This window comes from Staurois parvus, unplaced genomic scaffold, assembly GCF_062004578.1.
Source record: "Staurois parvus isolate SC_StPar_1 unplaced genomic scaffold, SC_StPar_1.0 ptg000262l, whole genome shotgun sequence".
NCBI classification, from domain to species: domain Eukaryota; kingdom Metazoa; phylum Chordata; class Amphibia; order Anura; family Ranidae; genus Staurois; species Staurois parvus.
In genome coordinates, this window is record NW_028318058.1 from 4,185,725 (window position 1) to 4,329,903 (window position 144,179).

At 41.1% G+C, this 144,179-nt stretch overlaps 1 protein-coding gene across 1 annotated transcript; it reads right to left on the minus strand.

Annotated features, from left to right (window-relative positions):
* Positions 1-15,972: 15,972 nt before the first annotated feature.
* LOC149459356 (sodium/hydrogen exchanger 2-like) lies at positions 15,973-102,989 on the minus strand. Its single transcript, XM_089681247.1, has 12 exons — positions 102,636-102,989; positions 75,340-75,803; positions 52,921-53,171; positions 43,143-43,360; positions 37,748-37,953; positions 33,767-33,856; positions 28,930-29,000; positions 26,533-26,691; positions 24,752-24,848; positions 24,355-24,489; positions 21,482-21,572; positions 15,973-19,640 (listed from the first exon to the last, which is right to left on the minus strand). Exons 1-12 carry the CDS (start codon positions 102,865-102,867, stop codon positions 19,285-19,287), a joined length of 2,370 nt encoding a protein of 789 aa, XP_089537373.1. The 5' UTR covers positions 102,868-102,989; the 3' UTR covers positions 15,973-19,284.
* Between the last annotated feature and the right edge of the window lie 41,190 nt (positions 102,990-144,179).

Consider the following 144,179-nt stretch of genomic DNA (forward strand, 5'->3'; position numbering starts at 1 on the left):
TAAAAAATTAAAAATTCACAGGCGAACAAATACCACCGGAAGAAAGCTCAATTCGTGGGGAAAGCAGAGTGTACATTTCATTTGGGTGCAGCGTTGCATGACTGTGCAATTGTCAGTTAAAATAATGCAGCGCTGTAACACAAAAAATAGGCCTGTTCAGGAAGGGGGGTAAATCCTCTGGAGGGCAAGTGGTTAAGGACAAAGAACACAAGTTCATTAAAACAACAACAAACAAGATAATGCAAAAGTTTCAGACCCCTTTCACACGGAGCGGTCTCTGCTTACTTATCAGGAAGCTGATTTGTGCTGATTCCCACTGAGCAAGCAGATAACAGGTCCGTGGCCACTCCATGTATTCAGAGCAGACACGGACATAGTCCTCTCCTCTATGAACAGTCTGACGGGTGTAAATGGACCACCTGTCCTTTACACCTAACTGCCAACTGATCCAATCCAGCCAGAGAAAGGGGAACAGATCACCATCCATTTGTTTTCAGCAGATTGGATTAGATGTAGGCGGGTATACATGGACACATGTCTGTTTTATAACTGTCACTGCATAGAGGAGAATGGAGGTTCCGATCGGGTTCAGCTGAAAAACTGATATGTGGACCTGATCAGAACGTTTGTGTGAAAAGGGTCTAAAAGTGTAACACAATGAGCTTTGAAGGATACAGGCTTATTAAAGCGGAGCTGCACCCGAAAGGGGAAGTTCTGCTTTAAGGACTGCTCCACCGCTCCCCTTAAGGATTGGCACCTTTGGGGGGCGGGGGGAAGTGGGCACCTGAATTTGACAGGTACCCGCTCCCACTTTCGGTCCAATCGCCTAGGCGATCAGAAGCAGGTGTCCTCCCTCCATGTAGTCTTTTGGGACATGTGACAGGTCCCAGAAGACTACCAGACCATTCATGAAGTGCAGCACTACTCGCGCATGCGCAGTGGGTACCTGGCTGTGAAGCCGCAAGCTGTCACAGCTGGGTGCCCACACTAAAGATGTGTTTCTCCTGAAATACAGGATGGCCAGTGAAACGGGCTGAAGGGGACACACCACAGGACCGAGAGACAGGTAAGTGGCTGTTTTTTAAAAGTCAGTAGCTACAGTTTTTGTAGCTGCTGACTTTTATTTTTTGACAGGATGAGTGAAACTCCACTTTAAGACTGGATAATCCTGTTTGTTGCTTTGGTTTACTGACCTTTGCACATAATTATCACTTCAGATGATTTTTTTTAAATCTTCTTTGTGTTTCTGGAAGAAAATTCCATAAAGGTTTATGATACGCAAGCATTCTATTGTCTTTGTCCCTAACTTGTTCCCAGTCTACACCTTTCTGCCACTGTATTGTACACATATGGTTATCTACTTCCTTTGTACAATCTACACTAAACATGAGCTGGAAATTCCTAGGGTTTGCAAATCACAAACTTTTGGCTGGACACTTTGCAAGTTTGCTATACTTATACCAAGCTATACTTCAGTGCACAACCTTTACCCCTGATCAGCCAATAATTTGAAGGAATGGCTAACCCAGCCTTCTTGCTATAGATGGATGGGCTCACGGCAGTCATATTGTCAGTGTATGTTGAGGCGATTATGGAGAGTTCACAACTCTTCAATTTTGGCATTGGTATATGTACCCCCATGGTAGTGCCCAGCTTCCCATGCCTTTTGATTGACAATAGCGTGTTTATTATCCCTTTAAAAAAACAAAAGAATTGAATACCAGGTGTAGGGATCCACTGCGCTCTACTGTCAGCTGCTAGCATCACACTGTAATGTAAAATTATGTGCAGGTGTACTTCAGTTAACGAATTTAATTAATTCTCCGGGACGTTTCGTATTGCGAAAAATTTATAAACCGAAATGCGGTTTCCCATAGGAATGCATTGAAAACCAATTATTCTGTACCGGAGGTCAGAAAAAAGTTTTAAAAAAGTTGCTGTCACTATAGGTCAGTGCAGGGTTTTAAATGTAATTACTGGCTTTTTTTCATTTACTATAGCTCAGAGAATCAGCTGTCACTTTCCCCCCAGCTAAAAGAAAGAAAGTTTCCTTTTAGTTTATTTCCCTGAGTTAATATAAACAATGTTTCCTTTTAGTTTGTTTCCCGAGATAAAAGAAACAAAGTATCCTTTAGCTCCAGGGAAAGTGACAGCTAATTCTGTGAGCTAGGGTGAAAAAAAGAAAAAGCTGGCAATTGCATTTAAAAATCGGCACCGACATACACTTCGTATTGTGAAAAAAAATTGTAAAACGAGGCATTATTTTCAATGGATTTTCATTCGCAAACCAAAAATTACATTAAGCAAGGCGTTTGTAAACTGAAGTACACCTGTATGTCACTTCCTGACTCTGGGGTTGTTGAGAAAAAACCTTGGAAGAATGAAGTGAAGACAGAGAAGGCCTCAGCCACATGTCCTGCCCATGCTACTAATACCAGATCAGGAGAGATAATTATGCAAGTTTTCTATGTTCTAATAGTTTACCTGCGGCTGCCCATAGCTTCTTGAGTGTATTGATAAATCATTCTGATATACACAATATATCTGTCCTAAGATTATTTTACATGCAGATAACTAGGACTGCATTCCAGACTGGTTGGGTAACAGCTGGAGGGTCTCCCCATCACTGCCGATTTTGTGTTCAGATCTTCGAGGCAAACAGATGCTACATCAGCCTCAGGGCCCCTGCAGTGGGGCTTTGTAGCAAAATTCATCTGGAGGTATTTTTATAAATACGTATATACAATATACCCAGGTACACTGTAGGTGCACAATTCCACCAGGACTCCTATGGGGCCCTTTGAGGAGAATGCTTGTTTACACATTGGATGTAAGTACTGCTATTAATCTTTTCTTATATAAAACTTGTATTACTTCCATACTGGTGTGCATCAATATGCCTATGGTTCATGTTAAGCGCTGGTTGCAGTAGTTCCTCTGCTCCCAATTACTTAGATTACTAGCTAATTTCCCAGGAAGAGAATCCCCTCTGTTCACTGAGACCCTGTCCTGGGTGGGGGAACTGCCAACTTTATCATCAACCCCACTCTTTCACTTAGCAAAGGTTCTGGTTCTCTTATTTACTTACAGGTTTAGTGCAATATCCTGTTTGGAGGGCCCTCCATTTATCATAACCCCCCAAAAGAGGACTTCACAAGATATTCAAGATTCATATCCCCTCCTCCCTGAAACTTCAATAGGGAACTGCACGAAATTTTGAAACTATGAGCAAGATTCACAAAACTGTTTGTAAACTGAATCCAATCATATTCAATTGCTCACACCTCATCTACTCATTTATCTAGGGCTCTACTGAGCCTTAAAAGTAGTTATATATAGTATAGCAGGGTTGGCGCTTCCACTAGGCAAACTAGGCAGTCGCCTAAGGCACACTGCCACCTAGGGGCGCCTGGGCCCAGCACAGGCCAGGCACTCATAAATGATCTTTCAGCTAAGAGGAAGGGCGGCAGAGGGGAGGAAGTAAAGACAGAGGAAGATGCTGAAGGTCTGGGGCAAGTGTAGCAGCTGAGCTACCGCTCCTTCCAGTGTTCCTTTCAGATTCAGTCCCTTACTGCAAGCTGGATGATGGCTGCTGATCATTGTGGAGTTCCAGCCCTTCTCTTCCTATTCATCAGTGGAGGCAGAGCTGCGACTTAGAAGAAAGTTAATGTCTTTTGTCTGTGTGAGTGTTACCTGGCTGGCCGGACATCTATCACATGTGCAATGTGTCAGTGAGTGATGACATCATCATGATCCCACAGCCTGCTCTTCTAGGGTCTGCTGATCTGTGTCATGGTTGGTGGTGGTGTTGTGTCGGATCTGTCACTGTGTGGGATCGCTCAGTTCAGCTGCCTGCTGTCACAGCGTTTTACCTCCCCCCATTGCCTGGGGAACTCCAGCCTAGGATCTGTCAGAGTGTGGATCCATCATCCGCCACTGACGGCAACTGTCACCCTGCCACTGCCAGCCACAGATACAGTCCATCCGTGACACTGATTTTGTCTTTAACCTCCCTAGCGGTATTCCCGAGTCTGGCTCGGGGTAAAATGCAGCTGTCAAAAGTGGTAACCCTGAGCCAGACTCGGGCTGACCGCAATAGTATTAATTGGTGCCGATCTTTGTCCCTGGTCCTGCGCTGCTAGCAGCCATCCCCTCCGTTCATCCCCAGTCTACTTCCCTGCTTTCCTGCTCCTCTGGTTCCCGTCTATTTCACGCTGATCAGTGTGATCAGCGCGGGTCAGACGTGCTGTCGGGGGCGGGGCTTGTGGGAGGCGGGAACTATAAAAATAGCTCACAGTCAAAAATAAAGTGTTACTCTGTGCATACATTGTAACTCCACCTGTGAATATCGCCATAGTGCAGTTTGTGTGACTAAAAACAATTTTGCGCTCATGGCTTCCAAAAAGTGCCTCACTAGCGATAAAGCGGTTTATGATGAGCTAGCGAACAGCGACAGTGAGGAGCTACTTGAATTGAGTGATAGCGACTCATGTGGCGATTTATCATCTGACACCGAAAGTGAAGATAGCGGCAAATCTGAGATTGACGTGAGTGATCTGTGCACATGGTGCACTATTGATTTCGATATGCCAGCGCCACCAAGATTTCCATTTACCGGCACATTTGGTATGAAAATACACGTTGAAGGTGACAATCCCTTGGCATACTTGGAATTGTTTATGACCAATGAGGTCATTGAAATTATTGTGACGGAGACAAACCGGTACGCAGCGCAACAAATGGGTGCTCCACAGAGCCGCTTTTCACACAGCAGAAAGTGGGAGCCTGTCGCCAAAGAGGACATTTGGTTGTTTCTCAGCCTAATTATTCTGCAAGGAGTGGTGGGGAAACCACTGCAGAAGTGGTACTGGAGCACCAACAAAATGCTCGCCATGCTGTTCTTTGGCACCGTCATGTCGGAGTACAATTTTTCCTTCATTATGAAATATTTGCACTTTGCAAATAATGAGGATTTTGATGAAACAAGTCATCCGACTCCCAAGCTAAAAAAAATTTGGGAACTCTACCAAGTAATTGTATGAAATTTCCAGCAGAGCTATGTGCCAGAGAGGGATATAGCATAGACGAAAGTCTAATGGCCTACAAAGGAAGGCTCAGCTGGATACAGTACATTGAGTCCAAGAGAGCACGATTTGGCGTGAAATCCTATCTGCTGTGCGAATCCTCTACCGGCTACATCTGGAATGCAGTCATATACACCGGCAAAGGAACAAAATTTGATCCTAAGTACAGCAGCTACAGACTGGCAACATCATCCGTCCTGTCACTAATCGAGCCTCTGCTAAACCAAGGCTACCGCATAATGACGGACAATTTTTACACCTCACCAGAACTTTGAGGTTCTTCTTCAACACAGAACGGATGCCTACGGAACCGTTCGGGCTAACCGGCATAACCTGCCATCAATGTTTGGAAAAAACAAACTAAAGTCGGGAGAATTAGTTGCCTGGCAGAAAGGCAAAATAATGGCACTGAGATGGTGGGACAAGAAGGATGTGTGCCTGATGAGTACCATTCACAATGCCTCCACAGTGATGGTCCAAACAAAAGGTGGCAAAAACATCCAGAAGCCGCAGGTTGTCATGGACTACAACAAAGCCATGGGAGGTGTCGACAGAGCTGACCAAGCTATGACGTTTTATCCTGCGATGAGAAAGCAGCAGAGAAAGTATTATAAAAAGATTTTCCGGCATCTTTTGGAGCAGTGTTTGTGGAATGCATATGTTCTGTTCCGCAAACACAGTGAAAAGCCTGTGGTTCATGCGGACTTTATATGGAAATTGGCGGAATACATCTTCCTGAAATACCAAACGCCATCAGTGTCTGTGGGTAGATCCGGACGACTTTCCGTGGAAGTTGTCAACCCAGAACGTCTGACTGGACATCATTTTATGGACCACATCCCACCAACCCAAAAAAGGCAGCACCTACCAGGATGTGCGTGGTATGTTGCTCTCGGAGAGATGACAGTGGAAAAAAAATCCGCAAGGAAACGAGGTTCCACTGTCCTAATTGTGATGTCGGACTTTGTGCAGTCCCATGTTTCAAAATTTACCACACCCCGGATGTTTACTAAAAAAAAATGCAGTGTCTGTATAATATTGTTTGGACAGAGTTCCGTGTGTTTGATTTGATTACATTATTTAATTTATTATTATTTTTTATTATATTATAATTTATGATTTAATTTATTAAAATTTATTGCACCAAACATGTCTACTAGACTCTTGTTTAAAAAGATTTCAGGGAGTTATTCCTAAGAATTACAGGCCTACAATAAAAAAACAACAAATTTCCATTGAAAAAAATGTACCGCTTTTAGCACAGAAATACTGACATAATCATACCGCTTTATTTTTACAGATCCAAAGAAATGTAGCAATTTCATGTTTTGTTGATTTAATATTTTCTGGGGTTTTTTTGTTTTTTTTTTGAGGGGGGCGCAAGTGGCTGGCCTTGCCTAGGGCAAAGTAGTCTGGCACTGGCTCTGAGTATAGGTCACCTATCACCTGCTGGATTACTGTAATTTTGGATTCACTATTTCCCATAACTATAAAGCACTAACATAGTACTTGGCATACTATAGGGTGCATACAACCATTCAGATACCTACATCTTACATGCATTCGTCTTACAGCCTAACGAATACAGGAAATCACGAATGCAGGAAATCACAGGTACCACTGTACAGTAGTAATGCTCCATTGTTATCATCTGTTCAGAGCATTACTGGATAGCAGGAGCAGGGTGTATATTGGAGTGGCATATACAGATGAGTAAATCTGTCAAATGTCAATTGAGCAAGGCCTGACTATATCCTATGTTATAGAGATAACACGATAATATAACTTTGAGAGATATGTCACTAACTACAGTAAGTGGTAGCTTTGAGCAAAATATTTGCATTATTATGTTTTAGATTGCGATTCCATATTAAAATTCACTGTTTAAAAATAATTTCAATGCTGAGAATAAATCAATAAAAAAATCTGTTTGGAATTATACTGGGCAATGCAATACATAAATGCATCCAGTAGATGGTGCTGTTGCTTTATATATACAGTAGCAATAAAACCTGCTGTATTTCTATACAGAAAATAATGAGAAATGATATCTTTTTAAGTTCACAGGGGCATTAAAAAGAAATGTGTTCATTTCAGCTCTCCCCATTGTTTCCATAAAGCAACAGCACACATCAGTGGCTAGTAATGACAAGCTGTCTTACAATGTGGATTAATGGAAACTGGGGGCCAGAGCTTAAAGCAGAACTGAAGACAAAACATATTTTTTAATTTTGGATAGAGTGAGGGAGTACTAGGACCCTTGGCAGGCTTTATTTTGCCAGCTATGGCCTATTCAGTAGATTTTCCTTCACTTTCTGTTCTATAGTCACAACAGGAAGTGAGAAACAATACTTCCAAAACTAGGATCACCAAAACTAGTGTCCCCATTCGAATAATTCCTCTCCGTTACTTTTCTGGTGATCACTCAAAATTAGTGATTTTCTTTCACTTTCACTATTGGTAATATTTTCATCCCTATGCCTGCATTATGATAGTGGCAACACTGAATCCCACATGTGGCCTGTAAAATGGCAATTTATTTTCTCCATCCTTTCTGCAATCTGAAAACACAGGTCCATATATATTTGGACGCAGGCACAATTTTAGTTTTTTTCAGGTACTTACCAAACCATATTCAACCTATAATTATACAATGGATATGGGATGAAAGTGCACACTCTCAGGTTTAATTTGAGGGTATGTACATCCAAATTGGAAGAAGGGTTTAGGAATTACAGCTCTTGAAATTAGCCACCCCCCCCCCCCTTTTTCAAGGGACCAAAAGTAATTGGACAATTGAATATAATCATAAATAAAATGTTCATTTCTAATATTTTGTTGAGAATCCTTTACTGACAATGACTGCCTGAAGTCTGGAACCCATGGACATTACCAAAGACTGGGTTTCCTCCTTTCTGATGCTTTGCCAGGCTCTAACTGCAGCTGTCTTCAGTTGTTCTTTGTTTGTGGCTCTTTCTGCCTTTAGTTTTGCCTTCAGCAAGTAAAATGCATGCTCAATTGGGTTGAGATCAGGTGATTGATTTGGCCATTGCAGAATATTCCACTTCTTTTCTTTCAAAAGCTCCTGGGTTGCTTTTGCAGTGTGTTTTGGATCATTGTCCATCTGTAGTGTGAAGCGCCGTCCAATCAATTTTGCTGCATTTGGCTGAATCTGGGCTGACAGTACAGTGCATCCAGAAAGTATTCACGGCTCTTAACTTTTGCCACATTTTGTCATGTTGCAGCCTTATTCTAAAACGGATTAAATTAATTTTTTCTTCAACATTCTACAATAAATACCCCATAATGACAACGTGAAAGAAGTTTGTTTTGAAATCTTTGCAATTTATTAAAAATAAAAAATGAAGAAAAAAAAACACATGTACATAAGTATTCACAGCCTTTGCTCAATATTTTGTTGAAGCACCTTTAGCACCAATTACAGCCTCAAGTCGTTTTGAGTATGATGTTATAAGACTGGCACACCTATTTTTGGGCAATTTCTCCTATTCTTCTTTACAGTACCCCTAAGCTTCATCAGGTTGGATGGGGAGTGTCGGTGCACAGCCATTTTCAGATCTCTCCACAGATGTTCAATCAGGTTCAAGTCTGGGCTGTGGCTGGGCCACTCCAGGACATTCACAGAGTTGGCCCGTAGCCACTCCTTTGTTATGTGGGATGTGTACTTAGGGTCGTTGTCCTGTTGAAAGATGAACCGTCGCCCCAGTCTAAGGTCCAGAGCTCTCTGGAACAGGTTTTCATCAAGGATGCCTGTACATTGCTGCATTCATCTTTCCGCTTGTGTCCCCTACCCGGAAATACACACACACACACACACACACACACACACACACACACACACACACACACACACACACACACACACACACACACACACACACACACACACACACACACACACACACACACACACACACACACACACACACACACACACACACACACACACACACACACACACACACACACACACACACACACACACACACTTTTTCGCACCCTTGCCACCCTGTAGCAGTATATCTGCTATAGGGCGGTTGGGAAGTGGTTAAAGGAATATATTTCAGTGTCACAAAAGTTAAACTAATACTGGAAATATGTTTGCTCAACCGATAAAGTAAATTTAACAAACCTCCTAAAATGCACCACTCAATAAAGTACAAAATGTTGAAAAGTTCACTTGTTACTTTATTAACCACTTGCCTACCAGGCACTTATACCCCCTTCCTTACCAGGCCAATTTTCAGCTTTCAGCGCTGCCGCACTTTGATTGACAATTGCGCGGTCATGCAACATTGTACCCATATGAAATTTTGATCATTTTTTTCTCACAAATAGAGCTTTCTTTTGGTGGTATTTAATCACCACTGGGCGCTTTACTTTTTGCGCTATAAATTAAAAAAAGTGCAAAAAATTTGAAAAAAAAAAAAAGTTTATTTGTTTCTTTTATAAAATTTTTCAAACAGGTATTTTTTCTCCTTCACTGATTTGCGTTGATGAGGCGGCACTGATGGGCACTGATAGGCGGCACTGATGGGCACTGATAGGCAGCACTAAAGGGCACTGATAGGCAGTACTAATGAGGTGGCACGGATAGGTGGCACTGATAGACAGCACTAATTAGGGGTCACGGATAGGCGGCACTGATATGCAGCACTGATAGGCGGCACTGATAGGTGACACTGATGATGGGTACTGATAGACGGCACTGACTGGCATCACTTCTGGGCACTGACTGGCGGCACTGACTGGCACAACCCCTGGGCACTGACTGGTGGCACTGACTGGCAGCACTGCTGGGCTGCACTGGTGGGTGGCACTGGTGGGCAGCACTGGTGGGTGGGCACAGGTGGGTGGCACTGGTGGGCACAGGTGGGTGGCACTGCTGGGCCCATGTAGGTGGCACTTCTGGGCACAGGTAGGTGGCACTGCAGAGTGGCACAGGTGGGGGCACTGCTGGGCACAGGTGGGGGCACTGCTGGGAACGGGTGGGCGGGGCTAGTGGGCGCACTGCTGGGCGGAACTTGCGGGTGTCACTGCTGGGCACCGATCATCAGGGCACTGATCATCAGTGCCCTGATGATCGGTGCCGATCCCCGCTCTGACAACTGCCGGTTCTCGGCAGTACTTTCCTCACGATCTGACAGCGTGAGGAAAGTGCAGCCGAGAACCGGCACTTGCATTTCCCTGTGATCAGCGTGTCATTGGACACCGCTGATCACGTGGTAAAAGGCCGGTGGGATTGAAGGTTTACAATCACTTTAGGTCCTGACCAATTGAGACCACTATATTTAGATCAATGGAATTGCATGGATGTCTTATAACCCTTTCACTGCCAGTCTTGAGAGTTTGGTGCATATATATACAGTGGGTAAAATAAGTATGGAACACATCACCATTTTTCTTAGTAAATATATTTCTAAAGGTGCTATTGACATGACATTTTCACCACATGTCGGTAACAACCCATGCAATCCATACATACAGAAACCAAAATGAATGGGTTCAGTCATTAGGTTATGTGTAACAAAATGGACTGACACAGGAAAATAGTATTGAATACACGAAGAAAGGGAGGTGCAGAAAGGAATGGAAAGCCAAGACACCAGCTGAAATCTATCATTAATTAGAAAGAAATCCTGCCCCTTGTCAGTGCAAATTAATATCAGCTAGTTCAGTCTCACTTGATGGACTATAAGAAGATATCTCATTACTAACATGTCACACAAGAAACATCTCATGATGGGAAAAAGCAAAGAGCTCTCTCAAGACCTTTGCAACCCTGTTGTGTCAAAATACACTGCTGGCATTGGTTACAGAAGGATTTCTAAACTTCTAAATGCTCCAATGAGCACTGTTGTGGCCATAATCCGGAAGTGGAAAGAACATCATTTCACCATAAACCGGTCACGACCAGGTGCTCCTCGCAAGATTTCTAACAGAGGAGTGAAAAGAATTATCAGAAGAGTTGTCCAAGAGCCAGGGACTACTTGTGGAGAGCTTCAGAAAGACCTGGAATTAACAGGTACAATTGTTTCAAAGAAAATAATAAGTAATGCACTCAACCGCCATGGCCTGTGTACACGCTTATCACACAAGACTTCATTGCTGAAGAAAAAGTATGTTGAAGCTTGTTTGAAGTTTGCTGCACAACATTTAGACAAGCCTATGAAATACTGGGAGAATATAGTTTGGTCAGATGAGACCAAAATTGAACTCTTTGGATGCCATAATACAGGGCTCAAAATTTCAAGTCCTAAGCTACTAGCCAGACCTTAAAAGTTGCTCGCCACCAGTTGCCTCACCCAACCCCTACACTGCCCCGCCCCTAATTCTGCCCCTAAACATGCCCTCGTAAATTATCTCATGAAATGACACTGTTAAATGTTACCCACATTACATCAGGGTCTCCAGAGTCTCCCCATATTACATCAGGGTCCCCAGAGTCCCCCACATTATGTAAGGGTCCCAATGTCCCTCCATATTACGTCAGGACCTCCAATGTCCCCCTAAGAACTACATCATACTTAGACCATGCACCGCATACAACCATAATCTCTCACTCACCAAACCATAACTCTACCAAGCATATCCTACCTTCTATCCAACCCAGCAATACCTCAAATACCCCATCCTCTACCACCCATAATAACCACATCATCCTAAACCTGACCAAACCACCCATACATGTATGCTTAAACACACACATACAGACACATGTACACACTCACACACGTACACACATGCACATAAACACATGTACACACACACATGTACACACACAAACGTATACACACACACAGACATGTACATACACACACACACAGATACACACACACACAGATACACATACTCACACAGACACATGTACATACACACACACAGATACACACACAGACACATGTACATACACACACACAGACACATGTACACACACACACACACACACAGATACACACGCGCACACAGATACTCGCACACACACACACGTACACAGCCCTATAAAAAGTTGCAGTACAGTACTTCATTACCTTCACTCACAGAGCCGGGTACTGCACTCTAGGGGGAGGCAGAGAGCACAGCACGCACTCCTTCCTTTGCTTTCACTTTGCTCAACTATTGAGCAGTCTGACGGCTCCCAGTGCGAGTGACGGAGCCAGCCCTGAGTTCCGAGCCTGCTCAGCAAGATGGCCCTGGGGGACACACTCGCCCCCACCTTATTTCCACTCACCAATGCAAGGAGGCGAGTGTAAATTTCAAGGCCTGCCATAATACACACCATGTTTGGAGGTCAAATGACACTACACATCACACCAAAAACACCATACCAACAGCAAAGTTTGGAGGTGGGAACATCATGGTGTGGGGCTGTTTTGCAGCATACAGTACTGGCAAACTTCATTTCATTGAAGGAAAGCGGAACTGAAAAATGTACCAAGACATTCTTGATAAATATCTGCTGCCATCTACCAGGATGATGAAGATGAAACGAGGGTGGACATTTCAGTAAGACAAAGATCCCAAACACAAAGCCAAGGGAACTCTGAACTGGTTTCAAATAAAGAAAATAAAAAGAAAATAAAGCCCAGCTAATCACCTGACTTGAATCAAATAAAAATCCATGGAAAGAACTTAAGATCAGAGTTCATAGAAGAGGCCCACGGAACCTTCAAGATTTGAGTGGAAGAATGGGCCAAAATCACACCTGAGCAATGCATGCGTCTAGTTTTTCCATATAGGAGGCATCTTGAAGCTGTCATTACCAACACAAGATTGTATATGAAGTATTAAATAAATTTCAGTTAGCAGGTTCTATACTTTTTCTCTGTGTCATTCCATTTTATTACACATAAGTTAATTTCTGAACTTATTTGTTTTGGTTTCTTTGTATGTATGGATTGCATGGCTTCTTACCGACATGTGGTGAAAATTTCATGTCAATAGCATGTTTAGAAATGTATTTAAATGGTGACGTGTTCAATACTTATTTTACCCGCTGTAAGTGGTCTTTGTATTTTGTCACAAAAAAGAATATTGTATTCTTTTAAACTTTTGTGATTCTTTTGAACTTTTGTATTATGTGACTAATACATTTTGGAATTATTTATACCTACTGAATGTGTTGAATCTGTGTCCCCGGGAGCTGTCCCAATAAGTACCTTGTTTTAACCTTGTAGTTACAGTACTTAGCTAACTGAGAAGCAAACATGTAGAAATAAATTCAGGAACAAATTCAAAGACTCAGCAAATATCAGTCTTGACACCGACCAGAAAAAAAACCCTTCCATTTAAAGCCCAGTTCCAGACAATTAAAAAATGATCCTCTGCAATGGTGCTGTGCCCGCACTAAAAGGATGAATTACTTTCCTAGGTCTTGGGAAGCAGAAAAAAGATTATTTACTTACCCAATCCTGCATTCCTCCATGCTGTCCATAAGTCTAGAATCTTGATGTCATCAAGACAGAAGCAGGCTCCATGCCCCTGCATTGGACGTGGTGTTACTGACAGTCTACTGCCAGAGTTTGGGAGCGCACCTTCTGCTAGAATAGTTGAGGACCAGATAAGTAAAACTGTTTCTCTTCTCCCCTAGACAAAACCAGCAATTAACCTCTGCAGTACAGGCACAGCCCCATTGCAAAGGATCACTTTACATTTTCACAAAGTTGGGCTTTAAGGTTCATTTAATTTATAATTTTGGCATAACACCAGCAGCAGACTAATCCATTATTCTGGGAACAAGCAAAAGATGTTTATATTTCCATCAGCCTTGAGATCTAATCCCCAGACGTAAGTGGTTTTGTACACTGCTTTATAGACAGAGGTTGGTGAAGCTGCGGTTGTGGTTGTGCTCATCCTTCAGGAAACTGGTAGACTTCTAATATCAAATTCATACTTCCCGTCTGCCAGAGTATCAGCTCCAATACAAACGCTAGCAAATGCATGCCTGCTCATGAATGGGTTATTTAGTCTAAATACTTTTTGGGTATTCAGGTGATCATAACAGAAAAAGATACCTTCATTCTCAATCAGACAATGTTTTAAATGGACATAGATTATTTATTTAGTAAAGTATGAAATCCTCTATGCAGCTAATTCCCACGTTCCAAAGAGCAGCAGAAGGATCTAAGCATTAGGTGGAGTCAAAAATGATTGTTAGGTGAGATAGAAAAGTTTATTGAGGCAAATATATCAGGCCATTCTAAAATATAGATTACATTTTTCATATAACCTGGCAATTTTTTTGCAGAAAGGTAGAGTTCTGGGTTGGTGCTCACAAGCCTAACCTTGAGTGCTGAAGCACACATGTGCGGTGCGGATTGAAGCTCAGGTTTCACAGCTAATTGATACAGTAGTTGTTCTGTCAGGTTTACGGAGGTTCAGGACAGGTTTACCTGTCATGTGCGGGTTAGAAACAGTTCCCATAGAAGTTAATAGCCTGTAATCCATACCTGAACCGGAGTGCACTGCTCAGAAATCAGACAGGACTCTTTTTTAATCCGCACTGAATCCTCACTGTCAGTGCTCCAGACAGATATATTGCCAAAAGTATTGGGACGCCTACCTTCACATGCACACAAACTTTAATGGCATCCAAGTCTTAGTCCGTAGGGTTCAATATTGAGTTTGCCCACCCTTTGCAGCTATTCTGGGAAGGCTGTCCACAAGGTTTAGGAGTGTGTCTATGGGAATATTTGACCATTCTTCCAGAAGCACATTTGTGAGGTCGGGCATTGATGTCGGACGAGAAGGCCTGGCTCGCAGTCTCCACTCTAATTCATCCCAAAGATGTTCTATCGGGTTGAGGTCAGGCCCCATTCAAGTGCCTCCACCCCAAACTTTCTCATCTATGTCTTCATGGACCTTGCTTTGTGTCCTGGTTCACAGTCATGTTGGAACAGGAAGGGGCCATCCCCAAACTGTTCCCACAAAGTTGGGAGCATTAAATTGTCCAAAATGTCTTGTTATGCTGATGCCTTAAGAGTTCCTTTCACTGAAACTGAAGGGCCTGTAAAATAACCCTAAACCACAATCCCCCCTCCACCAAACTTTACACTTGGCACACTGCAGTCAGGCAAGTACTGTTCTCCTGGCAACCACCAAACCCAGACACGTCCATCGAATTGCCAGAGAAGCATGATTTGTCATTCCAAAGAACACTGCTATAGAGTCTAGTGGTGGCGTGCTTTACACCACTGCATCTGATGCTTTGCATTGTACTTGGTGATGTAAGGCTTGGATGCAGCTGCTTGGCCATGGAAACCCATTCCATGAAGCTCACGCACTGCTGTTGTGCTAATCTGAAGCCCACACGAAGTTTGGAGGTCTTTAGCTACTGATGCTGCTTGGAGACTTCTGTGCACTGTGCGCTTCAGTCATTTTTTTTAACGTGGCCGAGTTGCTGTTGTTCCCAGTTGCTTCCACTTTGTTATAATACCACTAACAGTTGACCTTGGAATATTTAGTAGTAAGGAAATTTCACGAATGGACTTATTGCACAGGTGGCAACCTATCACGGTACCACACTTGAATTCACTGATCTCCTGAGAGCGACCCATTCTTTCACAAATGTTTGTAGAAGCAGTCTGCATGCCTAGGTGCTTGATTTTATACACCTGTGGCCATGGAGGTGATTGGAACACCTGAATCCAATGATTTGGAGGGGTTTAAAAATGTTTGGCAATATAGTGTATGTGAAAAAGCATCATAGGAAGCGATGTTATTTCACATGTCATGCAGATTGAATGCAGTTCAGAGAAGGGACACCTACCCTATTCATACAGCTCAGAATGAGGTTCCATAAGACAAAGGCAGGAAAACCAACATCGCTTGGTGCATTATGTTTAAAAATGACCAGAACCCAAAAAGAAAAGATTTTGCTTCTTTATTGTAGAAAATATGAACAATATTTCTTATATATTAAAATTTAATACATATTTCCATCATTTGGTTCACAATGTAATAAATATTCTAAAAATTAAAGTTAAAAACATTTTTTGTTATTGGTGAATATGTCTAAAAATTTTAATCCATTAGACAATTATTACAGATCACTAGTGAGTGACAGCAACTTTTCAAGTAAGTGCAGAGGTAAAATCTAATCTGTATACAAAGAGTACAGGTGGCTCTTTAGGTGCCCACATAAGAAGACTTCCCTTTATGAAAGATTCCTCCACATGTGTACATCTGTCCACTATTCATACATATGACATACATATTCAGGAAAGCATCCCTAAGCAGCAGCAGCAGCCTTTCTGTGGCACTATCAGCTTCAAGTCAACTGCTTAAACGTATTCTACTTTCTCTCCATACTATGTCAAAGTGTGCATGCTTATGCCTTAATTTTCATATTCTTCATTAATTTGATTTTTGGTATGCAGACGGTCACATGCAGAGGCATACACCATTTTGAAGATAATGCCAGATAAAAATGAAGAGCATCTTAATATGTGTTAATTGCTATACATTATTAATTTATGTATTACAGGTATTTGTATAGGACAGTCAATTTATGCAGCTTTTTACATATATAGTGTACATTCACATCAGTCCCTAACCGTCAAGTAGCTTATAGTCTTAGGTCCTTAACACACATACCAGGACTAATTTAGACAGGAGCCAACTAATCTACCAGCATGTCTTTGGAGTGTGGGAGGAAACCCACACAGACACAGAATGAACATACAAACTCCAGGCAGGTAGTGCCGTGGCTGGGATTTGAGCTGACAACCCTAGTGCTGCTTTTTTTAATAGTCTGAATAGTGGGGAGAGAAACTCTGTCAGGATTTTATTGCTGCCTGTGGCTCCATTGGGTAAATGTTTTCTCAGTTTTTATCCCTGGACAAGAAATTAAGGGATCTGGGGTCACCAAGTCAGGAAGGCACAAACAGCAGTAAATGAAAAATCTTACAATGGTTCTAACCTTTTCCCCTACACAAAAAAATTGTTGTTATCCTCATCTCCCATGGCAAACCTTTCCATCAGTACCTGTACTGACAACCACCCCCCCCCCCCCCCCCCCGTCACTACTGGGACAGGAAATGATAGGGATCTCGCTCCTGGGGCAAAGACAATGACAAAAACATCACTGAGGATCTAGCCATCAGGTGTACTTAACAAATCAAAAATGATTTTTGGCTGGAATTAAGCAATACCCTGTATTACCAAGCAATATCACTACAATCTTTGTTTTTTTTCTATAGTATGACAGGCAAAAAAAATGGACATCAATAGGAAATAATGTCACCTGATTTCACATAATGAAATTATACAGATAATCAGTTTCAGAACAATACTTTATGATCATCCACAGAAAGATATGCCTCTTAAAAATTTAAAGCAGAGTTCGGAGGGATTGGCTCGACCGCTCGTTCTACTTTGTCTAATGCCACCGCACAGTGGCTATACTTAAGTTGCTGATCAGACATGTGCTACTGAATAATATTTATTCTGTACTCTTAGAGCACCAATTTTTGCTGCAATTCTCTGCCTACCTCAGGGTTCACCCTCTGAGGGGAGTAAACATGTGTATCTGGCTATCCATATGTGTCTTTCCTTTATTTGTAGGAATCGCAATATCTTTGTGGATGATGCAATCAGAATATCTATGCACTTGTTATGTATTGTTCCTTCTTTTTGTAAAGAAAACAATTTGCAAGAAAATCGATTGAAACAGAAACATTTAAAGCAGACCTGAACTGTCACATCCACTTTATTCAATCAACCAGCTATTAGGATAGGGTAAGGGCAATAAAATGAAAATAAATCTACCTACAGTATATGCTCTTAGTTAATAGACACTGCTTTACTGTGTTATAAAGTGGCATGTGAACAAGGGAATGCTTGCTGCCATCAGAAATCAGGGCAAGCGCTCAAATAAATCAGTGCAATGTGTAAAAAAATCTCTTTCATAAACTACATAATATGGGTACATAGACACATGTGCATTGGCATAGTCAGTTTACATTTGTGTTTATGTGATGATCACACCACATCCCCGTTCTCACTGAAGAGACTGCATAAATGTATACCAAAACTAAGACCATGCATTTCATGTACGTTTATTGGAGCTCTCCTTGACCTATTCATTCTAATAGGAATGACAAGGTTCTTTCCTCCCTCACAGACCCTCAACTGCACCCTGCTTGCAGGGTATGTAGGAAAATTAGCATTACTGTACTCATTACTGCAGGTGTAAAAGCAAAGTTAGCCACCAATATGAAGGGCCAAGCTTAGGACCTTTTCACATTTGTGCATTTTTGGTGAAGCTAAATGCATGTTAAACTGTATGCAAAATACATGCTAAGATCTGTATAATTAAATGGTTGTGCAATTCATATGCGTGTATCTGCACTTGTTACTAATGAATTTGCCAATTTTCCTATCTGAAAGTATAGTTTTTCCATTAAAGGAACTCTGTGATTTCTCAAGGACCCAACACTAGCTCTCAGTTAATAGGCACTGCTTCACTGTGTTATAAATTGCAAGTGGCATGTGAACAAGGGAATGCTTGCTGCCATCAGAAATCATGGCAAGCGCTCAAATAAATCAGTGCAACGTGCAAAAAAATCTCTTTCATATACTACATAATATGGGTACATAGACACGTGTGCATTGGCATAGTCAGTTTACATTTGTATTTATGTGATGATCACACCACATCTCCATTCTCACTGAAGCGACTGCATAAATGAATACTAAAACTAAGACCATGCCATGGATATATTTAGACCTATTTTGGTGCTGGCTGCATTTACATTGTATAACTGTGTGCAAAGCTTGCAGTCATCTTTGAAAAAAATAGGGAACACTTTGTGCCTGTGTTGACTACTGAGTATTTCGAAAATATCAAATTGTATGTACCCTAATAACCTTTGAGGTTTTATATATAAAATGATGCACTAAGATTTAATGTACACATTTCTATATCTTGTAGAAATGGTTCAAATAGATATTCGAGGTGAGGTGAACACCTATTTCGATATCTGTTTTGTGCCTGTAAAAAACTGCTTAGGTTACCAGTCAAGATCCACAGAGATAACCAATTTTATAGTGGCAATCTTATAAGTAATCTTATAAGTAATCTTATTTTGGCATATCACAAATACAATATATCCAGAATACCTGAATTGAGGAACATAGCAACACTTCTTTTTGTGAAATATTTTTCCTCTGACTTTTACTATTTTGGTGATCGAGGATCAGGTCTTGTTTCTCCACGTCTCTGCTTCTGGATCTCACCTCCCAAGGAATGTCTACTTCTTGGTGGTGGAATTGGTTCTTCCTTTGGCCCTTTGTCCTCTCTCAAGGTTCCAAATCTTGGTTTGGGTAAGAGTGGCTGCCGAAGTCCTCTTTGCAGGGGTAAGCCACCTACTGAACTGGATTCTTTAGTCTTACTATTTAGCCTCTCATCAGTCCACTCTAGCCTACTGTTAAATGGAGCACGTTTTTGCCTATTTTCCTGTAAGATGTCTTTAGCTCTGGGATAGAAATTTAACTCCTGGCTGGAAGTACCACCATCAGAATCACTGTCACCCACTGCATATAACAAAAACATAATGATAGCAAAATGATGGTAAATATACAGACAGACATGTAAAAGCAAACATCCAACTGAAATTTTCAAATAAATAATATTTCTGCCTCACATCTGTATCAACACTTCACATTTGACAAGAGACGTATTTCTCAGTGTTGGGGAAGTATTGTTTTAGACAACCTGTACTACTCTATATTCAGTTTTTCATTTTCCCCTGTTATTTCCAAAGCAGTGCATCTGATTGGTTTTTACTAAGCGAAAATCAACTAAGACACTTTGTTAAATAATACTCTTCTGTATGCCCCTATGTCACCTAGTGCGACTTAGACTCTATGGTGGACTCCAGGGTGCATTTGATTGTGTTACTTTGCCTTGGACAGGTAAATGTAAATACTTATTCCTGCCCAAAGTTCCAACCTGCCTATGCCAGCGGATTTGTCTGGAGAACAAATTATATATTAACTCACAATTTATTTAATAACATGCTATACAAAACAAAATTTTGGCACAAGGTCTTTTTTTATGGTTTGAGAAATCATCTTCATATATCTTGTGTAGTAAGCATTTGAAAGCACAGAATATAATCTGGGCTGTTATTTGCCTTAGGCTGCCTAAAGAGTTAAGGCTTGCCTATCCCACTGCCCATGCCACTGATCTTTACTCTCTTGCAGTGCTATACTGGTTAAAAAAATCTTCAGCAACACACTGTAAGTGATCCTAAAGGCTTGGATTTTTTTCTTTTTAAAATAATAAACATGTTATACTAACCTACTCTGTGCAATGGTTTTGCACAAAGCAGCCCCGATCCTTTTCTTATTAGGTCCCTCGCTGGTGCTTCAGGCCCCTCCCCCCTGCTCACTGCCCCCAAAGCAAGCCACTTGCCGCTTTTTTTGTATGATATACCCATTGATCCTGCCAAACCCCCTGCTTTCCTATTTTAAAGTGACCATGCTTTGCATTGAAGCACAGCTATCCCAGCTTGGTCATTGTTCTTCTTTCTTTCTACTTGGAAGTACAGCATGCCTACAGTCCAGTGGTCAGACTTGTGCTGACATGCCCCCCTGCACAGCTCTTCACTGGGAAGATTAGTGTACTGTTGTTTATCTGCCTCTTGCTGACATGCACCCCTGCAGTCCTCATCCACTCTCTAGGTCCCTTATGCAGCTGAGAACAGAAATCATGTGATCACTTATAAAAAAAAAGAAAAAAAAGTATCTAGAATGTTTTGCCTTGCATTTCTATTTTAAATTGAATGGCTAATTGTTTAGGAAAATGGTTTGCATATATGTTAAAAGTAAGCTAATATCACAGCAATAATTGGCCCTTCTGTGGGTTTAATACTACCAAAAAAAGCCACAGAGGAAAAACAGTGACTGCGCTGGTTAATTAAGTCCCTTTGAACTTGCTGGTAATTGTAGCGCACTAGGATTTATCTCTCAGTAAGGCGTTTCAGCCCTCTAAAACATCCACTGGGTGGTGACATCACATCTAAAAACAGAGATATGTGGAGATTCCCAGAGATCCCCTAGGTCCCAGCTGACTCCCTAGGGGATTACCAGGAACCTTACAGTGGCCACTCAGTGGCCACTCAGGAGTGAATGTGGGGTCCTGTTACATGCCTCATTCTCATCCTCTTTTGTGAGTGTAATTATTGAGAATTTATAAATAAACTGGGTTATACTAGGGTGGATGTGGGCTCTCTTTCTCTCTCTGTTTTTAATTGTACCAAAGCTTTTCAAGTTCTTGGTACATCAGCCTTTTGATTAATGCACAGGATTAACATGTACAGTATATGTTTATTACAAATCAGGATGGCATGATTTCATTAACGTTGTCTCACCTACAAAAGAAGTTGCATTTTTTCCTCTTGGTCTTTCGGAAAGTTTTGTGTGTCCAGGAAGTGACAAAAACCGAGACTGCTGAACAGAAGCCTAAAAATATGAGAAAAGGACGTCAGACTTGTTTTTCAACATTCAATGTTCAAACTACCCAAAGAATCAATACGTGAAATACTGGGCAAACCAGACTGTAATAGTAATTAGAAGAGGATGGACTCCATGCAGTATTAAACATTAAACCTTGTTTGAAGTGTTTATTACAGAGAATTTAGTAATTAGAAAAGTAACGAAAATAATGGTTTGAGGGAAATCAGTCACTTTGCCCACTCAGGTCACAGTTTTCAATCTTGTTTGATATGCTTGTAGGAGAAGTTTCTTATAGTATAAAGAATTCAGTAGTTAGAAAAACCTCAAAAAAGGAAGGAAGGAAATCTGTCAGTTTGCTCATTCAGTTCACACGTTTTCTTGACCATGCCACCCACTGATGTTCACGTCTGTCCTGCAGTCCTCCACTGCACTGTCAAAACCCTTTAGAAACACACAATACTTCTGGGTATGGGGAGCATATGAACTTCCCCTCCTCCTCTGAGGATGCAGTGCTGGGCCCTGATTAGCCAATCTCCAGGCCCAAACACTTTCACGTGGGGGAACACGTGTCAATCACTCCATGTAGGATCCAACTCTGACCAACAATGAACTGTCAGGAGTATATAATGCTCATGTTCCATGGCAGCTTCTGGTCTCATTCCAGCATCCTGCTTTTGTACTCTCCGTCTGATGCTCAACCTGCAGGGTGATTGCTGGACACAGCCCCTGGGTGGTGCTCAAACTTGTTTTAAGCCTGCCAAGCCCTCAGTGTCATGCTGGTGATAGAGTTTGCAACACGTGCTTCAAGCTCTCTGCTTTCGTGCCTTGTTCCTGTGCCTTGACCTTCATTTTCCCTGCCCTCCCAACTAGTTTGGATTTCTTTGTTGCTGACCTCCGATCAGATTTTGACTACGCTTAGAACGCCTGCCTTTTGACCATGTATTTGACCCTGACTACTATTTGAGCACTGCCTGCCCTGAGCCCCGATTGTCACTGGACTACTCTGCCTGTCTGTCAACCACAAGTACTTGTTTGCTGTGCTCAGTTCACACCTGCCCCAGCTTAGTAGCCAGACATTATAGCATTGTGTATAAGACCTGGAGGCAACCGAATGCTAGTAAGCCCGCTTATGGGAAAGGGGGCTGCTATAGGCGAAGAACACAGAAACCAGCTATAGTGCCTGATCACCAACCTAGAGGCAGGCATAACAGGAACTTACAAAAGGATTTTACCATGGTTCTGAGTGTGATGACGTTTTCAGTGGGGGAGTGGGTTGTGAGCTGTAAAGAGAACTTGCCCCTTTGCCTGTACCCGAAGCTCTGATCTGAGCTAACAAACTGCAGCCAATCAGAGTGGTTCCTGATGAGCACCATTACAGCTAATCAAGGTGATTACATGCAGGGTGAAGGTTTTTAGTTTTTTTCCCATTTGTATATTACAAAACCTGAGCAGTTTATCTGAGCAACATACCAAAGAAAAGACTTATATAACTTAAAAAACAAATTTAAAATGATTTAAGAAGGCACATTTGCCTTAGAGCTGTTGTCATGTTAACTGGTGCATAATAATTGTCACAAGTTAGCCTGCAGTTTCTTGTTTGTGTTCTTACCTCCATGCTGCAGTGCTGATCCTGATCTCTTTCACATGTGTGTTTGTCTGTGCTCACCTATGGGTGTCATCTGCTGTTCTCTGGGTTTTATTTCCTTCCCTTCCATCACTTCCTGGGCTGCCTCCTTGTTTGCCTGCCTACATAAGACATGCTCAGTCTAGACCACTTTGCCTGAGCAACGTCCTAGTTGTCTAAGCTCCTGCCTGTATCCTCTATTGACTACTTGTGTACCAATCCCGGATTCGTTCTTTGACCTTGCTTGTTTTCCACCTGTCCTGACCTCGGCTAGTCTATCGGATTTCCGTTTGTCTCCTCCCATAGTACTGTGCTCCCACAAGTGGTGTCTTCATCCTCAGCTGGCCGAGCCCAGGGGCCGTGACCTGGTCCCAGCTTGCTGTAAGTCCATCCCCACCATCAGGGGCTCTGGTGAAAAAGCAGGCTGGGGCTTAGACTCCATGCCCTGGGGAACCCCAACATAGCAATCTACAAGGGCTCACTACCACAGGTGCTGACACTAAAACACTAATGCTGCTAAATTTGATCTGGACACCTATGCATCAATACCCACTGATAACGAGAGGATTAAAGCCACCCCAGGACACTTTTACTTTATAAAATATATTCCCATTTATTCCATTATTAATTCTTACTTAATCATAATTACCCCTAACCAATCCCCCCAACTTTTTTTCATTGTTTTTGTTAAGTAATTTTTGGTCACTTTGTGTGATTTGTTTGTTTTTGTAGCACAGCACTACAAAAATACACCTAATTTTTCTAAAAAACAAAACAAAAACCACACCCTTCTTCTGGACCAAATGACCCCATGAGCCCTTTTCAACCCCTATAAACAAGCTTCTCTAAACAGGTGGTCCATTTTACCCTTCTCTTAGGCTTTAACTCAGTTATGGGTGTTTCTATGGTTAGAGATGCTTGCAGCTGAGAAGACATAATGATGAGTCAATATGCGTGAGTTTGTATTTCAGCAAAAAGATGGTGCAAGCTAATTTCTATATGGGAATAAAGAGTTATAACATGGACTCTATTTCTGTAGTCAAGATCATATATTTATAACAGAACAAAACTACCCTTTAAAAACTGGTTTGAAAATTCTTTCACATTTGAGTTTTATTGGAAATAGGGGAACACAGATAATACAGATAGAAACAATAAGTGTACCGCTCTGTTCCTTGTTACAAGACTATTATGCTTCCTCAAACTCTCTCTCATGCTGTGTCGTCGGCGGATCAGGATTTCCTTGGCTTGTTTTTCACTGGTTCCACTTGCAAGATTGTGCCTGTTGTAGGAGAGTGTCTGGAAAACATAATTACATTGCAGACTTTAGAGACTTTGAATGTACAAATCAATAAAAGGATATCTACATTCACATTAACATTTCACCTACTGAATACGGCAAAGTTTGACAGGTTAGTGGTTTGGCTCTTAATGTACAATTTATGTTAAGAATATATTTATCTGATAAATGCAATAAGGACAATATGTGAATAATGTTCTATTCGGTGGACTAGAATTAAAAAGGAAGACATAAAGCACACTTACATAAAGCAAATCTTACCCGTTGACGTATCTGATAGAGATTCCTTGACAAGACATCTCGCATTTCATTAACTTCAGATGGAGAAAGAGCTTGCACTTTATTTTTTTCATATGTTCTGGTTTAAAGAATCAACAATAAGGTTAATAAATGTCATTCTTGGATTCAATAGCAAATGCATGGACTAATTGGATTGCTTATTTGAAAAGACTGTAAAAACATAAAAATAAAAATACCAATAATACCAATTAAAATGATACATTACTGTTAAAGTAGTCTAAAAATTGTGCACAAGAGTGAATGAGTGAAATCTGACTGCTTGCATGTGTTTGCTGTAGATGTCTGTAACAACTTTGATCTTTTGGGTTACATTTATCATATCCTTAACCTCAGCCTAAACCCAAATCATGCAACGCAATCAGTACATCACTGCCTCCCCCCAACACAATCACCCACCTAATGCACACTTGGAGAGGATGGAGGGAAAAAAAGGATGGAGCCATTGGGGCTGGTTACTAAAAAAGTAGAGGCTGTTCACATGGCAAAGTAAATGTTAGTAAATAAAAACAGGTATATTGTTAACATAGGATTTTTGGTAGCACATAATGGAAGTAAACACATTAATTTACTAAGTTCAGTTAAAGCAGAGATCCACCCAAAAGGGGAAGTTCAGCTTTAAGCACTGGTCCCCCATTTCCTGTGAGGAATTGCCACCTTTGGGGAGCGGCAGGGGGGTTCCCGATTTTGACAGGTACCTGATTTTGACAGGTATTCGCTCCCACTTCCGCTGCAATTGCCTAGGCGATCACAAGCAGAAGTTGTCCTCCCCCCTCCCTCCTCGTAGTCTTCTGGGACAAGGTCCCAGAAGACTACAGCACCATTCACAAGGTGCAGCACTACTCACGCATGTGCAGTGGGCACCTGACTGTGAAGTCATAAGCTGTCACAGCCGGGTGCCCACACTTAAGAGGCTGGTGCCAGGGAGCGAGGACAGCCAGTGAACCCGGCTGCGGTGAGTACACTGCAGGATCATGGGACAGGTGAGTGACTGTGTTTTAAAGGTCAGCAGCTACAGTTTTTTTTTTTTGACTGGAGCTCCACTTTAACAGCCTCTGCTCCTTTAGTAAATAATGGGCAAGCATTTGTGACATAACAAGCTAGTGGGGTTTATTTACTAAAACTGGAGCGTGCAAAATCTCATGTAACTCTGTAGAGAAACCAATCAGTTTCCTGGTTTCATGGCAAAGCTTAATTGAACAAGCTGTTACAAGCTGATTGGCTACCATGCAGAGCTGCACCAGATTCTGAGTGCATCAGTTTTAGTAAATCTACCCCAGTGGCTATGAAAAAAAAAACATTTTTGTTTCAGCAGCTATTTACCCATATCTGATTTATTCCTTTCTCCCGAGGATTATGTTATATTTTGAAAATATACCTAAACATATGCTTTATGGATCTATGTGACTCCATCAATGAAAGCACCATAAATCAGCCTATGTACACATATTCCTAAACTCTATAATTTTCCTGATAATGACTTTATACTACGAATGTGTTTTTTTTCTGCTGTTTTCCTTTGTCACTAACAAAATACATATTATTGACATCTACAAGATGAAGAGAGCTGGGTCTATATTTATAGACTGGTAAATTCACATTAGCCTACAGCCCCAGGTAGCACACCACAGACTCATCAAAATTCCCATCAGACTAATGTAAGTGCATTGTGAATCAATGAATAACCACCTGATAAGACAAACAAGAGACACATTTTCATGAAATCTAATTTGTGTAGTACTTACCCCAATGATGATAAAGATGGGTCCCTACTCAAGCCAGATTCCGCCATCTCAATGGCTTGTTTAATTTCTAGTTTTTTATATAATGACACAATGCTTGATTTTGGCTCATTTTCTCGTACCAGTAGTCTGCGCAGATATTTTTGATCAAACTGCTTAAACCTATGTTTGGCAGAAATCGCATGTTAGTATTGTATCACATACCTGTAGTCTAGATCAGATACAAACTGTAAAATTAAAATCTGTATGGAAATGTTTTCTAATATAAATCATATTAACTGGCAATCTAAAATGGTTTTCCAAACTATGCTACAGGTTTTTCCCTGTAGAACAAACTCTAGGTGGCAAAGTGGAAGAGCCCTGTCCAGCATGTTCCTCAGTTGGGACTGGATCTTGTAGTTTCACATTTTGTCCAGCTCTACATAGAGGTGTAATAATACACAGAGTATAACTATGATTTAAAGGCAATGATACATCAGTAAACTGAACTTCTACACAGTCAATGTAACACCAGGATAGGATGATGGTCCCACTCCACTGTTGTCTACTAACATTACTAATCACATCTCTAAAATGTCAAGGTGACCATGTAATTTAAAAAAAAAAACTAATAGGGCAAGCTGGTAAAAGAAGACTGTAAATACTTACTTTTTCACAACGTTGAACGTTGCTTTGGTCCTGAAAAATGGTCCCCTAAAGCCCGCTGGGAATCTGAGACATTCAGGGGTGGCAATCTGCTGGATACCCAGCAGCTCTCACTGGCTCCTCCTGTTTATCTCCATGCAATAAAGCTGTAGTAGCGTAAAGGTTTGAGGGGTTTATGTGGTGAAGATCGACACTGCAGGAAGTGTCAGTTTCCCTACAGCCTAAAAATAGAATTCCAACCCTATTCAGTAGTCAAACCCTACCTACTCTTAAAAATCCCCCCTCCCCTCTCCTAAAACCTATTCTGATTAACTTATGTAAGAATAGATCTGTATACTTACCTATTTTCAGTCCACTCCAGTACAGTCATGTGGTCTCCCCTGTGTCAGTCAGCAGTGGCTGCAGGGGGATGGAGACAGTGCTTGACAACAGCTGGTAATGTCTGAGAGATGACATCATCCAATGCTCCTATGGCCCATCTGTGGTCAGCGCACCCTCCTCTCCCATGCAACCGACACTGGCTGACAGAGAAGAGCAGATCACATGACCATATCAACTGGCTTGAAAATAGGTATACAGGTAAAAAGGTTTACAGATGTTTTCTTACACAGGTTAGTCAGAATTGGTAAGGGGGAGGGAGTATTTTTAAGAGTAGTTAGAGTTTGATTGGAATTCTAAATTTCTTAAGATTGAAGTAGTGCGAAAAGTATGTATAGCATTTTAAGAGATCTTTTTAGTTAATGACACTTTAAGGCAAATAATGTCACGATCATGGCCAGGGCACATTGTAAGATGGTATTTTGTCTAAAGGAAACTTGTAATGAAAGAAATACTGTACATGGACTGCTATCACTCTATTCTCTAGTGCACTGCTGCCAACATATTTTTTTCTAAGTACAGGTTTTCTTTAATGAGTATGTCACCTTACACATTATTTAACAGATATTTATTACAGAGATCACAAAATAGAAGGTAAGAGCAGTGTACTCATCTGTATATTAAATGCAAGTATGTATGCTGTATATTTACTATAAAGCCCTACAAACTGTAAGTACTATCCTATGGTTTCATGCACACTGGGGCTTTTATAAACACTTTTCACCTGGCAGCTTCAAAAACGCACATAAGCCGCGATATTACAAACACATTTAGGCATTCAGGCAAAGAGGTAAATGCGTCTAGCACTTAGGCATGTTCACCTGCTGCAGAAAATATTGGGGCCAATCACATGCCTCTCTGATGGTACGGCATGATGGAGTATCTGTCTGTATTTCTCAACATTGAGGACACCATTGATCATGACCAAACTCCATTTGTAGAAATGCAGCAACAAACTTGCAAGGAACCTCCATCATGTTTCACTGTTGCCTGCAGATGCTCCATATTGTACTGCCCTCCAGCCCTTCGCAAACAAACTGCCTGCATTTAGGGTTGTTTTGCCATTTTTTCTGCCAAAATGCTCCTTTTTTAATTGCACAAGTGTTGTTTTTTTATGCCTTTAAACTCCTATTAACACCTGTGTTTGCATGGACAATCTAACATGGAGGGACATTTAGAGGCAAAAAAAAAAAAAGTAAAACACCTGTAAATCAGGCGTATTTGAGCTCAAATGTGCATAAGACCTAGTGGTTTGGGTGTTGCAACATAATTAGTTAATTACTTTAATGTTGGCAAAAACATTTCAAGGTAAATGATATGGAATCATAGCATTTATTTAATGTAATACAAAATATCATTTTTACGGTTTTAACCTACTTGTCTTTGCAGTAGTTGTGTCCCCAGTGACCACATACATCCTCAAGGCCTGCCTTTATGTGATCCAAAAACTGGGGATGAAATAACATTTGGTTATTGACATGTACACATCTATAATTCTAAATATACTAATTAACATCACTAATTAGAAGACAAATGCCAATCTGCAGCTTTCCTTCGATAGTATTCACTACTTTTTGTGCCAATTCACAATCAGTACAGATCTCTACAGCTTTAAATATTCAATGTGACTAAAATTAATGTTTTTGCTCATGCAAAAGATGATACAAATAATTATCTGTACACACAGTATATCTACTGCAACAATGGTATCATCGCATTCAAGTTGTGCTATAAAAAGCTTACCCTACAGTTCCAAGTTAATAACAGTTTGCCATGTTCAAGTGTACCTAGAAATGGCAATCATGTTTTACAAAGTGTAAGACAATTTATTTAGAAATTGTTAATAAAAAAAGTGTTTCTACTAATTTCCTTTGCCAGAATAACAGAGGTCATAATAATAATTTATTTGATAAATGTTTCTTCTCAGTTCACTCTTAGGGGAGTATTCATAAAAGAAAATGTATTTTGCGAGTGTCTCAACATTCATGCAAGTGTTAATAATACCTGTGATGTTTGTAATATGTGTGTAATAGTTTCCTGGTTGCCTTTTACCAAGCAAGTGTAGTATTTCCTATCAATCGATCCTAAGAGAAAAATAGCTATAAGAACATTCGACCATGAGAGTTAACGTTCACCAATATAAAAAATATCCTAACACTATAGGCCAAGAGCATTTTACCAGCAGGGGAAAAAATGAGTGAGACTTCTGAACTGTGTGTTGTCTACGGAGAATCCTTTGTGAACGGCCGAACGATTGGGTGTTTGGCCAAACATTCCTCCAGATGCAGTGTGAAGTTAAACATTTAGCAGTGATATTATTAGCATTGCCAAATGTGTCAGCTTCCTCCTGGTTGTTAGGGAGCCAAGATGCACTGGTATCCTAAGAACTAGTGACTTATCTTAGACCAAGACATTCAGCCGTCAGTCAGGAATTTACAACTGACAGGTGAACGTAAAAGCAGCAGAACAGTGTAAAAAAAACATGAGGTGCTCCCCCGCCAAAATTTATGCCAGGACTTTTAGGTCTGTAAAGATTATAGCAGGGACAAAAACGGCATAGAGGCCCCACAATTCCATACCATACCCTTCAAATTCTGGTGTGGATTTTAATGGGGAGCCTTGTGCAAAAAACAATAAAAAAGTATGAGGTCCCCCCACTCTTTGTTTACATTCATCTGTTAGTCAGTAATCCCTGGCTGACAGCTTAATGTGTTGTGTGGGGATGTGTCACTGGTTGTTAGGAAGGTAAGATGAGCTGTCGCAGAATAATACCACTATTAAACACTACACCTGCAGATTTATTCTGTTGAACACCCATTTGTTTGGCCGTTCTCAGAAGATTCTCTATAGCAGTGTTTCTCAACCTTTTTTCAGTCAAGGCACCCTTTAAAAGTATGCACAGTCCCAAATCTAAAATGGGGTGCCTCAAGACTGTCCATGATTTTAAAAGGGCACCCCATTCTAAAATGTGAAAAACTATTCTAATAGTTTTATATAACAGAATAACATCCACACATGTAGGACACCCAACATTAGAGGGGATTTATTGTTCCAAAGCAAATACACTTTTGTACACTGGTACTGACTAGTATTCCAGTGTTTCTCTTCTCCCTCAGGTTTTATCCATCACTAAGCTAATGTGACCCCAGCACTGATGGAAAGGGGCCGGGGGGCAGGGGGCAAACTAGGATGCTGTGCAGGCAGCTGACATCCTCTTTATCAACTGATGATGTCATTGGTTGTCAGGATGCTGGCAGCTAGACGGCCATAATGGTGCACAATGAAAACCTGTGGCTTTGTGTAACTAAAAGGGAGGCTTGTTTCATCCGCTGGCTTGTATACAAGTTTAGGGCAATTTTTAGACATTTTGCCAAGGCACCCCTGAAGAACCCCCAAGGCACCCCAGGATGCCTGGCCACCCTGGTTGAGAAAGGCTGCTCTATAGATTGTACACAGTTCAAAGGTTTCCCTCATATTACATTCCCTGCTAGGTGAATGCTCTTATCCTATAGTGTTAGGGTATTTCCTCGATTGGTAAATGTTAACTCTCATATTTGAATGTTCTTACAGCTATTTTTCTCTTAGGGCTCATGTACACAGGGCATTTGGAAAACTCTAGTGAACGATGGAAACTGACTGCTGGAAAACGTAGGTTAAGAAACGTCAATTCAGACGTGTTTGCATACCACGTTTATGCGCGTTCGCCTTTAGAAGCGTTTTTAAAAGACAACCTCAGGAGACCCTCCCAAATACCCAGAATGCACTGAAAAGCAGTAAATAATTAACTATTTCAGACATTTTGTGAGAAATAGAGAGAGCAGAAGCAGAGAGAGCAGTATGTGTTGAGATTACCTGTCTTTTCTGGTCGTATTCACTATGGATCCCATCATGAGCATAATGTGGCACGTTCTACCATTTTTTGCTAAACGTGAAACCGGGAACTGACTGTGCTGATGTACTAGGTCCATTTGAATACATGGAAAATGCTTTGTATGCATTTCTGATGATGAAAAAAGGCTCTGTAAAGCATTTGGATATGGACCAGTCAAAAAACGCTTCTAAGCGCAAACACTTATAAACGTGGTTAACTGCGTTTACAAGCATTTGGAACGCCGGTAAAATCTACTTCTGAACACAATTTTGGTGCGTTCAAAAAAACGACTGTAAACTCAACCGCCTGTAAATGACTGTAAACGACTATGTGTACATGGACACATAGGAAATCATTAGGGAGAGTTCAGGGGCTGCTGGAAAAAATGCTGAACAGCTCCTGAATGTCAGTTTAGCAGATGCAGTGTACATGAGCTCTTAGGAGCTAATGCTAGGAAATGTTCATTCAGCCAGTAAAAGCCAACAAGAAAACGATTACACACATATTACAAACATGTATGACTTATTACCCTTGTGAAAATGTTGAGGCATTCACAAAATACATTTTTGGTAAATAGACCCCTTAGTGATATTTTAATTATAGGTGGAACCTGATCGGCTGAGGAAGCCCTTGGCTTTTTATAAGCCTTTGATATTTCAGCATTAAGTTTTGGGTGTTGCTGACCAGCTTTGTATGTTCCAGCAACTCCTTTTACATTCCCCATAATAAAAACTAAATGCCATATGCAACGAATATAGTAGAAATCTCTTAATATACCACATACAGTGAAGGAAATAAGTATTTGATCCCCTGCTGATTTTGAATGTTTGCCCACTCACAAAGAAATGATCAGTCTAAAAATTGATTGGTAGGTGTATTGTAACACTGAGAGACAGAATAGCAACAAAAAATTCTGCACTGATTTGCATGTTCATGAGGGAAATAAGTATATGATCCCCTATCATTTAGCAGGATTTTTGGCTACCAGGTATCTTTCATACAGGTAACAAGCTGAGATTAGAAGCAGTCTCTTAAAGAGAGTGCTGCTAATTTCATTTTGTTACCTGTATAAAAGACACTTGTCCACAGGAGCAATCAAACAATCAGATTCCAAACTCTCCACCATGGCAAAGACCAAAGAGCTGTCCAAGGATGTCAGGGACAAGATTGCAGACCTACGCAAGGCTGGTGACAACAGTTGGTGCAATCATTCGCAAATGGAAGAAACACAAACCAACTGTCAGTCTCCCTAGGTGGACCATGCAAGATCTCACCTCGTGGAGTGTCAATGATCATAAGAACAGTGAGGAATCATCCAAGAACTACACGTTTGGATCTTATCAGCTGGGACCACAGTCACCAAGAATACAAATGGTAACACACTATGCAGACAAGGATTGAAATCCTGCAGTGCCCATAAGGTTCCTCTGCTCAAGAAAGCTCATCTCAAGGCCCGTCTGAAGTTTTGAAGAGGACTGGTTGAAGTGTTGTGGTCAGATGAGACCAAAATCGAGCTCTTTGGCATCAACTCAACTCACTGTGTTTGAAAGAGGAGGAATACTGCCTATGACCCCAAGAACACCATCCCAACTGTCAAACATGGTGGTGGAAACATTCTGCTTTGTGGGTGTTTTTCTGCTAAGGGGACCGGACCATTGCACCACATCAAAGGTATGATGGACGGGACAATGTACCATCAAATCTTGGGTGAGAACCTTCTTCCCTCAGCCAGGGCATTGAAAATGGGTCGTGGATGGGTGTTCCAGCATGACAATGACCCAAAACACACGGCCATGGCAACAAAGGAGTGGCTCAAGAAGAAGCACATTAAGGTCCTGGAGTGGCATAGCCAGTCTCCAGACCTTAATCTCATTGAAAATCTGTGGAGGGAGCTGAAAGTTCGAGTTGTCAAACGTCAGCCACCAAACCTTAATGACTTGGAGAAAATCCCTCCTGAGATGTGTGCAAACCTGGTGGCCAACTACAGGAAACGTCTGTGATTGCCAACAAGGGATTTGTCACCAAGTACTAAGTCATGTTTTGTGAAGGGATAAAATACTTATTTCCCTCATGAACATGCAAATCAGTGCATCATTTGCTAGACTTGCATTTCTTTTGAATTTTTTGTTGCTATTCTGTCTCTCACTGTTAGAATACACCTACCATTTGATTTATAGACTGATCATTTCTTTGTGAGTGAGCAAACATTCAAAATCAGAAGGGGATCAAATACTTATTTCCTTCACTATATGTATTTTAACTGACTCATAAAATGACAAAGATAATTTATATTCAAATATGTTATCGACAGTAATTAAAACGTTTATAAAAGTAGAGCAATACCCGGCTATGGATTTCATCACTGATCATCTGCTGCTTTATATTTGCCTTCTTCACATTTAAAAATTCAACCAGTGGACGAATAGTAATGCCCTAAAAAAAATAATCAAATAGGTGCATATCAACAATCATGCATTATTCATTACTTCCCCACTACTGTTACATAGCATATTAATAAATAGGTTATTTTAAAACATTGTGCTGGGCCATACCTTACCAGACTTCACTCCTCCCTTCTATTATTACTTGCATTTGGCAAAAATCATCTGTGCTCCTTTCTTATTTAGTTTCACTTTGTTGCTGGTCCATGACTTTCCTGACTTAGGCTGGCCCACTGACCTGCCTCTTTTTAAAAATGGGTGCTCCTAAGGCAGAACTGAATCCTTACTTAGAACAGACTGTGAGCTGGTAGTGTTTTATCACAGGCAGGGTTTTTTTTCTGGGAAAAAGTACACCTACCTGCCTGCTTACAGCATTCTCCAGCATGTAAACTAAGTTGCACATGTGCAGCTCATCTCACAAAACAGGCACAGGTCCATGTCTGCTGAGATGGGTTACACCATCCGGTGCCAGCCAATGAAGATGCCAGAAGACTGCCACCCAGGGAGAAGATAACATGAGGACCTGAACTGTTTGAGAAGAGGTAAGTTTAGTTTCACATTAGGCTCCATTCACACTTGTGCGACTTTCATTGTGCAATTTTCATTGTGACTTTGATGCAGCTTTGGATGAGTGTGACTTTGGCGGAACTTTGGCTTTGACTAAGGATGATTGTTTGTGCTCTACAAAGTCGCACACAAGTATCACACAGGTCACATGTATATCATTCAGGTGCGACTTTAATGCTACTTTGGAGGGTTTACATTGAATTCTATGGCCCTCAAGTCACATAAAAGTCAGACCAAAGTAGTGCAGGAACTAAACTGCTCAAAAAAATTAAAGGAAAACTTTTTAATCAGAGCATAGCATCAAGTCAGTTAAACTCCTTGGATATTGATCTAGTCAGTTAAGTAGCAGAGGGGGTTGCTAATCAGTTTCAGTTGATTTGGTGTTAATAAAATTAACAAAAGGTGCACTAGATGGGCAACAATGAGACAACCCCCAAAACGGGAATGGTTTTACAGGTTGAGGCTGCTGACATTTTTTTCCCTACTCATCTTTTCTGACTGTTTTTCACTAGTGTTGCATTTGGCTATGGTCAGTGTCACTACTGGTATCATGAGGCAATACCTGGACACTACAGAGGTTGCACAGTCAGTCCAACTCATCCAGGATAGCACATCAATATGTGCCATTGCCAGAAGGTATGCTGTGTCTCCCAGTACAGTCTCAAGAGCATGGAGGAGATTCCAGGAGACAGGCAGGTACTCTAGGAGAGCTGGACAGGGCCCTAGAAGGTCCTTAACCCAACAGCAGGACCGGTATCTGCTCCTTTGTGCAAAGAGGAACAGGATGAGCACTGCCAGAGCCCTACAAAATGGCCACTGGTGTGAATGTCTCTGACCAATCAGAAACAGACTTCATGAGGGTAGCCTGAGGGCATGGTGTCCTCTAGTGGGCCCTGTGCTCACTGTCCAGAACCATAGAGCTTGATTGGCATTTCCCACTGAATACCAGAATTGGCAGGTCCGCCACTGGAGCCCTGTGCTTTTCACATGAGAGCAGGTTTATCCTGAGCACATGTGACAGTCGTGAAAGGGTCTGGAGAAACCGTGGAGAACGTTATGCTGCTTGTAACATCGTTCAGCATGGAGGCTATGGAGTGACACACAGCTCTCTACAGGCTAGACAATGGCACCCTGACTGCCATTAGGTATCGGGATGAAATCCTTGGACCCATTGTCAGACCCTACACTGGTGCAGTGGATCCTGGGTTCCTCCTGGTGCGCGACAATGCCCGGCCTCGTGTGGTGAGAAAATGCAGGCAGTTTCTGGAAGATGAAGGAATTGATACCATTGAATGGCCCCACACTCGTCTGACCTAAATCCAATAGAACCCCTCTGGGATATCATGTTTCAGTCCATCCTACGACGCCAGGTTGCACCTCAGACTGTCCAGGAGCTCAGTGATGCCCTGATACAGATCTGGGAGGAAATACTCCAGGACGCCATCGTCATCTCATTAGGAGCATGCCACGACCTTGTCAGGCATGCATTCAAGCACATGGGGGCCATACAAACTGCTGAGTACCATTTTGAGTTGCTGCAATGAAATTTCAGCAAAGGGAACTAGCATACTGCATCATTTCTTCACTTTGATTTTCGGGGTGTCTTTGAATTCAGTCCTCTGTAGGTTGATAATTTTCATTTCCATCAAACGATGGGGCATCCTTATGTTCCTAACACATTACCCAGTCCATATCAGTATAGATATCCAGCATGATATTTTTCCCCAATGAGATCTGATGTGTTTTCAAAGTGTTCCTTTAATTTTTTTTTAGCAGTCACTGTGACTATAAGTTGCACAGATATGAGTGGTACTCATTGGGAAACATGGGGTGTGAATGGAGTCAGTTGGTCAAGACTTGGCTCAGAAGTCAGGTGTCAGGGCAGGAACGCTGGAATGGGCAGGCAGGCCTATGGTACGGTCACGCTGCGACTGACGACAGCCACTACCCACAGACCAGAGTCCCTCAGGGCGCGGAGTCTAAGCCCCAGGCTACCCTTCACCAGGGCCCCTGATGGTGGGGATGGACTTGACGCAGCCTGAGACCAGGTCGCGGCCCCCGAGTGACCCCAGCTGCGATAAAGACTGCCGCCAATGGCGTACAGCTGGTGGGAGCTAGATGGGAACACTAGTAATCAGACAAGCCGGGTCAATAACAACAGAGCAGACAGTACTAGACGGTAGGCAAAGAATACTCAGGTCACGGGCCGGGTTCAGCAACGGAAGGTCAGGTAAAGGGTTAATGCAGAGAGTAGTCTTGTCCAAGCCGAGTCGGTTACCAGGAGAGCAATGGGAACAACACAAGAGCTTGCAACAGGGCAACATACAGGACACAAGTGCAGCGCACACTTGCGGACAGCAGGTTTAAATGTGCTCAACCACACCCTTCTGAGGAGGAGCCGCAGAAGCCTGAAGGCATAAAGGTTCCCACCATGCTTTACAGAAAACCAAGATGGATGCCAGCTCATGGAGATGCACAAGCTCTGAAGAAAGGTAGGACCTTGACATCAGGCCCCTCTATCAGTGAAACTAAATCAGACAAGCATCCTGCTTCTCCTTTCACTGTCAAGTCACACGGTGGGCCTGGTGACAGGGTGAGGGTGATAAGGAGACTCTTTAAGTTGCAGCAGAGAAAAATCATGTCACCTGTCCAACATGGCTGGGTCACCTGTCCTACATGGCTGTGTGGCATAGCTGTGTAAATACAGGACTAGATGGACAGAAAAAAAACTCAATTTGCAGGTTAAACAGCTCCCATATATGTATTTCATCTGTGAATTTAGCTGTCTTGGGTTCAGCTTTAACTAAGACAAAGGACTAAGCGATGTATCTCATTGTTGTTTCATGAAGGGCCTTGGGCAGGGTTCCACTTTAAGTGCTGATTCTCACATGTGCGTTGCAGATTGAAGTTCAGATTTCACAGCTAATTGACACAGTAACTGTTCACAAGTTCAGGTCAGGTTTACATCAGGTTCAGGACAGGATTAGCTCAGGATTTTCACATCCCGTTCACACATGTGCAATTTAGAAATGGTTCCCATAGAAGTCAAAAGCCTGTAATCCGCACTTGAACTGGACCTCACTGCTCTGAAATCATACAAGACTCTTTTTTAAACCACACTGAAACGGCACCGGTAGGCCACCGGACATATGTGAACAGGCACCATAGGAAGCAATGTTATTTCACATGTCATGCGGATTGGATGCGGTTCAAACCACATCCAAACCGCATATATGTGAACGGCCACTTAGTTCAAATTAGAAAACTACTTCATGAGGTTTTGACAAATCCTACTGAATGCCATTTTCAGTCTCACCTGTATAAAAACTGTGAAAAAAATCACCACAATTACTGCAGTGATAAAGAGTTTCTTTCTTGGAAAAGCAGCAGAATCAGGGAGGAGGAAGACTAGTGAAAAACATATTGCACCTCGAAGCCCTCCGTATGCAATAATGAACTGGTCTTTTGTAGTCAGTGTTATTGTGCGGAATCTATTAATTATCTGAGTCAGGACAAATACACCTAAAAAAAAATAAAAATAAAAAACATTACTAGCTACAGACAGCAAATAAAATTATACATGCACTTTAATATAAATCTTTGGTTAGAGCATACACTTACATTTAATAAGGACTCTTTCACACGGGCAGACTGATTGGGTCCACCTGTCCATTTTTCAGGCAGACCCGAATTAACCATCTATTGTTCTCTATGGAGCGGTGGATGTAAACGGACATGTGTCCGTTTACACCTGCCTGCAGCTGATCCGCTAAAAACAGACGGATGGGGGATCCGTTCCTCATCTGTCTGACCAGGTGACAGCTGGATGCAAAGGGACAGGGGGTCCTTTTACATCCGACCGCCCATAGAGGAGAGTGGGCTGTGGCAGTGTCTGCTCTGCATAAGCAAAGCAGACAGGGACCTGTCATCTGCCTGCTCAGAGGGATCAGCAGACATATACCCCACTAAGCAGGTGGATCCACTTGGCGGAATCTGCCCCTGTGAAGGGGCCTAAGATCGATATTGTAATAGGACTACATATCCCATGGTACCTTGCTGCCTGCAAGCAGTGATTCCTGTACTGACTCCGCCTCTTGAAACTCCCCCTTTCAGTACCTCTATAGTTCAGAAGGCAGGCTCTGTGAAATGTGTAGCACAGCAGTGCCTACTCACAGGCCATAGTGAATACTTGTCACAGAATTCAAATGCATGGGAATCTTCACAAAGTTAATTTTAAGGTTGTTAAAATTATCAGGAGCAGGCTTGAAATAATTGAAAAACAATATGGAATATATATTTTACATTTTAATCATAGATATGCTTTAAAGAAAACATTAGGACAATGAGAGGATATGGTAGAATGAGAGAACTGCAGATGGAATGTTGGTAGGATTTTGTAATTGAAAGACCACATGAATCTAATATAATAGTAGAAATGATTCACATAATTCTATACAGCCAGCAGGTAATACACTTAAGGGTATGTATTTACAAATCAGTAAATGTGACCTTCAACAAACATTGCTTGCAGTTGTATCTCCCAGGTGCATATGTTTTAAAGTGGAACTATTTGCTATGTTATTTAGAAATGGTAATCATGCCTAAAAAGTACCCCCTGAAATAAAAAGTACCTTATGTCTGGAATAGCTCTTGCAAAACAGTAGTAAACTTCTCTATATGAAAGTGTTCCTCCTATACCTACAGCCTCATACCTGTGTATCTGCAGCATGAGTTTTACAACACTGCTACCTCTGTCAGCTAATCTCAGGGGATTTGGAATGAGATTTGGTGATGTCATTATTGTTTTGTCCACTGTTCTCTTTGCTGGAGGCTCTGACATGAGGAAGCAAAACCCTGCCTCTACCAAGATGGCTGCCTCCACACAAAGGCACAGTGTAGAACAAGACATAACGAGTCACTGACTGTGGAAAAGATCATCTGCAAAGAGAAGACATGTAATACTTGTGACTAGTCTTTTGCCTTTTTGGGGAACTGCTTCCAGAGTTCAGTTTCTTTTAAAATGATATTCTTTTGCCCTTTTACAAGGCCACATACTTACATAGAGAATGCCCAAGGAAATTTGATAAGGTTTTGGCAGTGCTGGCTGGTGGACATGTCTACTGCAGGATGAGACTTTCCCATTGACTCATATCTAATTGAGTTGGTTTACATGTCATCGAGTAATGTACTCTTAATTGTCTACTTGCTGTTCTGAGGAAGGATCCTATTGGGCTAACACTCCGGTTATGTGATCTTCCGATGGAAGGGTACCTTGTGGCCTACATAGGCTATAATCTTTTAAATTTTGTGTTTCTTTTTTTTTCTCCACAGCGGACTGTTTATGTTACTGTCTGATAATGAAGGGTGGTTGCACGGGGCATAGTTAGGTTATCTTGGTATAGACAGGCCGGGTGACCTTGTTTTTTTCTTGTATGTTTTTGTAGTGTACAACCAAAAGAAAACAATAAACAGTACTTAAAAAAAAAATTATATATATATATATATATATATATATATATATATATATCCACAGGTGTACCTCGGTTTGCAAATGAAAATCCATTGAAAAGAATGCCTCTGTTTATGATTTTTTTACAGTTTTTTTTTCCAATACGAAGTATATGTTGGTGCCGATTTTTAAATGCAATTGCCGGCTTTTTTTTTCTTCACTATAGCTCACAGAATTAGCTGTCACTTTCCCCGGAGCTAAAGGATACTTTGTTTCTTTTATCTCAGGAAACAAACTAAAAGGAAACATTGTTTCTTTTAACTCAGGGAAATAAACTAAAAGGAAACTTTCTTTCTTTTAGCTGGGGGGAAAGTGACAGCTGATTCTCTGAGCTATAGTGAAGGGAAAAAATGCCGGTAATTACATTTAAAAACCGTCACGGACTTATAGTGACAGCGACGTTTTAAAAAATGTTTTCTTACCTCCGGAATGGATTAATTGGTTTTCGATGCATTACTATGAAAAACCGTGTTTCGGTTTACAAATTTTTCGCAATACGAAATGTCCTGGAGAACGCATTAAATTCGTAAACTGAGGTACACCTGTATATATATATTCTCTGATTTACCTGCAGTGAATGTTTGTTGAATGTCACATTCAATGCTTTATCATTTTTTCCTGCTGATCAATACTTGGCACCAGCATTGGTATGAGTCCAAAGTAAGAAAAAAGAATAGCTTTTAAAAATGTATTTCACAAGTCCTGATATTATAGTAAGGAAGGATAAGGGCCACAAACGTGGTGAAAGGCAACTGCACCACTGTATTATAACATTTTCCATTATGCATTACATTACTTTACATTATAACTGGTATTTTTTCTTTTTTACAATGGAATTACAATTGTTTGTGGCTTAGGAGGATTCCGTTTGTCTAATAATTTATGATCAAGCCTTATAGTAAAAGTATAGTTTACATTTAATGATTACCTACTAAACTATACCAGAATGTTTAATGTTACAGTAGCCGATAACATCTAAGACATGTTTTCAAGCAGTAGTAAACTCCACTTTGTAATTTTTACCTACAGGTAAGCTTATCATAAAGCTTACCTGTAGGTAAGCTCTGCTTAGGAGATATTCGTGTTTGTGGCGGTGGGTGACGTCACTGGTACATGCGCTATGAAGGAACGGCATACTTATGCCATTCCTTCAGAGCTCTTTGCCTTGGCCATGACATCATCGCGGCTTGGCTTTTCAAGTGGCTGGAGCCTGCGAACCCAGAAGGAAGACCGGGTGAAGCTGGAAGCCCCGTCGGTGACAATGCGCCGCCCATTTTAAGTTAAGTCCCTCATAATGTGCTAGTATGCAATGCATACTAGCATATTTTGATGTTACTTTGCAGAAGAAACATTTTTTTTCTTCAAAGGTTTACTACTGCTTTAAATTGCATGACGTAACATAATTATTCAATGTAAAAATTCCGTTTTTCATTTAAAAGAAAATGGCAACTCCAGCAGTTTCCAGAAGGGATTAGCTTCTATGACCATTTGGGGCCTAATGTAAGCTGCAGTTGCTAGAATCACCTTTTACCACCTCTGTTTTTCCTCACCTTAATGACAAAAATGACTATGTAAGCCACTGTGATCTGATATGCTGTGTATAGCAACTACTGTACTGTATGTACAACCAGTCTGACACGAATGTCCAGCCTTTGTTAAAGTAAGGGCTCATGTACACTGTAGCTGATAAACTCACATTTAGGAGCTGTTCAGCATTTATTTTCAGCAGCCCCTGAACTCTCCCTAATGTTTTCCTATGTTTCCATGTACACATCGTCATATACAGGCATTTGAGTTTACAGTCGTTTTTCACTTGGTAACAAACTATCATGTGTTTTGGTGCTGCACGGTTTTAACCACTTCAAGTGAAGACACTTTTACCCCCTTCCTGTCCCGGCCAATTTTCAGCTTTTAGTGCTATCACACTTTGAATGACAATTGCGCGGTCGTGCAACACTGTACCCATATGAATATATTAGCATGTTTTTGAGACAGATAAAACTTTATTTTGGTGGTATTTATTCACCACCAGGATTTTTATTTTTTTTTTGTTATATAAATGAAAAAGTCCAAACGTTTTGAAAAAAAAGTGTTTTCCTTATAAAATTTTGCAAATAAATAATCTTTCTTTATAAATATTGGCCAAAATGTATTCAGCTATCTTTTTAGTAAAAAAAAAATAACCCAAATTAGTTTATAACCAAAAATTATAATTTAAAAAAAAAATGTTTTATATTATTTATTTATTTATTTTTACTTACTGTCACCCTAGCAGTATAGTGTCACCATAGTGATACTCTACTACTTGTGGGGGGTGATGAAGATTTTAATTTACATTTTTTTTATACACTGACTGCTTTTACACCCATAAAGGCTGTAAAAGCAATCATTTCTCCTTCTCTCTGACTGCATTCCTGCAGCCATGGAGAAATACTGTGCGAGCTGTGATTGGTCACAGCTTGTCACATGGTACAAGACTGTTGTGAATAGCCTTGTACCATGTGACCTCTGTGATCATTCACAGATTTCACTAGTAGTAAGCAATGTCAGGAAGTGACATCTTGTTTACTACTGTTCATGTGATCACTGATTGGCCAATCAGTGATCACATGATCGGGATCTCACACAGAGGTCCCGTACAGCGATTGGTGTTCTGGTGGCACTAGATTGCGGTGCTGCACGCTCCCAGGGAGCACGCACAGGCAGGGAAGCAGGAGGACATTTATAAATGGCCACCCACTCCTGCACTGCTCCCATCCGGTCGTTTATGTACATGGGCCGGACGGGAAGTGGTTAAAAAAGGGTCATGGACATCACTTGTGTGATTTAAGTGTTGTATGCAGCCCATTCAGATGAATGGGTTGCTGTACTACAGCGTGACAGCATGTGAAAAAACACACAGCAACACGTGTGCTGCTGCATCACACAATTATGAGCCTAGTCTAATACCTGCTGGCCAATACTAACATATATAAACAGTATCAATAAGCTATTTTCTGCTAGTCTGCTCTGATTGATTACATCATTTATAAATGGAATGATTACAAAAGTAACAGGCTAACATGGAAATGCTATATTTTTAATGTACTGCCAAACAATTGTTGTGCAAAAATTATTTTTGGAATGAGTTCACTCAAACAATATTATCAAACATACTGTGCTACTTTGTTCTGTAATGTGATCTGATGCTAAGCCAACATACCCATTGCACGCCATGCCAAACAGAAGAACAATGTGAAACACACAAAGGCCCAGTTCCATTCGTGGTTTGGTCCAACTGTGGACACACCCATGAAGATAAAGATCAAGGTTTCACTGACACTGCTCAGCATCTTCATGAAGTATTTGATGGTAGTGTAGGATTTCTGGGACACATTCTCTTCCACGTACTTATTCATAGACATGGCGCATGTTGTTATGCTGAAGAAAAAGAAATGTTTGTTTTGTTGAGGCCATTGCAATCCACTGCATGCTTGGTATGACAGGAAACTATGTTTGTTGCAGTGTCATTTAAAGCAGAACTAAACTCTCTCAATCAACATTAAAGGATAAGTTCACCTTTTGACAAAAAATAATAAATGCACATTTTTTTCCAGGTTAAAAAAAAAAGTGCATTTATTTAATTATTTTTTTGAACATGGAAAGCATTGCACCAGTGATCAGTAGATTGTGGGCGCTATGCAGGTCTCCTGCAGTATATCTGCTTGCCTGTACATCCTGTCAAGAAGAATCAATTAAAGCGGAGTTCCAACTAAAAAAAAAAAAAAAGTCAGCAGCTAAAAAAACTGTAGCTGCAAACTTTTAAAATACGGACACTTACCTGTCCAACGATCCAGCGGTGTCCTGACCACCGCTGATTTCACCAGGTGCCTTCTCTCCCTGGCGCCGGCATCTTCAGTGTGGGCACCCAGCTGTGACAGCTTGTGGCTTCACAGCCAGGTGCCCACTGCACATGCACGAGAAGTGCTGCGCTTTGTGACTGGCCCCGTAGCCTTCTGAGACCTGTCACATGTCCCAGAAAACTAAGAGGAGGGAGGGGGAGGACAACTTCCATTTCCGATCGCCTAGGAGAACACAGTGGAAGTGGGAGCGGGTACCTGTCAAATTCGGGTACCCGCTCCCCAAAGGTGCCAATCCTTAAGCATTTAACTACCACAGAGCTCACAGCGCCATGGTAGTTTATTGAGAACTACAATCTGACAGCCACAGAATACTGTTTTTTAACATTTTGACAGCAGGAAGAGAAGATCCCCCGCTAGCTGTCAAAGCAGGGGGGAGCGAGGAGGAGCAGGGGTCAGTCCTTTCATAACATGTTACATGTTACACCCTAAATATGGGTGTAACATGTTACGAAAGGTGAACTTATCCTTTAACTATTTTTAATACGTATGCCAGTATCAGTACAGTATATTATAGTTACTCTACTTACATTTCTGCAGTTGCTTTCTGGTGTCTGGCCTAGACCAAAATGATGTCATACATCCCAGGCGTCATCATGGGCATTTTTTTACTTTCATCTGGAGAAGGGGCTTTCTCAGCTAAGCATGCATGCCTGAGCTAAGGGCAGATTCATTTCAGATAATAAATATGACATGAATTATCTGCCCTTACTCAAGATAGCCGCAGTTAGAAATGCTAGGGAAAGTAGTTTAAAGTAGTGTCTCAACAAAATAAAGCATGGAGACATAGAAAGATGGATAAGTTTGCTTTAAACATTAAAAAACAAATAGCATTTTCAGTTTGTGGTGCTTAGGTACAGTTTAGCTCAGCTGTAACACAATATATACGGTACATTACAAGTTGCTGCAAAACAGATCATTTATTAATACACAAATATACACATCTGATTACATTTCAAGATACCATATGTAAAAGTTTGAACTTTGGAAAGCAGTATTTTCCATACACATTGGAAATTTTCTGTCCAGCAATCTGTAAGAATAATTCTGCTTACTATCTCTGTTATCAGCCTCTTTTAAAGTGTACCTTCATGTTGGCAGCCACCTTGGGACACCACACACTTTATATTTGTTACATGCTCCCATTCACATAGCATAACAGGAAAAAAATATTTAACAATGTTGTTTACCTTTTTACCTGCATAACAAATCCTGCGTAGCTTTCCTCTTCTATGTAATTCAAGGGTGCTCAACCTTTTGAGCGAGGGCCACTTAAGTGGTTTGATAACCAATCGCAGGCCAAAATGAACTATGGAGGTTTATACCGTTTTTAGAAAGCACACCAAACCTGCATGATATTATAGAAGTCTATGGCTCAGTGCAGCTAACCCACAGGAAAGCCACAGATGAACAGTGCCTCACCTGCGGGTCAATGTGAAGGCCGCCTAACAACCTTTTTTTCTAGATTTTAACCACTTGCCCTCCTGAGGCTTTACCTCTGACCAGGCCATTTTTTGATTTACGGAACTGCGTTACTTTAAATGACAATTGCGGGGTCATGCAACACTGCACCCAAATGAAATTTACGTCCTTTTTCCCCACAAATAGAGCTTTCTTTTGGTGGTATTTTATCGCCTTTACATTATTAATTTTTTGTGCTATAAACACAATTTTGAGAAATAAACAAATGTTTTTGACTTTTTGCTATTGAACATGTCCAATAAAAAAATTTTAAAACACAAATTTCGCAATAAATTTTGGACAAAATTTATTCTGCTACATGCTAAAAAAATTACCAATACGTGTACATTAATTGCTTTACGTGAAAGTTATAGCATTTACAAATGGCAGTATATATACTGGAATTTATTTTTTTAATTTTTTTTAATAGTAATGGCAGCGATCAGCGACTTATAGCGGGACTGCGGCGGGCATTCTGACACTGGGGGGAAATTAAATCACACCAATACAGTGATTAGTGCTAATAAAAAGCACTGACACTGTACTAATGGCACTGGGCAGGAAGGGGTTAACATGTGGGGCGATTAAAGGGTTAACTGTGTGCTGTTTCACATTATGTGCTGTGTGTGCTTTTAACTGTAAGCATACTGCTTTGTATGGCTTTGCTATGCAGAGCCATACATAGCATTGTGCAGGAGCTGACAGGGAAGAGAAATGTATTGTTTACATGCGCTGTTGATTCGAGCGGCGCGAGGTGCGTACTGTGCAGGCGCGACCGCGGTGGTTTTAAATGCTGGCGTCCTTGGGTTAGGATTCACCCCTTTGACAACGAGCGTGGCTCAAAACATGTTAGGGGATCCACCCAACAGACGCCATTTGATTATCAGGGAACCACTAATCACCAGGGAACCTCTTCGTTTGACCTGGGCTGTGTTTTCCCATTTTGTGAGTTCTTTACATTTGTTGCTGTTATTTACCCAATAAACAGACATACTTCACTATTATTGCCATTTTCTACTCTGGCTCGTTATTTACGAGCCCCATCAAGGTGGAGTGGTCTAGAGAAACGTCATTTGGAGAGGACTACGTTGGACCTACTGGCAAAATCGGCGACGATCTTGGGGGGGGGGTTCCACCATCCCTGAAAGTTTCGTTTGGTAACCGGATGCTGTCCTTTTTGCTGATCAGGCCCGGATGTCCATCTATACATACAACGCCCTGTTTGTATGTCTTTGTGGTAAGCGCAATCATTTACCAGATTCGTCCAGAAGCCTTATTGGATTTATTCAATATATTTGTACATTCACATCTTCACTTATGTGGAATTATTCATATTGTGACTGAGGATTTACTGTTATATCCATCTTTATATTGATGGTTGATACATTATCTAGCGCTGCATACCATTTGTATATTTTGTTTTTTGGTGTTGAGGTTTGCCTTGTGTGCTAGCTGCTGTTCAGATATTTGCGCTCACTTACCCTGTTTTTGTTTGTTAGTAATTAAAAACTACATGTGGCCCCGCCCAATCCTTACAATGCACTTGGGTCTGGGATGGATTTTGTGGGGGACCTCATGCCAAAAAAAAAAAAAAAAATCATACCAAACTCTTATCTGAGCATGCAGCCTGGCAGGCCAAACCATACTAGGCCATAGGCCTTCAACATTTGGGGGGGTGCTTTGCCAAGGGGAGGGGGCTGGCAAAGCTCCTTGTCCCCATGTTTATGAAGACAAGGGCCTCTTCCTCACAATCCTGGCCTGCTGGTTGTGGGGATGCCCCCATGTTGAGGGCATGTGGCCTGGTATCGTTCAGGATGGGTGCACACTCATCCCACTCTTTCCTGGCCTGCTGGGCTGCATGCTCGGATAAGGGTCTGGTAGGAATTATGGGGAGGACCTCATGCCATTTTTTTTCTATTTTTGACGTGAGGCGCCTTACAATCCATACCAGATCCAAAGGACCTGGTATGGATTGTAGGGGGAACCTCAGGTTATTTTTTTTTACTGTTGGCTCTTTTGTTTACATTCTGCTGCCAGCTGGGAATCCCCAGGTGACAGCAAATGAGTCACTGGTTGCTAAGGATGTGGCGGATGCCAGCTCCTTCACAACCAGCTATTCACGGTGGGTGCTGGCTCCTTAGTGATTGAACACATTTTTTAAATAGCATGTGGCTAGACAACAACATATTTAATGATTATATTTGTGTACTTTTTTTAAATTAATTTACTTTTACGCAGGTTTATGCAGTATTTACAAATTATTTCTTATTTTTTGGCAGGTACCCAATAAACCATAAACCAATAGTGAATTGAGATTTTATATATCGCATGCAATATTTAGATACATGACCCATATATTGTATGTTGATATCCTTTGAGAAAAAAAAAAGAAATATATGCACACACAAATGTTTTGCCTTGCATTTATATTACAAAGGTAATGGTTCACGTATAGTTTAAGGTCATGAGATGATTATGATCCCCCAACTTTAGAATTGTGACAAGGTCAGGTGATGACTGTCATGTCAACAGAAACCCCTGATCAATCATTTCCGAGGGAACAAGCACATAACCAGATGGAATATCTTCAGCTGCTGTTGCTGACATAAGAGCACAAGAGTTTAGATGTTCTCCTGCTGTCCTTCTCTATAGTCATTACCATGCTTGTTTGGGGAAAGAGAATATACAGCAAGGGTAGGCAAGCTTTAAGAGATGGAGATCTGGCTGAACAACATAGAGAAGATCAAAGATCACCGGGATGCGCCTTTTTAATTATTTATGGAAAAAAAAAATGAATAGCAAGCCCCCAATAATAAGTAAAGACCTATAATTCCTTCCATGGCCACAAACCAAAGTATCGTAACCATGGTGTGTGTACACCCCGGGAGCTGCCTCTACAGCTAAAGGGGCAGTAGTTGGCACAGACCAACCAGCTTTACAACAAAGAACCCCCCCCTCCCCAAAGCACATCCCTCCCCCCACCCAGTACAGACCCCACTTTCCAGGGTACACAACTGAAAGAACAGAGGATATCCAGCTCACAGTGAGAAGTCCAGAGAAAAGGAGGAGACTTGCTCTGGCACTGAGCTACCTTTCTCACTGAAGCCGCACAGAAAGTGTGGGCTCAGAGGGGCTAATATGGCCGCCTCACAGTTTTTTCTTTGTGTTACACAATGCTAAAGAAACTGCTGATGCACTTGCTACTTCAGTGAGAAAGGTAGCTCAGTGCCAGAGCAAGTTTCCTGCACTGCTCTGCCTGCCCAACTCCCTCCTTCACTGCTCCACCTGCCAGGCTTTCTCCTTCCCTGATCCTCCCACCTATCTCTCTCCTCCTCTGTTCCACCCAACCGGCTTGTTCCACCTCTGCTCTGCCCGCTGGGCTCTCTCCTTCCCTGACCCACCCGCCAGTTCTCTCCTCCACTGCTCCACCCACCTGTCTCTCTCCTTCCCTAATCCGCCCACCAGCTCTCTCCTCCCCTGCTCCGCACACCCAGCTCTCTCCTTCCCTACTCCACCTGCCCAGCCCTACCCCTGACTTCTCACCCTGGTCTGCCAAGTACGCCACTGGGGAAGAGCAGTTTAGCCAGGGCTCAGCAATGCACCTGGCCATGTATGATGGGTAGATCATGATTGAAGGGTTACCGACCCCAGGCATACAGTATATTATACTGGCATGATCACTTAAAAAAAGACATTGATCAGGCTGTACCCGTTTGTCAGACTGCCATATAATGTATATGGGAAGAGCAATATACCAAGTTGGCTGCTTTGGCCAAAGGTGTCAAACTGGCCAAAAACACTATACAGCATAACTATAGTGCTATACAAAAAAAATACTAAATATCTACTGCTTATCCAAACAGCTTCAGGCCTACTGAATGTCAGAAACAATAATATGTAATTAGAGGCTTCCCAAACCTTCACAACTCCCATTATATTCTTGGACAATTGATATCTGCCTTGACACATTTCATGGTTATTGGATTAGAGTGATGGAGCTACCTTTTGGATATAAATGCTGATGGGTGTTCCCGACAGTCAGAGCCATGACCTGAGTCTCTGACCTGAATAAAAGAGAAGCTTTACAGCCATCTACTATCTCAATTTTTGTACAGCTATGGAAGATGTTTCATAAATAATGCTGAATAGCACGGTTTTCTATTGTACCTACTGTACATTAATGGGCTGACATAAATTGAACTATATCAGTAAAGAATGGTTGTTCTGTATGTTCTCAGGCAAACAGACTGTGTACAGCCCATCACTGACTTTAGAGTGGTAGCAAAGTGACATTTTTTTAGAATAAGCCACCCTCTGAACTGGAGTTTTCTCTCTCTCTCTCTCTCTCTCTCTCTCTCTCTCTCTCTCTCTCTCTCTCTCTCTCTATTTATTTATTTATACTGTACATGCCTTTGGAGCCATTGTGCCCTACTAGCATTCATTTCCAGCTGGGATATTGTGTGACTGAGAAGGGATTTTCAGCTTCCTGTGCCAGGAATACCAATACCCACATAGCTGATGTTACTCGAATGGTGCTACTCTGTCTCTTGGCTGTACTCTAGATCCAATTAATACTCAAACCCTTTTCACCTAGGCATATGTAAGTCAGGTCTTAGTATTAGATATTGTAATATCCAAATATTGCAATATTACAAAATTCAAAGTAAGGTTCCTGCATAGGTCAACTGGTCATTTAAGGCTCTCTGACTTTTGTACATGGCATCTGAACTATGTATGTATGTGTGAATTCTGAAAATGGCATTTCTACATAGTTACATTGCTGCACATTGCACCAATGTTAGTATGCATGTACCATGCCTTCTGAATCCCTATAGAAGCTGGAAATCACTGGAGTAGACACCACTACAAACATCTCCACTAATTTCTGGGTCCTGCTGCTTTATGGGCACAATAGGTCGGTAAAGCGTTTTCTAATTGGATGTTATGGAGAGTATGGTCAAACAAATATTTGCACTACTCAAGCAGCCACTGAAACAACTGTTATACCAATTGAAACTGTAACAAAACTAAAAAACAGCAGCGCTAAAATAGCCTTATGGAAGGCTTTAGGAAATCATATAACTAGATAAATAAATACGAGTGTGTATACAAAACTCACAGACATAAATACGGTAAGTGATTAAAAGTGTACAGTCATTAGTGATGCAGAAGTAATTAACTTTATATAATCATAACCCCAAATGGTGTCTTTATATCTGTTGGTGAACACCCTGTGGCTGGCCTTTCCCACCGAAGGATTACTCATTATGGACATTTTCTGAAATGTTTGGTAATATAAAGAATTTATCAAATTTTTCTTGTATGCGCAATTCACTTTATGATTGATTTCTATTCACCACTTGGGGTTATGATTATATAAAGTGAATTACTTCTGTATCTTATGATTGTATACTTTTAATCACTTATTTATTTTTGTGGGATGTGTATACACACTTGTATTTATTTATTTAGTTATATGATTTCCTATAGCCTTCCATAAGGCTATTTTAGTGCTGCTTTTTTTTGGTTTTGTAATCATTGAGAAAATATAAAGCATTCCTTGAATGCTTCCCCTGCTGAGTGAAAGACCTGTGTTCAGAATGCAGCCAGGCAGCTGCTCAGCACGGGACCGGAAGGCAGGTGGAGATCACTGCAGAAGTGGTGTCTATTACAGTAATTTCCAGCTTTTAGAGGGATTCCACAAGTATGGTATATGCATAGTGATATGATGTAATGTTGGGCAGGACAGACTAGGAGTCTCCTGGCTTGTCTATCAAATTATGATGAGATAGTTAGATGGACAGGTTGGGAGTCTGAGGCTACTGAGAGCCACCCACTGCAGCGAGGGGCAAAATAATGATGCTGCCACTGTTATCACCAAATTAATGTGTGGAAGTTACAAGACTGGTGGCCCATGGAAGCAGCGGGCACAGCAGCCATTGATTTTACACACAAGTTATAACTGACAATGAACCCTGGAAATGCTGAATTCCAATATAGATTTATAAATATTATAAAGATTTATTGGTGACTTCTGCTTTCCTTGAAAAAAAAAAAAAAACATATTTGGTAAAGGTAGGAATGGGCTTATTGAATAATGATTAAAAGTTCCTGCCTGGAGTTCAACTCAACAGTGTCTACTAAAGGAATTCTACCTACAAGATCTAATTTCTGACACTTTCCTCGACAGATTAATGACTATCTGTTATAGCTAGTGGTGCAATAAAAACTGATTAAGGCACTTGGAAAAATATAATAAAATCCACATGTGTTTTAGATAAGATTGTGGGAAAGGCTGACAGTGACTACTTGTATTATTTTATTACTCGCTCTTTACATAGGGCCTGTAAGCACTTATGGACATTACTCTAAAATCTAGAGAAAAGAAAAAAAGAAATTCCTGATGCAAGCCACCCTCCCCAAAATACTGTGCAAATTTGAGAAAGAACCCCCAGTTCTATGGGACTTTTAAGGCATCAATACATACAGTTAAAAGTATACAAAATCTTTATTTTGCATCGAATTTGTAAAATTTCCAAACATATAAAACATATAATACCAGCTGTTTCTTAAGGTCATATATATCATTACATAACCAGTATGAGATATTTGTTGGTTACAGAGTATGTCTATAGTAATCCGACACACACTCCAATATGCGTTGGATTACTATAGACAAACTCTGTAACCAACAAACATTGAATGATGGTGATGTAACGATATATATGACCTTCTGAAACAACTGATGTAATTTGTATACTTTTAACCATATGTATTGATGCCTTAAAAGTCCCATAGAACTGGGGGTTCTGTCTCAAATTTCTCTAAAATATATGCTTTGGAAAACACTGGAATCTTTTGATATTCTTATCTGAAAGTGCAGGTCACTGAATACCATACCAATCGGCCTTTGACAGGCTCCCTGCAGCAGAGCTGGACACTGCATCTGTCCCTCCTAGCTGCACTAGAAAGCCAGGAGGGACACACTGCATCTAGACGGTCCCATGTGCAAGGGGCCCTAATGGACCAACAACTATAACTCAAAGTTATGCTTTGTTAAGCAACCATAGACACACAAAGTGAGTGGTGATCTGTCTGCTAAGACATTTAGGGCTCTATTTACTAAAAGCAAATAGACTATGCACTTTGCAAGTTTGCATTTTAATAAATAAGGTAAGGCTTCACTTTGCAAAGAATACCCAATCACATGCAAGAAAAATAAAACACAGCATTCGTGCTTGCACATGATTGGATAATGGAAGTCAGCAGAGCTTCTGCTCATTTCCTAAGCTCTGGAGCAATTGCTCTTGCTGAGTGCAACTGCATTTTGCAAAGGGCACAGTCTACTTGCCTTTAGTAAATCAAACTAAAGTGCTGAGCAAACTGTTGGTGCTATATAAATATATAAATCCTGTATAATAATAATAACCCCTTTAACTGCACTTAGCGGCTGATATCTTTTTTGTGTTACTGCACAACATTTCTCTTTGCCCTGCTTTGGTACGTATTCCCAATATATGTGTTAAGTATTGCATAATGTTACTACAAGTGTTACTATAAAATCATAATGACATATAATCACTCTATATTTTAATATTTAATACAAATTGAATTACTTACGCCATAATACCTGAAAGATGGAACATTTCTGCAGTTAAGTATGACAAATAGCTATACAGAAAAACAAAGAGAGGCTCAATCACACGGATATTGCGAGTGAATCGGGTGGTGAAGGCAGCTACAAATCCAAAAATGACTCCAATTAAAACTCCTCCTATTCCCACCAGAAAGAAACTCGCCATTCCAGAAAATATATCCACTATTTCAATTGTCTTCATTTCACAAAATGATTTGAATAAATTATACAGCACCTAGAAGCAGAAAGAAACACGTATAAGAAGGTATGACATATTTTGACACATATTCACTTACAGAAGATGTTGCATAAAGATTTTTATTTTAGGTTAGTTTTGGATAAAATAGGAAAGGATTAGGCTCCATGTATACGAGCCTACCCTGACCGCCGGCTACGGGAAAACGCAAATCGTGGCAAAACCATGGCAAAATCGCGGTACCACGGTTTGCTGTGGTTTTGCTGTGATTTGCGGTTTCCTGCGGCCGGCGGTCAAAATGTTCCCATATGCAATCCTTCCATGTTCAAAAGAGGGAGGCTTAACCTCACCTAAATTTGGCAGCTCCTAAACTCTGCTAAAAGGCTATATGTACATAGACACACAGGCTTTTATGGAGTTGAGTTTAGGAGCGTTTTGTAAAAAAATGCCAAAAGCTCCTAAACTCGAGTTTAGATGATGCTCGTGTAGATGAAGACTAGGAACCCTAGTCTGTTTTTTATTGCTGTTTGTATCCCTCCAGGGAAAATTTTTCCCTTTTATTTGTCCTAGCGACCATTGCTACTGTGATGGGAAATCCAAAAATGTAATGAATAGATTGAACAATTTCCAAAGGGATTCAGATTACACTAAGAGGAGATCCCCCCTAACTTTGGAGAGATTTCCTACTTCTCTGTACATCTTTGGGCAAAATACTGAAAAGGGTTTTAATTCTTCACTACACAATCCAAAACCGACAAAAAGTTTGGTTGTAGATACACTTTAAATATCTCTATGAAAAGAAAATGAGGTCATATTAAGGCTTCATACACACCAGCTTAAAAACGCTGCTCCTAGGAGGAGTTTAGTGTTTTGCTGTAGAAGCAACTAATGTTATACTATGGGAATTATTTACGAAAGCTGGAGAGTGCAAAATCAGACTCACTTCTGCATAGAAACCAATCAGCTTCCAGGTTTCATTGCCAAAGCTTCATTGAACAAGCTGAAGTTAGAAGCTGATTGGTTTCTATGCAGAAGGGAGTCTGATTTTGGACTCTGCAGCTTTAGTAAATAAACCCCTATGTGTCCATGCGGTTTTTAAGCACAGTGTTTAGAGGCAAAAAAACCCCTAAATGCTCCTAAATGCTGCTAAACACTCTTAAGTCTTGGTTCACACTACTGCAACCTGAAAGTCGCGCGACTTACAGTGCAACTTTGCCAGGTGAGTTGAGTACTATTTTGAAGCGACTTTAAGAGACTTTGAAGCAACTTTCAGGGAATGCCTGAGTAATCTTCCTGTAATTTTGGATCAAATCACATCAATATAGATGAGGATCCGACTTGGAGGAGACTGCCATTAAAGTCTATGGGCACAAGTCAGATAGAAGTGGCCTTGAAGTAGTACAGGAACATTTTCTAAAGTCAGAGCGACTTCAGTAGTGCTAAGTAAGACAGCTCTCATTGATTAACATGAGATTTCACATATAATGCGACTTGGGATCTCACAAGTCGTATCGGCAGTGTGAACTGAGCCTAATTGCTCCTAAACTCTAGTACAATAAAGGCTCAAAATAAGCCTTTTTTTCTGCAAAGAGTACTGGCGTTTTTTTAAGCCAATGTGCATTGAACCTAAATTACACTTTCTAGTTGGTTATTTTTTTCATTAACCACACTCACTCTATTTAAAGTGTTACTAAACCCAGGACCCTGCAGTCACTATATCTGGTCTCCCACAGTACACAGAACATGGAAATGCAATTATTTTAGTAATTATAAATTGCTAAATACCTTTTCTCATCAGCAGTGTATAGCAGTCTTGTGACTTCTATCAGTGTCTAGCAGAGCACTGATTAAAGCTTGTAGGAGGAGTTTTCATTCTCCCCTGATTGTCCTATGAGGCTGCATAACCCCTGACTCTCTGCCTGGACAGCACTGATTGGCCCTATGCTGATCACATGCACTCTCCCAAAGAAACAAAACCTCTCTAGCAATATACACTAATCTGAGCATGTGCAGAGTGACTCCTAGAGCTCAGCACATGGATTGGGGACAGTGGAAGAAGGGGAAGATTAGAATCTTGTGACTTCTATCAGTGTCCAGCCGAGCACTGGTTACCGCCTGTTGGAGGAGTTTTTTTTCTGCTCTAGGAGGATGCAGAACCCCTGACCTCTGCCTGGACAGTGCTGATTGTCCCTATGCTGATCATATGCACTTTCCCAAGAAAAGAAAAACCCTCTCCAACAATACACACCAAACTGAGCATGTGCAGAGTGACACGATATGTCTTAGCAGGAAATAAGAGGGGGGCACTGGAAGAAGGGGAGGATCAGAGAATTCAGTATCAAAAGTGTTTTTACTCAATGCAGAGGATTAACCCCTTAGGTTCCACAATGAGTACAAAAAGCATGCTTTACTGCATATACAAACTGATTTTACTGTTTTGGGTTTAGTAACACTTTATTAACTATTCTTAGTGTCCCATAAGTAAATGGAAGCAATCACATTTCATGTTAGTTAGGTAATAGTAATAAAAGATGAAATGTGATTATTTTACCAAGGGGCCCCTTTACCATATTAAATAAGCATACACCTATTTACAATGCAGGTTCTATTTAGCACAACATATTTTTTTTAGCAATGATCAATTCATACATTCCTTTAAAATATTTTTAAAAGGAGGAATTTTTTGGGTCTTTATGTAAATAAAGATAAAGTAATACAGGAAATTATATAAATTATAAATATAAAATTATGTAAATATGTGGGTTCTTTTTAGAAAATAGTTACTTTATTAGATAAGTACATTATTCTTTGTCTCACATCCTGCTTAAATTATATAACGAACACTCTAGAAAGGCCTCCTAAACATTTATCACCTCCTCAGCCAACTTCTGGACACTTCCTTCCAGGGATTGGCTGGAGCATGATAAATATTCATGCTGGTCATTGGACTCTCCCTGTTCTATATTCTAGAAGCTTGTTCCAGAGGTGGGAGAAATCAAACAGCCTGGAAACCGTGACCAGACAAAAACAATTACCGGTACTTGCTGTTCCACTGACTACAGTAAAACCAAAAAAATAAGTTTAGCCTAACTGCCAAACTAGAGGAGGATGTTATATGAGTTACAAAAATCAAAAGCTGTAATGGAAAAATCTTTAATTACATGTATCTTTGTACTGGTGCTATGATATAGTCAATTCTTTAATAAAACTGATAATAATGATCATATAAATTATTACAGAGACCTCATGACCTTAGTTTAGGTGATCTGCACTTGAAGACTTACCACTGCCAACTTTACAAGTAGTTAAAATTAGATACTAGAGTGCAGTGATTTATTATTAGTTAATCACTGTGTCTGGCACATTTAGTGGATAATTAACCTTACTCCTGCCATAAAGTTTACACCATATGACCTCTATTTTAATGTAGTTGTGCTAAATATTTTTAGTTCAGATCTTAAAGTGTTACTAAACCCAGGACCCTGCATTCACTATATCTGGTCTCCCACAGTACACACAACATGGAAATGTAATTATTTTAGTAAATATAAATGGCTAAATACCTTTTCTCATCAGCAGTTAGAGCAGTCTTGTGACTTCAGCAGAGCACTGGTTAAAGCTTGTAGGGAGAGTTTTCTTTCTGCTCTATAGGATGTGAAATCCCTGACCTTCTGTCTGGACAGTGCTGATTGGCCCTGTGCTGGTCACATGAACCCTCCCAAGAAAAAAAAAACCTCTCTAGCGATACACACCAAACTGAGCATGTGCAGAGTGACTACAGATTCAATCTGTATCAGGTGGGTATTTCAACAAGAGGAGGGGCAGAGAAGTAAGGATCAAACAGCCTTTTTACACAATGCAGAGGATTAACCCATTAGGTTCCACAGTGAGTATACCAAGCATGCTTTACTTAATATACAGACTGATTTTACTGTTGTGGGTTTAGTAACTCTTTAAATATCAGTGTATTATTTTGCGCATCATAATGTCAACTTGTAAATCTTTGGGACTGGTTCTAAAAGTTCATTCTTGTTTTTTATTGAAAATAATAAACACATCATACTTACCTGCTCTGTACAGTTCACAGAGTAGCCTCAGTCCTCCTCTTCTCAGGTTCCTCGCAGATGCTTCTGGCCCCTCCACCTTGCCGAGTGCTGCCAGAGCAAGCTGCTTGATCTGAGGTCACTCGTGTGTGCTCGCTTCCAAAACGGCTCTGTGTGTCCATGGGACACACAGCGTGGCTCACTCCTGCCCCCTGCTCCATGCACCCTCCCCACTGGCTGTGATTGACAATGGCTCCTGCTGCTGTATCTCATTCAATGGGGAGAGAGAGACCTGGGAGAGCCAAGGCTCTTGTGCACATTGCTGGATCGAGACTGAGCTCAGGTGAGTATTAGGGTGAGCTGAATGTGTGTTTTAGAGTTTTTTAGGCTTAAAGTGGTTGTAGACATGGAATATGAACACAGAATATCCCTCTACAGTATGTACTTGTCTCAATCCAGAGTACTAAGTGTCATTCCTGACTGCTGCCTCATTCCTCTGCTATCACTTCTTACAGGTTTTCCTGACACTAAGAGAAAAAAAGTGACAGGGGAGGGAGTTCCAGCACACAGCCTGTGATTGACACTCTCAGCTTTGTTCCTATTGCTGGGTGAATAAGGTGTGTCCCTTCCCTCCAATCAGCTCTCAGAGCTCTTCTCACTGAGCTATGCAGTGTGTAATTTCAGCTCCTAGCCTCTTGCTTTCTGAAAGCTCAGACAAGCCATTCTGGATTTTGAACTTCTGTAAAGAAGAGAGGACTGCAGATTGACAACGTATGTAGGAGGATTTGTTTAATCTCTTTGTATCATCTGAGGTCAGTCACTTCACTAGGTATATGTAAGGGTATACAATCACTTCAAGGTTAGGGGTTAAATATTAGCAAGATAATACATGTTAGGGATTACATCCAAGGGGACCATGGGTGATAGCAGGAATAACAATAATGTCTACTACAGCTTTGTAAGGGTACTGATATGTAATGGCAGTAAAACATAGTGTACATTTTTAAATAACAGTTGTATATGCAGGACATTTGTTTTAGACTCCGAAGGTGTTAAGGTAACCGTAGATTTGAACAATTCACCCTGCATATACACAACCACACCTACATGTTACATAGTTACATAGTTAGTCCGGCTGAAAAAAGACAAAAGTCCATCCAGTTCAACCATAGAAAAAAAAAAAAAGTTCTAATCCTACACCCACAGTTGATCCAGAGGAAGGCAAAAAAACCCCAGCAAAGCACGATCCAATTTGCACCTGCTGGGAAATAAAATTCCTTCCTGATCCCTGAGAGGCAATCGGATATTTCCTGGATCAACTTTACCTATAAATGTTAGTATCCAGTTATATTCTGTGTATCTAAGAAACAATCCAGGCCTTTTTTGAAGCAATCTACTGAGCTTGCCAGAACCAACTATTGAGGGAGTCTATTCCACATTTTCACAGCTCTTACTGTGACGAAACCTTTCCGTGTTTGAAGATTAAATTTCTTTTCCTCCAGACGTAAAGAGTGCCCCCTTGTCCTCTGTGATGACCTCAGGGTGAATAGCTCTACACCGAGTTCACTATATGAACCACTGATGTATTTATACATGTTGATCGTATCCCCCCTTAATCTCCTCTTCTCAAGAGAGAATAAATTCAGTTCCTCTAATGTTTCCTCATAGCTGAGCTCCTCTATGCCTCTTATCAGTTTAGTTGCCCTTCTCTGTACTTTCTCCAGTTCCCCAATGTTCTTTTTGTGAATTGATGCCCAAAACTGAACTACATATTCCAGATGAGGTATTACTAATGATTTGTACAGGGGTAATATGATATCTCTCTCTCTGGAGTCTATACCTCTTTTAATACAAGAGAGGATTTTGATCGCTTTAGAAACCACAGCTTGGCATTACATGCCATTATTAAGCTTGTGATCTACCAGAACTCCCAGATCCTTCTCCACCATTGATTCCCCCAGTTGTACCCCCCTAGTATGTATGATACATGCATATTCTTAGCCCCCAAGTGCATAACCTTACATTTATCAACATTAAACCTCATTTGCCACATAGTTGCCCAATTAAACAGTGCATTGAGGTCGGCTTGGTTGAAGACATCCTGTAAGGACGTTATTCCACTGCACAGCTTGGTGTCATCTGCAAAGGCTGAAATGGGAGTTTTAATGTTGTAGGATTTAATGGAGAATGTACTAGTGCAAGGTCTTTTTAGCTCTGAAGAAGGGAGTGCATTTCCTGAAACGCATCAGTTAACCACATCAAGGGTCTCCTGCTATCTGGGACCGTTACCACTGGCTCTGTGTCTCTGTTTTTATATCTCCTTTGGTTTGTGAGTATGCACTTTTATGCATTTTAATACATTTGTTTTTTACCACAGTAATGCACGAAGAGAGTGCGCCCTTCTTTTAGTTTTCTTCACCAGTTGCATGGTCATGTTGAATGTGTAAAGGAGAGACTTGAAAGCAACGTTGGAAAGCGTCCCTACAATTTATTCTGCAGTGACCACTGTGATTTTGCTAAATTTCCAAAACCCAAAATGTACTTCCATGCTCATTTAAAAATCAAATGACCTGGCTGCTCTAGAAAGCTGAATGGGAGTAAGAGATACTGGAATAACCAGACTCCTTTGTACACACAGATCATTTCAGGGAAGAGAACAAGCAGACCATTGTATCGTTTTTTAGTGTACAGTCTTCTAAGCTCTGTAAAGTAGAGAGTATGACAGTGCTTCAGATTTAACTGCTTAGAAACAGGGATAGTAACAGGGTCAGATGCAAATTTACCACAGACCAGGTCAATTCCATTTTTTTTAAATGACAAAGACTCCAATATGTGTCCATTTCCAAAATGATGTCCAAAAGAGATTTTGAATGGATATGTCCTATATGTCCTAGTTGCGCCAAAGAAGCTTAGGGACCAAATTTTGGCCCTGAGCCAGGCACAATTTTACACAAACGTTTTGCCGCAATTCTCATACGTTTTTCACGTGACAATCGCAGAAAAATTGCACTACTTTGTGTGTGTTCAGCAGTTATCACTGCAGATAATTGCTGGTTGCATGGACAGTTGAAAATAGCTGTGGCCACAAGTGACCTGTCAACTGGCTCAGTGGCCACACCTAGCTGCTTACAGCCTCAGCAAGAATTGGAAGAATCCTGCCGCTGCAATTCGCACCGGCATAAATCATTGGTGTGAATGTAGCCTTATTCTCATGTTTTTGCCATGCAGACACATTCTAGATCTTACCAATGATTATTAAATAGAAATAACTGTGCAGAGAAGAATGGTTTCAAAGGCTTGACCTTCTCAATCAAAAGAAAATTGAGGAGTATTTTGTTAACAGATTAAGAGAGAATAAATCCATTCAGTAATATTTGTTTCTAATCCTATAATAAGCATGCACAAAAATATTATCACAATAAAAACTAAAACCTAAAGGCACCCATAGAGAGTAATTGCCTGTCATCCGATAACTACATATTTCTTTGGCTCAGATGTCAAAAATACTGCTTAGCATGCTAATAACTTCTGGCGTACTAGTAGGTTTTTTAAGTAGGTTGGAAATTTTTAATGAGGCAACCACTATTCTCAGATCTTTGTCCAGGGAGATGTACTTTGCTAAGACTTGCGGCAAATAAATACCTCTAAGGGTCCATTCACACCAGATGCAATGGGATGCATTTTTGACTGCCCTCCAACTGCATAGACAGTCCAAAATCCAGAGCATTCTATGGGTATAGCTCACACTACCGCAGTGCAGTGCAATGCAGTGAAAAAAGAATGCAGCAAACTGCAACTGTCAGCACTGCAAATACTCAGAAATGCGCACAAATGCATGTAAAAGCACCACAATGCAGTGCCATGCACATAAAATCCCAAGAAAGAAAGAGGACGGAACTGACTTCAAAGGGAATGCAAGCTTAGGAAAAATGCACCGAATATGCAAGCGAGTGTAATGTCAAATGCCCATCACTGCGCATGCAAAAACACACAGTAAACGCACAGTTGCTAGTGTGAATGGGCCCCAAGCCCAAATACAGAGCTGAAAGTGGCCCTAAAAGCTTAAAGTTTTTTGCCTTCATGCATTATATGTGTGTGCTGATGCCCCCACAGCCCCCCCCCCCCCAATACTCACCTGAGCCCCCTTCTTGAACCAGCAGTGCACAGGACCCTCGGCTGTCCCAGGTCTCGATCTCCTCATTGGCTGAGACACAGCAGCAGAAGCTATTGGCTCCCACTGCTGTCAATCACAGCCAGTAAGTCAATGAGGAAAGAGTGGGGGGCGGGGCCATGCCACGGCTTTATGTGTCTTATCGACGTTTTGAGTGGTGCTCGGGAGGGAGCATGCACCAGTGCCCCCATAGCAAGTGGCTTGCTATCTAGAACACCAGTCAAGGGGGAAGAGCCAGGAGTACCGGTGCGTAGAGCAGGTAAGTATAACATGTTTGTTTTTTGTTTTTTTTAAACAAACCTTTAATATAATTTTAAAGGTGGATAACTGATTTGTAGAGTAGGGGAGCTGGTTTGACTGCCAAAAATGACACCATCTGAATAGTGTTCACAATCCACAAATATTCTGTTAGGTAAGAAAACATTTTTTTTACATTTTTAATTAAAGGTAAAGCGTTAGAGCTTCCACATTAGTATTACTGTCTGACCCAGTTGGGTGGAATTTTCTTTTTTCTGCATCCCTGTGACACCAGGGCCAAACATTAAAGTAATGGGGGTTACTGAGAAGACGCAAATAGCAGTAAACACTTTACAGAGGTTCCATATGCCTCTGACCCTTTTCACCAGGCCAGGAATGGGTTGAAACGCTGCACATTGGAACCCAGCCACTATATAGAGAGGTAAAGATCCGACTTCAGCCTGAACGCCTCCTGGCTATCCTCCTCTGACATATTTTGCCTTGAAAACGGGGCTAAATCATAGAAAAACATGTCAGAGCAGCATAGCCAGGAGGAGTTCAGGCTGAAGTCATATGTTTACCTCTCTATACAGTGGCTGGGTTCCGGTTTGCGGTGTTTCCACCTTCTGTCTTCAGATCTGTTTCAGCTAGCCTCAATGAGTTTGTTTGAATGTCGGCATCTGATCTGTGCTTTGGACTGCAGGGGAAATTTTGCATTGCCTTGAGTGGCACTCGTTTCTGTTTATGGGTCTCAGGCCAGGAATGGGGCACAGACAGCAAAAACAACAGAGAGGGTCTAACTGTTACTCAGTTCAAGGTTCAGCTTTAATTGCCTTCTACTCGACCTAGCCCTACTGTATATGCTTGGGTGTATGAAAGTTTAACTCTATCGATGTTCAACGGTGTTTGGTACCAAGGGAAAAATTCCCATAAATGGTATCACTAGAGGTTGACTATGTCTACTCCACTGACTCTTGAGGAGGAGGACAGTCAGGACGATATGTTATGCTCAGTGAATAATAAAGTTCTTTTGAAAACAAAATAAAGAATCTAGCAGTTGTGCAGCTTGTACAAATGAAGATGGTTCCCTGCTAAATAAATAGGCTTATGTGCAGTAATATTGCACAGAATTTTGTCATCGAACATATTATAATGTATCATCCAGGACCATTGGCATGTTTTAGCAGTATAAGCTAAAAAAAAGTCTCTGTAAGCACATCATATACTTGCATATTCCTATGAGGGTATATAAATTCAACCGGAGGTAAGTCACATTCCTGTAGCTTGAGAACATATACTTAATACAACTGCAAAGAATGCAAGTAGGATGGCGATTTGATTTGTCAATTTGCAGAGAGTTTCTCTATTGAGACTAATAAGTAACCAAGGTCTCATCTGTTGGGTATTAAAAACTACAAGCAGCAAGAAGAACACTAATTGCACTACTGCTCTGATCCTTTACAGTTATCCAATTATAGAACAAAAAAATTAACTTAAGAAGGAAATGCTGATGGGAGCCAAATGAAACTTCTCTCAAGCTAAGAGTTTCAGTGTGAAACAGGTAGGACTGGTTACAAGCAGCTCTGTCCAGTGATATAGAAACATAGAAATACTGGTTGCCTATCTAATGAACAGAGGTTATGTTTAGTATGGACTTTTCTACTACTATTATGTGTTAATCTTATCATAGGCTGAAGCTGGCAGAATACCACGTTCACCTTATCTTAATCTGGAGTTGGAATATAAAAGATCTGCTTAACGCACAAAATTGGTAAAAATTCATAGAATAAGGATGTATATACACTATATAGCCAAAAGTATTGGGGCGCTTGCCTTTACACGCACATGAACTTTAATGGCATCCCAGTCTTAGTCCATAGGGTTCAATATTGAGTTGGCCCACCCTTTGCAGCTATAACAGCTTCAACTCTTCTGGGAAGGCTGTCCACAAGGTTTAGGAATGTGTCTATTTAGGAATGTTGGACCATTTTTCCAGAAGTGCAATTTTGAGATCAGGCACTGATGTTGAATGAGAAGAGTCCAGTGCTTTACACCAAGCAATCCCACGCTTTGCATTGCACTTGGTGATGTAAGGCTTGGATGCAGCTGCTCGGCCATGGAAACCCATTCCATGAAGCTCTCTACGCACTGTTGTTATGCTAATCTGAAGGCCACATGAAGTTTGGAGGTCTTTAGCTATTGACTCTGCAGACAGTTGGCGACAGTCTGTGCACTGTGCGCTTCAGCATGCGCTGACCCCGCTCTGTCATTTTACATGGCCTACCACTTTGTAGCTGAGTTTCTGTTGTTCCCAGCTGCTTCCACTTTGTTATAATACCACTAGCAGTTGACCGTGGAATATTTATTAGCAAGGAAATTTCACGGATGGACTTCTTGCACAGGTGGCAACCTATCACGGTACCACGCTTGAATTCACTGAGCTCCTGAGAGTGACCCATTCTTTCACACACGCCTAGGTGTTGATTTTACACACCTGTGGCCATGGAGGTGATTGGAACACCTGAATCCAATGATTTGGAGGGGTGTCCCAATACTTTTGGCAATATAGTGTCTATTCATTTATAAAGGTCATATGATACTTTTTAAACATTATTGCTTGGCTAAGGGCTTCAAGATTTTTGACAAGTCGTCCACCACACAATAGCAAAGGAAACGACCCGAGGATCAGAGCTTAGCGAGGAAATCTACACAGTGGGAAGCCAGAAAGGGTTACGTTATACTGCTGTGATGTACTGTTGCTTGTTAGAATTGTGATGAAAACATACCACAGCAAAGGAAAGGTAAAAAGTTATACAAATGTTTTCTTAAATTAAAAAAAAGGTTATTTGTTTCATATAGTGAATACAATGGTGAATGAAACACAGCACATAAAGTACATAAAGTGAAAGCAGTCAATGAGTTGCTGATGTTATCCAGCACACAATGTAACTATGCTGAAGTCATGGACTTCACTCGGTTTACCTTAAAGAGACCCTTTCACCAGGCTGAGGAACTTACAAGAGCAGCCCCTGTAAAAAAACAAATCTTTAATGCCGGATCACACTGGAATCCCCCAGAAAAGTACTCTATGTTCCTGTGTGGTTCCTGTGTTATTCACTGTAAAGCGATTTTCAGCCTAATCAATGAATAGGCTGAAATAGCACCAGATGGCACCAAAGGTACTGCATTCACTACTTTTAAAAACAAACTGTAACCTGATGGCATGGTACTGTGGTACTATGCAATTCGGTGCAGCGCTAAGATCATTAGTAATATCAATAAAAGTCCATAAACTAATAAATGTATAAAAACAACATATATAGGCATATATCATAAATAGTTCAAAAAGTGACTCCAGTGCTCCTAAGGTGCCAGTATAATCTTGATGAATCGGTGCTTGTGCAGTAATTGTGGTAAAAATTGTGCACTCACCAGACGTGCAATGTAATTGCGCATATAAGTATTAATCCAGATATCATCAAGATATCATCAGGGTAGGGTAGATAATGCAGTAGTTTCCCTCTGAGGATGGGATGGTGCATCAAGTGGATTCTGGGGTTTTAAATGTAGATCCAAAAGGCAGCCAGAGTTCCCCTTAAGGGCTGGATAGGTACTGCTCTCAGCTTGTGCAGGAGGCTCTCTCTCTGGTTACTGGAAATGGATCTGATGTGGGGCTTCTGAAATTCAATACTCCCTCAGGGAGTTCAGAAACAGAAATATGCCCATAGTGTAGTATTTATAAACAATTATTTATGGGGGGATAAAGTGGTAAAACGATGCATCAACAGAAAATAGCGATAAGATCAAAGTTAGCCAGGACTAACCGTCCACATATAAATATGGCCGCTGGAGCTCCACGATGCTCCAGCGGCGTGACGTCACAGCGTAATTGGCTCCTCCCATTTGCATTCTTTGTTTGGGATTACATTGACACCTGCAGCAGATCGCAGACCCAGTGTGTTTTGAATGAGGTCTGGGAAATGCACACAAAACTCTGGTTTCTGGTGTTCTGGTGTGAACAGGCCTTTAAACTTACCTCTTCAACATGCAGTGTGTTAAACTCCGCTCTCTTGAAGAGACCCAGGTGCCACTACTATCTAATACTTCCCGGTGTGTTGGATAGCATCCCCAGCTGAATGCTGTGCATCCTCCAGCAGACCCCTATGCTATGTTGCCACAGTAGTATTGTAGGGTCACCCAGCAGGGAGATATATTATCTGGCACGCCCAGAAGTGTTGGATAATAGTAGTGCCCCGATCTCTATGGGAAAGAAAAGACTGCTGAAAGCAGAGCTCCACCCTAAAGAGAAGTTCCGCTTTAAGGCCTCCTCCCCCGATCCTGTTTGTGAAATGGAGATTTTGGGGAGGAAGGGGGGCGGGTACCTGATTTTGAAAGGTACTCACTCCTGCTTACACTCTGATGGCCTAGGTCAGGGATGTCAAACTCCATTTCATTGCGGGCCGTATCAGCACTATGGTTGCCCTCAAAGGGCCGGTTGTATCTATAAGACTAGATGTCCAAAGCACCCCACCCCCCATTACATCAGATGTCAAGAATCCAGTACCCTCCCTAACATCACCGTGCACCCCATTTGGTGGCAGAGCTGGAAAGCAGAAAGTGCAGGGTCTGGAGGAGGACCAGAGGAGAGGTGCAAGGGCCACATGAAATGGCTTGGAGGTCCGATTCAGCCCGCAGGCCTTGTGTTTGACACTTGTGGCCTAGGTGGTCAGAAGCAGATGTTCTCCTCTCCCCCCCTCCCCTACAGTCTTCTGGGACATGTGACAGGTTCCAGTTGACTGCGGGATCAATCACAGTGTGCAGTGCAGCTCATGCATGAGCAGTGGCCACCCGGCTGTGACAGCTTGCGGCTTAAAAAAGCTGCTGGCGCGGGGGAGAGGATACAATGTGAAAATGGCTAGGCCAAGCACAGCACTGGATCCCGGGATAGGTGAGTGACCATTCATTAAAAGTCAGCAGCTACAGCTTTTGTAGCTGCTGACTTTTCATTTTCTGATAGGGGACTGGAGCTCCACTTGAAGAGGTATGTATAAAGCTTCATTGTTTACAAAGTGCTTCACTTATAAATTGGTGATAGGTTGCTTAATTTGAGTTCTATGTAATTCGATGCAACCAGCCCTTTATGATCTAACTGCCTCTAATTACCTCTCCCCCCAGCTTATTGCATCACCAACGACATTTAACGTCTCAAGATGTGTTTGAATTTTATTTTATTGGTGACTGCAAGAATCCTATTTGATTTTGTTTTTACATGAGACTTAGAGCCGGTTCACATACACTCACTGGCCACTTTATTAGGTACACCTTGCTAGTGCCAAGAAAATATTCCCCACACCATTACACCACCAGCCTGAACCGTTGATTTGATGGAAGGATCCATGCTTTCATGTTGTTTATGCAAAATTCTGACCCTACCATCTCAATGACACAGCAACCTGTCTGCACATTCTCCTCTAACCTCTGACATCAAAAAGGCATTTTCATCCACACATACTGCTCACTGGATATTTTCTCTTTTTCAGACCATTCTGTGTAAACCCTAGAGATGGTTGTGTGTGAAAAGCCCAGTATATCAGCAGTTTTTTAAATACTCAGACCAGCCCGTCTGGCATCAACAACTATACCACTTTCAAAGTCACTTAAATCTCCTTTCTTCCCCTTTCTGATGCTCTGTTTGAATTTCAGCAAGTCATGTTCACCACGTCTAGATGCCTAAATGCATTGAGTTGCTGCCATGTGATTGGCTGATTAGCAATTTGTGTTATCAAGCCATTGAACAGGTGTACCTAATAAAGGGGTGAGTGTATATGCAAATTGGATAAGTTTTGAACTGCGTCCAATTCACATGACATGTGAGATAACATTGCTTCCTATGGTGCCTGTTCACATATGTCCAGTGCACTGGCAGTGCGGATTGAAAAAGAGTCATGTCTGATTTCTGAGCAGTGCGGTCCAAATCAGGTGAAAATTCAGGCCCATTGACTTCCATAGGAATGCTTCTGAATTGCACATGTCCCCAGTTGTGAACTGGATAAAATCCTGACGTGATCCTTATCTAAACCTATTCTGAACCTGATCTAAACCTGATCTGACCTGCTGAACAACTACTTTGTCAATTAGCTGTGAAAACGGAGCTTCAACTCACACTGCACATGTGTGAATTACAGAGGTGAAGAGACACCAAGAAGCCAGCAATGAGTGAGAATAGTTCTGCTGCAAGGGGTTTCACATCATCAGATGCTTGACAAAAGGCACTGGGACAGGCTGGTTCAACAATCTAATATCTGCAAGAAAAACTGAAATGCTCAGTAGATAAAATGTACTAACTGCATGTATTTCAAGGTTAACCCCTTTGCTTCAAAAGTACGCAAATATGCTGCCTCTCGGCGAGTGGTCCTTGAAGCTGAGAGGCCGCATATTTGCATACCCTAACGGAAAGCTCCCGATCCCTACTTGCAATCGGAAGCTTTCCAATCTTGTGACCGCTGTGAAAGGCAATCACAGTGGTCACATGATATAAACCCACCCCATCTCCCAGCATCATAAACCTCTTAAAGGGCCAGGAGGCATGGCGTTAAAGGGATAAGGACTTGTCCACACTATCCAGCTAAAATGGGTGTGCTGTTATATGCTGTGCAGGGACTGACCCCCAACTCCATGTTTCTGTTTACCAGCTCAGAGTTGGCCTTAAGGTGTTACTAAACCCAGGACCCTGCATTCACTATATCTGGTCTCCCACAGTACACAGAACATGGAAGTGCAATTATTTTAGTAAATATAAATGGCTAAATACCTTTTCTCATCAGCAGTTAGAGAAGTCTTGTGGCTTCTATTACTGTCGGGTAGAGCACTGGTTAAAGCTTGTAGGAGGAGTTTACATTCTCACCTTGATTTCCTATGAGGCTGCAGGACCCCTGATCCTCTGTCTGGGCAGCACTGATTGGGTCTGTGAACACATGCACCCTCCCAAAATAAAAGAAAAACTTTCTAGAAATACATACCAAACTGAGCAAGTGCAGTTTGCTCCCAAGGCTCTGTTCTATCAGCACATGGATTGGGGACATTGGAAGAAGGGGAGGGTCAGAGAAGACAGGATTAAACATCCTTTTTACACAAAGCAGAGGATTAACCCCTTAGGTTCCACAATGAGTATAACAAGCACGCTTTATTGCATACAGTGCCTTGAAAAAGTATTTATACCCCTTAACATTTTCCACATTTTGTCATGTTACAACCAAAAACGTAAATGTATTTTATTGGGATTCAATATGATAGACCAACATAGCACATAATTGTGAAGTGGAAGGAAAATGAGAAATGGTTTTCAAAATTATTTACAAATAAATATCTGAAAAGTGTGGCGTGCATTTGTGTTCAGCCCCCATTACTCTGCTACCCCTAACTAAAATCTAGTGGAACCAATTGCCTTCAGAAGTCACCTAATTCGTAGAGTCAACTTGTGTATAATTTAATCTCAGTGTAAATACAGTTGTTCTGTGAAGCCCTCAGACGTTTGTTAGAGAACATTAGTGAACAAAAAGCATCATCAAGGCCAAGGAACACACCAGACAGATCAGGGATAAAGTTGTGGAGAAGGTTAAAGCAGGGTTAGGTTATAAAAAAAATATCCCAAGCTCTGAATATCTCATGGAGCACTGTTCAATCCATCATCCAAAAATGGAAAGAGTATGGCACAACTGTAAACCTACCAAGACATGGCCACCCACCTAAACTGACAGGTTGGGCAAGGAGAGCATTAATCAGAGAAGCAGTCAAGAGGCCCATGGTAACTCTGGAGGAGCTGCAGAGATCCACAGCTCAGTTGGGAGAATCTGTCCACAGGACAACTATCAGTCATGCACTCCACAAATCTGGCCTTTATGGAAGAGTGGGAAGAAGAAAGCCATTGTTGAAAGACAGCCATTTGCAGTTTGCAAAAAGCCATGTGGGGGACATAGAAAACATGTGGAAGAAGGTGCTCTGGTCAGAAGAGATCAAAATTTAACTCTTTGGCCTAACAGCAAACCGCTATGTGTGGCAGAAAACTAACACTGCACATCACTCTGAACATACCATCCCTAACATGAAACATGGTGGTGGCAGAATCATGTTGTGGGGATGCTTTTCTTCAGCAAGGACAGGGAAGCTGGTCAGAGTTGATGGGAAGATGGATGGAGCCAAATACTGGGCAATCTTAGAAGAAAATCTGATAGAGTCTGCAAAAGACTTGAGACTGGGGCAGAGGTTCACGTTCCAGCAGGACAACGACCCTAAACATACAGCCAGAGCTACAGTGGAATGGTTTAGATCAAAGCATATTAATGTGTTATAACAGCCCAGTCAAAGTCCAGACCTAAATCCAATTGAGAATCTGTGACAAGACTTGAAAATTGCTGTTCACAGATGCGCTCCATTCAATCTGACAGAGCTTGAGCTATTGTGCAAAGAAGAATGGGCAAAAATGTCACTCTCTAGATGTGCAAAGCTGGTAGAGACATCGCCAAAAAGACTTGCAGATGTAATTGCAGCGAAAGGTGGTTCTACAAAGTATTGATTCAGGGGGGCTGAATACAAATGCACGCCACACTTTTCAGATATTTGTAAAATAATTTGACCATTTTTCATTTTCCTTCCTCTTCACAATTATGTGTCACTTTGTGTTGGTCTATCACATAAAATCCCAATAAAATACATTTACGTTTTTGGTTGTAATATGACAAAATGTGGAAAATTTCAACGGGTATGAATACTTTCTCAAGGCACTGTATACAGACTGATTTTACTGTTGTGGGTTTAGTAACACTTTACCAATGTTTCCTATTCTCCAAACTGGTAGTAATTCCACAGCGACAGTAGTTAGAACTACAGTCCCTAAATTTGTTGCACGTTTCCAAAATTGGCACAAATGCTTGGCTGAATTAGGCACAGCTAGTGCAAAAGGAAACTATATTGAATGTTTTAAAGTGGGCCAAACATATCTACTATCTACAGTTAGGCTGATTTACTAAAAGAGTTGAGAATCATTACTCAAAAAATTGTGTGAATATTCACGTCAATTATCCAATCACGTAAAAAGCATCTGCACAAGATTTGATATCCAAAGTGAACAGAAATGTCCTCTCAACAAAATGGGATCATTGAAGATTTTTAACTTCTTTAGTAAATCAGCTTCATGTAATGATGTGTGAATATAAAGCACACCATGGACACATGTGGACCTACTTTGGATGAATGCAACAATTAAAGTTTTAGTTAGTGAACTTTTTTTTTCACATTTCTACTACCCTGATAACCATTTACAGAACAGAACACATATAAATGGGAAGATAATAACAGGTAAAATAAAGAGGTCAGCAAATTCAGAATTTCCTAGATCATCCTCAACAGACTTTTTATTTCCTTTGGCTAAATGTGTACATATTGACAGTTGGTAGTGCTTTAGTATTCTTGGCACAAATCCTTTACTAGACAAATACTGTACAGGAGATCTGACATGCAAAATATTGGTAATATTTAACCAAACAATCGTGTATAATCTACAGCACTATTACTGGCGCAAAGAGCAGTGGTCATGTATAAGTGAGTTTGCATTGGACATCTCTGGATATAATACAAAAAAAAGTTTTTTTTATAAGTATGTCATGCATAACACTCCATCCTAAAAAAATCTGTATGTATACTGGTAAATTAAAAAGGTTACTTTGACATTGACTAAAGCAACCCATAGATTATGCAATTTTCTTTCCCTCCTCCACAGGTCGCAGGAAAGAAAATTTCTTGATTCCCCACCACCACAGTCAGTGTTGATGAGGAAATTCTCCCCTAGCCCTATTGTGTTCCCTGTCTTCCCCACCGGAAGAACACAATGATCACTGCTGGCGGCTATAGCTGCTGGAAGAACACAATGATCAATGCTAGTGGCTATAGCTATATAAAAAATCCAACAAGCTGGTTGTACTGAGGTCCACTGATGGACCAATGGATGGATCGACTGTAGTACAAACAGCCTGCCCATAGATGGATCGAATCTCGGCTGGTTCAGAAGGGATGGTTTCGATCCATCTATGGCTGGCTTAACTGATATTTGAAACCTGAGGAACAGATCCATACATGATCATGGAGCAAAATAAACTTTTATGCTGATGTTTAGCGTCTCTTCCCTGTATATTAAGGCCTCATGGACACTGGATGTTTTTAATGCCACTCTTAGGGGCGACTGGTGTGTTTTTTTTCCTGCCTCTGAACAATGCTGCATATTAGCCGATGTGTCCATGCACACATAGGAGTTTAGAGAAGTTTACATGCAAGGGAGTTTAGAGGCAGAAAAAAACCCCCACTGATAGGAGCAGCAGAGTTTTGTCAGAAAAAAAAACGCTTGACGAGTCTAAACACACATTTAGCCCTGGTTCACATTGATGCAGTGCGGAATTTGCAGCGTTTTCTGTGCAAATTATGCACCGCATCAGAATTGCACCCCGGTGCGAACCTCTGCGGGTGTGTATGTTAAGTTAACAACACCCTGAAAGTGGTCCACAAAACGCGGTGCGATGTGCAGAATCGGATTGCATAGCTGTGAATACCCATGTGATCCGATTCTAGTGCGGAACAAAAAAAGGGTCCTGCGCGTTTTTGGTGTGGGTGCGGTGCGAATAGAGCCATATAAAATGTATGGCTCCAATTGCACCGCACACAAATCGCATGTGATTTGCACAGAAATGCAGTGCGGTTCCGGTGCGAATCACATGCGATATACTGCACCACACATATGTGAACCCAGGCTAACACTAGGCATGTTTAGAGCTTGAGCGTTAATTCATAAATTATTATTCTGGACAGTTAAATGAATTAACGCCCAAGCACTTGATGCGCCTAAACATGCGCATTTACCTGTTTAACTTTTTTTTTCACGTCAAGCTTTTTTTCTGCCAAAACACTGCTACCATAAAGAAAGGCACCTGGGAGAGATGGGCAAATCCAGTATGCATGGGACCTTATATATAAGTATCATATTTTAGCATGAAAATTCCAAAAAATCTAAAGAGGTATCATTTTAATCTGTAATGTCCCCTTTCTGTGATATAGTAACACACAGGGTCAATAGAATGTTCAGGCCAGAAAATTACAGTCATCTTATAATTATATACAGATATGATCCATTACTTAAAAAAAAAGTAAGTACAATAGCTAATGATTTAAAATAATAAATACATTTACATAGACAAAGTTGGCCAAGCAGATCCAGTGTGATCAGTATTATCAGTAATATTAGTATAAGAGTATTAGAAAGCCATTCCTTTTGAGATGTAAAGCACTAAAAGTTTGGCATTGTGTTGCAACAAATTTTATGTAGGAACTTTTTTTCCAACAGTGTTCCTGATAGTAGATCCTTTATCGTATCATACATCTTATGTCTACATGTTATCTTTTTAGTACTTCAAAATGTACTACCAGCAGGTCACCTTGTGCAGGATATGCAATATCCTAATAATATCTTAATACATGACACTACTAGTATGCTGCAGCCAGAAGGCTAAATCCTTGAATGAAGTACCAAGGACACCATTTAGCTCTATAGTGCAAATAGCTGATTATGTATGTTAACTAGTGGAAGTATTGCAGAAAAATCAAGTATTAAAACCATACTAAACTCTGGTTTAAAAATATCAATTCATGTATGTAAGTGGTTGTAAAGGCTAAACGCTTTTTTACCTTCTTGCATTCTATGCAAGAAGGTAAAAAAACCTTCTGTATGCATCAGCATCCCCAGCCCTACCAATACTTACCTAAGCCCCCTCTCAATCCAGCAATACGCTTGAGAGCCTTGGCTGTCCCGAATCTTTTTCTCCTCATTGGCTGAGACAAAGAAGTGGGAGCCATTGGCTCCAACTGCTGTCAATCACAACCAGTGAGACAATAAGGAGAAAGTGGGGGTGGGGCTAAACCACGCCTCCACTCTATGGATGCATAGTGCGGGGCTTGAGAGCTGGCACATACCAGTGTCCTCATAGCAAGCAGCTTACCATTGGAGGCAATGGTCAAGAGGAACAGCCAGGAGCACTGAGAACAAAAGAATCAAAGCTGCTCTGTCCAAAACCATTACACAGAGTAGGTAAGTATGACATGTTTGTTATTAAAAAAGCTTTAGTATTACTTTAAAATAAAAAAAGACTTTGTATTATTTTAAGCCTTTCCAAACTCCCCTTTTTTGCTGCTGTGATTGGACTTCGTGTTAGAGGGTGGCTATGTTCAGTCTCAATGGTCCCAAACATTTCTGCAGAAGCAGGGTTGCAGTGGGGAGAGAGATATGCAGGAGAAGACATGAAAGGGAGGTGCAGGCTGGAGAGGGAAGCCGCAATGTGCTATGTTGTCTGTCGTCTGACCCCTGAAGAAGTGGTATCAGTGCAGAAACTCACAGTGTGATCTATTCTACAGCCATCATCATCCAGCTTGAGAATTTGGTGGCCTGTATTGCATAGTTACATAGTTAGTCTGGCTGAAAAAAAGTCAAAAGTCCATCCAGTTCAACCATTAAAAAAAAAAAAAAGTTATAATCCTATACCTACAGTGGATCCAGAGGAAGGCAAAAAAAAAACAGCAAAGCATGATTCAATTTTCTCCTGCAGGGAAAAAAATTCCTTCCATCCATCACCATCCAGTCTGCTGAGACGGTTATCGAGCTACTTACAGGAAAGCACAAAGGAGATCTTAGTGCTTGAGTCTATGTGAACCACTGATCAATAGGAGGCATTGGGGAGCAAAATCCTGATCGGTGTGCTGTATTCTGAATAAATCCATCTAGCAGAATTGTAGATTCTGTGGCCTTCATGCGAGTTTGACCTTTGTAGTGAAGGTGAGTCTACCAGGTGAGAGTGCACCTTTGGGAATCCGGTGAAAGATTTGTGTCACCTGTGTCCAACTGATTGGATTTTCACCCAGAGCACTGATACTGTTATGAACTTTAGTGGACTTTGAGCACATTGGGGGATATTTACTAACATTGGTGCATTCAGAATCTGGGGCAGTCGTGCATGGTAGCCAATCAGCTTCTAACTTCAGCTTGTCCAATTAAGCTTTGACAATAAAACCTGGAAACTGATTGGTTTCTATACAGAGCTGCACCAGATTTTGTACCATGCAGTTTTAGTAAATAAACCCCATTATTTTGGTAACGTTTTACTGTTTATTGTATATTTTATTATTTCTTTTGTTACTTTCGCATCTTTGGTATAAGATTTGGATTATTTTTACAATACCTATGCCTGTTACAATATAGAATTTCACAATTGGTTGGATCATTTTCACAAGCGCAGTATATAGATTATTTTTGGAAAATAAGGAAATATTTATGTCATGAGCTCTCACTTTTCAGCTTGCATTTCATTGGTTTCTATTTATCTTGCATATTTCCAACACTTTACATTTGTTGTGTATACACCGCAGCCACAGGCAACACTCATTTATGAGTTGTTAGACTCCTTGACTGGTTTTCCAACAAACAATGCTATCACAATTTTTACATTACTCATGCTGTCACTGATTGTTGTACTTTACACTTTAAAAGTATAAATCCTACCTAAAAGCAGACATTGCCTGCTATTACCCTTGACCACTGAAGCTTTTTTTGTGCCCCCTCTGACTCCAATCTATACAGAAAAGATACAAAAAATGTAACCTTTATAAAACATAATTGTATACTGTTCTAAAACTAAAAAATGATATCCAAAATCAATTTACTTACCACAGTGATAGCATCATTCAACAAGGACTCCCCAAATACTAAAATGTACAGTTGTTCATTGACGTGGATATTTTCAAAAACAGCCAAAACTGCGACTGGATCTACAGCCGAGATTAAGCTACCAAATAGTAAGCACTGTAGCAATGAAATGTTTAACAGGCCAAAGGCTTCTATTTGACATATTCCAAAAAGCGATATCCCAATTCCAATGGCGTTCCAAAGTGTTCCTACCACTGCGTACCAGAATATTGTGCCCACATTGTCAAAGAAAGGGCGTGTGGGGAGAAAGTACCCTGCGTCCAGCACAATCGGAGGGAGAAGATACAGGAAAAAGACATCAGTCTTCATCGCTGGAGGAGACTTTTCATTTACTGCAAATATAATCCCACCAAGAAGTAATCCAACCAAGATAAGGAGACAGCTCTCCGGGACTATTGTAGGCAGCTTGTGGTAAAGATGGAATCCTGTGCAACAAAAAGAAAAGTCCTATGTTAACAGTTTTCAAATACAGGTTTTCAAAACTAATCACAGAAAAATTAATGAATGTGTCCATGTTATAATGATACAAAATTCTGGTTGAAAAAAAAATTATTATTAAGTGTTCTTGCATGGCAAGACCACTTACTGTCATCTCACATATATATTCTTATTATTATAGCCAAATTTACCACCCTAACTCCCACAGTTTTTACACTACATAGACAGTAATATACCGAAACGTGCGGATTGTTCCCGATTGGTGTGCTATTACTTTGTGGAACATTTTGCCGAATGGTTCACGAAATATCGGCCTTTTTTTGGTGAAATTGGTCCCATAGGAATGAATGGCAGAATGTTCAAAACTAGAGTGGGAGCTGACAAAACCTAGAGTGTGAGCTGAAAAATCAGGACATGATTTCTAAACTGCCATCACTCCCTCATTTTCAAGCCCACCTACACAAATCTTAAATCAAAACTTTCAGCTATCACTGCTCGCACTACAAATGTCCATGGCTAAGCCATAGTCCTGATAGTTTTCACAATATGACCATTTGTTTGCAACTCAGGCCACCCATTGACATTCATTGAAACTCCACTCTAGCCACCTCAAATTTGAAGGGAAATTTCTAAAATGCAACTGTGCCTTCATTTTTAATCTTTCAGAGACATACTATGCATAAAAATGTAGGTCTGGGTCTTGTGATTCTCACAATATAATAGCTCTTTGGGGTAGGATTTATAATTTTTAAACTACAACCATTTGAAGATGGCAACCGCCAGTGAAGTGAGCAAGTTGGAGCAGTTTGTTTTTAACCGCTCTTCTCTGCCCTTGCTGTAGAGTGAGTTGCCATAGGAACCTAGGTGTGTAAGCAGGCAGCTGAGTGACAAGCCACTCCACCCAGTTACTCCGCCCACTCCAGTTGTAGACTACTGGTGGAGACAAGAACACTTCACACAATTTCCCCAGAAATTATATCTTTTCTAGTTCAATATATATTATTATTCAAGTATCTCAACTCAAAAAAGTGCATTCTTTTGCTTTCAGCCTCCTCCACATCTCCAAATTCCTCTTTTTTGTTGCTGTGACCTCCTATTGTAATGGCTACGTTTTTTCTTCATGATCCCACTGTATGTATGCCACCCTCTCTTACTCATTTCCAAAATGGGCTACGGGATTTCTAGTTTGCATAGAGCAGTGCACATGACTGCAACTAATGTGCACTGTTTGTTGCAAACAAAGGGAAGTGAGGAGGAAAAGGAGATGCTCAGGATTTTACAGCAGATATTACAAGGGAGTAGCAAAACACAGTAAGAAATTATTTAATGAAAAAACAGATTACAGGGCAATTAGGGGTGGATGTGCTTGGAATATTTTGTAGAATAAGAAAATTAGTGGTGCACCAAAATTTAAATTCTGGTGCCGAAACCGATACCGAAAATTTAGAATGCACGTGGCCGAAAACCGAAACTGAAATGACTGTGTATGTGGGGGTGGGGAGGCTAAAATTTTTGGGGAGATTTTTTTTAACTTTAATGTGTATTTTTATTTTTTTTTTAACTTACGATTTTCTTGCCCTATGTGACAGCATATGAGTGACAGGTCCTCTTTGTAGGGGGGAGGGCAGTGTGTGCTAGGAGGGGGCAGGAGACAAGCAGTGTATACAGTGAGGGAGCAGTGTATACACTCAGGTTCCCTCACTGGCTGCCGCTATGTTACTGCCGGTAATTACATTTAAAAACTGGCAGTGACATTTAATGGTATCTCACTATATACACTGCTCCTCTTCTGCCATTCTCTGCTGCTCCCCATATGCAGTACACGCAGCCCCCTATTGGCACCTGTATCGGCTAAATGTTCCTATCGGCAAAATGCTGATAGGGCTATTTTCGGCCAATATGTTTCAGCCTCTAAATTTTCCTAAAGAAAATAGTTTTGTGTCATGTTGGAGAAAAGCACTGTCCTTAAAATCAGATATATACTGTATGTGACAAGACTTTTTGAAAAGTTGAAAACATTATTGCGCATCTGCTTCTGTTCTGCAGATAATGAGATTCTCATTCACTTTAAAAATCCTTTGAAAATGTGTGTCCAGTGGGTGGGACTCTCCTAAATATAATCACAGGCTATAAGTTTCGGGAGTCTAACTCCCTTCCTCAGCAGAAATCACAACCATCTGGCTTCCCATGACTTTACTGAGGGCACCGAATGCAGCAGAAATCACAACCATCTGGCTTCCCATGACTTTACTGAGGGCACCGAATGCAGCAGAAATCACAACCATCTGGCTTCCCATGACTTTACTGAGGGCACCGAATGCAGCAGAAATCACAACCATCTGACTTCCCATGACTTTACTGAGAGCACCGAATGCAGCAGAAATCACAACCATCTGCCTTCCCATGACTTTACTGAGAGCACCGAATGCAGCAGATATCACAACCATCTGACTTCCCATGGCTTTACTGAGGGCACCAAATGCAGCAGAAATCACAACCATCTGAGTTCCCATGACTTTACTGAGGGCACCGAATGCAGCAGAAATCACAACCATCTGAGTTCCCATGAATTTACTGAGGGCACCGAATGCAGCAGAAATCACAACCATCTGCCTTCCCATGACTTTACTGAGGGCACCGAATGCAGCAGAAATCACAACCATCTGCCTTCCCATGACTTTACTGAGGGCACCAAATGCAGGAGAAATCACAACCATCTGGCTTCCCATGACTTTACTGAGGGCACCGAATACAGCAGAAATCTTAACCATCTGAATTTCCATGACTTTACTGAGGGCACCGAATGCAGCAGAAATCACAACCATCTGAGTTCCCATGACTTTACTGAGGGCACCGAATGCAGCAGAAATCACAACCATCTGAATTCCCATGACTTTACGGAGGGCACCAAATGCAGGAGAAATCACAACCATCTGAATTCCAATGACTTTTCTGAGGGCACCGAATGCAGCAGAAATTACATCCATCTGAGTTCCCATGACTTTACTGAGGGCACCGAATGCAGGAGAAATCACAACCATCTAAATTCCCATGACTTTACTGAGGGCACCGAATGCAGCAGAAATCACAACCATCTGAATTCCCATGACTTTACTGAGGGCACCGAATGCAGCAGAAATCACAACCATCTGAATTCCCATGGCTTTACGGAGGGCACCAAATGCAGGAGAAATCACAACCATCTGAATTCCAATTACTTTTCTGAGGGCACCGAATGCAGCAGAAATTACATCCATCTGAGTTCCCATGACTTTACTGAGGGCACCGAATGCAGGAGAAATCACAACCATCTAAATTCCCATGACTTTACTGAGGGCACCGAATGCAGCAGAAATCACAACCATCTGAGTTCCCATGACTTTACTGAGGGCACCAAATGCAGCAGAAATCTGTAGAGATGCTATCAACTTATAGTATGTTCTAGTCAGCTGTATGGATTACAGTTTGGGTTGAGTAAAGGCTGTTCACAGAAAATGTTCACTTTGCAAGGTGAATGCTAGTAAATACAATTTACTTTGAATACCCAATCATATGTGAAATGGTTGGTTGAATAAAGTGAATACGACTTTACCTTAATAGTAAAGCTCAGTAAACATTAACTTTGCTACATAAATAGTGTCTACTCTTTTAGGCTCCATTCACACTACTGCTTTGCGATTTTCAGTGTGATTGGCTGCATTTTTGCATATTCTATGCGGCCAAGTTGCACTGTAAATCACACCAAAGTAGCACAGGAACCTTTTCCAAAATTGCACTATGCTGAGTCACATTGATTTGAATAGGCAACATTGAATATAATGTGTTTTGCCTTGTCATGCAATTCTGTGCGACTCAAGTCACATCAGAAGTCACACTAGTGTGAACCAGCATTTAGTAAATCAATCCCAGTGTGCCAAATACACTGTAGATCTTAAATGAACAAAATGCACTTACTAGGTTTAGCATCTGTATGATCATACTGTCACACCTCCCGTCTTTCAGAGATGAGAAAGAGTCACTTATTACCATAAAGTACGTAGACCAAGGACACCCCTCTGCTATGCCCCTGGTACTAAAAGCATCAATAATTAAAACATAGAAAATAATTGGTTAATCCCACAGCTGCATTTTTTTACCACTATGTTTCCTTTATATTGGCTTTTCAAAACAACAAATGCAACACTTTAGAGGCTGGGTAAAATGTTTAACCACTTGCCCTCCTGAGGATTTACCCTCCTTTCTGACCAGGCCATTTTTTGTGTTACGGCGCTGCATTACTTTAACTGACAATTGGGCAGTCATGCAATGCTGCACCCAAATTAAATGTACGCCTTTTTTTCCCACGAATAGAGCTTTCTTTCAGTGGTATTTGATTGCCTGTGTGTCTTTTATTTTTTACGCTATAAAAATAAAAGGCCGACAATTTTGAGAAAAAAAATTTTTTTTTTACTTTTTGCTATTAAACATATCCAGTAATAAAAAATTAAAAATCAAATTTCATCATAGATTTAGGCCAAAATGTATTCTGCTACATGTCTTTGCTAAAAAAAAATCCCAATCCGTGTAAATTAATTGGTTTATGTGAAAGTTATAGCGTTTACAAATGGCAGTAAATATACTGGCATTTTTTTTTCTACTAGTAATGGTGGCAATCAGTGACTTATAGCAGGACTGCGGGACTGTGGCGGATATTTTGACACTGGGGGGAACTGACTTGGTGTCACTGACATCCCCAGTGACACCAATATGGTGGCACTGACACTGTACTAATGGCACTGGGCAGGAAGGGGTTAACATGAGGGACGATCAAAGGGTTAACTGAGTGCTGGGTGTATTTTACTATGGGGTGGTGTCTGTGTGCTTCACTGTAAGCACACTGCTTTGGATGGCTGTGCTGTGCACAGCCATCCATTCCAAGACAGTGTGCCCGAGCTGACAGGGAGGAGAACTGTTCATAAACAAAACAGTTCTCCTCCCCATCGGAGATCCGCAGTAGTCACCAGGCGACCAGCAAGTAATCACCACCTGGGACCCGGTGATTGACAGCCATGGCCGTAAATGGCGGCGTGGGTAGAGTGCGTGTGTGCCTTGCGCACGTCTCCTACCCAGAAATGCAAAATCATATATATATATATATATACATGATTTTGCATACCCCTGCCGCTCTGTAGCAGCATTTCTGCTATAGGGCGGTCGGGAAGACGTTAATGTTGTATTACACCTTTGTTAGTGTATTTTTTAACATAGGCCTAATCATTAGACCAAAAAGAGAGACAGCTGAGGATGAAAGAGGGATCCGAGGACTTGGTTCCAAAAGAAGGGCAGTTGGGAGATATGTGTGGTATGGCAATCTAAGCTGCCTAGACAGACTCTAGGCTTCAAATTTCGGTTAACAGTGTCACCTCCATCAAATACATGGAGAGTCAGCTGGGGTAATGTACTCCAAAAAGGTAGTCTCCATCATTCATGCTCAGTTGTGTGTTTAAATCATGTTCTTCAAAAAAATTGTTTTCAGTGTTCAAATAATATTTCTTACTGCTCCCTAAACACCAAACTTTTTTTGCCCTCATTAGAAAAACCTAAAATAGGTTTTTTCCTCAAAAAGAGGATCTTTACCCTAGAAAGAAAAAAATAAAAGACAGCAGCTATGAATACTGTAACCTCTGACTTTTAAAAAAAGGACACTTTCCTGTCTAAGGATCCAGCACTGGCCTCACCCAAGCCAGTTCTTCACTGGTCCTCGAGTCATCGGCACTAGCACGTTCACTCCTTGCGGCTTCACAACCAGCTTCCCACTGCGCATGCAAGCTTCACTGTCCTTTTTGAATAGTCTTGCAGCCTTCTGAGACTTGTGACATGTCCAGGGGCGGACTGACCAATTGGAAACTCAGGCACTGCCCGAGGGCCCGGGGTCAGTAGGGGGCCCCATGAGATGCCCCTGGTACCTTTTTCATAGGCTTTTTTGAGTTTGGGCAAGGACACAGGAGCCCCATGATCCCCTATTGCCCAGGGGCCCCATGAGTTGTCAGTCCGCCCCTGGACATGTCCCAGAAGTCTGCAGGCAAAAAAGAGAGGGGGAGTCGAACGTCTGCTCATATTGCCTAGTTTCAATTGGAAGTGGGAGAAAAACTAGGTACCTGCTCCCCCCAAAAACAATTGATTGTGCCAAATGTGGTGGGGAGGACACAAAGCAGAGCCTTTAGTGTGAAGCTCTGCTCTAAGTAGAAAAAAAGGTTTCCTTTTCAAACAAATTTTTGGATTAATATAGTGTTTTTCTTTTAGTAATATATGCAACACAATCTTTTATTAATGGCTGCTCAATCTTGCAATGTATCAATGCAATGTCAGTTCTTTAAAATGGCATATTAGTAAATGGAATCAATAATTGTTACATGTGACATGGTGATAACAGCAATCATATGCAACATTTTATGCTATTTAATCATATGGTACATACTGTATATTACTCATCTGAAGTTCAAAACCAGCTTTGTCATCGCCATATAAAAGCAACTACTGCAATTGTGGTATAGTAATAAAGTTACAAATTAACAAAATGATTGCAGGAGCTTCCTTAAAATAGTGCCCAAGCTAGTTACTGTGTTACAATGTCTCACTACAGTAAAAACATGAAATGTAGTCCGGCTCTGAAATGAGATCTCAGCAAACCAATAAAATTGATTTATTCATAGAAGCTGGACTGGGCAAAGTATATTATGTCTATGAATGTATTTAGGCTATTATTTACAATAAAAGAAAAACAAAAAAGGGCGCACTCACCTTATGCATTACTGTGGTTACAAATGAATTTATTAAAAATGTGACAAATGGAAACTCAAAACGAATGTAAAAAACGAACAAAAAGCTGGAGTCCTCTGATGTTGGTGCCAGGTGGGAAACTGACGCCCTTTGGGAGTTGAACTCTCTTTTGTCTTTTTCTTTTGCTAGCATCAAGACTCCCCATCTTTAAAGGGCTGAAGCTCACCAAGTGACAGTTACAGTGTTATATGTGGAGCATGAAAATTAGAGTGCTGGTGTTTGTTTCATTTGGATAGAATTTGCAATACTTTAGTCTGTCAAATAGTACCTACTTGTCCATTATGTTCACCTACATTAGTATGACTTCTACCTCCTTTAAAATATTGAAAAAAAAACACTATTAGCAATTCATATGATGTATGAAACTAGTTTTGTACAAAATAGCAACAGAAGTGTAGCTATCAGATATCAGTTTATTAAAGAGGTTCCATTCACACTTGTACGACTCCAAAATTGGGCAACTTTGGAGTTCAACTTTAATACATCTTTGACGCTACTTTTGATGGGTGCGACTTGGACGTGACTTGTCCCCCTGCAAAGTCCGATCCACTGTTGCATGTAAAATATTCAGGTACGGCTTTCATGCAACTTTTTTGGGTTAGCTTTGAAGTCTATGGCCCTCAAGTTGCATGAAAGTCGGATCAAAGCAGTGCATGAACTACTTTGAAGTCGCTGCAACTTTAAGTCGCATATATATGAATAGGTATCATTAGAAAACATTGGGTACGACTTGTCATGCAACTTTGATGTTGCATGACAAGTAGCACAAATGTGAATTGGGAAAAAAGAAGAAGTAGAAGAAAAAGAGGAAGGTGGAAGGAGGAGGAAGGAGAAGGAAGGAGGAGGAGGAAGAGATTTTTGTTCTGAAATTATAGTTTTAAGAATATTCGTTTGATTTTCTAATCATTAGTGGGGTCAAATTGATGTTTGTTTTTGATAGCAGTGACAGGAAACTTCAAAGGGGCAGGAGAAAATACACATTTTCAGCCAGTATATGAGGTTATTGAAATTACATTCATTTTAAAATTGAATGGTAAAGCAAAAGGCAATTTTCGAACGACATTCATCCATTCATCGAATGTGCAACGAATGTTCATACAACTTTTCCTATGAATATTCTCGTCTGAAAATCTACACGTGTATGGCCAGCTTCAGGCTCCATGCACACTAGTGTTTTTAAGAGCAAAAAACGCTGGAAAAAAAACACTGGATAAAAAACGCTGGTAATGGTGTTTTTAGTAGCATTTTAGTAGCATTTAGAAGCATTTAAGAGTGTTAGCATTGTATTAGTGTTTTTACAGTACATGTAGGAAAAAAAAAAGAAAAAGCTAGAAAAAAGCTGTTAGGAGCATTTTAGTAGAGTTTAGGAGCATTTCACGTTTTTTTCTGCTGGACATATGCTCCAAAAAACTCTACAAAACTATTTTTTTTTCTTCTCCTAGATGCTGAAGTTCACAAAACGCTAATAGCCTAAAGTAGTATACATGGACATATAGGATAACACGTTTTAGCTTCTACGAGCAGAAAAAAATGCTATTAACAGCTTCTAGGAGCTTAAAAATATGCTAGTGTGCATGGAGCCTTATTCTCAGCACTGTGCAGAGAAAGCATGATGGCTCAGTGTCCATTTAGTAGAAAATGATGAACAGGCAGGTAAGCATGTCTCTTCTGCAATTAAAAGCTTCCTGCTCTTACATTATTTTAACTTTAGTTCCCCTTTCATTTCTGTTCTCTCCAGCCATGTCCTCACTGGCATTACTGTTATTACTACTACATTACTATTATTCTGTGAGATCACCTCCACCACTCAAACTATTCTAAACTACAACCCATATAACCAGGGCCATGGATAAGGGGGTACCTCCGGTCCTCCTGTACAGGGCCCAGGCTAGCAAGGGGGCCCAGGCAGATGGGTGAATCAGATGTGGGCAGGGAGGGCGATCAGGATTGGGGGGGGGGCAATTACTGGAACCAATCCCCAGTATGGCTCTTTCTGCAGCTGCTGCAGAGAGAGACATACAGGGGATGGATTCCAGTAATTGCCCCCCCCCCCTTCCCAGTGCACCCATCACATTTCCTGTGCACAAAATGTTTCCCCCTGTTACCCAGGACCCCGTCTGCCCCTGCCCTTGCAGTGTTGCCGGCTTCCCTTCTCTCCTACCCACCAGCAGCATATGTCACATTTACCAGCCCCTTCCTTCCCTGAATGAACACAATGAGTGTTCAGTACTGATTCACTGAGTTCATTCAAACTGAAGCATACTAAACTGTAGGGTTTTTTCTGTAGGGGAGGGGCCCTATCAGGTTGGTTGTATGGGGCCTCATGGTTTCCAACAGCAGCCCTGCATATAACGTAAAATATTGCAATCCATTTGAACATACTATACCGCTGCAAGTAATGTTTGAGCAATTACAAAAGTTTTTGTTCTTAAATAAATGTAAACTATGTGAACAAAGGTGACTGTGGTAAGCACCCCCATCAGGGGTATAGTTTGTTTCAAGCCTTGTCTCTCTCACTTTTGTTTAACAGCTTGGTCTTATGTAAATGTGGAGCAAAACAGAAATGAAGATATGTGAAACTGAAAAAAAAAATGTATATACTAAATACAAAAACTAGAATTATTAACTATGTGCAGTAATCGTAATACAATATTTGGTAACAGCAGACCTTTAATCGCTTCTGCGCAGCCATTTAGCAGAAATACTGCTACAGGGTGGCATGGATGCGCAAAATCACAGATATATACGTGATTTTGCAGTTCCAGGTAAGGGTCCCTGCCCACGCAGCCATTCGCGGCCTCTGCTGTCAATCACGAAGTCCCAGTGGGTGATTTCTCACCGGCACTAGGTGATCGCCGAGTATCTCCGACAGGGGAGAGACCTGTGTATAAACAATGCAGATCTCTCCCCTGTCATCTCCTGAACACTACTTTGTATGGCTCTGCATAGCAAAGCCATACAAAGCAGTGTGCTTACAGTGAAACACAGCACACAGCCTCACAGTAAAACAGCACACAGTTAACCTTTTGATCGCCCACATGTTAACCCCTTCCTGCCCAATACCATTAGTACAGTGGCAGTGCTTTTCATTAGCACTGATCACTGTATTGGTGTCACTAGGGATGTCAATGACACCAAGTCAGTTCCCCCAGTGTCAGAATGCCCACTACAGTCCCACTATAAGTCACTGATCGCCTCCATTACCAGAAAAAAAAATTCTAGTATATATATACCGTCATTTATTAACGCTATATATTTCAAGTAAACAAATTAATTTACACGTATTGGGAATTTTTTTAGCAAAGATATGTAGCAGAATACATTTTGGCCTAAATTTATGCCGGAAATTGATTCTTTACATTTTTTTTACTGGACATGTTTAATAGCAAAAAGTAAAAATATTGTTTTTTCTCAAAATTGTCGGTCTCTTTTTGTTTATAGCGCAAAAAATAAAAACTGTACAGGTGATGAAATACCACCAAAAGAAAGTTGCATTTGAGGGGAAAAAAATGATGCTAATTTTTTTGGGTGCAGTCGCATGACCGCGCAATTGTCAGTTAAAGTAATGCAGCGCCGTATCGCAAAAAATGGTTTGGTCAGGGAGGGGGGTAAATCCTCAGGAGGGCAAGTGGTTAAACAGATTTTCTCCTTTTTGGGGAAAGCATGGTATCATCCATCCCTAAAGCTACGTTCACACTAGCCTTGTTTTCAAGCGGCAGAAAGGCATTTGGGAAGCGTTTTTACCGCTTCCCAAATGCCTCGGACAATTCTGCCCATTGCAGCACATGGTGCTGTTCTAACGGGAGCGGTAGCGTCGCGGAGCAAAACGGACACCTCTGGTCGAGTCAGGAGCAGGAGGCCTTGAAGCCTCCTATTCTAGTCTATGGTGCCCCTCTGCAAATGCCCAGCCGGCGTTTGCGGTGCGGTTGCGACGCGGTTGCGGGGCATTTGCGGAGCGGTAACACCATCCAAACTTCATTATAGGCGTTTGTGGGGCGTTTTTAACACTCGGCAAACACCTAGCAACCGCCACTGAACCGCGCATGCGGCGTTTGCGGAGCGTCTGCCGAGCATTAAAAAACTCTCCGCAAACGCCAGACCAACGCTAGCCAAACGCTATAGGGGTGTTTGGCAAGAGTTGGTAAAACAGTCAAGTGTGAACGAGCCCTTACTGACCTGGAAGTGAATGTGACTGTATGACTGATGTGGTGTTTTTTCTCCATACTTGCATCCACCGCCCATACAGGTAATGGCCATACTTGACCAATTCTGCATAATGTCGATGTTCCTCAACCTTCTAAATCATTTTCAGTGGCCCACGAGGCTCCTGTGGGTCCTGGGAGTGGGCTGGAGCCTCACTGGGAAGGCTATTAAGGGAAATTAAACAGAAGATCTGTGTGCATGTGAAGATAATACAAATCCAGTAATATATTATTAAAGTGTATGCAAACACAGAGATGTACTGCATATGTTTTCTTTTTTACTTTAACATACACTTTAGTGCAGAGAGGTTGCTGCTGATATTGACCCTGTGCCCCCCTGTGACGTTTCCAGTCAGGAAGGGCAGAAGGACATCAGACACATAGGAGGAATTGTCATGATTGTGTCACTAATATCAGAGCTCCCTTTGCAGTCTATGCAGCAAGGAGAACCTGTTTAGCTGTCTTAGCAGTGTAGATTTCTCGCCCTCAGATCTTCTGGTCATCCAGCCAGCACTAAAATTAGCTCTGTATGCCTAACGTAGTCTTCTTCAGGTTATAAAAACTGTGTAAAAGTCTTTGTAGGTAAAATCTAATAAGACAGCTGAAATTTGGAGGGGTTTCCTCTAAGGCCCCTTTCACAAGACTGTTCTGATCAGTTCTGCCTGTCAGTCTATCAGGTGGACCATTTTGTATGGCTCTACTCGCACCGCACTTGCGCTAGAAATGTGCAGGACCCTTTTTTGGGTCCGCACTAGAATCAGATCACATGGGTATTCACACCTATGCGATCTGATTCTGCACATCGCACCACATTTTGCAGACCGCTTTCGGGTGTTAACATACACACCCGCAGCTGTTTGTATGAATGGGGTGCGATTCTAATGCAGTGTGGAATTCGCACAGAAAACGCTTCAAATTCCGCACCTCATAAGTGTGAACCAGGGTTCAAGCTTAACTAAACCCAATGATTCAACAGTTTACCAAAACAGTCATATTACAAGGCATGCCGTGAATGATACTTGTCAATTGTGCTTGTGGTCTTGACCAAACTGTCAGACCATCAAATAGCTGATGAATTAACTGATTACATGTGCAGCAGCATAACAACTACAAATCAGAGACTAAAATGGCAGCTTTATTAGCTATAAAGGATAGAAGGGTTTAGTTCCACTTTAACTGGTTCCGTACCGCCCTAGAGCAGAAATACTGCTACAGGGCGGCACGGGTGTGCAAAATCACCTATATATACTTGATTTTGCTGTTCCAAGTAGGGGGCGCACGTGCCTTACCCGCGTTGCCATTCGCGGCCTCGGCTTGCAATCACCCGGTGATCGCCGAGTATCTCCGACAGGGGAGAGACCTGTGTATAAACAACACAGATCTCTCCCCTGTCAGCTCCTGCACACTGCTTTGTATGGCTCTGCATAGTAGAGCCATACAAAGTAGTGTGCTTACAGTGAAACACAATGCACCGCATACTTAGTAAAACACACACCGCACACAGTTAACCCTATGATCGCCCCAGATGTTAACCCCTTCCTGCTCAGTGCCATTAGTACAGTGTCAGTGTTTTTTTATTAGCAATGATCACTGTATTGGTGTCACTGGGGATGTCAGTGACACCACATAAGTTTCCCCCAGTGTCAGAATGCCTGCTGTCCTGCAGGTCACTGATTGCCACCATTACTAGTAAGAAAAAAAAAAATTCCAGTATCTATACCGCCATTTGTAAATACTATAAATTTCACGTAAACCAATTGATTTACACATATTGGGATTTTTTTTAGCAAAGACATATATATAGCAGAATACATTTTGGCCTAAATTTATGATGAAATTTGATGTTTTTTATTTTTTTACTTGACATGTTTAATAGCAAAAAAGTCACAAATATTGTTTTTTGTTCTCACAATTGTTGGGGTTTTTTTGTTTATAGCGCACAAAATTAAAAACGCACAGGTGATCAAATACCACTGAAAGAAAGCTCTATTTGTGGGGAAAAAAGGACATAAATTTAATTTGGGTGAAGTGCTGCATGACAACGCAATTGTCAGTTAAAATAATGCAGCGCCATATCGCAAAAAATGGCCTGGTGAGGAAGGGGGGGGGGGTAAATCCTCTGGAAAATATATATTTTTTAAATTTATTCTTCAAATATTTCTTTACATATAAAAAAGTCTTCTTAACATATATTTTTACATATATTTGTAAATGCATTCCAAAAATGTAGATTTGTATTTTTTAAGACATACAGTATATTTGAAATGTATTTTTTAAAATATTTTTCTTATATTTTGTAATAAAAATGCATTTCAACATGTAGTATATAGAATATATATATATATATATATATGTGTGTGTGTGTATATATATTTTTATTGAAATATATTTTGAAATATATTGAATATGGCCAAAATTGTAGCATTTCAAATATATGGCAATATATTTGGGAAAAATATTTTGAAAATATATTTCAAATATATTTTTCTTCCATGTGGGCAGGCATAGGTATCGGCTTGGACCAGCTTGACATGGCTGAGGAAGAAAGGAGAAAAAGAGGTCATCGCTGTTGAAACTCCAGAAGACCCTGCTCCAGGGCAGAGAGAAATATTTGGGGCTCAAAAAACACTTTTTAAATGGCAGTCTTGGGCAGAAGGGGGGCGATAGCCTTACATGAATATGTACGATAATTGGCTTACGTCTGTGCAGCTTCATTCACTGCACAAAGGTCCATAGTTTTCCTTAAGGAAGTGACCCGTCAGCTTTCGTAACCGGCCTCCTTGAGAATTCTATCATAAAAGACTTCTTCACTAAGTGGCTCTGTCACTAGGATTGTGTAACAACAATCCATATGACTGGCATTGTAAGGAGATGAATATAAGTTCTGAGTTGGAGCTTTCTTCAACTTCTATTTAAGTAACAAATACACACGCAAATCCAGGTACAAAAAAATTTATTAACGGGAACATAGAGGGTTTTTTCATGCATTTATCATAGTATCCTTTCCTTTGTGCCTAACAAATAAAGTCATTAAAAAGAGATTTTCAGTTAGAGCACAGTTTCTTTTTTTTTTTCTGAACGACAACATTTGCCTAATGCTTTGACTTTTCGTGGGATTGCCAAATGAATGCTATTAGAGATCTTTTACATTTTCTGATTCTGTTGCTTGGCCTCAGTTTAAGATGTTAATCAATTATTAATGATTGAATACCTTCCAAGAAACATTTCCAGAACACTGAATGATATACCACTGTCCCAAAAATATGCTTTTGTAATAAACAGCACTTACTGTAACTTTATACACGCTAGCTACTGTATCTGGCTTATTAGATGAGGCACAAGCAACTGTACCAAGTACAGACACCCATAGCAAGCAATAAGAAAGTACTGTCAAAGTGCTATCCCTGCTCTTCCCAGCCTGCCCCATTTTTGCAAGGCCCTCATGCATCACTGTTTTCTCCCATAAAGGAAGTAATAAGAAAAAGACCGCAAACGGCCCTGTGTATAGTCGACCACAGTCTTTCTTAACCTTTTCAACACAGAGGAACCCTTGAAATAATTTTCCGGTCTCAGGAAAGCCCTGCTAATGATTACTATATCTAAATCTCATGATATATTAGTGGTCATTGGGAAGAATTACCCCCTTACAAAAAGTTAAAGATCAATGGTGTCAGTGGGAACTTATCTGAGAGGCAGAAATTGCTCATTGCTCAAGGAACCCCAGGAAGAACCCTAGGGTTCCATGGATCTATGGTTGAGAAACCCTGGTTTACCATACACTATCATCAGCAAATTCTGGAAGCCCAACATAATTTAAAAAACAACTTAAATGACCCCCTGCACTGACCAGCACTCCCTTAAATATGTGATACTCATCTGTCCTTGCTCCTATCTGGAGCTAGCAGTCACCCAGCCACTGCAAGATCTCCCAGAAGGGCATCTTCTGCACACGCAAGAACAAATCTTTACTAATTCTCATAGAAAGGCTACCTACTGTTAGAACACAATAGATAAAGAGATATAAGAAATTCTTCAATTTCAATAAATGGAAAATTTCTGCATTCACTCAGAGGAAGAAGCCTGGACAGGCTGGTTAGTATAACACAAAAAGCTGACTGGTGATCTAGTCTTCCTCTACTTCCCTAAAAAACAGTCTGTCTGTGTTACTGCTAGAGTAAAATCTATATAATTAAGAAAAACAGGTCCATCCACTTAATCTCAGTAATAGCAATAACGTTCATCCCTTGTAATAGCAAACACGTTGATAAAAAAAATAAAAAATAAAAAAAGAGACGGTGTAAAAAAAAACCATTTTAAATAAAACAAATTATAAAATAAAAAAAAGTATAGCACCCCCTCCTCCCGTTTTCACGTGCAAATGCAAAAACAAAAGTAAGTTCCACATGCATATGTAAATGGTGATCACACCACACGTCATTTATTATCACAAACGTCAGAGCTAGTTTTAGCACCAGACCTGCTGTGTAACCCTAAACCGTTGGCAGGGTTCTAGGGGCATACGCAGTTTTAAAGTGTGACATGTTAGGTATCAATTTACTCGGCATAACATCATCTTTTATAATGGACCATAAATTGGGTATTATACAGTGCCTGTGTGCAATAAGATTCTTTAAAGTTTTTTTTTTTTTAAAATTGTGTTGGAACAACCGCTGTACAAATACCGTTGGACACAAAAAAATTGCAATACCCATCATTTTATTCTCTAGGACCTCTTCTAAAAATATATAATGTTTGGAGTTCTAAGTAATTTTCTAGGAAAAAAATATATAGACCTTTACATACAGTATATTTGAGAAGTGTAAGAGTTAGCCCAATTTTGAAGTGGTTAACAGGGCCTTAAAATGTACAGCATGTGCATTGTGGTACCTTGTCCTTTGGCTGACCATATGAAAGAAAAACGTACTTTAAAAATATTCTTCCCAAATATATTGACATATATTTGAAATGCTACAATTTTGGCCATATTCAATATATTTCAAAATATATTTCAATATATATTTATATACTGTATGCTGAAATGCATTTTTAATTACAAAATATCTGAAAAATATTTTTAAAAATACATTTCAAGTATACTGTATGTCTTTAAAAATACAAATCTACATTTTTGGAATGCATTTACAAATATATGTAAAAAGATACAGGTGAAACTTGAAAAATTAGAATATTGTGCAAAAGTTCATTTATTTCAGTAATGCAACTTAAAAGGTGAAACTAATATATGAGATAGACTGATTACATGCAAAGCAAGATAGTTCAAGACATGATTTGTCATAATTGTGATGATTATGGCTTACAACTCATGAAAAACCCCAAATCCACAATCTCAGAAAATTAGAATATCATGCAAAAGTTCATTTATTTCAGTAATGCAACTTAAAAGGTGAAACTAATATATGAGATAGACTCATTACATGCAAAGCAAGATAGATCAAGCCGTGATTTGTCATAATTGTGATGATTATGGCTTACAGCTCATGAAAACCCCAAATCCACAATCTCAGAAAATTAGAATATTGTGAAAAGGTGCAATATTCTCGGCTCAAAGTGTCCCACTCTAATCAGCTAATTAAGCCATAACACCTGCTAAGGGTTCTTGAGCCTTTAAATGGTCTCTCAGTCTGGTTCAGTAGGAATCACAATCATGGGAAAGACTGCTGACCTGACAGTTGTGCAGAAAACCATCATTGACACCCTCCATAATGAAGGAAAGCCTCAAAAGGTAATTGCAAAAGAAGTTGGATGTTCCCAAAGTGCTGTATCAAAGCGCATTAATAGAAAGTTATGTGGAAGGGAAAAGTATGGAAGAAAAAGGTGCGCAAGCATCAGGGATGACCGCAGACTGGAGAGGATTGTCAGGAAAAGGCCATTCAAAAGTGTTGGGGACTTTCACAAGGAGTGGACTGAGGCTGGAGTCAGTGCATCAAGAGCCACCACACACCGACAGATCCTGGACATGGGCTTGAAATGTCATATTCCTCTTGTCAAGCTGCTCCTGAACAACAAACAACGTCAGAAGCGTCTTACCTGGGCTAGGGAGGTTAATAAACAGTTCCAGTTTTTGCACCTAAGCTAGTGTCGCCCAGTCTTGGATGCAATGCCCAGCTATAATACATTGGTCCTGTGTCTGGGCGGTGAAGAAGCAGTTCCCTGATGGAATTACCCAATCGGGGTGACGTGGTCTGTCACAGAGACAAATTTGTTTGTTTTTCTCTGTAGCCTCCCTAGCGGTCTGATTATGTCAGTATTTCTGTGCTCAAAGCAGTACATTTTTTTGCATGGAAATATGTTGTTTTTTATTGTAGGCCTGTAATTTTTAGGAATAACTCACTGAAATCTGTCCGAACAAGAGTCTAGTAAACTTGCAACACGAAATCATAAATTATAATTTAATAAATAATCATAAAATATATTAATATAATAATACATTTAATTCAATAATATAATCAAACCAAAAACACTGAAATTTGCAATATAGCTCCAAGTTCGCACATCACTGAGCTTAGTCGCAAATTCATTTTCAGTGTCTGATGACGAATTTCCCCACAAATCATTATCACTCAATCCTGCAAGTGGTTCTAATTTACTATCGCTGTTCTCTAGCTGGTCTAAAACCGCTTTTGACCTAAAGGGACGCTTTTTGGACGCCATGGACGTTTCTCAGTTTCCAGGCAGAAAGAACAGTAAAAATGCAGGCAGAGCACAGGACAAAGCACTAGGGACAAAATGTATGTGAAATGGTTTGATACAGTAATGTTTTACTATGCGATTTTAGTGTATTTAGTGAATTTCACTCTTTCACATTTTAAATTTCCCGCCGTTCCGTCCCCATACGTCCTGACGTCGCAGGGAACGGAACCCAGAAGACAGATGCTGACATTGGCCGGAGGACATTACAGGGGACACTGCAGGAGGGACATCGCAGGAGGGCAGGACAAGGTAAGTGAAGAACAGATCCCGGAGCAACGCTGCAGAGTATTCCCGAGTATAAATTGGGGTTACTGCTTGTGGTGCTGAAACTTTACCCCGAGCTACACTCGGGAATACCTCCAGGGAGGTTAACCATGAAGTCAGGAAAAGTAACTACCAAGGTGAAACTAAACCAGAGAGGAGCACAGAAGAGGCGGCTTTTTAGCTAACAAATAAAAGTGTCAGTATCTTGTAAAGTCTGCTTTTAGACAGGACACTGATTCAGTTTAAAAAGTCCATACAACCCCTAGACTGTCTGATTCCCGCTTACTGTGTACCAAGGAAATAGTTACCTCCCTAGGGAAAGCATTAGCAGTAAATATCAAAGAACTAAAAGAAGTTAGAGGGACTGTGTAACGTTTTTAAATAACATTCCAGGCAGACGTCTTTGGTATGTGCAATCCTAATTTTATAAATAGACATTTAAATCAATATTTATTATTTTTATGGCTCCATGCACACTGGGCATTTTATTAATGCTAGTAGTGTTAGCTGTGTAAAGTCACGGTAAAAACACAAGTTTTTCAGCATTTTTTAGCATTTTTGCATTAGCATTTAGGCGCGTTTTGCCGTCTTTTCCACATTTGGCTTTTTTAGTGGTTTTTTACCCCCCAAAAACATTTTTTCTGCTAAAAAAAAACAAATCGCCGGTTTTCCCCTTTTTACTGGGTTTTTCAGTGTTAGAGCGTTTTTACAGCTAAAAAACTCCTCTAGAAACCCACTAGTTCTGGAGGTTTTTTCTAGCCAAAAAACAATCCTGCCAAAAAATGCTGATTACAGCCTATGTGTGCATGGACACATAGGATAACATGCTGGGGAGTTTACTGGCTGTAGACAAAACGCCAAAAGCCTAGATTGTAAGCTCCGAGGATCATGGCCCTCCTATCCCTCTTGTATTGAACTGTATTGTTGCTGTATTGTCTCCCGTTATATTGTAAAGCGCTGAGCAATCTGTTGGCGCTATATAAATCCTGTATAATAATAATAATAATAATAAAAGCCAAAAACAGCAGCTGTAAAAAAGTCCAGTGTGCATGAGGACTATCTATCAAAAATAACTTCCACATGAAAACATTGTGATCATTTAATGGCTGGAATGGGCAAAAACACAACTCTGTACTTGCGGATCTCTAGATAGCGCCATGTATCCTAAGGCTCTGACCATACCTATGCAGGTGTGATGGTGTGCCTGTATTTTTTTGGTTTTGTGTTGCTTTAAAGGCAGCCTATCCATTCAATAGGCTGCCCCAAGCATGGCTATTGCACAAAAAAATGTGTGGGCACTTTTTTTTATTATTATTACATTGCACTACAAGGCATGGCGAGAAGTGTTGAAGTGTGATGCGTTGGCTGCTGCATTTGGGGTGCCACTAAGGCCTGGTTCACACCTATGCATTTTTCAGTGCATTTTCAGTTTTGCAGAGACATAGTACAGTCCATTTAACATGGTTTCCTATGGGTCGCATTCACATCACTGCGATGTCCTCTGGTGCGTTTTTTGGCAAGGGTCAGGGACTTTTTTTTCCTGTAGCAGGTTGCATTTTTGGTTCCATAGACTTCAATGGAAACAAAGCGGTTACTCATCACAGTTGCATCAAAATGCAGTGCATGTGCTTTTTATGTGTTTCTACTGTGTTTTTGCTGGTTTCTCCCAAAAGACAACAGACACCTCCCAAAACGCATCAAAAACAAATGTGAAGAAAACTTGCACTTGGCAAATGCATCAACCGCAACCTGCATAGGTATGAACCAGGCCTAGGAATGAATGGTACTGCGCTACACCAGCCTCTATATGTTCTCATATGGTGTGGCCAGGGGCAGACTGACCATTTGGAAACTTGGGCACTGCCCGAGGGCCCGGGGTCAGTAGGGGGCCCCATGAGATTCCCCTGGTACCTTTTTCATAGGCTTTTTTGAGTTTAGGTAAGGACACAGGGGCCCCATGATCCCCTATTGCCCGAGGGCCCCATGAGTTGTCAGTCCACCCCTGGGTGTGGGAACATACATGAAACTGCACGTGTTCCCACATCACACAGGGGTGAACGGAGCCTAATAAAGCTTTCACGTTTCCATTCTCCTAAGCCCTCATGTACACTTGACTTTTTTCTAACGCTGGTAATGTTAGCTGTATAAAGTCACGTTAAAAAATTAGTTTTTCAGCTTTTTTTTTACTAGATAAAACAGAGTAGTGCAGCGCTTAAAATATCACAATTGTAAAGCCCAGAATAAGACGGTCAACCAACTTGTATATAACCCAGATTAAGGGAATAATAAATAATAAATACTGCTCTGTTTTATCTATTTATACTTCATGGTGCTATTGGTTACCCATTTATGTGCATAGCGGCTTTTGTTTATTTTTCAGGCGCTCACTTCCTTTTTTATTTATTTGACCTTTTTATTACTATTTTTGCATCAGCGTGTAGCGGCGTTTTCCCATGTTTTTCCCGCATTTGCGGTTTTTAGTGTTTTTTTACCCCCCAAATAAAATTTGCAGGGTAAAAAAAATCCAAAAACGCCAGTTTGCAGCATTTTACCACGTTTTGCCGTGTGTTTCAGCATTAGAGCGTTTTTACAGTTGAAAAACTCCTCTAGAAACCCACTAGTTTCAGTTTTTTTTCCAGCCAAAAAAACGTCCCAGCCAAAAAACGTTGATTACAGTCTATGTATGCGTAGACACATAGGACAACATGTTGGGGGGTTTACTGGCTGTAGAAAAAACATCAAATGCCAAAAACAACAGCTGTAAAAACGTCCAGTGTGCATAAGGACTTGCGGTTGATCGCTTTTTAGAGAATAGTACAAGGTTTGTAGGCATTCAGGAGGTGACACTATTGGCTCCAGATGCTTCTTTTGTTTTTTGGCTTTTTATTTTGCTTGAGTGACAATTTTTCATTGCAGGACTATACTGTAACCAAGGGCGGACTGACAAATCATGGGGCCCCGGGCACTAGGGGATCATGGGGCCCCTGTGTCCTCGCCCACACTCAAACCACACCCAAAAAAGCCTATGAAAGGTACCAGGGGCATCTCATGGGACCCCTTACCTGAATGGCCAGTCCGCCCCTGACTGTAACTGTGAGCCAGTCACTGTTGCGACATGGTCAAACTCATGTATATGGGACAGTTTAATAGATGGTGGCACTTGTCAAACGCCACATGAACCATTAAATTTGCTGCACTGCTGAAAACTAACTGCTTGTTTTTACCACCCTTGTGAAAGCAGCTTTAGGCCTCTTGCACACAGTACTGATGTTTGAGCATCTGCATTTCTGGACGTAATTTCAGGCATTTATTTTTAGTGCATCTGCATATATAATACATTCCTAGGCAAAATTAATTAATATTTATGCTCATATGCACATATTTTCATGCATTTGCATGTAATGGCACAAAATATTGTCCAGAAATGCAAATTTTTGTTTTTTTTTCACTCAAGAATATGCAGCGCTTGTGCTTGTTTACACGTCTGTGTTTACAGGCACATTGTAAACAATGGGCTGCATTTTAGATCAGTAAAAAACAAAAAACACTGTAGTAATGTTTTTCAAGCTGAAGGCTCCATGCACATTGAGCATTTAAATAACGCTGGAAGTGTTAGCTGTGTAAAGCAGCGTTACAAACGTGAGGTTTTTCAGCAATTTTGCAGTAGCGTTTAGCCACGTTTTCTGCATTTTTCCACTTTTTTTAGCATTTATTACACAAAAAATAAATACCATTTTTGCTCAAAAAAAGTCCCCAAAATGCCGTTTTACTGCGTTTGTCAGCATTACAGCATTTTTACAGCTGCAAAACTCCTCTAGAAACTAACTAGTCCTGGGGTTTTTTTCCAGCCGAAAAATGCCCCCGCCAAAAATGCTGATTAAAGCCGATGTGTGCATGAACACATAGGATAACATGCTGGGGAGTTTACCAGCTGTAGAAAAAAACACCAAAAGCCAAAAACAGCCGCTGTAAAAACGTCCCGTGTGCATGAGGAGGAAGTGTGCAAGAGGCTCTAAAGTGATTTATTTGTAAAACTTTGTTACATTTAAAAATAAACCTGTAGCTTTGAATCAACAACAGACATAAACAGAGATAGTTCTCTCTGATTATCAATACAATGGAAGCCAAAGCAGAGGGGAATTCACAGTTCCCATTAGGGAGGAGCACAGAGAACTGCATCATACATTGAATCAATAACAGAATTCATGCTGCTTTGTAATTGTTGATAAAGACGCTGCATCTTTCTGGCTGCTAACTGCCTGGTAATGAGGGTTGTGTCATTGAGATCAGAGGTGATCCGCACTAGAACGCAGGTGTACAGTCTAAAATTAAACATGATGTAACATATTATTACACAGGATATCTCATATAATACGTAGCTGGGTGGATACCTTGGCACACACACACACCTAAAAGCTGTAAGGCTCCCTTTAAACTGGTGGCCAGGGGGTGGTAAAACAGGTGGTTTATCTGCATTTTTACCACTCCTCAACCACCCACCTACAAGAAGGTATGGTGCTAGATGAGTGAGTACATATTGCAGTGGCTGTGATGCTTTGTATGACACTGCCACAATTTAATCGTGACATGCAGAGTTTAGCAGGCTGGTCAAATTCTCTCTCTCTCGTCTTCACCTGCTTGGCTTTCAGTTACAGAGCAGCCCCCCCACTACAATATCGCCTTTTGGCAATAAAAAAATGAATGTTTAAAAAATGAAAACTGCAATGGAGTAAACTAGGCTCATTGAAATGTACAGATGCTTATATAGCACCTTCAAATTACAGTGCTTTACATATATATTGTACATTCACATCAGTCCCTAACCCTCAAGGGGTGTACAATCTAAGGTTCCTAACTCACATTCATACATACACATACTAAGGGCAATTTAGACAGGATCCAATTAACCTACCAGCATGTATTTGGAGTGTGGGAGGAAACTGGAGTACCTGGAGGAAGCCCACACAGGCACAGGGAGAACATGGAAACTCCAGACAGGTGGTGCTATGGTTGGGATTTGAGCTGATGACCCTAGTGCTGCCAGGCGGAAGTGCTAACCATTTAGCCACTGTGCTGCCCTACTACAGTCATTTTTCTTGCATACACATACTGAGTTTATAAACTCATTCAACTGCATCTGGTGTAAACAAGCCCTAAGCCCTGGTTCACACTGATGCGGTGCGGAATTTGCAGTGTTTTCTGTGCGAATTCCGCAATATCACAATTGCACCCCATTCATACGAACTGCTGTGGGTGTGTATGTTAAATTAACAATATCCCAACAACGTGCCGCAAAACGCTGTGCGATGTGCAGAATCGGATTGCATAGATGTGAATATCCATGTGATCCAATTCTAGTGCGGACCAAAAAAAGGGTTCTGCGCGTTTTTGGTGCGGTGCGAATAGAGAATACAAATGCGGTGTGGTTCCTGTGCGAATCACATGGGATTTACCGCACAGCTGTAGTGTGAACCTAGGCTAAAGGTATCAGCTTTTGTGACCCTTGTCTTGCCAAGCTGAACTCCAGGCGGATATAAAAGGCACAAATGAATGCAGCCTTGTTATCATTAATACAAATGTCAATGTATTTTTAAATAATTGACTTGGTATCAGTGTCCTGCAGGCTACTCTACAAGTTTCTACAGCAGAGCTCAAAGAAGGGGTGGGAGAAGCAGCACAAGGAGCCAATCTAGTGTGCTGTAGTGCAACTGCAGCAGTTAAAGTGTTAATAAACCCATGACCCTGCATTCACTATATCTGATCTCCCACAGTACACGGAAATGCAATTATTTTAGTAAATATGAACTGCTAAATACCTTTTCACATCAGCAGTTAGAGCAGTCTTGTGACTACTATCAGTGTCCAGCCAAGCACTGGTTAAAGCTTATAGGAGGAGTTTTCGTTCTTCTCTGATTGTCCTATGAGGCTGCATAACCCCTGACCCTCTGTCAGGACAGCACTGATTGGCCCTGTGCTCATCACATGCACCCACCCACCAAACTGAGCATTTGCAGCTTGCCCCCGAGACTCTGTTCTATCAGCAGATGGATTGGGGACAGTAGAAGGGGAGAATCAGAGAAGTCAGGATCAAACATTTACACAATGCGTAGGATTAACCCCTTAGGTTCCACAGTGAGTATAACAAGTATGCTTTACTGCATATACAGAATGATTTTACTATTGTAGGTTTAGTAACACTTTAAAGATTAGTTCCCCACCCCTGCTAAACAGGTCTGTGCTGTAGGATAGAGCTGTGTAAATCTCGTGACTGGATGGGCAGGAATACAAATTCTTTGGCAGTCAAAACAAATTCTCTCTATGTATTGCTGTTTGCCCAGAGTTCAGCTTTAACCATCTAGTAAATGGCTCTAAGGCTGCCCATAGACACTAGGCAGTAGATCAATCCCTCAGACTAATAATCCCTTGTGTAAAGAATCCTTCTATAAACAGTAATGGTTTTCATTACCGAATCCTACTGTGAGGGTGCCAGGTAGTGCAATGATACCTCCAGGAGCAAGAAATGTCCATAGGTATCATTCTATTATCTAAACATGGATGCAAAGAGATACAAAAAGACTGTAATCATACACTCTGCCATATACTCATTGTTCTGATGTTCATCTAATGACCATACATGAAACAATCTTCACAGAACCAGACAATATGATCAAATCTATCAATTATTAGGAAGGCACATACTGTGTCAGGGCTGGTTCACATCAGAAACAGTCCAGTATGCTTTTATTCTGCATCAAAAACACATGGACAGTGTTTTCTATGTGTCCCAATGGCCCTAGTTCACGCCAGTGCAGTGTGTTCTAATGTAGTCAACAAAAATAGAACAAGCTGCATCTTTTCTAGATGGAACGCATCTGGAATGCGGCAAAACGCATAAAAAGTGCACCAGAGCGCACACGTCCTCAATTGAGATAAAGAAAAAAAGGGGGAAAATGCATCAAAAAACGCACATGCACGAACACATCCAGAACACAGAAATTGTGGTGCAAACCAGCCCTTACTGATTGGTTTTAAGCAAATTCAATTGATTTCATCAAAAGTATTCTAATTGGTCTGAAGGAAAATCTGTCATAGGAAAGTAGATAGATTAGTAGATACGATCGCTAATGGTGGCCAGGCAGTTTGATATTTGTACCCAATCGATCAAAATCTGCAAACAACTTCACTTCCAATCAATTCAGACTCATTTTCAATCAGATTCAATGATACTGAGCCAGTCAGCTAAGGTGGAATATTATCGATCGTTTTGCATTAATCAGCAACACTAAGATACTTTATTCAAGAATCCAATCATATTTCGATTAATCAGATTATCAGATTGTATGATGGAAATATAGATGCTATTAATGTAAATTACAACGGTATCTTCATTATTGATCGAAATCCACTTCTCTGTGTGTGACGTACCGACTGAGAGGGCTGTCGACTATAGATCGATTATTACTATTGGAAGAGATTGATTGGACTATGATATTGCATGATATAGATCCTATTGATAACTTTCATTTGTAAATTACAATTGTATCTTAACTATGGATGAAAATCCACTTCTCTGTGAGTGACGTATTGATTGAGCAGGTTGTCAACTATAGATCGATTATTACTATTGGAAGAGATTGATTGGACTATAAGATTGCATGATATAGATGCTAGTGATAACCTCCATTTGCAAACTACAATTGTATCTTAACTATGAATGAAAATTGTATTTCAGGTACTTATATAGAGCCGTTAATTTACATATATATATTGTACATTCACGTCAGTCCCTAACCCTCAAGGGGTGTACAATCTAAGGTCCCTAACTCACATTCATACATACACATACTAGGGCCAATTTAGACAGGAGTTAATTAACCTACCAGCATGTATTTGGAGTGTGGGAGGAAACTGGAGTACCCGGAGGAAACCCACGCAGGCATAGGGAGAACATGCAAACTCCAGGCAGGTAGTGCTGTGGTTGGTATTCGAACCTACGACCCTTGTACTGCCAGGTGGAAGTGCTAACCATTTAGCCACTGTGCTGCCCAAAACCCACTTCTTTGTGAGTGACGTATTGATTGAGCAGGTTGTCGACTATAGATTGATTATTACTATTGGAAGAGATTGATCGGACTATGAGATTGCATGATATAGATGCTATTGATAACTTTCATTTGTAAATTACAACTGTATCTTAAATATTGATTAAAACCCACTTCTCTGTGTGACGTACCGATTGAGCGGGTTGTCGATTATAGCTCGAATATTACTATTGGAAGAGATTGATTGGACTATAAGATTGCATGATATAGATGCTATTGATAACTTCCATTTGTAAACTACAATTGTATCTTAACTATGAATGAAAATCCACTTCTCTGTGTGTGACACACTGATTGTCCACTATACATCGATTATTACTATTGGAAGAGATTGATCGGAAAAGAACGCAATAATTTATCAAAGCATATCTGGTCACCATGCACTGATCTTTCTATTCTTCTGATCCTATTTTTCTACCAGCCAGTAAATTGACGGCCAATATGATTGTATATAAAATTGCTCTGTGTATGGTCACCACGACACTGGTTCTACACATAATATACAACCCATTATAAATTCCTTGTTCTCAATCATTTCCCATTTGAAGATAACTGTTCATTCATTTCCGTCCTGTCGGTTGTTCTGCATGGTCTGACATTGCCTTTCCCTATACACGATGGATTATTGATAAAGCATAATTGATCTCTGAAAGGTAATATTCCGATTTCTTCCCCTGGCTGTCTACAATGGTACAAAGCAGCAGGAATTCGATCTACTCACCGATCTTAGCCAAGGAAGCCAGCAAGATCCAGAGTGTGATCTCAAAGGGGATCTGAACATGGGGGTAGTCCAGGGTGAAGACAGGCAGCCGGGTCTCAGTAGGGGTGACCCCATGGTGGGAGATGGACGGATCCCCGGGATTGCTGGTCCCGGAGGATGACCCTACTACTGCTCGGAATGTCAGCAGACAGAACAGAAGGTGGCAGAGTCCGCTCCTGACTGACAGATCCATGATGTGTTTATCCACCCTCTATGGAGAAGAGCGATCACACGGCTCCCGGTACATTCTCCGCACTGGGACAACTTCACACCAGCAGAGCCTCCCTGACTTCCTGCCTGCTGTCATCGCACTCATTGTAAGAACAGGTGCCGAGCGGGATCCGCCCACTGCACTCCTGACACGCCCCCTCCCTGGCCGAGTCATCTAGTCCTGCCACAGGGAGGGTGGATGCTACCAGCTCCTTATACCTGGGGATACCTGCTATACAGAGCTCCTTACACCTGGGGATACCTGCTATACAGAGCTCCTTATACCTGGGGATACCTGCTATACAGAGCTCCTTACACCTGGGGGTACCTGCTATACAGATCTCCTTATACCTGGGGATACCTGCTATACAGAGCTCCTTATACCTGGGGATACCTGCTATACAGAGCTCCTTATACCTGGGGACACCTGCTATACAGAGCTCCTTACACCTGGGGACACCTCCTATACAGATCTCCTTACACCTGGGGATACCTGCTATACAGAGCTCCTTACACCTGGGGACACCTGCTATACAGAGCTCCTTACACCTGGGGACACCTCCTATACAGATCTCCTTACACCTGGGGATACCTGCTATACAGAGCTCCTTACACCTGGGGATACCTGCTATACAGAGCTCCTTATACCTGGGGATACCTGCTATACAGAGCTCCTTACACCTGGGGATACCTGCTATACAGATCTCCTTATACCTGGGGATACCTGCTATACAGAGATCCTTACACCTGGGGATACCTGCTATACAGAGCTTCTTATATTTGTACATTCCTGGGTATACCAACTATACAGAGCTTCTTACACTAGTCACTACTTACCTGGGTATACCTACTATACAGAGCTTCTTACACTAGTCACTACTTACCTGGGTATACCTGCTATACAGAGCTCCTTATACCTGGGGATACCTGCTATACAGATCTCCTTATACCTGGGGATACCTATTATACAGAGCTCTTTATACCTGGGTATACCTATTATACAGATCTCCTTATACCTGGGTATACCTATTATACAGATCTCCTTATACCTGGGGATACCTATTATACAGATCTCCTTATACCTGGGGATACCTGCTATACAGAGCTCCTTATTCCTGGGGATACCTCCTATACAGATCTCCTTACACCTGGGGATACCGATTATACAGATCTCCTTATAACTGGGGATACCTGCTATACAGAGCTCCTTATACCTGGGGATACCTCCTATACAGATCTCCTTATACCTGGGGATACCTATTCTACAGATCTCCTTATACCTGGGGATACCTGCTATACAGAGCTCCTTACACCTGGGGATACCTGCTATACAGAGCTCCTTACACCTGAGGATACCTGCTATACAGATCTCCTTATACCTGGGGATACCTGCTATACAGATCTCCTTATACCTGGGGATACCTGCTATACAGATCTCCTTATACCTGGGGATACCTGCTATACAGAGCTCCTTACACCTGGGGATACCTGCTATACAGATCTCCTTACACCTGGGGATACCTGCTATACAGAGCTCCTTATACCTGGGGATACCTATTATACAGATCTCCTTATACCTGGGGATACCTGCTATACAGAGCTCCTTATACCTGGGGATACCTATTATACAGAGCTTCTTATATATGTACATTCCTGGGTATACCAACTATACAGAGCTTCTTACACTAGTCACTACTTACCTGGGGATACCCACTATACAGAGCACCTTATACTAGTCATCACTTACCTGGGTATACCTACTATACAGAGCTCCTTATATTAGTACATATCTGGGTATACCTATTATACAGAGCTTCTTATATTAGTACAGTCCTGGGTATACCTATTATACAGAGCTTCTTATATTAGTACAGTCCTGGGTATACCAACTATACAGAGCTTCTTACACTAGTCACTACTTACCTGGGTATACCTACTATACAGAGCTTCTTACACTAGTCACTACTTACCTGGGTATACCTGCTATACAGAGCTCCTTATACCTGGGGATACCTGCTATACAGATCTCCTTATACCTGGGGATACCTATTATACAGAGCTCTTTATACCTGGGTATACCTATTATACAGATCTCCTTATACCTGGGGATACCTATTATACATATCTCCTTATACCTGGGGATACCTGCTATACAGAGCTCCTTATACCTGGGGATACCTCCTATACAGATCTCCTTATACCTGGGGATACCTACTATACAGAGCTCCTTACACCCGGGGATACCTATTATACAGATCTCCTTATACCTGGGGATACCTGCTATACAGAGCTCCTTATACCTGGGGATACCTCCTATACAGATCTCCTTATACCTGGGGATACCTGCTATACAGAGATCCTTATACCTGGGGATACCTGCTATACAGATCTCCTTATACCTGGGGATACCTGCTATACAGAGCTCCTTATACCTGGGGATACCTATTATACAGAGCTTCTTATATATGTACATTCCTGGGTATACCAACTATACAGAGCTTCTTACACTAGTCACTACTTACCTGGGGATACCCACTATACAGAGCACCTTATACTAGTCATCACTTACCTGGGTATACCTACTATACAGAGCTCTTTATATTAGTACATATCTGGGTATACCTATTATACAGAGCTTCTTGTATTAGTACAGTCCTGGGTATACCTATTATACAGAGCTTCTTATATTAGTACAGTCCTGGGTATACCAACTATACAGAGCTTCTTACACTAGTCACTACTTACCTGGGTATACCTACTATACAGAGCTTCTTACACTAGTCACTACTTACCTGGGTATACCTGCTATACAGAGCTCCTTATACCTGGGGATACCTGCTATACAGATCTCCTTATACCTAGGGATACCTATTATAGAGAGCTCTTTATACCTGGGTATACCTATTATACAGATCTCCTTATACCTGGGGATACCTGCTATACAGAGCTCCTTATACCTGGGGATACCTCCTATACAGATCTCCTTATACCTGGGGATACCTACTATACAGAGCTCCTTACACCCGGGGATACCTATTATACAGATCTCCTTATACCTGGGGATACCTGCTATACAGAGCTCCTTATACCTGGGGATACCTCCTATACAGATCTCCTTATACCTGGGGATACCTATTATACAGATCTCCTTATACCTGGGGATACCTGCTATACAGAGCTCCTTACACCTGGGGATACCTGCTATACAGATCTCCTTATACCTGGGGATACCTGCTATACAGAGCTCCTTACACCTGGGGATACATGCTATACAGAGCTCCTTACACCTGGGGATACCTGCTGTACAGATCTCCTTACACCTGGGGATACCTGCTATACAGAGATCCTTATACCTGGGGATACCTATTATACAGATCTCCTTATACCTGGGGATACCTGCTATACGGAGCTCCTTATACCTGGGTACACCTATTATACAGATCTCCTTATACCTGGGGATACCTGCTATACAGAGCTCCTTATACCTGGGGATACCTATTATACAGAGCTTCTTATATTTGTACATTCCTGGGTATACCAACTATACAGAGCTTCTTACACTAGTCACTACTTACCTGTGTATACCTACTATACAGAGCTCCTTATATTAGTACATATCTGGGTATACCTATTATACAGAGCTTCTTATATTAGTACAGTCCTGGGTATACCTATTATACAGAGCTTCTTATATTAGTACAGTCCTGGGTATACCTATTATACAGAGCGCCTTATATTAGTACAGTCCTGTGTATACCTATTATACGGAGCTCCTTATACCTGGGGATACCTGCTATACAGAGCTCCTTATACCTGGGGATACCTATTATACAGAGCTTCTTATATTTGTACATTCCTGGGTATACCAACTATACAGAGGTTCTTACACTAGTCACTACTTACCTGGGGATACCCACTATACAGAGCACCTTATACTAGTCATCACTTACCTGGGTATACCTACTATACAGAGCTCCTTATATTAGTACATATCTGGGTATACCTATTATACAGAGCTTCTTATATTAGTACAGTCCTGGGTATACCTATTATACAGAGCTTCTTATATTAGTACAGTCCTGGGTATACCTATTATACAGAGCTCCTTTTATTAGAACAATCCTGGGTATACCTATTTTACAGAGCTTCTTATATTAGTACATATCCGGGTATACCTATTATACAGAGCTCCTTATATACGTACAGTCCTGGGTAGTAATGTACAGAGCTCCTTATATACGTACAGTCCTGGGTATTAATGTACAGAGCTCCTTATATACGTACAGTCCTGGGTATAAATGTACAGAGCTCCTTATATACGTACAGTCCTGGGTATTAATGTACAGAGCTCCTTATATACTTACAGTCCTGGGTATAAATGTACAGAGCTCTTTATATACGTACAGTCCTGGGTATTAATGTACAGAGCTCCTTATATACTTACAGTCCTGGGTATTAATGTACAGAGCTCCTTATATACATACAGTCCTGGATATAAATGTACAGAACTCCTTGTATTAGTGCAGTCCTGTATGCAAGACAGGTACAGAACGTATTATATAACAGTAGTATAATAAAGTATTGTCAACACACTCAGCTAGTGCCACTTCCTGGGAGAGGGAGTTCTACATTTTACTGCTCTAACATTAAGAATCCTTTCCTCAATCTAAGACTAAGATACCTTTCTTCTAACCTCAAATGCTGTCCACATGTCCTCCTCAGGGACCTTATTGTAATTTCTTTATCACAGTAAGGGCCCTTTCACATGGGTGGACCGTGTTTCAAAGCCGTAACAGTTTCAGTAAATTTCCCCCAAAGTGTTAACCTTTTAAGAAAAAACACCTGGGTGTTTCCGCCAGAGAGCTGCTTCCTCACCGCTGAGACACAAGAACAAGGTATTATAGCTGGGCATTGCACCCAACGAATAGACAACACTAGCTTAGGTGCAACTGGAACTCCTTTACTGAATCGAAATACAGGTTTTATACACTTCAGAAACAGGGACAGTCCCCACATAAACAATCCCACACTGATTAGATAACAAAGTAAAGTTGACACAAGACTAATGTCATCATGTAGGAACCTCCAGGAGGACTAGCCAACAGACAGAAATAATAGATGACTCAATTAACTCAATCACCAATAGGACAAATACATCACGATAAGCACATCACATCTTATTAAAAACTGATTAAAGCAAGAGACTTAAACATCAAGTTGTTTTGAGCTGACCATATTAACATCTGGAAAATCAAAGGAAATGGATGCACACTTTGCTGGAATGTGTTGATTTATTAGAAAAAGCTCTTTAGCACACAGATAAAAGACAGTGAGGAGAAAAGTTGACGCATATCATGTAGCGCTTATTCATTACCAAAATACAGCACTAGATAATGTCTCTTATATATTCTCTTAAAACCCCAAGTGAGGGAACTACCTAATTGCCAATTACCCCAAATCAAGGAAAACACAAATGGCAATATAGGTGGAACCTGTGCCATGCACCAACAATGGTTGGAAAACAACAAACAAAGAAAAATAGAGAAAAATCTTCCATAACCGCTTCTGTGCCACCCTATAGCAGAAATACTGCTACAGGGGGGCACAGGTGTCATATGCATAATTTTGCAGTTCAGGTTAGGGGGACCTAACCGCGCCACCATTGGTGGCCTCAGGTGTCAATCACCGTGTACCAGCTAGTGATTCCCCGCTGGTACCCAGCGATCACCGAGTATTACCGAAGGGGTGAGAGACCTGTGTAAAAGCAACACAGATCTCTCCCATGTCATCTCCTGCACACTGCTTTGTATGGCATAGCAGAGCCATACAAAGCAGTGTGCTTACAGTGTAAAATACACACACAGCACACAGTAAAACACACACAGCACACAGTTAACCCTTCGATTGCCCCAGATGTTAACCACTTCCTGCCCAGTGTCTTTAGTAGTACTTTTTATTAGCACTGATCACTGTATTGGTGTCACTGGGGATGTCAGTGACACCAGATCAATTCCCCCCAGTATCAGAATGCTCGCCGCAGTCCTGCTATAACACCATGGTCACATTGGGTGCAATTTGGCATACGATTTGCAAGTCACATGGCAAGTCGCACCCTATTGTCCGCAATTTGAGCATTTACTACTTTTGGTGTGATTTGCATAGACATCTGTGTCACATGTCTTGCAAATCGCACCTGAAATCGGCATCTCACCCAACTTTGAAATCGTGCGATTTCACTGTAAGTCGCTCGATTTAAAAATCGGACTTGATGTGACTGGGGTGTAAGTCGATGATCGCCGCCATTACTAGTAAAAAGAAAAAAAAAATTCCAGTATATATACCGCCATCTGTAGATGCTATAAGTTTCATGTAAACCAATTAATTTACACACATTGGGATTTCTTTTTAGCAAAGACAGGTAGCAGAATACACTTTGGTCTAAATTTATGACAAAATTAGATTTTTAAAATTTTTTTTACTGGATATGTTTTGTAGCAAAAAGCAAAAAATATAGTATTTTTTTCAAAATTGTCAGTCTTTTTATGTTTATAGCACAAAATAAAAAAACCGCACAGGCGATCAAATACCACCAAAAGAAAACTCTATTTGTGGGAAAAAAGGACGTAAATCTCATTTGGGTGCAGCATTGCATGACTGCGCAATTGTCAATTAAAGTAATGCAGCGCCGTATTGCAAAAAATGGCCTGGTCAGGAAGGGGGGTAAATCCTCTGGAGGGCAAGTGGTTAATAAACAATAATTCCAAACAAACAAAGCTGCAATCCTATAGCCCTGCAGCCAAAATCTGTCCCCTCCAGCTGCCTGTCAAAACTGTAATGTCATCTTCCCCTAGGCTCCTCCTCAATTCTGACATGTCAAGACAAGACCAGCAACCAGCCCCCCCCCCCCCCCCAAAAAGGATAAACAAATAAAAATGTCACGGATGGACTGTATCTGTGGCTGGCAGTGGCAGGGTGACAGTTGCAGTGAGTGGAGGATTATGGATCCACACTCTGACAGATCCCAGGATGGAATTCCCCAAGCAATGAGGGCAGCACAAACACACATACAGAGAACATCTGAACTGAGCGATCCCACACAGTGACGTATCCGACACAACATACCACCAACACTGACACAGATCAGCAGGCACTTGAAGAGCAGGCTGTGGGATTGTGAAGATGTCATCACTCACTGACACATTGCACATGTGATGGATGGCTGGCCAGCCGGGTCACACTCACACAGACACAAGACCTCAGAGTCAGACATTACCTTCCTCCACAGGCACAGCTCCGCCTCCACTGATGAATGGGAAGAGGGGGGCTGGAACTCCACAGTGATCAGCAGCTGCCAGCCAGCTTACAATAAGGGACTAAGTCTGAGAGGAACACTGGAAGGAGCAGCAGCTCAGCTGCTACACTGGCCCTAGACACCCAGCATCTACCTCTGTCCGTTCTTCCTCCCCTCTGCTGCTTCTCCCCTCAGCTGGAGGATTATTCATGACGTGGTGGCGTTCCACACAGAGAGAGTTGTGGCCTGTGCTGCGCCCAGGAGCCCCTAAGTGGCAGTGTGCCCTAGGTGGTCACCTAGTTAACATAGCGGCACCAGCCCTGGACATAGCTGATCACATGGTAAAAGGCTTCTCTGATTGGCCCTCTACTTGGATTCTTGATCAGGATCACAGGTCGTGCCCACTGTGCGCCCCAGGGGGCGTGGCTCTGGAAGGATGTCCATGGATGCCCTCCCAGAACTAGCTGACCACGATGTAGCAGTCTTTTGGCTATAGAGTGGTTGAGAACAGCTTAACCACTTGCCTACTGGGCACTTATACCCCCTTCCTGCCCAGGCCAATTTTCAGTTTTCAGCGCCGTCGCACTTTAAGTGACAATTGCGCAGTCATGCAACACTGTACCCATATGACATTTTTAGCATTTTTTCCACACAAATAGAGAATTCTTTTGGAGGTATGTACTCGCCGCTGGGTGTTTTATTTTTTGTGCTATAAACAAAAAATGCAAAAATGTTGAAAAAAAAATTTTTTTTCTTTGTTTCTATTATACAATTTTGCAACCAGCGATGTGCGTTGATGATGGGCACTGATAGGCAGCACTGATGAGCTGGCACAGATATGCAACAATGATGGGCATTGATAGGCAGCACTGATGGGCACTGATAGGCGGCACTCATATGCAACAATGATCAGCACTGATAGGCGGCACTGATGGGCACTGATGGGTGGCACTGACTGATGGCACTTACTGGCGGCACTGCTGGGCACTGACTGGCGGCATTTCTGGGCATTGATGGGTGGCACTGCTGGGCAGCACTGATGGGCACTGATGGGTGGCACTGCTGGGCACAGGTGGGTGGCACTGCTGGGCACAGGTGGGTGGCACTGCTGGGCACTGATGGGCACAGGTGGGTGGCACTGATGAGCATTTGTGGGCGGCACTGCTGGGCACAGATGAGTGGCACTGGTGGGTGGCACTGATCATCAGGGCACTGATGATTGGTGGCGATCCCTTCTCTGACAATTGCTGGTTATCGGCAGTACTTTCCTCACGCTGTGACAGCGAGAGGAGAGTGCAGCCGATAACCAGCAACTGTATTTACTGGTGATCTGCTGTGTCATTGGACATGGCTGATCACATGGTTAAAGGCCGCTGTGATTGGCCTTTTACCACCTCACGTGATCAGCTGTGTCCATAGGACACAGCGATCACGGAGATCGCTGGGTGCACGCCCCCGGGGGCACGCATGAGAGCGCGTTCTGGGAAGGCATCATATGACGCCCTCCCAGAACTCGCTGGCCACAGTGAAGCCGTCATTCAGCTATCTGTGGTCGGCAAATAGAATTCCAATCACAACCTAACTACTCTTAAAAATGCCCACTCCTAACACCTATTCTGACTGACATTGTGGAAGAAAACATCTGTATACTTACCTATATTCAAGTCGCTACGGTTCGGTCGTGATCAGCTCCCTTCTGTCGGCCAGCTCCAGCTGCAGAAAAGAGGGGTGAGTGCCAACAACAGAGGAGCCATGGTAGCCCATGGGTGATGTCACCAGCCATTGTTGGAGCACTCTCTCTCCATTCCCCTGCAGCCTCTGATGTTTAATACAGGAGATATCATGTGACTAGACTGGAGTGAGCTAAAAATAGGTAAGACCCCTTTCACACGGGCATTCCATATGTCCGTTTTTCATCTGTCCGTTTACAGATGAAAAATGGACCCTCATGTATGTCTATGGACTTTCAGATGTAAACGGATGAACATCTTTTTACATCTGATAATGTCTGCATCCGTTAACATCCGTTTTTTTGAATGGAAGAAAACCCTATTTTTCTTCGCAAAAAAACCCGGAACAGATGAAAAACAGATGTAAACAGATGTAAATGGACCAAAATGGATGTAATCAGATTAAAACTGATCTAAACAGATGAAAAACAGATGTAAACCAATGGAAACAGATGAAAAACGGATGTAAACGGATTAAAAACGGATGAAAAAACAGATGGAAAAACGGATGTAAACGGATGAAAAAACGGATGTAAACTCATTCATTTTTTTCTTTGAAAAAACGTGACTAAACTGAAGAAAAAAAATGGAACTCCCATGTGAAAGGAACCTTAGTATACAGATATTTTATTCCACAGGTTAGTCAGAATACAATGAGAACTGAAAAACCCTATGGGACTTTGTAAGTAATCTACACATCAATAAGTTAAAAGGCTAAATTAGCTCATGTTTATTACAAAACATACTAAAACTCATAAAGCAATACAATGGTAGATAGTGGTACATATAAAAGAACATGTTGCAAAGTTTGGGCAAATACACCTTAGCTGTCCAGCATGTGCTAATATAGTGTGTTTCAAGAGCAAATTATGCTTTGTAATAAAGATTGGCTTGTTTAGCCTTTTAACTTACAGGGGTTAGACAAAAATGGAAACACTACATGATTTGCAGGTAAGAAAGTGATGACATGCTTCATCATGAAAGCGTAAGTGATGTAACATTCTTTTGCTTCCGCTTGTGAGTGAGGTGGTAAGCCTCACTTTCGTCGTTCACTGCATGTGCTGCTAGTAATATGGAGTCATGTCAGAGCTTACTGGGATTCAAAGAGGGAAAATTGTTGTTGCCGCTTAGCTGACGCTTCGTTGAGTGAAGTTGCCAATTTATTTGCCGTGTTGCGAGGTGCAGTATCAAAGGTTATGACAGCATATACAGTTTCCAGGAAAATGTTATCTGATAAGCATAAGCACAAAAGGACATTGCTCAGGATTGTGACCCGGAAGAAAACAACTGCTGAAAAAGTGACTGCAGGGCTCAATCTCAGTCATGTAAAGACTGAGATTGAGCTCCGCAGTTAGGTTTTGTCCATATTTCAACTTTACTGATTTGCTCTTGTTTTCTGCATAGATAAAAATGGAAGATTTCGTTTTGCACTCTTTTCCTCTGTAAATGTATCACTGCACTTTCAGGCTAAATGGTGCCCAGCATCATCCAACCCCTTTCTCCTAGCACAGGCAGTCATGGCCCCATCTCCTGTAGCCCTCTTGTATTCAGTCATGGCAGGTTCTGCACTGGGAGACCTATAGCACCTCAAAGCCAGGAGGAGAAAAAGGTGTAGAGAAGGTGAAGAGGAAAGCTACATGTACGTACCTGGGGTTAGTTTATCACAGCCCCCATCATTTTGACTGGACAGCTTAACTTGCATATGTAAACTAGAAAAGCTACAATATCTGGGGAAATTGTGTGAAGTGTTCTTGCCTCCACCAGTAATCTAGGGCTTGAAAATGAGGGAGTGATGGCAGTTTAGAAATCATGTCCTGATTTTTCAGCTCACACTAGCTTTTATCACTCTGCTGCCTGCTCACACACCTGGGTTCCCATGGCAACTCACTCTACAGCAAGGGCAGAGAAGAGCGGTTAAAAACAAACTGCTCCAACTTGCTCACTTCACTGGCAGTTGCCATCTTCAAATGGTTGTAGTTTAAAAATTACAAATCCTACAGCGAAGATCTTTATATCACAAGACCCAGAATCACAAGACCCAGACCTACACTTTGATGCATAGTATGTCTCTGAAATATTAAAAATGAAGGAACAGTCGCAGTTTAGAAATTGCCCTTTAAATTTGAGGTGGCTAGAGTGGAGTTTCAATGAATGTCAATGGGCGGCGTGAGTTGCAAACAAATGGTCATATTGTGAAAACTATCAGGACTATGGCTTAGCCGTGGACATTTTTAGTGGCAGCAGGTATAGCTGAACATTTTGATATAAGATTTGTGTAGGTGGGCTTGAAAATGAGGGAGTGATGGCAGTTTAGAAATCATGTCCTGATTTTTCAGTTCACACTCTAGCTTTTGTCAGCTCCCACTCTAGTTTTGAACATTCCGCCATTCATTCCTATGGAGCCAATTTCACCACAAAAACGGCGATATTTCGTGAACCATTAGGCGAAACGTTCCACAAAGTAATAGCACACCAATCGGGAACAATCCGCACGTTTCAGTATATTACTGTCTATGTAGTGTAAAAACTGTGGGAGGAGTTAGGGTGGTAAATTTGGCTATAATAATAAGTATATATATGTGAGATAACAGTAAGTGGTCTTGCCATGCAAGAACACTTAATAAAATCTAATTAAAGCTAACTGTCAAGACCACTGCCAGTCGATCCCCTGGGTTTGAACTGTTGCCACTACTGTACACAGATCGCTGGCAGTGTTTTAGTTTGAAAAAACCAGTGCAGTGCTATAACATTAACACAGTGTAAGCTGAAAAAAATATTGAATAATAATACTCTATGTCACGCCGCCGGAGCCTCACGAAGGTCCGGCGGCCATCTTAGAGAGTGGTTGTTTAGCTACATTGTTTTTTATGCTGCTGTTTCATGCATTTCCACGTGGAAGAGTTTTAAACGCCTTTTTTTATAATAAAGTGGCAACCTTGATACACTATGAGCATCTTCTTTATTGGCTCTGGTTTGTGCTAATGATTTCCAGGACCCAAGTGGAAGCGTGATTGCAGAGGGAGCTTGTGTCCAGAGGAGGGATCCTGGTTCCTTGCTGTCTGTCAGATCCATTTAAAGAGGGCTTCCTGCAGATTCTCGTTCAACATATTGCGCTTTAATTATGCGCATCGGGTGAGTGCGCATTTCTTCCAATCTTCCGCACGGATAAAGTCACACGGAATTATTGGATACCACTTGTGCATTAGGACCTGTTTGCAGCACTGTATGCTGACCTGATTGTGTCAAGCCTTCACTATTTCATGAACACTTTTTTGTTATAAGACTTTTCACAGTTTCACATACTTTTTTTGTGCCCATCATAGCGCTTCATTCACTTATATTTATTATCACCATTTATTAATGATTTATTAATATCATCAAGAATTATTATTCAATATTTTTTTCAGCTTACACTGTGTTAATGTTATAGCGCTGCACTTTTTTTTTATGATTATTTGTAGGGTTTTAGGGTTCCTTTTTCAGTGCATATGCAGCTGGCTTAATTGGTTCCCTGAGCGCTTGCTGATTCTTTGTCCAGTGTTTTTGTCCCAACTGCAGTCATTGTCACCTTTTCTGAGTAGGTTGGTCTCCAAGTACTTGTGGAGGGAAAAAAAAAAAATATGTATATAGAGAGAGAGAGAGAGCAAGAAATGTGAACTTTATTATTGTGAAGTTCCCTCCTCTCCACCCCTCCCCACAGTGTTGTCAACCTCCCACATTTTTTACTGACAAAAGATGGAAAATTTACTGACAACTTGAAAAAATTACAGAAAAAACTAAGATAAAGATGGCGTCGCGGGACCAAGCAGGGGCACAATTCAGACAGGATTTTGCAGGACACACAGCTAGATTGTTGGGACTCACAAGGTGTGCAGGAATTTTTTTTTTAAATGGAGGGGGGGCTGGAGAAAAGCTTTCAGAGTGAAGTTGTGTTAACTGTGAAGTATTGGTGCAAAACTGGTTTGACATGGAGCAAGTGGTGGATGGTGGAACAGCGTCAACCTCTTGACGGTAAGCAATGACCTCCTCAGGCGACAAGCATCAATTGACTCGGGACCCTGTGTAACATGGGCCTCGAGTGTTCGGATTGACTTTGGGAGCTCCAGCCTGGACCATGAGTAAACACAGGGATGTGTAACGAGGTGCTTTGGGCATTGGGGGATTGAAGAACTGTGACTAGGAGGATGAGAAGGAGAGAGTGGCCTATGGCCTGTATCCCGGCATGTGGTTAAAGTGTGAGCTTGGCAAGGGAGCCAGTTAAGTACCAAAAGCTCTGTTAGGAGGCACACTCTGTTGCATGTGTTTGTCACAGGTATGGTACTACAGAGTGACCCGCCGACAGGTCTCCTGGGGAAATGTAAAAGGGTATACAGGTACAGGAAATTAAGTGGTTAAAGCACCCTCCAGCTCCAGTCTGATGAAATTAAACAGACATTTTAAAGGGAATATGGTTATCATGTTAAACAATCTGCAATTAGAGAATGCAATTATCATAAAAATCATAGTCCGGTGAAAAGTGCCACCCAAAACATGCGCTAGGTTTGTTTGTTAGAAAAATCACTCCACATAAGTACTGTGTGTGTAACATATTTGTGATAATGAATGGAATCATACATAAGATAATTATGTAAAGGCACACCTATGTTTATTTGTTGGTGAGCAACCCTGACTGGAATGTACTCTCCCATATTTAATGCAATGGACCATTATTGACAATTAACACATTAGAGATGGTGCATGTGAAACTTAGCAATTGATAAAATCTCTTTTATTCTTTTCCTTTCCACCCTTGGCAGGCTATGAATTGTACTGCAGAGAATTGTGTTGCATAGACCTTTGCACACACCTTTTATATAGCCATGTTCTAAAAATACAGTCTATCCAGAGCACCACCATGTGTCTGCTGAAACCACCATAATTTCTGCTGCTTCTTCCAGGTCCCACATCACTGACCCCCTACCATTAAGCAGCCATTTCTGATGTAACTGCACACACATCATGCCTGCCACCCAACTACATTACTGGCATATATGAGGCCGGGTGTACACTTCACTGCACAATGCTTTAAAGGCAATGTGCACTCCTTCAAAATTGGTAAGATAGAGGGGAAAGTATTTTTTTAGCAGAAGAAACATGGAAAATTTCCTCTGCTAAAAACTTCAATCTCTTAGATAGTTTTGGAAATTTACCCAACTTTCCATTTTAAAAAAGAAGTATGGCCAAAGCTTGTTTGGCCATACTTCTCTTCTGGGTCACAAGAGTACACTTACTTTTACACTCCTGCAGTCCCAGAATCAACTAACAGGCTAAAGCTGTCAGTTGACATCATAGAGCTGGTCCAGGCAATAATGTTGGGATCCACCCAGATGCCTGATTGGCATCTGGCTCAACCTCTAAGCACGCTGCTAAGAGCCCGAGCCAACCATTCTTGCCCACTGCACAGCCCAGCACTCCAGTGAGCGCTAGAGGGGCAGAGCAGACCTAGAACTGAGTGATCAATGGTTATGTTCTCAGGCTTAGGGCCAGTGGGGGTTATACTGATTCCGGAGCCACAGAGCTGAGTATGTGTGTTTGTTTTTTTTATTCCCACACCTCTCCTTTAACCGCTTCCCGACCACCCTATAGCAGAAATACTGCTACAGGGCAGCATGGGTGCACAAAATACATTGAAGTATGCACTGATATACATTGAGGAAAGTGAGGAAAGTACTGCCAATAACCGGTGATTGTCAGAGGAGGGATCTGCACCGATCATCAGGGCACTGATGATCGGTGTCCTGATGATCAGTGCCCAGCAGTGCCACCCACTTGTGCCTATCAGTGCCACCCACCTGTGCTCCTCAGTGCCCAGCAGTGCCACCTACCTGTGCCCAGCAGTGCCACCCATGAGTGTACAGCAGTGCCACCCATCAGTGCCGCCCAGCAGTGCTGCCCAGCAGTGCCACCCACCAGTGCCACCCAGCAGTGCTGCCCATCAGTGCCACCCAGCAGTGCCGCCAGTCAGTGCCCAGCAGTACCACCTGTCAGTGACGTTAGTCAGTGCCACCCATCAGTGCCGCCTATCAGTGCCCTTCAGTGCCGCCTATCAGTGCCCATCAGTGCTGCCTATCAGTGCCCATCATTGTTGCATATCAGTGCCGCCTGTCAGTGCCACCTCATCAGTGCTGCCCATCAGTGCCCGTTAGTGCTGCCTATCAGTGCCCATCAGTGCTACCTATCAGTGCAGCCTTATCAACGCACATCAGTGAAGGAGAAAAATTACCTGTTTGCAAAATAATTTATAATAGAAACAAAGAAAAAAAATGTTTTTTTCAAAATTTTTGCTCTTTTTGTTTATAGCACAAAAAATAAAACACCCAGCGGCAAGTGCAAAGTTCTATTTGTGTGAAAACAATTATAAAAATTTCATATGGGTACAATGTTGCATGACCGTGCAATTGTCACTCAAAGTGCGACAGGGCTGAAAGCTGAAAATTGGCTTGGGCAGGAAGGCGGTATAAGTGCCTGGTAGGCAAGTGGTTAAACAAACAATGTTATTGGTTTAGCCCTGGTTCACACTTGCAGCACATAGCATGTGATTTGCACATGAACCGCATCGCATTCCTGTGCAAATCACATGCGAATTCTTTGGTGTGCAATTTGAGGCATACATTTTGTATGGCTCAAACCGCACTTCATCCACACCAAAAAGGTGCAGGACCTTTTTTTGGTCTGCACTAGAATCTGATCACATATGTATTCACACCTATGTGATCTGATTTTGCACATCGCACTGCGTTTGCGGACCGATTTCAGGGTGCTGTTAACATACACACCTGCAGTGGTTCGCATGAACGGGGTGCAATTGTGATGCGGTGCAGAATTCTGCACCGCATCAGTGTGAGCCCAGGCTCACAATCAAAACTTAATGTTCACTGGCAAAATAGTATAGTTGTGATAACTTTAAATACCCAGTCATGCTCAGGGCAAAAAAAAAAAGATATAGAAAGATTCATAGAAGATACAGAGGAAAGAGAGGAGGCAAGCGAAAAGAAAAGGAAAAGAGAACATTAGGGACTGGCATTTTTAATTTAAGCAATGTTGAATTAATGGAGAGAGAGTTGAAAGTATTAGATTTAGGTCTTAAATATGTACCAAGAACTTGTTTGAATAAGTTTGATATTTTTATTGATGTACAAAAAATTGTGAGATATCTAAATAGAAAAAAATTTATAAAATAAATAAAGAGAAAAATAACATTAGGATTACTAAAACATCACAAGGAGAATATAAACATATTTCCCTAACAAATGCTTCTACATTCAATCCTAACAATTCAGGAAATATATTAAAAATATGGAATTAAATGGATCTTATTATGCTTCTAAAGATATCATCCAAGGGATTAAAGACCTAGAAAAAAGGAAAAATATAGTGATTAGAAGTGCTGATAAAGGAGGATGTATTGTAATTTTGGATAAAATCGATTATGAGTTAGAGATGGAAAGATTATTGAGTATAAAAGATACATTTAAAAGATTAACATTGAATCCTACTAAAAAACGTAAATGTCAATTAAAACATCTTATTAAGAAAGGGAAGGAAATAGGAGTTCTTAATGATAAAGAAGCTAAATATATTTTGATAAAAAATCCAAGAATACCTACTATTTACCAAAATTACACAAAAATAAAGAGAAACTCCCTGGAAGGCCTATAGTTAGTGGGATTAATTCCATTTTTACCTGAGTAGGTGAATATATAGACTCATTTTTACAAGATATAGTTATGAACAATAAATCTTTTCTCAAAGATAGTGGAGAACTTATTAATATTTTGAAATCAGTCACAAATATTAGTGACTGTTTTTTTTTCACAATTGATGTAGAACCGTTATATACAAATATTGATCAAAGGGTTGGTATAAAAGCAGTAAGATGGGCCTTAAAATATAAATCTAAATTAAAAAGAGCCCAAAGATGTTTCATAATTGAGTTGTTGGAATTTGTGATGACTAATAGCTTTTTTTGGTATAATAATAAATTTTTTCAACACTGCAAAGGTGTTGCAATGGGAGCTAAGTATGCTCCCAGTGTGGCAAATTTGGTTATGGATAAATGGGAAGAGGAATGTATTTTTGACAAATGGCTAGAGATGGCGCTATATAAAAGATATATTGATGATATTGTCATGATATGGAGGGGGACATTAGAAGATCTAGACCGTTTTATCAAATATATCAATATTAATAAATATGAATTGAAATTCACTGTCAGAAGTGATTTCAAACAGGTAAATGTTTGGGATTTAACGTTATATAAAAGCAAAGGACAGATTCTAACTAAGACTTTCTTCAAAGATATAGATAAAAACAGCTATATACCCATTTCAAGTGGTCACCACCCGAGATGGCTATATAGCACCCCTAGAAGCCAATTTACCAGAATTAAAAGACATTGTACCAATCTACTGATTGAGAGGTTTGTGGAAAGGGGTATGATAGGCCCTTTCTTGGAAAGGAAAGAGGATATATTAACAACAAAGATAGAGAGATGCTCTTATCTAAGAATTATAATAAAGAGAATAAAATAGATTTGGTGATGTATTCTTTGTCACTAACTATAACACACAATATAAAAAAGTTGAACATATATTTAAAAAGTATTGGCCAATCTTGTTGAAAGATGAGGTATTAAAAAATATCATTCCAATAAGACCAAGATTTGTATATAGGAAAAATAAGTCACTAAGAACTAAAATAGTTCATAATGTGATAGATCCACCTAAAAAAGGTAAATTTATTCCCTGATATAGAAGGTTTTTTTCACTGTAACAAGTGTAAGGCATGTAAGACTATTAACCTCCCTAGCGGTCTGATTATGTCCATATTTCTGTGCTCAAAGCGGTACATTTTTTTGCATGGAAATATGTATTTTTTTTATTGTAGGCCTGTAATTTTTAGGAATAACTCACTGAAATCTGTCCGAACAAGAGACTAGTAAACATTCCGGGGATGTTAAAATTTGAAACACGAAATCATAAATTATAATTTAATAAATAATCATAAAAAATAATAATAAATTTAATTCAATAATATAATCAAACCAAAAACACTGAAATTTGAAAAATAGCGCCAAGTTCGCACATCACTGAGCAAAATCGTTTTCAGTGTCTGATGATGAATTTCCCCACGAATCATTATCACTCAATTCTGCAAGTAGTTCTGATTTACTATCGCTGTTCTCTAGCTGGTCTAAAACCGCTTTTGACCTAAAGGGACGCTTTTTGGACGCCATGGACATTTCTCAGTTTCCAGGCAGAAAGAACAGTAAAAATGCAGGCAGGGCACTGGACAAAGCACTAGGGACAAAATGTATGTGAAATGGTTTGATACAGTAATGTTTTACTATGGTATTTTAGTGATTTTAGTGAATGTCACTTTTTGTCATTATCAAATTTCCCACCGTTCCACCCCCGTACGTCCCGACGCTCACAGAGGACGGAACCCAGATGACAGATGCCGGCATCCGCCGGATTACATTGCCGGGGACACTGCAGGAGGGACATCGTGGGAGTGCAGGACAAGGTAAGTGATCGAGGGATCGTGGAGCAGCGCTGCATGGTATTCCCGAGGGTAGCTCGGGGTTACCGCTTGTTGTACTGAAACTTTACCCCGAGCTACACTCGGGAATACCTCCAGGGAGGTTAATAGAGAATCTAAAAAGAAAAAGAAAATTTTCCACTCAACATCTACGAATAAAAAATATAAAATGAATTAGTTGAGTTCCTGTAATTCTTCACATGTAGTGTATGTTCTAGAATGTCCATGTCACCTCTAATATGTAGGTAGAACAGGGAGGCTTTTGAAAACTAGGATAGGAGAACATATTGGGAATATAAAAAGAGGTTTTGACAAACATAGTGTGTCAAGACATTTCAAATTAAAATATAATAGTGATCCTAGTCTACTTACATTTTATGGTATAGAAAAGGTTAAACAGCATTAGAGAGGGACTGATATGATCAATAAAATATCAAAGAAAGAGACATATTGGATATATGAATTAAATTTATTAAAACCTAATGGGTTGAATATAGACATTGATTTGAACTGTTTTCTCACCAATTTTTAAATAATTGTAGCCAATAATATGTACATACCTGAATCGTGATCAAATTCTTTAGCTACAATCAGAATATGTGTTTGAACACATTAAATATATATTTTCTAACTTCTTTGTTTGGTTAGTAGATAGAGTTAGAGTTCTCCCTTAATGGATGTACTGGCTCTTTAAAAACTGATATATGTTGAAACAATATGTTTTTGATATGTTTTATGGTTTATTGTGACGAGCAGATAGATTGAATGATACTATGTTGCATTAATTTGTGACGTGGTTGTTTTCAATCTTTCCCCTCGGTCTGTGGTTTGCCTTAGGGGAGATTAATTACGAGTTATAAGCGGTTATGTAATTCTTGGTACGATACTTTCATATTCAACTAAGTATATATATGATCATTTTATATTATTATTATTATGCCGGTGATCGGTTTTAATAATAAGGGTCTTGAGAGATATAGTCTTTTATTGCTTTGAAGCAATGCTGTATTACCACTGATGTAGAGTATATATAGAGAGAGCAGGGTGTCTCACATCCATCCGCTCTGTGAGGATGTCTGGTGACGAAATGTGTAGGGCGAAGCCTGTGGATGACGTTCCCTGAGCTGTCGGCGTCAGTGCAATGGTTTGTTTTTTCATAAAATGGTTTTAATGATACTGCACCATGAGCTTTCTTCTCTTGATTCCCGAGTACTGTTCTGAGTATACAAAGAGGCGGTGACCATAAAGAAATATTCCACATTTGCTGAGTATCCTGCTGCAGAGTACTGCTCCCAGACCATATGAATATTGCTGATGATTCCCCTGCATAGTATTGCTCCCAGAGCAGAAAGTGCTTTTGCTGATTTATAATTTGATTAACATATTGCTCTGGAGAGTTCATTCAGTTTATCTGGTGGTGGATTTTGTCACGGTGAATTTGTTTGGACACTAAGATATTGATTTGAAAATAATTACCGTTTAAAGACACAAAGAAAAAGATCATCCTTTATTGGTGTTTGGACTTTATATATTTATTTTTCACAATTTTTTTGGACACTATTAATTATTTAGATATTTAGATATTGTGGATATATTTATATTTAGTTGTGTAATATGAGCGCAAACCTATTTTTAAACAAAAAAAAGAGTATTTACCTGCTACATGATTGGAAATAAAAGTGAAGGTATTATACTAAATATTGAATCTTTTGATTCTTCCTCTACCAGGAAGAACCTAAGAAATTCTGTCAATGAAAGCTAAGCTTTGCTTTAGTTGCATCACTTTACCTGCCTCAGGTACATTGTGAGAAATAATACAATTGTTATACACAGCAAAAGGGAACTTCCTGTTGGGTCCCTGGAAAGTTCAAATGCCAGAGCTTAATTTACTTCACTTGAAATGTGATCACACGAAGCTAACATCACTTAGCCAAGGAGATAAAATTGAAGGATGAGCAATGAGATAATAATAGTACTCAGGTACTGACTCACTTGTCAGAGTTGTTCGATCCATATATATATCTGTGTGTGTGTGTATGTGTATATATATATATATATATATATATATATATATATATATATAAAAATACATTGAAATATACACTGATATTATGTAATATACAGTATATATATATACATATATATATATATATATACACACACACATATATATGTGGATCTGGAACAACTATGAGAAGTGAGTCAGTATCTGAGTACTATTTAACAAACATAAAATAAATTAATATATATATATATATAATTATTTATTTATATATTTATTCATTTAAATACATTGAAATATACACTGATATTATGTTATATATATATATATATATATATATATATATATATATATATATACAGTTGCAAGAAAAAGTATGTGAACCCCTTGGGATTACGTGGAGTTTTGCATGAATTGGGCATAAAATGTGCTCTGAACGTCATCTAAGTCACAACAATAGAAGAACACAGTCTACTGAACATAATACTACACAAACATTAGATGTTGCCATGGTTTAATTGCACATAACATGTAAACATTCACAGTGCAGGGAGGAGAAAGTGTGTGAGGCCCTAGCTTAATGACTTCAACCAGAGCTAATTGGAGCCAGGAGTGAGCCAACCTTGACTCCAATCAGTATAATGATATTGGATGTGTTGCTGACAGCTCTCCTGCCCTTAAAAAACACACACCTGTTTTGGGTTTACTGGTTTCAAGAAGCACTGTCTGATGTGAACCATGCCTCGCAGAAAAGAGCTCTCAGAAGACCTACGATCAAGAATTGTTGACTTGCATAAAGCTGGAAAGGGTTACAAAAGTATCTCCAAAAGCCTTGATGTTCATGTGTCCACGGTAAGACAGACTGTCTACAAATGGAGAAAGTTTAGCACTGTTGCTACTCTCCCTAGGCGTGGTCGTCCTGTAAAAATGACTGCAAGAGCACAGCGCAGAATGCTGCATGAGGTAAAGAAGAATCCTAGAGTGTCAGCTAAAGACCTACAGAAATCTCTGGCACATGCTAACATTTTTGTTGACACATCTACAATAAGGAAAACATTAAACAAGAATGGAGTACATGGGAGGACACCACAGAGGAAGCCATTGCTGTCCAAAAAGAATATTGCAGCACGTTTGAAGTTTGCAAAAGAGCACCTGGATGTTCCACAGCACTACTGGCAAAATATACTGTGGACAGATGAAACCAAGATTGAGTTGTTTGGGAAGAACACACACTACTATGTGTGGAGAAAAAAAGGCACAGCACACCAACATCAAAACCTCATCCCCACTGTAAAACATGGCGGAGGGAGCATCATGGTTTGGGGCTGCTTTGCTGCCTCAGGGCCTGGACGGATTGTTGTCATTGATGGGAAAATGAATTCCAGAGTTTATCAAGACATTTTGCCGGAAAACGTACGACCATCTGTCCGCCAACTGAAGCTCCGCAGAGGATGGGTGATGCAACAGGACAATGACCCAAAGCATACAAGTAATTCGAAAAAACAATGGCTGCAACAGCACAGAATACGCCTTCTGGAGTGGCCCAGTGAGAGTCCTGACCTCAACCCGATTGAAATGCTGTGGCATGACCTTAAGAGAGCGATTCACACCAGACATCCCAAGAATATTGCTACACTGAAACAATTTTGTGAAGAGGAGTAGTCCAAAATTACTCCAGATCGTTGTGCAGGTCTGATCTGCAACTACAGGAAACGTTTGGTTGAGGTTATTGCTGCCAAAGGAGGGTCAACCAGTTATTAAGTCCAAAGGTTCACATACTTTTTCCTCCCTGCACTGTGAATGTTTACATGTTATGTGCAAGTAAACCATGGCAACATCTAATGTTTGTGTAGTATTGTGTTCAGCAGACTGTGTTCTTCTATTGTTGTGACTTAGATGACGTTCAGAGCACATTTTATGCCCAATTCATGCAAAACTCCATGTAATCCCAAGGGGTTCACATACTTTTTCTTGCAAATGTATACAGTATATATATATATATATATATATATATATATATATATATATATATATTTTTTTTTTTTTAAGAAGGTACAACGGTTTTCTTAGGCTAATTAATTATGTAAATCTATGAGTTTGTGCCTATCTAAACTAATCATTTTCAAGAATTACCTGTATAAGTGTATTATTTGTAGAATTGTACTTGTATAATTTATTAAGCAGATTAGCAGCCCAACTGGTTACGAATCAGACTGGTCCTGCTTCAGCAAAGTCTCAGCAAGAGGTTTAGGGTCCATGAACACTTGCTTAAAGAGATGCCAGTGCCCTTAGTAGAAAAAAAAAAATACTTGATTTGAGTGTTTTTTATACTAGCATTTAGGCACATTTAGGTGGGTTTAGCAATTTTTTCAATTTGCACTAACAGTTATTTTGAATGGACATGCTTTCTAGATTTTCTGTTCTGAATTCTCCCTGATAAATAGCCGTGCTGTCTCTGTGCCTTCACCCTCGTAGCTGTAAATTAGTAATGTAAGATCTTAGATTGTAAGCTCCAAGGAGCAGGGCCCTTCTAAACTTCGTGTATTGAACTGTATTGTTGCTGTATTGTCTCCTTTTATTATTATTATTATTATTATTATTATTATTATACAGTATTTATAAAGCGCCAATAGTTCGCTCAGCGCTGTACATTACAGAGGGGAACAGAACATGTGACAGAACAATACCAATACAATGCAAAACATGAGGGGATCGAGGGCCCTGCTCTTTCGAGCTTACAATCTAGGAGGGAGGGGATGGTGGCACAGGAGGAGATAGCTGTGGGGGATGGAGTGGTAGGAAGAGTGGAAGAGGTCGGCAAGTTAGCAGGGGGCGGGGTAGGCTTCCCTGAAGAGATGGGTTTTCAGGGTGCGCCTAAAGGAGAGGAGAGTAGGTGATAATCTGATGGGTTGGGGCAGGGAGTTCCAGAGGATGGGTGACACCCTGGAGAAGTCCTGGAGGCGGGCATGGGAGGAGGAGACTAGGGAACTAGAGAGAAGGAGGTCTTGTGAGGAGCAGAGTGTGCGTGCTGGGCGGTACTTGGATATTAGGTCAGTGATGTAGTTCAGGGCAGTATGGTGGACAGCTTTGTACGTCAGCGTTAGGATTTTGAATTTGATCCGTTGCGCAATCGGAAGCCAGTGGAGGGATTGGCAGAGGGGGGTGGCGGAAACGGAGCGGTTGGAAAGGTGAATGAGTCTGGCAGCCATATTCAGGATGGACTGAAGCGGGGATAGCCAGCGGCGAGGCAGGCCAGTGAGGAGGGAGTTGCAGTAGTCGAGTCGTGATATGATGAGGGAGTGGATGAGCTGTTTAGTGGTTTCTGGAGTTAGGAACGTGCGGATTTTGGCGATGTTGCGGAGGTGGAGTCTGCACGAGTTTGTTAAAGAGTGGACTTGGGGCTGGAAGGATAGGTTGGAGTCCAAAATGACACCAAGTATTCTGGCCTGCGGGGCGGGTTTGATGGTGGCGTTGTTGGACATGATGGAGAAGTCAATGGGGGGTGGTGTCCGGGCTGGAGGGAAGACAAGAAACTCGGTTTTGGAGAGGTTCAGTTTAAGGAAGTGGAGCGACATCCAGTCTGATATGTCACTCAACAGGTGTGTGATTCCGGCGGAGACCGAGGGGGTGAGGTGGGGGGTTGAGAGATAGATTTGTGTGTCGTCGGCATAGAGGTGGTAGTTGAAGCCGTGAGAGTGTATGAGTTGGCCAAGGGAGGAGGTGAAGATGGAGAAGAGAAGGGGCCCGAGGACAGAGCCTTGAGGGACCCCAACAGAGAGGGGGAGTGAGAGCGAGGTGGTGGCATTATAGGTAACGCTGAAAGAGCGTTGTGACAGGTAGGATGAGAGCCAGGAGAGAGCAGAATCTCTGAGGCCGAGGGAGTGTAGTTTTTTGAGGAGGAGGGGGTGGTCGACTGTGTCAAAAGCCGCAGAGAGGTCAAGGAGTAGGAGCACTGAATAGTGGCCATTAGCTTTGGCGGTTAGTAGGTCGTTGGAGAGTTTGAGTAAGGCAGTTTCGGTGGAGTGTAGGGGACGGAAGCCGGACTGTAGGGGATCGAGGAGGTTGTTGTCGTTGAGGTGAGAGCATAGGCGGGCGTAGACTAGGCGCTCGAGGAGTTTAGATGTAAATGGGAGCAGGGAGATGGGTCTGAGGTTGTTCGGGTCATTGGGGTCCAGGGAGGGCTTTTTAAGTATGGGGGTGATGTGTGCGTGTTTTAGAGGGGAAGGGAAAGTGCCGGAGGAGAGGGAGAGATTGAAGATGTGGGTGAGGGAGCGTAGGATGGAGGGGGAGGGAGATTGTAGGAGTTGTGAGGGGATAGGGTCGAGGGGGCAGGTGGTGAGGCGGGCATCAGAGAGGATCTTGGAGACTTCTTCGATGGTAGTAAGGTCAAAGGTGCGGAGTGTTGGGGGAGCTTCAGTATGAGGAATGTAGGGTGGGGTGGGAGAGGAGGTCAGAGCAGTGGTGGGGCCGTGGGAGAGGGGTGTAGAGGGGGTAGCTGAGTGAGGGGGAAGGGGGTTGGAGGGAGTTTGAGCAGCGACGAAGTCCCTGTGGGTTATGTCGAGGGGGAGGGGGGATGAGGGGGTAGCTGTGTGAGAGGGGACGGGTTGAGAAGGCATGTGAGTTGCGGCAATGTCCTTTTATATTGTAAAGCGCTAAGCAAACTGTTGGCGCTATATAAATCCTATATTATAATAACAATAATAAGATCTAAGGGCACAGGGACCTCTGCCTGCCAGTTTCATGATACTTGGAGTCAGGGGCGGACTGACAACTCATGGGGCCCCCGGGCAATAGGGGATCATGGGGTCCCTGTGTCCTTGCCCACACTCAAAAAAGCCTATGAAAAAGGTACCAGGGGCATCTCATGGGGCGCCCTAGTTTCCAAATGGTCAGTCCGCCCCTGCTTGGAGTGAGATTTGGTGATGTCGTTACTGTGTTGCTCACTGTTCTCCATGCTGGAGAGAATACTGTACATGAGGACCTACACACAAGCATTTCCCTGCTCCTACTTCATTATTTATGTAACTCGGGGCAACCTACCCCTGTCCTGCTGTTGTTTCATTATTTCTTCATTGGTAATTAGATCAGGAGGCAGACTGACATGAGGAAGCAAAGCCTGCTTCTACCGAGATGGTCACCTATACACAGAAACACCATGCCGACCAGGGCATTTTAGTTAGTAATGGAGAAAAGATGAACGGGAGCCTGTAGGTGACTACTCCCTTATGCCCTATGTGCCATTTTGGTGCACAGATTTCACAGTTTAGAGCCTATATATTTTGTCTTTTGCAGAGAAGCTAAAATCAATAAGATAGACCAAAACCAGCATCTCGTGGCTCACGTTTTTGCCACATTTCTGTCCATTTATGATATTTTTCAGTGGTTGGTGCTTTAGGTATACAGGGCTTTTCCCCTTCTTCTTTGTTCAGATATAAATGTATATACTGTATATTGCCCATGCAATTGGCACACCAGACTACTTTTCAGATACAAGTACCTATTTGAGAAATTCTGGCTATCCTCATTCACAAATTCTCTTTAAACACAACATAAACTAGCACAAACAAGTGAGCTTCATCAGGCTCGGTTGCATTTTATTACTGCTGCTGTTTTGAATCGTTGTGTGGCAAAGTTTATAAATCTCTCCCAAAATGTATATTCATATTTAGCAAATTAAAACTGGGGTTGCCTATAGTTTTACAGTCTCATGTCTTTTGCTTTGTGGCTACAGAAGAAACAATCTGCATTCAGCTGAAATGGCAAAATACTATACATGGAAGTGCACCAGATATGGCTGCTGAGCATTGCCATAACTCGATTATCCGAGTTATTTTTTGCATCTGTTTTTATAGGAGTATAACTAAGTCTTCCTGCAAACCATAGGAAAGCACCGTACTACATTTGTATGGTTGGATCTGCATTTTGATTCTCATTTTTGATTGCATTGATAACATTCTTGTTGGTTAAACATGTATGCACCATCAGGGTTAGTGTCTCTGTGCTGTTACCAACCAATACAAAATCATCTCTTTGCTGGGCTAGCAGCAGTGATCTGAAATAGACCTGGGTGCTATGGACAGTACCTCGGCACATTAAAGCAAATTTCAACCCAAAAACAAAAATTTAATATATTGAGGCTCATAATTCCTAAGATGTGGTGGTTGCATTTGTTTATTTATTTGTTTATTTATTTTAACCTTTAGGTACCTGGTACCCTTGTGAATAAGACACTACCTTTCTCCCTGTCTATACTTATTTCAACATTCTATCTATAGAGAGGGAGCCTAGACTGGACTTCAAACACGTCTGCCTTTATTAAAGTGTTACTAAATCCACAACAGTAATATCAGTCTGTATATGCAGTAAAGCATGCTTGTTAAACTCACTGTGGAACCTAAGGGGTTAATCCTCTGCATTGTGTAAAAAGGCAGTTTGATGCTGTCTTCTCTGCCCTTCCTTTTGTTCAAATGTCCACGCTGATAAGACAGACTGAACCTGTAGCCCTTCTGCACATGCTCAGTTTAGTGTGTATTGCTAGAGAAGTTTTTTTTTTCTTGTGAGAGTGCATGTGATCAGCACATAGCCAATCAACACTGTCCAGACAGAGGTCAGGGGTTCTGCATCCTCCTAGAGCAGAAAGAAAATTCCTTCTACAAGCTTTCACCAGTGCTCTGCTGAACACTGATAGAAGTCACAAGACTGCTCTAACTGCTGATGAGAAAAGTTATTTTGCATTTCCATGTTCTGTGTACTGTGGGAGACCAGATATAGTGAATGCAGGGTCCTGGATTTAGTAACACTTTAAATTCCATTACATGGTGGAATGATAGGACTATATTACAGAAGACAGATAATATTGTTTTTGCTTTCTTTTCTGCTCACGAGTGACACAGACACAGCATTTCTTGCACAATCAATAGATATTTTCTGTTGCTGAAATTGTTTTTAGTCTGAAAAAAAAAACTAATGCATGACTACATGTCTGAGGAATAAGGAATTTTTGTCTTGGAGTTTATATATATCGACAAGGTAACATTTTATGGCTTAAAAACCATGCAAATTCTCTTCTCCCAAAAATGTATTCCTCTTTCTCTTAGCAAATTATTATTTTGAGTACACTGCCTGCGTCGTATGCTTAGTGCAATGTGAGATGCTTTTTCTCCCTTTCTCCCGGATCTGTAAAGGCCCACTTTAAGGAAACATTGGGTACTTTAGCGCCTGTACATTAGCCAAGGTTTGTGCACTGGTGCCAGCAGGACTGAAGTGTCTCATAACACTTTGCAGCAGCTAATTGTATTGAAGTCAGAGTTATCCCATTTGCCTGATAGGCAAAACTAGGCATTGCGGATCACAAGTTTAGCCCTGGAATTAATGTTTTACAAGGTTCTAATTATTATTATTATACAGTGTTTATATAGCGCCAAAGGGTTTGCTCAGCGCTGTACATTAGAGTGGGGGGACAGTACATGAGACAATACAGTAACAATAAAATACACGAGGGGTTCGAGGGCCCTGCTCTTTCGAGCTTACAATCTAGGAGGGAGGGGGTAGAGGTACAGGAGGAAGTGGCTGTGGGGGATGGAGTGGTAGGAGGAATGGAGGAGAATGGCTGTTAGGTGAGGGTGGGGTAGGCTTCCCTAAAGAGATGGGTTTTCAGAGTGTGCCTGAAGGTGAGGAGGGTAGGTGACAGTCTGATGGATTGGGTTAGGGAGTTCCAGAGGATGGGGGAAGTCCTGGAGAAGTCCTGCAGTTGGGCGTGGGAGGAGGAGACCAGGGAGCTAGAGAGTAGGAGGTCTTGTAAAGGAGCGAAGTGCACGGGTAGGGTGGTATTTGAGTATCAGGTCAGTGAGGTAGTTTGGGGCAGCGTTATGAATGGCTTTGTATGTCAGAGTTAGTCATTTGAATTTAATGCGTTGGGCAATCGGGAGCCAGTGAAGGGATTGGCTGAGGGGGGTGACAGAAGTGGAGCAGTTTGTGAGGTGGATGAGTCTAGCCGCTGAGTTCAGGATAGACTGGAGCGGGGATAGCATGTGTTTGGGTAGGCCAGTAAGAAGGGAGTTGTAGTAGGCCAGACGTGAGATAATAAGGGAGTGTACGAGTTGTTTAGTGGTGTCTGGGGTGAGGAACATATGTATCTTGGAGATGTTGCGGAGGTGGAGCCTGCATGAATTTGATAGTGATTGGACATGAGGTTGGAAGGAAATGTTTGAGTCCAGGGTGACACCTAGGACTTTGGCGTGTGGGGTGGGATAGATGGTGGCGTTGCTAGTCGTGATGGAGAGGATGGGGGGGGGCGCGGGCTGGGGGGAAAACTAGGACCTCGGTTTTGGAAAGGTTTAGCTTGAGGACATGGAGCGACATCCAGTCTGATATGTCGTTTAAGAGGTGGGCGATACAGGCGGAGAGTGAGGGGGTGAGGCGAGGGGTGGAGAGGTAAATTTGTGTGTCATCGGCATAGAGGTGATAGTTGAAACCTTGGGAGTGTATCAGTTTGCCAAGGGAGGAGGTGTAGATGGAGAAGAGAAGGGGTCCGAGGACAGAGCCTTGGGGGACTCCAACAGAGAGGGGGAGAGAGGGGGAGGTGGCAGAGTTATAGGTAATGCTGAAGGAACGTTGGGATAGGTAAGAGGAGAACCAGTAGAGAGCAGAGTCCCTGATGCCAAGGGAGTGATTAATGCCAGCTTATTGGATTGGGGAGGTGTCCTGGATATGCTAACAAGTTTGGCCAATGGAGAATACTTTTCTCCTAATCAGGGCAATTCAATTCAATCCAATAGCTGGACCTTCGGCTACAAGGTAATTCAACCAGGATTCAGGTGAACAATGCCACGGCAGTGGTTTACATTACCATGAGGGAGGTACCAGAAGTCAGTCAACTCAAGGAGAAGCAGATCTGATTCTAGCTTGGGCTTAACTTCACATTTGAGCCCAATTTATCATGCAGAAGAAAGCCAGCCACACGGCATTGTCTTTAGACTTTATTAGCTAGATGGTAAAATCCAATGCAAAAAGGAGGCTTACACATTTCAGCTAAATAATCTTACTCATAGCATAACCTCCTGCTTTTATCCCCGATCACATGTCTGAATGAACCCTAAATGTAGAAATAGTGTGCACCTAAACCACCCCACATTAAATTTCTCACATTTATCGCACTAATTTCATCCCCCCCCATAGTAAAAATAAATGTTAGGCATACACTTATTAGGTCTATTATCCATGATACAGCTGGCCATATTTTCACCTCTGTATCATCAGTGGTGTCCCAATTCCTGAAGTAAAGCACCTGCCTCAACGTTTTATCTCTTTATTGTTAGTATAGTTTTATTGCATTCTTTATTTTGCTGCAATCGAAGGTACATCACCTTAGTAACATACAGAGATAGTTGAAAAGAGAAATTAATAAACTTGGGACCAGGAAAGCCTGGTATGGTAGGTTTGTCCAATTGACTGAGCAAAAAACAGATGCAGTCTCTTTGGATGTGTGTTGGGTGGTTCCCATCAATTTTGCCTGACTTCATAACTTAACAACATGAACCTCGTTGACTATGATAAATTGAGAAAAGTCAATGTTGGGTGAGGCTTATGCAGGCCATAGATAATTTGATTTTCTTCCCTGAATCCATGAGTTGCATAAAAGAAAATCACTTGATTCCCCCATCAGTGCATTTAGAGTTGGTGGGGGAATCCCTCCCGTGGATCTATTGTGTTCTCCCGGTGGGCGGAGGGGGGGGGGGGGGGGGAAAGAGGGGCCATCACTGTTGGGAGAACACAATGATGCACAGTGGGCATTTTACTTTACTATTTGCTGTTTAATAAACGTGTTACACTATGGAGAATGTTCTGTGCTTATGTCTTTGACGGTGTGGCTCTGTGGAGAGTGTGATCTGAAATTACTAGTGAGCAATTACCCTGTGCAACATCTTGGTCTGGATGTGGCATTGTGGTGGGAGTCATAAGGCAAGCTGGCCCTTGTGGTCGCTTCTTGGAGGTGAGGGGGCATTTCTGCCATTCAGGATTCCTATCACCAAGTTTGGAGGTCACCTATCACTAGCACTTACATGTTTAGTTGCAGTCTTTTCTGTGTTTTGGGACTTTATATTCTATATGTGCGCCAGTGCATTGACATATAGTGCTCTCTGGACATTTATGGTTTTTGCATGTGCATTTATTATGATCTATGGGAGAGATTCCACTATTTAATATTTTATTGGTCACAGTAGTTGTGTCTTTACCCCCTGAGGGGTCACTTATATATTATATATTTACTATCAGCCCCCTATATGGACAGGGGGAGGTTGGTTTGCTTATTGTTTTTCCATTTGGAAAAGGGTCCACATTTATAGCTACAGGTTTTACTTGTTCCACTTCTTGCAGCACCTCATTAGATCCGATTGGATCAGCACTTTGTATGTTCACTTCACTTTTATGTATCATTTATACATCTTTTGCTGTTTACATGTACTTTTTATGTCATTTTTTATCTGTATTATATTGCTAGCGCTTCACCATAGTTTTTTATCAATGATATAACAATAACCACATGCTAGAAATCCGACATGCTGGTTGTACCCAAATCTATCAATAGATCAAGCTAGGTACAGTAAGCCTGCCCATACATGCATTGAATCTCGGTTGGTCCCTGCTGAACCGGCCGAATTTTGAACCATCGATGGCCAGCTTTAATGTTTCAACTGAGTTGCAGAGTAGCATTCTTACTTGAATGGAATCAGTGAGCACTCAAACAGAGTAGCTGTGGGTAGGGATTTATTAAAGTGGTCATCCATGCTGAATTTCTAATAAAGTGGGGGACCTGATATTGCTTCTTTGCTACAGGAGGGAAAAGATGTCATTCTGGATGTCAGGAGGGAATAGCAGGTTCTTAATGATAGGTAAGATGGAAGATGTAAAGGTGCTATCCCTGTTCCATGTGGCTGTACTCATTTGGCATTTTTGAAGGGATAGTAATGAAAGGTCTTGGCACCAGGACAGTGACTCCAGTGAAGTAAGAGAAGAGGTGTGCTTTCTTTGTATCCATTGTTTTCTAGCTTTTTGTTTGCATCAGTCAGGTAAATGTGTAAGTGAACTGCTGTTTGGTTCATTTTGATATCTGGGAGGGCCATTCCTTCATCTATTTTGGATCAGTACAGAATAGTATGTTTAATACAGGTTGGCTTGTCTGCCTGGATGAATTTGTTAGCTATGGATTACATCTACTTAAAGGAATATTTAACCCAAACCCAAAAAAAGTATTATATTGCAGTATACCAATCGTTAGATGTGGTGGCTGCATTTGTTTTTTTTTTCCTCTCTGTTTTCACCTGGTGATTTGACCAGTAACACATTTTCTGCAGTAGAGTGTTCCCGCTCTAGATAAAGGAGCAACAGAGACACCTTTGGACAGCAATACTGCCAGTCTGAGGGGAGGGTAATGTTAGATGTACTAGCAGATTTAGCATCACTAAACACGTTGAAGCCAAACTCCAGCTAACACTTTGTAAACAGTTACAGCAACAGTTTTGTTCCTTTTGGGATATTATATACAGGTTTTATACACAGTAAATAAATTAAAGCTGGCCATCATCTTTTACTCTATCAGTGTTAAATGTTTTTTCTCAACCATCTAACTACAACATCTGCAAAACACCTTCTGGTGAAAAACAAACAGACTTACTGGCTAGATCGCCAGGTGAAAATAAAAGAAACAAAGCCTAGAAAAGTAAACAGATGCAGCCATCACATCTAAGAATTGGTAAGCACAATATAATAAATGTTTGCTTTTGGGTTTAATACCGCTTTTGAAAAGGTAGAGCATTCTGTGTGAAAATGTTACATCTCTTTAGCCGAGAGAAGGTCTTCTTAGTCTAGGAAGACAGTTCCTTATTAAAGATGGGTGTAAGTGTGGCAATTTTAAAGCGGAATTTATGCAATAAAAAAATGGGTGAACAGGTCAGGTAGGATTTTTAATACGGAAGAGACATGCTTTGTCTCTTATGCTTTAAAATTACCTGCCTGTCTGCCTCTGTACATGCGCAGATCACTGTAGAAATTTGGCAATGTTGAAGATGACGGGAGTGATGTCATATTGGCCTGGCGAATGAATGGCGTCCAGAATTTGATACCTGGAAGTCAAGGTGAGTATAGTTCCTCTTTAAGCAAATAAATCTGGGAGACCTCTTTAGGAAGTTAGATAACCAGGTAAGTGATGTAGAGGCCCATCTGAATGAAAACTTTTCAGTCATGGGTTCATGTCATTTACTAAGGTAAGACTCAAAGCCTCCAAATTTTGGTAACTGATATGGAAATTGGACAAATTCCTGTACATTTTGAATTCAGAAATAAGAGAAATAGGCAGAAACTTCATGGCGAGTGTTCCCTATCTGCATGCCCTAGATAGGGATGGCAGGATTAGCCCTTATTTTGTGCAAAAAAGTTCCAGGATCAAAATAAAAGTTAGCAGAGAAAATAGATGAAACTCAAGTGGTCATGGGCCAAGGGGACCAAGTATATTGCATTTTTCCATGATCTCATTCTGGGGCCCATGCCAATAGCTTCTACTGTTAATTGCAATAAGGACCAATTCACCCTGTTGAAGGCCTTCAAAGTGTTGTCAGACAGTATAAAGTCAGTAAGCCTTCCACAGTGTATAATATGTAAGGCTCACATGGTGCCATCACTGGTCTCTTTGAAGACCCCACTTGATCCAAATGAACATGGCTTTTGTAGATGAGGAATGAATCTAAATACAAAAAATTTTTGCAACTTATTTCAGGTCGACATTTACAAAGAAGGGTCTGTATTTAGGACAGATAGATGTATACATGCCCTCTTTGGGTATGACTGTAATGTGTGCAGGTAGAGGGTTGGGAAGCAGACCTAGACTGTGTTGAAGGCATTTTAATTGTTTTATAAAGTGGGGAGAAAGGAGTGAAAGATGTAGTAGAAGAGGAAAGAGAAACAGTTGGGGCCTGGGTCTTCCCCAATTTGGTTGTTTTAAGGGTACGTCGAGTTTAGAGGGTGTGATAGGTTGTTTTAGCAAGTCAGATTTCAAAATAACAAACAATCATACTCATATACTTAGGTGGAAGCAGCATCAGTCCAATGCTGCAGCTGTCCCCTGCCTCCTCTAAGACCAAGAACTGAGTGATCAAAGACTGCTGAACGCTCAGTTTTTGGGTCTGCTCTGAGGGGTGACTGTCAGTTACTGTCTCTCTGCTCTGCCCCTTCCAGGGCAAATCACAGCACTGGGCTGTGGAGGAGGCAGAAACGGCCTGCTCAGGCTCACAGCACACTGACAGGCCAAGCCAGCTACCGTTCAGACATCCAAGTGGATCCCAACCTTAAAGTCAGATCCCTCCAGAGTTTGGACTGGTTGAGTGATGTCAGCCGGCAGCAGACTTTAGCCCACTGTCCACTCAATCTGGGTCATAGGAATGCAGAGCTAAGTGTAGAGCTTTGGCCTACTTTTCCTTAAATGTTGACTTAACCTTTGCTGGGTAAATGATTGAAATTAGATTGTGAGTTGGGTCAATTCTGCCATTGTTTCAACAGTTTGTTTCTTTTGTGTAGTCGTTCCAGCACAATAATCCTGGTAAAAAGACATTCCAGCACATTAATCCTGGTAAAAAGTATGGTGTATTGTGTCCTCTGTGTTTTTTAAGATGAGATCCATGTTTGATCAGGACCCCAAGTTTGTAAGTGTTATGTGCTTCCCATACAATGTGGAGAGCAAGGTCAGGGGTGATGTTTTTAGCAAAGTAAAGATAATAGTCTTCCCTGAGATCTTTAACAACTGTATTGTCTTGCAAAAGACATTCATTAAGGTGACAAATCCAGGAATTGGGGAGTCGTTGATAGACAGGTTCAAGGAAATGGAAACATGGTCCGATAGAGTAATGTTTCCAGTGACTGTTCTGGCTATCAAAGGGAGGTTATTATGTTTGAATAGGAAGTAATTAATCCAGGAGTGGGATTGGTGGGCAGATAAATAGAATGTGTAGTCATTGACTGTTGGGTTATTTATACACCAGACATCAAGTTGCTGGTGGGGGTAAATACATTTCTTGATACTTTTGTGGGTTGCAAATTAAAGGTCTGGCTTGTGAAATACAACTGAGGGTCCATGGTGGTAAGGCTGTTCACTGATCTCCTCAAGTTTGGCAAATTTTGATTTCTAGGAACAAGATCTAGTAATGGTTAGGTACTGTAAATGGTAATACAGTCAGTTTTTAGGGGACAATCATGCCTTTGACAAAGACCACTCAGCCCTTGTTGTCTCTGTGTGTTAGACACACAGACCAAGAACTGAGTGATGAACCAAGCAAGAACCAAGGAAGAGAATGGGCTTGTTGGATTTTTTGTTTGGGGATCCGGAGTAATATATTGTTGGAAAGGCTCTGTCTTTAATTGGGGGGATTTTGTCTGTAGAAAGTGAGTCCACTGCTTGAAGACACTATAAGCCTTTGTTTACGGAAATTGGTGAGGATCATTTTATGCTGTTCAGGAGTGCTTAATACCTTCATCAATCTGAAGAGAAGTGTAGACATCTTGGTGAAGTTTCTATAGCAGTGATTTTAGAAGTGGTGGGGTGTTGAGGGAGGGAAAGAAGAGGAAATAAAATAAAAATAAAAAAAATAAAAGTAAAGAGTGGTTGACGAGACATATCCTGACACTGGGGATTGTCTTCTTTTCTGAGATACCTCTCGATATATGCCTAGATATACCTTAGTCTTGCACCAAGGCTTACTCCCTTAGAACCTGTATCCACATATTACCCGGTTTACCGTCTTCATATGCACCACGTCTTCAGCTATAAGTAGGTGTTTTTACTGTGGCTCATTTCACATGTTGAGAGCCACCTATCTGCAAACATACACCCCTCCTTTCCGTTTTACCTCACCCTAAGCCCTCCCAACCCATTCCCTCCTCCCCCCCCCCCTCTTTTTTTTTTTCTTTTCTTTCTTTTTCTTCTCCCCCCTTCCTTTCTATATACTTACCTTTATCGCCTCATTATTCTACTTACTAACTAACCTTCTCTCTACCTGATCTCTAGCTCCCACCTATATTCTATTCCTATTTTCGTTTTTGTACCATAACCAATACTGAACGCTGTCCTTCAAACAGACGTACTACGCCCCATATCACTCACACATCCAATTCTTAGACACATTAAATAGATCTAAAGCTTTAGCATGTGCTGTTCATATTCAATATCACACACATCACACTCCCCTGACAGAAAATCCTGCTCAAAGGTCAAAAGACAATATATCTCTCTGCGCTTTTTTTTATTTGCAGTACATCTCCTGAACTGTAATATTACAACGTTATTACAACGTTATGTTTTGTATTGTCTGTTATGCTTTGACCCGTCTGTGACACGGGAAGCGCCATACAGTGATATGTCCGACTTTGGATTCACGTCTGTACATGTATTGCTATGTCTGCTTTCTTCTAATAAAAATCTTTTTTGAAAAAAAAAAAAAAAGAGTGGGGCAGGTCAAAGGGTGGGGGAGCCATTGTTGGGCCCCCTACCACGAAAGGAAGAATGGTGTCTTCTGAAGAGAGAATACAGGGAACAAAAGGGTAAGAGATGGTAACCTGTCAGTTAAAGCTGAACTCCAGCAATTTTACATTTTACAATCTTATACTGGGACAGCTTGGTGCATTGTAGGTATGCAAATGTAATACCTGATCAGCCTTTGTGGAAGCTGGAAAACATTGTACTAGCCTGAGCTTCTGGATGCTATTCTGTATATTAACCACAGAGCATCACTTACTCAATACAGCTGTCATTCAGAGAATGCTTCACATTTTTCTGAGAGAATGCAAAACGTTCTCTCAGTGGATGAGGTGAAGAGGAAGGATGATGACATCAAATCTCCCCCTCATCCAGTCAGATAACTTTTAAACAAGATTTGCCACAATAGACTTCAATGGGAGTTGGGCTTTGCTAAATTTCAAACAAATTTCGTCAGAGCCTCATTGAATCGAACTCAGCAGATGCAATCGTCTCTAGTGATTACCAAGTCAGCTATGACGTGACATGATACTGACATTGGTGTATGTTTTTTCTGTACTTTTGTGGTGCACAGATAAGTTTAAAAATGTTTTAAGAATAAAAGAAACATAAATATTTTTGCATTTTTATGTCCTTTTGTCAATCTATAATAATACATTTGAGCATGGTATTTATTAAAGCAATGTAGTAAATATAGCTTGATGTGTAGCAAAGGTCCAAAAGCCTTTTTTGTAGACATAAAAAGTGAGAGTTTCCAGATCTGAACTTTCTGAAATTTTTTTAAAAATTATGAAAAAATATTATCATTGTGGCAAAAACTAATTTTACCTTTTCTATAACATGCAGCCTAAAAATCAATTTTTTTCCATTTGACTTTCATTCTAGTTTATTCACCAGCCTTCTTTATATTGGTCACTAGATGGCAGTGAATTACTAGAGAATCACAGCTCTAAATCAAATGCTTACTTGTTCACACTCAACTTTGTTGTATAAGATATTGCTAACTACATAGCCCTACGTTTGCACAGCAAAGTTGGGGTGCTGTGTTGCTGCAGGGGAATAATTTAGTATTTTGATTAGGTCCACTTTTTTTTCCATTTTTAAAATAAGAACAACAAAGTGAAACTTAAATTAACAAGCTAGTTTGGAGTGATAAATAAGATATCCATGCCACCTAAAATGTCTGTCTCTGAAGTATTTAGTACACCAAATAATATCTAGACAAAGAAGTAACTTAAAGCGGTGGCTGCATTAGTTTTCTTTTTTTTAGACCTTTTTCTCTTTGGAGAGCAGCATTGTAAGTGTGGTGGGAGGGAAATGTTTAGTAGGTTAGCAGATTGTTAATCCAGGCAACAGCAAAATGGGAAGTTGTCATTAAATGGCAGACATAATATCGCCATAATATCGCCACTAAACAAATGAATTAGAAAGGGTGACATGCCTCTAAATGTTAACTATTCAGTAGATCAACCTGTAATGCTTTAGGTTAAAAGCTGAAAGGCTTTATTTAAAGTGTTAGTAAACCCAGGACCCTGCATCCACTATATCTGATCTCCCACAGTACACAAAACATGGAAATGCAATTATTTTAGTAAATATATACTGCTAATAACCTTTTCTCATCAGTAGTCTTGTGACTTCTATCAGTGTCCAGCAGAGCACATATTAAAGCTTATAGGAGGAGTTTTCATTCTGCTCTAGGAAGATACAGGACCCCCGACCTCTGTCTGGACAGTGCTGATTGCTCCTGTGCTGATCACATGCACTTTTCCAAGAAAAAGAAAAAACTCTCTAGCAATACACACCAAAGTGAGCATGTGCAGAGTCTCTCCACATGATATGTCTTATCAAGAGATAAGAGGGGGCACTGGAAGAAGGGGAGAATCAGAGAAGTCAGGATCAAACAGCATTTTTACACAGTGCAGAGGATTAACCCCTTAGGTTCCACAGTGAATATAGCAAGCATGCTTTACTACATATACAGACTGATATTACTGTTGTGCATTTAGTAACACTAATAATGCATTTCTTGGGGCTCTATCAGGCGATCAGATCAGTGGGGTACAGTGAGCATGTTATGTACAGAGGAAGTTAAGTGCTGAGAGCCTGTGGTCCACACAGGGAAGGGAGATTGCTATTTTGCTTAGTAAGGGTAGAGTACAGATCAACTTTAGAGTAGAGCTCCAGCTGAAACATGTTTTTTTCTAGTTTTGAAAAGCGTGGTGAAGAATTAGAGCCCTTATCATGTTTTTATTCTTCTCTGTTCCACAGTGAAATCAATTGAGAGGAAAAAAACACAATGAGATGGGAAATCCCACCATTGGTTGTTGTCAATTGAACTTGTGTCCCCATTGCAAGATTTTCCCTGGTCCCCTGTTCCAGTGAAAACCATTCTAATGATATTACCAAGAGAGGATAGAGGCTTGTAAACCTTGTTGGCCATGAGAACATGGGCCATTCTGAACATAGGTGATGGCAGCTGCCACCAAGGCATACAAGCTCTCTCAAAAGCTGAGAATTGTCAGGAATGAGACGGGGGACACTGGGTGATGTTTTTGTATCCAGATGAGCACAGCAATCAACTGGACAGCACAAGCCTGATACAGCATGATATAACCAAAGAAGATTATTAAAAGGAAAATGTCCATTTGCATTTCCTCTCGGTACTTTACACACATTACCGGTAGTTTACTGATTACTTGACTGATTTTACTGTTGTGGGTTTAGTAACACTTTAACTTGATCCTTGTTTGAGAGAAGCTCTAGGAGATTAAGCAAAATAGTTATGCCTCTGGTGGGTACCAATTTTTGGTCCTCATTTTTGGCAATGCTGGACAATGCATTTCTGTCTTTCCTATGCATGATTCTGGGACCCTTACAAAACATCTACTTGAAAAAGTATAGTTTTATTGCATCTATTGAGTGCTTACAAAGCCAACTGTGACAATCATTATTGCATAATTTAAAAAGATTTCCACAAAAGGTAACCCTTTTGTTGGAGTTACTTTTTATGTTATTATTTCAGCATGTCAATAAAGCACCTGAAAATGCAGTTTAGTTCATCTAAGCCCGGATTCTTCTAATCTCTGAATCCTGATGCACTTGTGTCTGCTTTCAAACGGGACCCCTATTATAAGCCATTAAATGGTCATGGACATAGATCTCCATTCAGCTTGTTTGGTTTGTAAGTAAAGAAAAGATACGACCAGAAGGTCAGAAGAACCCCATGGGACTTTGAGGGCAGAAAAGTATAATACACACAATATGGTAAAAGACCAATAGTTAATCTTTATTTGTAATAACAAGAAATGGCCAAACGGCCAGTAAAAAATAATAAAAGAGTGTGATACACCAATTAAATAAACAAACATATACCCAAATGGATTATAGATACACCAATGTAGATACATGTCTTGATTGGCAGTGGTGTATTCTTCCCATAACTCCCAACATGTTTTGGAACGAAGTTCCTTCCTCAGGGGAACATACTGATATAGTGGTACTACAATACAATAAACTCATATCAATAATGCATATAATGAAAATCAAAGCATATATTGCAGGTTGTAAACAAATGTAAAACACGGCAGATCAGTGCATGGAAATGCCTCTATAGATAAGAAAACTTACAATTGTTGCGTGTATCAGTGTAGCTCATTTCAATACAGACATCCACAGAGAAAAAGAAAAGTAGTGAGTCAACGATCAAACAGAGGGTCTTCAAATTGATGGTATCCACACCTCCAAATTTCACAGGGCCACTGCAAGGATCCTAATGAGGCACCACCCATAGGAAGGGCCAATCTATATGGAATACAAAAAACAACTACAATTTGACTCACTGACAAGTGAACACACATGGTATAATAAGGGCCAGAGGTTGGAAGTTATTGAAAATTATAGTGATGAGAGCATTGGTGCTACAGCACAATAAGTCCAAAAAGATGGAACATAAAACTAACACCTGCAAATCGCGTTATAGGCAACATGCCAAATGGGTGTCAGCAAAAAATATGTATCTATATTCTATAGATATATCCTATAGAATATAACAATGGAAAACCACTGTGATGAAAGAGAACATCTTACCTAGTCACATGGGTGTGTCGATCACCATGAAAGTATACTCGACAGGGAAGTCAAAACGTTACTGACTAAATGGTAGGTATGTATGGGTAAAGAGATGAGGATGGTCCTCAGAAATGGCCAATGGTGTCCCTAAACCAAGGAATGCATGCCCACCACACAGTTGCATCACGTTGCAGCATGCAAACTGGGATCCCCAGACATGGGGGTGCATGGCGTCACCGCGTCAGACCGATGCGTGATGACATCATGCGTCACTATCCTCCAGCGTGTGCATGATGGCCACTGCACCAGAAACCAGCACACAATGACAGAGGGTGCACATCCAGCGCCCGGAGGCCAAATGGAAGGCTCCTCTGCCAAGCCAACCAACAAAAAATAGTCTCCCCTGGGAGCCAGATGGCAACCAGGAGATACCTGCACGCACCAGGTAGTGAAGGTTGAAAAAAGGAAAAAATCATATGGTGTCCAAAGATATATAAAGAGAAACATACACAAATTACAAAAGAAAAATAGAATAGTAATAAATGCATGAGAGGCATGTGCATACATATGAGAAGAATGGGACATGTGAATTTGAAATATTGCATCAGCACAAACACTGATCTTAAGTTCATATACAGAGATATAGGAACATTCACAAAAATAAAAATAATAACAACTACCCCATGGTATATAAATATAGATAGAAACAAAGCAAACAGACATTGTATACTGAACTGACACCTATAGATAGCATTATAACACATCATATTCATATAGGATATTACATATTCAATTCACATCCCCCTGATCTGTAAGTAGAGGAGTTCCACACCACTACTTTGCCACTTGCCATTTTATAATTCAGTGATGCTTTCATTTTTTTTGTTAACACTGACCCACATGTCTAAGTTAAAATAAGCTACCGGTAGTTATTTTCTGTAAATAAAGAATTAGGATTCCTGTGATATTCACATCCTCTATACATTTTTTTAGGGTGTAGGAAATGGCAGAGACTACTGGACTTGCTCTACTTTTTCTCCACATCTCTCATAACTGAAGGAGGTACACATAGAAGCTGACATGAGATGCCTTGGCCTTCTTT

Bases quoted from the DNA above. Each gene is read 5' to 3' on its own strand.
- LOC149459356 (XM_089681247.1), bottom strand. From the start codon at position 102,867: ATGGATCTGTCAGTCAGGAGCGGACTCTGCCACCTTCTGTTCTGTCTG. The intron at 43,361-52,920 runs GTAAGTAATTCA...CTTTTTCTTCAG, and splicing joins CATCTTTCAGGTATTATGGC to CATAACAACATGCGCCATGT. The intron at 19,641-21,481 runs GTGAGACAACGT...TGTTATATGCAG, and splicing joins AAATGCAACTTCTTTTGTAG to TGGGTGACAGTGATTCTGAT.